At 57.1% G+C, this 137,993-nt stretch overlaps 6 protein-coding genes and 4 long non-coding RNA genes across 10 annotated transcripts in view; 7 read left to right on the forward strand and 3 right to left on the reverse strand.

The window, feature by feature from the left end:
- Positions 1-1,444, forward strand: part of LOC149521836 (uncharacterized) — an 8,606-nt gene extending 7,162 nt beyond the window's left edge. Inside the window, exon 2 of the long non-coding RNA XR_016347698.1 lies at positions 1-1,444. This exon is cut by the window's left edge and continues 2,462 nt beyond it. This is a non-coding gene — a long non-coding RNA (uncharacterized LOC149521836).
- A 909-nt stretch (positions 1,445-2,353) lies between these two features.
- LOC149521837 (uncharacterized) lies at positions 2,354-4,940 on the forward strand. The gene is made up of 2 exons (XR_016347699.1): positions 2,354-2,872; positions 3,759-4,940. It is a non-coding gene; the product is annotated as an uncharacterized LOC149521837 (long non-coding RNA).
- A 17,915-nt stretch (positions 4,941-22,855) lies between these two features.
- On the reverse strand, positions 22,856-24,772 carry LOC142819633 (uncharacterized). The gene is made up of 3 exons (XR_012897495.2): positions 24,671-24,772; positions 23,903-23,988; positions 22,856-22,987 (listed from the first exon to the last, which is right to left on the reverse strand). It is a non-coding gene; the product is annotated as an uncharacterized LOC142819633 (long non-coding RNA).
- Positions 24,773-46,054: 21,282 nt separating this feature from the next.
- Positions 46,055-60,581, forward strand: LOC102443964 (uncharacterized). The gene is made up of 10 exons (XM_075907980.2): positions 46,055-46,536; positions 50,679-52,577; positions 53,061-53,258; positions 54,207-54,322; positions 55,398-55,456; positions 56,526-56,674; positions 57,555-57,620; positions 57,712-57,874; positions 57,983-58,106; positions 59,260-60,581. The coding sequence occupies exons 1-10, from the start codon at positions 46,461-46,463 to the stop codon at positions 59,347-59,349; spliced, it is 2,940 nt and encodes a 979-aa protein (XP_075764095.2). The 5' UTR covers positions 46,055-46,460; the 3' UTR covers positions 59,350-60,581.
- Positions 49,184-54,209, reverse strand: LOC112544941 (uncharacterized). The gene is made up of 3 exons (XR_012897500.2): positions 53,957-54,209; positions 49,841-49,925; positions 49,184-49,375 (listed from the first exon to the last, which is right to left on the reverse strand). It is a non-coding gene; the product is annotated as an uncharacterized LOC112544941 (long non-coding RNA).
- Positions 60,582-62,748: 2,167 nt separating the features above from the next.
- TRIM56 (tripartite motif containing 56) lies at positions 62,749-67,725 on the forward strand. The gene is made up of 2 exons (XM_075907981.2): positions 62,749-62,881; positions 63,967-67,725. The coding sequence occupies exon 2, from the start codon at positions 63,979-63,981 to the stop codon at positions 66,055-66,057; it is 2,079 nt and encodes a 692-aa protein (XP_075764096.2). The 5' UTR covers positions 62,749-62,881; positions 63,967-63,978; the 3' UTR covers positions 66,058-67,725.
- Positions 67,726-73,565: 5,840 nt separating this feature from the next.
- On the forward strand, positions 73,566-79,109 carry SERPINE1 (serpin family E member 1). The gene is made up of 9 exons (XM_006117981.5): positions 73,566-73,724; positions 73,880-74,142; positions 75,315-75,548; positions 75,674-75,868; positions 76,046-76,244; positions 76,608-76,708; positions 77,192-77,278; positions 77,496-77,579; positions 77,811-79,109. Exons 1-9 carry the CDS (start codon positions 73,624-73,626, stop codon positions 77,846-77,848), a joined length of 1,302 nt encoding a protein of 433 aa, XP_006118043.1. The 5' UTR covers positions 73,566-73,623; the 3' UTR covers positions 77,849-79,109.
- Positions 79,110-79,780: 671 nt separating this feature from the next.
- On the forward strand, positions 79,781-86,668 carry AP1S1 (adaptor related protein complex 1 subunit sigma 1). Its single transcript, XM_006117980.5, has 5 exons — positions 79,781-79,939; positions 81,723-81,901; positions 82,897-83,005; positions 84,195-84,332; positions 86,057-86,668. The coding sequence occupies exons 1-5, from the start codon at positions 79,859-79,861 to the stop codon at positions 86,102-86,104; spliced, it is 555 nt and encodes a 184-aa protein (XP_006118042.1). The 5' UTR covers positions 79,781-79,858; the 3' UTR covers positions 86,105-86,668.
- A 4,336-nt stretch (positions 86,669-91,004) lies between these two features.
- VGF (VGF nerve growth factor inducible) lies at positions 91,005-95,523 on the reverse strand. Its single transcript, XM_006117979.5, has 2 exons — positions 95,434-95,523; positions 91,005-93,779 (listed from the first exon to the last, which is right to left on the reverse strand). The coding sequence occupies exon 2, from the start codon at positions 93,770-93,772 to the stop codon at positions 92,435-92,437; it is 1,338 nt and encodes a 445-aa protein (XP_006118041.3). The 5' UTR covers positions 93,773-93,779; positions 95,434-95,523; the 3' UTR covers positions 91,005-92,434.
- A 27,310-nt stretch (positions 95,524-122,833) lies between these two features.
- Positions 122,834-126,169, forward strand: LOC142819706 (uncharacterized). The gene has a single exon (XM_075908272.2). It carries the CDS (start codon positions 122,834-122,836, stop codon positions 125,858-125,860), a length of 3,027 nt encoding a protein of 1,008 aa, XP_075764387.2. The 3' UTR covers positions 125,861-126,169.
- The last annotated feature ends 11,824 nt before the right edge of the window (positions 126,170-137,993 follow it).

Below are 137,993 nucleotides of genomic sequence, written 5' to 3' on the forward strand. Positions count from 1 at the left end.
GCCTCAGGCCCTCTGGTCTTTGGGTAGACTCCCAGCGACCTCAGGTCCAGCCATCCCAGAGCCTGTACCTGGGGTTTCCCCTCCGAACAATGGTGGTGGCGCTGCCACAGCACCATTTCCTGCAACATGCTGATCCGGGTTGGTGCCTAGGCCCTGGATGGAATCACTCCCTGCACTGAGCACTGTTCTGGGACCAGCAAAGCCACCTGGCAGCCCAGCCTGGGCAGATTCTACCTCCAAAGGGTCCTGCCCACTCAGCTCTTGCTGCAGTCTTTTGGGAGGCAGAATCTGTCCAGGCCGGGCTGCCAGGCAGCTTTACTGGTTCCCGAACAGTGTCTGAAGCAGGGAGGTTCTGGGACTGCGGAGCCTGTGGGATGCAGTGATGTGCACCACATCACTCTGTCATCCCACAGGAAAAACAATTTGTATAGAGAGAAATGTCAGCATGACATTGCAAAATCTGCAGCCTCAAATGGGAACTTACAAATACAAAGATGGGGTGCTTTTGCCATGGTTCTCTGGCTTCAGTCCTGTAGCACCTCAGAGCAAAGGGATCGTGAACAACAGAGCCCAGCTCCTCAATCATCTTCAGTCTAACTGGCCACAACAAACAGGTAACCAATCACAGGATGTGTCTGTGGGCATGTGTGCATGCATATGCTGCGCTCCCAGTTGTATTTCAGTAAACACGGCGCATTGCCTTTTCCCTGAATAGATCCCATGTGCGCTCCCAGTGCCAGGGAGAGAACCCCGGAGTCCTGGCTCCCAGCCCCTGGGCTCTAACCCACCAGCCCTCAACCACTCAATGGGGATGAAAAGGGATCAGATTTGAACAGCTCCAGCCATTGCAATGAACTTCTGCTCTTTGGCCTGTGGGCACCTCAGTTCCAGCAGGCAGGTGATTAAACACAGAAGAGCTATGAGAAGTATTGGAAATCTGGCCTTCGAGGGCACAAATTCCATAGCAGGCTCTGCAACATACAGACCAAATCACGATGCACTCCAAGGGCTGGGAGCTGAAGGGAGGCTAATTCAGGCAGGAAATAAGGCAGGTGATTCTTCACCACATAAGTAATTAGCTCTTGGAACCATTTCCTCAGGGGCTTCTCCATCCCTGGAAACTTGCACAGCAAGCTGGGCAGCTGGTCTAACACATCTGCTTTTGTTCAAAGGATGATGGGGGAGCAGCTCTGTGTTACACGGGGGTCAGACCAGGCAATTGTATACATGCTAACCTGTTCGTACCCCATACCAGGGTATGGGGCACCCGGCAGGCTTGGATTGGGGTACACAGAGCACACAATGGAGCTCAGAGAGCACCTAACGCCGGTCATTCGTGCGCTGTGCCCACGAAAGCTCATGATACCATCTACGTGTTTTGTTAGTCTTTAAAGTGCTACTAGATCTTTTGTTGTTTTTTGTTTTTTAAGATTACTTGCCCTACGTTGGCCTGTGCCTTTATACAGCCCTGCTCACCTGGGCACAGTGAGTCATCACTGCCAGCGTTCGCTGATGCATCTGACCCATGTTAACAGGAAACAGCCGGAAATCAAACTAGATTTGTCCTGTGTCTTTGTGCAGCCAGAGAAGCCCCACCAGGGCCTAGCCCCTGAACACCAGGGTCCAAAACCCCACAAAGGCAGGACAGACCCAGCATGGGAACTGGGCCATGCAGCTGGGCTGAGCTGTGGCAACTGGGCACTTGGGAAAGCCTAGAATAAACACCCCCAGCTAATGTGCCACAGGAGGAGAGCCCCCATGTAACAGCTTCCCAGAGACCAGCCCCTGACAGGACGTCCTGCACTGCAGGGTGCCTCATAGGGATACAGCTGCCTAGACTTGGCTGTTTGGTCTCGGGAGCATATTTCACACCAGCATAAAGTGGGGACAGCAACTGACCTGCCATTTATCATCTGTCACAACAGTCCCCTCTGTCCTGAGACTCAGAACACTGTGTTGTTTGATGGGCCTCTTTCTCTCTTGGGTTCCAGCCCAGCTGTGGAGGGGAGTAGGGGCTGGGAACCAGGACTCCTGGGTTCTGTCCCCGGCCCTAGGATGGGAGTGGGAGTTGGGGGGGCTGGAACTCCTGGGTTCTCTTCCAGGTTCGGGGAGGTGCTGGGAGCTAGGACTCCTGGGGTCTCTCCCAGACTCGGGGGAGGCAGTGGGGGGAGGGGCTGGGAGCTAGGCCTCCTGGGGTCTCTCCCAGACTCGGGGGAGGCAGTGGGGGGAGGGGCTGGGAGCCAGGACTCCTGGGGTCTCTCCCAGACTCGGGGGAGGCAGTGGGGGGAGGGGCTGGGAGCCAGGACTCCTGGGGTCTCTCCCAGACTCGGGGGAGGCAGTGGGGGGAGGGGCTGGGAGCCAGGACTCCTGGGGTCTCTCCCAGACTCGGGGGAGGCAGTGGGGGGAGGGGCTGGGAGCCAGGACTCCTGGGGTCTCTGCGTTGCAAGATACTCCGGGGGAGCGGAGGCTAAACACGCTCACGCCCTCCCCTGGCTGGAGGAGCCGGGGCCGTGCGAGGGGCGGGCAGGAGGTGCCCGCAGGCTGCTGGTTCAGGCGATGCTGGCGGGTCGCTGTAGACCCGCACGCCCCGGACCGGCTCTCGGCCGTTGCACAAGCCTCAGTCCCGGCTGCCGCCCCATGTGGGACGGGCCTGGCCCCAGCTGCAGCGCAGGGCAATGCGCATGGCCGGGTCCCGGGCCCCAGCTCCCCTCCCTCCTTCTCCCGCCTCGCCCCCCCCGGTCCCGCCTGCTGGCGAGTTCCAGCCTCCGCGGGGCCCAGCTCGGGAAGCCGCGCGGCCGGGCTGCGACGGAGACTTGCCCGGAGCCAGAGCACTGAGCTCTCGGCCCCTGCTCGGAGGCGCGGTGTCTGCGGGGTGAGTGGGGCGGCGCCCCCGTTCCCGTCCTGCTGGGGGTGCCCGGCTCTGGTGGTTGGAGCAGGGGCTGGGAGCCAGGGCTCCGGGGCTGCTTTCGGTCTAGACCGCGGCCCCTTCTTGTCATCTGAGCCCTTCCCTGCTGCAGCTGCCTGAGGGCGGTGGAGCCTCGGCCCGCCTCGCAGTAAGAACCCAGAGGCAGGAGCGGAGTCTGGGGGGAGACGGGGTCCCTGTGCAACCGGCCGGGCGACAGGCGCGCTCAGTGGCAGGGCCGGCCCACAACATTTTGGCACCTGATGCGGGGAGGTCAATTGACGCCCCCTTTTCTCCTGCCTCCCTGTTCTGTCTCTTGTGCCCCTCCTCGAGCACCGCCCGCCCCATCTCTGCATGGAGAGCAGAGAATACAGATGCACCAGCAGCAGACACAATTTTCTGCACTCTGGGTCCTAGTGCCCCCCACCCCCCACAGAGTCTGGCACCTGAGGCAGCCGCCTCAGTTCGCCTTATGGTAAGGCCAGCCCTGCTCAGTGGGCAGTTGCAGCAGGGTCCTGTGCAATGTGGGGGTCAGCCCTGGCTCTGGGCTCATTGCGGCCATCGCTCGGGACCAGATAATGGAGCAGAAGAGGGGCGCAGATGGTTTGAAGTCAGGGGCTGATGCAGGGGAAGGGACTCCGTGAGGCAGTGACTGTGAGTGGCACAGTGGGGAGGGCCGTGGAGCCTGCTTTGGAGGGTGGCGGGAGTTCCCCAGCTATTCACTAGCTGGTGCCCTCCTGACCATGGTGATCAGTGGGGTCCTAGCCCGCCACAGGGCTCAGTGATTGGGGAGGCCCTGCTGTGGGGCAGAGGCCCCCCCTCCCTGGGATCTCACAGCTTCCCCCCCCCCCCCCAGTGATACGGCTCCAGGAAATGGGCTCTTGCTGCAGCAGCGGGGATGGCTCTCAGCGCAGGACTGCTCCCAGGAGCGATGGAGATGGCTGGTTCAGCAGGGACATCGGTGGGGAATTCTTCGTCGGCGGGGACCATGTTGGCGGCTTTGATGCCAGTAGCAGCAACTGGGGCAGCGGCGGCTGTGACGCTGGTGGCAGCGGCTGGGACGGCGGCGGCTGTGACGCTGGTGGCAGCGGCTGGGACGGCGGCGGCTGTGACACTGGTGGCGGCGGCTGCGACGCTGGTGGTGGAGGCTGTGACAGTGGCGGCTGCGGAGGGGGTGACTGCTAAACAGCCGGAGCTGGCCCCGGGGACTGCAGGCTTTCCAGGCAGCCCTTGCTCACAATATGCACGGAACGAGGCTCGCTCCTCAGGACCCCCTGCTCTCTTGGCCTCTGGGAGAGGAGTGGGGGCTCATGGGTTAGGGGTGGGAATCCAGATGCCTGGATCCTAGTCCTGGCTCTGGGAGGAGAATGGGGCCTGGTGGTTAGAGCAGGGAGCTGGGAGCCAGGACTCCTGGGTTCTCCAAACCGCTCTGTCTCTCTTTTGCTGGCCTGTCTCAAATCATTCAGCGCTGGGGACTGGTCTCTCTCTGACCTGCATAAATGCTGACTCTTAGGAGGAGGCCAAGCCTGTCTGTCCATGTCTGGCCTATCTGGGGTCTCAGCGGTGTGATGGGCCCCACAAAGGGTGGCTGGGCTCCGTCCCCCTGTGGCTGATCCTGCCTCCCAGATGGGGCTGAGCGATTGCCATGAGCCCCAAGGATGCATGGGGCGGGGGAGTTGTGGAAATGGGGGGGATGCCTGAGGGCAGAACCCAGCTACCTTAGGGACCTCCACCGGGTGGGCTTTGGAGCGAGGGGCAGTCTAGTGGCACTGCTCACCCCGGGGCCCTTTGCTAGTGAATAAGGCGCGATAGAACTGGGCTGATTTTTATATCTGCACCTATAGTAGTTAGGCTAGAGACTACTAATTCTTTTGCACACTTTTCAGGTGTTGCGTGATTGAAATGTTCACAGGGGTAAGAGAGGGGGAATCAGATCCCTCTTTGCCAAGTCACATTTGCCTTAAATCTTTGGAACTGTTCACTCACAAACTCTCACCAGCCCCTCTCGAAGTAGAGTAAAAAGCCTTGAATCACCATATCACCCGTGTTTTGCTCTTCATTTCTCTCGGGCACATGGAACAAGCCTGCTTTCCCAGCCTGGGTCCCTGGGGTTAGATGCCAGTGCATTCCCACGGGATTTGCCTGGCTTTGCCATTCTGCACACTTGGATCGCGATGGTTGGATCCATGGCAGAGTGTGTGTGAGAGGACCCAGCAGAGGGGATTTTTATCTCTGTGGTTGGCCTGGGGACCAATTCTAAGTGCAGAGAGGGAGAGTTCTGAGTATTGAGCCATGGGAACAACTTTTCTCCATTTGGGAGAATTTTTCAATGATGAAGCGATGGTTTTATTCACCTTGTTATGTTGTATGTGAGTTCTGCTGTCCTGTAGTAACCGTGTGTGAGTGCCTCAGTTTCCCTTGGCATAGTACTAATGCCTAGATGGTGTCGAAGCAAACGCCTCACTCACTTTACGCAGCTAAACAGACAGTTTTATTGGCCAATAAAAGCAAAGTGAGCCAAACGTGGTCCTAGCAAAGCCGGGCCCAGTAAGGCTGCTTAATACAATCAATCCTAGTATTTTTATACCCTTAACCAAACAGTCTGACGTTAGGGCATCTAATTACAGAAATAATCAATTAGACTAGGAAAAACAAAGCCTTATTAACAAGATGGCAGACAGGTACGAGGGAGTACCTCTCCTCTCTGAACCAGCCCAATTAACACATTCCAATAGCACATCTGTCTTGGCCTGGCGCATGGGGTGATAGAAAGTTCACTCTGGCCTACGTGCAAAGACAAAAAGCTGAAATGGTTTCTGTTATACAAGATGGCTTCTAGCTAAACATAAACTAGCTTCATCAACTCCCCCCTTTTAGCCTTTTAAAGGCTAACCATGAAACCGTTTTACATCTTTATTTTTATCAAAGCCTTTATATACATTTTTTGTTCCTCTCTCTGTTCATCATATTTTAACATCATTACTTTCACATTTCCTTTAGTGAGGGTCTGTCCCTTGTTTTCTAGAATACAAGAAATACAGCATTTGATTAGCAAGAAACAAAAATAAGCACAAAAGAATATAGCCAATACTAAAACTACACTTTGCAAAATCCAGGTTCCCACATGTCCAAACCAGCCTTTTAACTAATTCCAGAGGGTCTAGTCTTCCCCCTGCCTTAAGCATTCCACAGTTTTTTTAATTTCTGAGGCATCTTCCTCCACTTCTTTGCTGGTGTTAGTGATATACACACAGCATTCCTTTCCTACTAAGGCACAAACCCCGCCCTTACTAGCTAGGACATAGTCTAGGGCCATCCGGTTCTGGAGAACTATTTGTCTTACTTTTTCTAGTTCCATATTAATGGCACGGAGAGCTTTGGTTGTGGCATTAGCTACTTTTTTGAAAGCTACTTTCAGCCTCCGAATTTCTCTTACTGCATAGGCCACACCCAATCCTGGGAACGCAATTCCCCAAAACCGCTGTGTTTCTGTTATCTCTCGGTAGTTTCGGATTCTACTACCAGGGAGATGGTTAGTGATTTGAATGGCTGGGAAGGCTGCTCCAATGTAGCAGGTTTCACTCCAGCCCTTGGGCACTGTTTTGTATGCTCGGCGACTACATATAAAGTAATGGCCAACCTTTGCTGTTAAGGTCCTTTGGCATTGGGGCTTTATTATCCATTGCAAATAGTACCCATCGATTCCAAAGTCATAAGGGCCTTTGTTATTTTCCCAGGTGTTATTTCTGTTTTATACTTCATTTAGGACAATGTTTACTTTACACCTGCTTTTCCCCACTCGGGCTTCTGTACCATTACATGTCCAGCAGTATTTTCCAACTGGTGTCAGAGCTAGGCGGATGTACCCTGGGCTAGTAAACCCTTTATCCTGCCAGGTATTATTTGGCTTTAGCTTATTAAACAATGGGCCATTCATTTGAGTGTTGTTCAGTGGAACTGGAATTATTGGGATGCCTCCTTCTGAATGTACAGGACTGTGAGCACATATCCAGCAACCTGTGGAATTAAATTCTTGGGAAACTTGGTTCATTAAAAGCATAAACACATTTGAACCATATAGGTTATAACTACTAGGTATTAAAAACAAAACTAAGCATAAGCTTAACATGAATTGTTTGTCCAGCCTCATGCTGACTGTTCTTCAGGACTTTGTAGACTGCTTCACCTATCGCTGGCAGGTCCTTCTGGGCCGCAGCTGGTACCTTGGCCTCGGTCTTTCAGGATCGTCTGCTTCAGGGCTTGGATTGCCGGTACTAAGCCTGCGCTGATCCTCATCTACTTTTGGACCTGGATTTCTGGTACCAGGTCTGCGGTGCTCCTTGTTGGGGCCGACTTCTGTAGGGGCCAGGACGGATTTGCAGTGGGATGCGTGAATCCAGGTGGGCAATCCTTCGCACTTTACAGCAGTATGGGTGGTCAAAAGGACTTGGTAGGGACCCTTCCACCTGGGTTCTAGGGCAGTTTTTCACTGGTGAACTTTCACGCAAACCCAGTCTCCTGGTTGTAGTTTATGGCACGGCTCAGTCGGGGCCTCTTGGAAGGCGTCCTTAACCTGTGAATGATAGGACTGTACACACCTCATAAGTTCCTGACAATACTTGACTATGCTTCCTTTAATGAGTATGGCATCAGCCAGGTTAATGTCTGGGCTGCTTAACAGTCTTATAGGTCGGCCACATGCAATTTCATGTGGACTGAGTCCAGTTTTCTGATTAGGAGTGGCTTTTATGCTTATTAGGGCAATCGGGAGTGCTTCTACCCATGTTAAACCAGCGTCCTCACGTATCTTAGCAAGTTTGTTTTTTAAAATCCCGTTACGTCTCTCTACTGCTCTTGCGCTTTCCGGGTGTCGCAGGCAGTGCAGTGCTTGTCTGATAGAGTAGTGCTTTGTTAGCTTTTGAACAATTTGTCCAGTAAAGTGGGTACCTCTATCACTGGAGATCACTAGGGGTATTTCCCATGATGGGATGTAATGATTTAGAAGTTTCTTAGCTACTGTGATGGCATCTGCTTTCCTGCAGGGATAAGCTTCTACCCATCCCAAAAACAAACAAACAATAACCAGCACATATTCAAAGGATTGACATTTAGGCAATTGAATAAAGTCCATTTGTAAATTCAGAAATGGTCCTAAAGGCGGAGGTCTGGTTGCCGGAACTGTCTTTACAGGTTTACCCACGTTGTGGGCTTGGCAGACAGGGCAAGCCAGACAGTAATTTTTTGCTGCTTGGGAGAATTTGGGAGCAAACCAATTTTACTTTAGGATTGCCACCATCCCCCCTTTGCCAACGTGCGACAATTTATGGAGCACGGAGGCAAGGTGAGGTAGCAAGACTACTGGGGCAACAATGCGGCTGTTAGAGCTGCGCCACAAATGATCTGGGTGCAAGGGGCACTCTGCCAGCTTCTACTTTTGCTTTTCTGATTCTGGGGCTTGGTCCTGCAGGAGGGCCAGTTCTGACAGAGATGGCAAAGGAGCTGACGGTGGTGGGAAAGAAGGGTACAATGCTTCAGCTCGAGGAGGACATAGGGCGGTTGCCTTAGCAGCCCGATCGGCTATGTCATTTTTTAATGCAACTTCATTAGAGGAAGAGGAATGAGCTACACACTTAACAATAGCAAGAGCCGAAGATAAAAGTACTGCATTAAGTAAAGCGGCTACATAAGGCTCATTCTTTATAGAGTGGCCAGAGGAAGTAAGGAAACCTCGCTGCTTCCAGAGCGTACTAAAATTATGAACTACGCCAAAAGCATACCAGGAGTCAGTGTAGATAGTAGCAGACGCTCCTGCAGTAATGTGACAAGCCCTTGTTAGAGCTATTAATTCCGCCACCTGTGCGGAAGAAACAGCAGGTAGAGGAGCAGATTTTATGACATCCCGGACAGTACAAACTGCATAGCCTGCTACTAAAACTCCACTAGAATTATAAAAGCAAGAACTGTCTGTATACAGTATAAAATCAGGGTTATTTAAAGGCATTTTAAACAGGTTTGGTTTTGGAGAGGTGACGGCTTGCACAACTTGCAAACAGTTATGAGGCTTCCCCTCATGGGGTGCAGGGAGCAGTGTAGCGGGATTTAAAGAGTTACAGCAAATTACAGAGACATTGGGAGAAGCAAAGAGAAGCCGTTCATATTTAACAAGACGGGCATTAGAAAGGTGCTGGGTTTTCCCTTTTAAAAGTAATGCTGACACCGAATGAGGAACAGCCAGTGTTAATGGAGATTGTAAAACCAAAGGTTCTGCTTGCTCTAAAATCCGTGCTGCCGCCGCAATTGCACGGAGACACGGTGGAAATGAGGCTGCAACGGGGTCAAGATAGGTGCTGTAATAAGCAAGAGGGCGGTATTTATTACTATGTTTTTGTACTAGTACACCTAAAGCACATCCTTCTTTTTTATGACAGAACAAAGTGAAATGACGGGAGTAATCGGGCAAGCCCAGAGCTGGAGCAGAAGCTAGTGTTTGTTTCAGAGACGAGAAAGCAGTGTCTTGCTGAGATCCCCACGGTATAGGGGAAGGGGTTGCATTACGGGTGAGCTCCTGGAGCGGTTTGGCTAGCTGAGAAAAGTTAGGAATCCATTGTCTGCAGTAGCCAGCCATACTGAGGAAAGAGTGGACTTGGGAGGGGGTAGTGGGTTTAGGGGCAGAAAGGATTGCCTGGATTTTATTAGCAGAGAGGTGACGGTTTCCTGCTGAGAGGTTATGGCTCAAATACCGAACTGTGGGCTTGCAGAGCTGAAGTTTTTGTTTAGACACTTTATGACCCTTATTAGCTAAAGCAGTGAGAAATACAACAGAATCTAATCTGCAGGCTTCAAGGGAAGCACTACAAAGAAGCAAATCGTCTACATATTGAATAAGAGTAGAGCCAGAAGGGAATGTAATGTTAGAGAGATTCTGCTGTAGAATTTGTGAAAAGTAGGTGGGAGAATCTTTAAACTTTTGTGGCAGAACGGTTTAACAGTATTGCTGTCTTTTATAAGTAAAAGCAGTAAGATATTGGCAATCAGGATGGAGGGGAACACTGAAAAAGGCGGAGGAGAGATCAACGACAGTAAAATGGGTGGAATCAGGTGGGATAGAGGAGAGAATAGTGGTCGGGTTAGGCACAACAGGAAATTGAGTAATTACAATAGCGTTAATAGCTCGAAGGTTCTGGACGAAACGATAGTGTTTCTTCCTGGTTTCTTTATAGGCAGTATAGAAGTATTACACTCACTTGTATAGCGAACAAGAACACCTTGTGCCAAGAGATCAGAAATAACAGGCTGAATTCCTGCCTCAGTTGCAGGATTTAATGGGTATTGGGTAATACGGGGCAGACGCTTAGTTTTGTTAACAGAAATGTAAATGGGATCTACTGATATCTTGCCCACTTTGTTTGGGGTGGTGGCCTACAAACAGTTGGGGACCTGGGACAAAAGATCAGCATCCGAATCAGGAATTAAGGGAAGTAGTTCGGTGTCAGGACCCTGCAGCAGGTCTTCCACCTCCTGTCGGGTCTGTGCAGGCACTTGAAGATAAACCCCATCAGGAGTATAGAAAATAGTGCAACGTAATTTGCACAATAAATCTCTTTTTAATAGATTTACAGGGGAAGTAGGACTTAGGAGAAAGGAATGATGCTCAGAAATAGGTCCTAGTACAAGAGACACGGGTTTAGAAACAGGGTGAGGCACGACTTGATTAGAAATACTAACTGCATTAACAACCTGGTTAGAAATAGGAATAGAGAAAGAAGACGCTTGGAGAGTGGACTTGCTAGCACCTGTGTCCACTAAAACCTGGGTGTTTTGTCCAGCAACTTGGCAAGTGAGGGTGCCGTCAGAATTCAGGGGAATAAGCGGAGATAAAAGGGTGAAGTTGAAATCCTCCTCTGGGCACCCCTATTGACTTTTAGCTGTTGCTAAAGTAAACTGACCCTGCGGGGGTTTGAAAGCTACAGGTTCTGGCTGCGTGGGGCGGTTTGGGCACTGACTTTTCCAGTGTCCTGGCTGTTTGCAATAGTGACAAGTGTTTGCATTTATCCTGGGGTTGCCATGGCCGGCAGAATTTTTAGACCAGGGTGAGCCCTGTGACTGTTGTTCTATGGGACGCCCCCGACCCCTGCCTGTTTTAGTAGGCAGTGATTGCAGAACTATAAGCTTAGGTTCTTTGTCCTGCTTAGCCTTTATACACTGTCTGCAGTGGTTTGCCACTGTCAGAAGCTCCTCTAAGGGTTTAGTTTCCTAGCCAATGGTTAACTGTTTTAACAGGGTTTGGATAGCTGGATCCAGTCCAGTAACAAAAGCGGCACCCAGCGCTTGCTTGGCAGTGTTAGCTGGGTTTTTAATGCTAGAGTGCCTTTCAAACACTTTAGTAAGCCTTTTTAAATAGGCACCTGGTGATTTATTTTCTTCCTGTTTGCAGGTGCTAATTTTAGCCTAATTTGGAAGTTTGGGAAAGACTTGAAGGATACTATCAAGCAGTCCATTTCTAGCTTGGGTGAGAGCCTCTTTATTAGCTGCTAAATCTGGGTCTCCTGAAATAGGTCCAGGTGGCCAGCCTGCTTTCTTTAAAATCTTTTTACGCTTATCATCAGGCAGAATTACTTTCAAAAGCAGATCGAGGTCTTGCCAGTTAGGATCATAAGACCGTATTACTAGTGCCAGTTTTGCTTTAAATTTTACCGGGTCCTCTTCTACTGAGGGAAAATTTTTGGCCATGGCGTGTAATTTGGTTTTGGTCCAGGGTTGGTAAACCCGCATACGCCCTCCTTGTGGGTTTGGGACTTCCCGTAAAGGATAAGCGGCGATGGGGCTATTATTCCCCGACTCAATACGTGCCACTGATCATTGTCCCTTAGGAGTTGCTGGCTGGAGGAGAATAGTGCTTCCCCCAGAAATCTTATATGTAATCGGGAACACCCCTGTTCCTTGTTTTTCCTTCTTAGTTACAGCCTGGCTTCTTGAAGCTACTTGGGGCTCGGGAGCTGGAAGTGGGTCTGGGAATGGCGGGGGATTCCACGCGGGGCACAGGACATCATTCATGTGAATCGGGGTTTGGGAGACAAGGATACAATTGCCCATAAGGTGGTGCACTAGGCTTAGTTATCACTGCTTTTGATTGAGTGCCAGCCTCTTTCAGCAGTTTAATTTGTGTTTGCAGTTTTTCCTGAGTATTTTTAAAGCTTCTTAATTGAGATTTTTTCTGCCTTTTAAAAGTTTTTTCATACCATGGTAGATAGGCAGACCATTGAAGATCGGGAGTTTTTGCTCCACGATCCTCAAGAGCCTCCCTTAAATATAAAATTTTAGTTACATCAAAAGTCCCTTTTAATGGGAATTGCAATTTTGGGTTATTTTGAGTATACAAATTCCACTTATCTAGAAACTTGCAAGTATTTTTTCTATAGTGGGTATACATAAAGAAAGCCGGACTGTCCTTAGAAGGCACTGGAATTCCTGTAGACTGACCTACCCCCATTTTCTGCGCGCGCTTAATTTTGTAAGACACCGAACCAAAGTTCGCCTGCTTACACCATATTCTGCAAGTCGCAGAATTCGCCTGCTCGCTCCGCGAGTCACCGAATCAGGATCCGCCTGCTCGCTCCGCGAGTCACCGAATCAGGATCCGCCTGCTCGCTCCGCGAGTCACCGAAACAGGATTCGCCTGCTCGCTCTGCGAGTCACCAAATTAAGAATTCACCTGCTCGCACTGGTCCCCCCCCTTTTTGTTGCGAAGCACTGGACTCAAGGTCCACCTGCCTCGCAGGGGTTTCTGGCACCTGCCCCAGCCCGGCAGAACACCACGTCCTGGCGCCTGGAGACAGCCTGGCGGAATGGGGCACTATGGCCTGGGGTTAGCCTCAGAGGTCAGTACTACGCCCACAAATAACAGAGAGAGACAACAAAGCTTTCCCACAGTTCCGTGTGCCGAGAGAGAGTAATGGCACCACACCAGCTTTTAGCGTCCGAACACAGAGGGTCTAGCGCATGGCTGCCTCACTAGAGACACCGGTGTGCCCTTTTGGAACTGTGACACATAAGACAGGCCTAATAAAGACAGACACAGACAGACAAAAATGTTAGCCGCTCCACAAAATTGAATTCCGTAGCTCTCCTTACCCCGATGGCCGGCCGTCACTCCAAATCCCAAGCCCTCAACTAGGAGATTTCATAACAGGTATCTCCTTACCTTTTATTGAGCGCTCTGAGAGGTTTGGAAGTGGAGTGCCGGTCCGTCCATACGGGTAAGTGGCGCGTTAGGAATCTCAGTGGAACCTCCAAATTGTCGAAGCAAATGCCTCACTCAGTTTACGCGGCTAAACAGACAGTTTTATTGGCCAATAAAAGCAAAGTGAGCCAAACGTGGTCCCAGCAAAGCCGGGCCCAGTAAGGCTGCTTAATACAATCAATCCTAGTATCTTTATACCCTTAACCAAACAGTCTGACGTCAGGGCATCTAATTACAGAAATAATCAATTAGACTAGGAAAAACAAAGCCTTATTAACAAGATGGCGGACAGGTACGAAGGAGTACCTCTCCTCTCTGAACCAGCCCAATTAACACATTCCAATAGCACATCTGTCTTGGCCTGGCGCATGGGGTGATAGAAAGTTCACTCTAGCCTACCTGCAAAAACAAAAAGCTGAAATGGTTTCTGTTATACAAGATGGCTTCTAGCTAAACATAAACTAGCTTCATCAATGGTGATGGGAATTTCATATGTAGCAGTCTCCCTCAGGTACGCAATGGCTGATACATTTTGTAACCTGAGCCTGGGAGGGGCTGCAGCCAGGTGACAACTTTTCCCCTGCCCTGGGAAGCTGGACAAAGGCCTGACTGGGGGCTGGGACCAGGAGCTGGGAGTGGGTCAGATGGCTGGCTGAGGAGGCAGAGGAAAGCCAGGGCCCTGGCTTTGTCTCCCCAGGATGGATGGTGCTGGCTGCTTCTGGTTCCTGAGCTGACAAGTCTGCTCCACACTGTGTCCCTGTCACCTGATAAACCTTCTCTTCTACCTGCTGGCTGAGAGTCACGTCTGGCTGTGAATGGGGGTACAGGGCCCAGTAATTCCCTGCACTGCTGTGACAATGGGATGTTTTGTTGACAGCTCTGCTCTGGGAATGAGTCTGGGGCTCAGCAGGGAGTAGAGCAGAGGGTCTGTCCCTGGGCTCCTGGAATGTAAACGCAGAACCTGGAGGAGTCAGGTGGTCGGCCACGGTCCGGGGGGCTGCTCGGCTGTGGATCCCATTCCTGTGACAAACACACGGGGACCAGACTGGGGTGTTCTGACCCTGGGATGTTTCAGAGCGTACCACAGATGGAGGCTTTATTTGTTTCCTCAGACGCAAGGGTGTGAGTTACAAGGTACCAACCCTTGAGGGTAATAAAGCTGCTGCTTTTCCTGCCAAGCACCCAGGGCAAGGTCAGCTGGGGGCCAAGGAACAGCATTTCAGGCTCACTTTTACAACAAGGCCTAGAGAGCCAGAGGAGAACTCACCCTTTGCAAGGGTGCACTTTACAGCCCTGGTTCTTAGAACTACTCGTTTCATTGGCCTTTGCCCTTTATACAATTTCTCGTTAATTCCTCCCGCACTTTTCCGCCTCCCTTTGTGGTACCATTTATGCTGTCATAGTTTGGCAGGCATTGGACAGGCTGTTTATCTACTCTCTATTTTAGAGAGTTTGTCTGGTTCATCAAGAACTCCTCTGAAATGGTACAAAGCTAGGACCATCAAATTCAGTAGGCAGCTTCCTCACAGAAAGCAATGTAAGGGATGGTTGTGCCAGGACAATGGGATGGGCTTCTCATAAAACCCAACAGAAAAGAGACAATCACCAAAGCAAGTACAGGCCTCGCAACTGACATAACTGAGCCAATGTTGGAAGAGACTGAACCTAGATGAACCAGAAACATAAGATGAACCTGGCACAGGATTGCTTCTCACTAGCCCTTCCAGGAAACGGAGACATTAAGAGCAGTGCCCTGTCTGAGCACTAACGGGCAAGGCCGGGTAAATTTGCAAAGGTTACAATATTAGCTGTGTAAGGAAGTGGCCGAATGCTAAGCATAAGATGGTGTTTAGTTTTATATGCTCTGTCCCAGGAGTTTTCAAAGTGCAGGTTGCAAGCCAGCACTCAGTCGCACTGGGGCACCTCGCTGCAGTGACCAGCAGGGGGCTGTCCTGGCACTGCAGACTCTGGTGCCTGGGAGGTGGTCAGCAGCAGGTCCATCTCCGGGGGGGGGGCAGAGGGGGCACAGAACTTCACATGGCCCCCTCCCAGAGCACTGTCTCTGCACTTGTTCCCAGCCAATAGGAGCTGGGGGATGTCGGCAAGAGCAGAGCTGCTTGCATATGTAGGAGGTGGGCTTGTTGCTGGCTTCTTCTGGGACCCAGCATAGCCCACGATGCCAGGACAGGCAGGAAGCTGTGAGAGGTAAGCCCAGTCCCCTGTCCCAGCCCTGAGCCCCACCCCAAGCCCCTCACCCCAAGCCCCACCCCTGCACTCTACTCAAAAGCTGTAATTATGCTGGGTCATGGCATCAACAATTTTCTTCAACTGGGTCACGAGACAAAGGGTTCGAAGCCCACTGCTGTATTCTCCAGCCCCCTTCCTGACCAGCAGGAAGGAGCAGCCTGGTGCCAGTGGTAGAGCCGCATTGGGGAAGCTGTTAGTGTCTGCGCTGACGCTGAGGCAGGAAAATACCAGGCTGGAGATACAGGAGAAGGCAGCGCTGGATCCAGAGTGTCAAGGGAGGAGTGAGACTGGGACATGACAAGACTCAAATGCAGCCAGTGTACCTGATGCCCAAGGAGAAGCAGATGGGAGACCCTGAAGGTGAGGCAATCTAGGAATAAGTGGGGGAGGGGCTCGAAAGGGGCTACCCGCAAGAGGGTACTCAGTGCCCCTGGGTGTGACTGGGTTAATGAGGGGAGGGGGAAGGCTCTGAGCAGGAGCGACAGGTGAGGAAGGATGCAGGGACCTTGGTCATGTGACTGCCCCTCCCGCGTGACTCCTCCTTGCACCATCCCTAGCCCCAGGCCAACCTCCCACCCCTGCCACCCCAGGCTCTACCCCTGCCTTTTCCCCCAACCCTCCTCCCCTGAGCGATGCAGCCTAGGGCACTAGGGGGGGGGCAGCAGAGGAAGGGAACGATACAGCCTCCGCCTGTTCCACTCCCCAACCGGGAGCATGGTGGGTGATTCCACCCCTCCCCTTCTCAGAGTGGCATAGCCCCAATGAGTGCAAGGGTCCAACCCCTGCCACAGGTGCCTGGCCTCCCTGCTCAGGGTCTCTGGCCCCTCCAGCTCATGGTGTTTAGGGTACACCCGCCTCCTTCCCTGCACCAAGAGAATTGTCTTGAGTTACCACAGAGAATTGTCTCCCTGGTCGCTAGGCCTGGGTCCGGGAAGATGCGCTTTCCAACCACAAAGCTGCTGGGGAGGAGGGGAGTTTTCTGTCACCAAAGGTGCTGCCAAATGGCACTCACACTGCCCACTTCCAGTGACGTGGCCGTGCCAAAGCAGTCACATGGCGGAAATTGGCACCACGTTGACAGGGCAGGGCACGCTGATTTCATACCTGCACGTGGAGCATGGCACTGGTGCCAGTGGGCAGTATCTGTAACTCGGGAAGCCTGGCACAAAGAAGGCCTGAGGACTGGGAAAACACCCACAAAAGAGTCCAAGTTGATGCAGATCACCCAGCTGGCCCCTCTCAGGCTGGCCTCCCTCTACCCTGAGACAGAGCCCTAAGGTGGGATTGCACAACATTACGCAAAAGGAAACGCGTAAAGGAGAAGCGGAGGAGCTGCACGCCAAGACTGCAGCAGGGCATGAAGTGACTGGTCCTAGCGCCAGCTGTGCGTGAGAGCATGCCCCCAGGATGGAGTCAGGGCATAGTGGTCAGAACTGATGGGGCAAAATCCTTTAGCACAGCTGGAAGTTGTGGGAACGCACCATGTGATCCAGTCCCCTCTGCTGATGAAGGAACATGCACTTGGGGTTAGAAGCTGGGGTGTTACCATGTCACAACAGACTCCTATGAACGGCCTAGAGCCACTCATGGTGGAAAATCCATGCCCAGATCAGGCTGCTGTGCAAAAGGAGACGCTGAGGCCTGGGACAGATGTCTGAGCAAGGTCCCTCTGGAGAGCACCCAGGTCAGTAACTGGGTTCCCAAACCCTTGTGACCCCACTGCCCAGGCCTTATGAGAATTAGCTTGTGAATACAGGGCCAGACTGAGATATTCCAGTGCCCCGGGCAGACAGGTGAATTGCGCCCTGGGTTGGGGGAGGGCACATGCGCGGCCCCGCCCCCGGCTGGTGCGTGGGGGAGGGTGTGTGGAGCTGGCGGCGGCAGGACACACGTGCCCAGCCCGGCCCAATCCAGCTACCGCCACTGGCATGCAGCCCAGGGTGGGCCGAGCCTGGCCGTGCAGGGCCCCACGGCTGCGGGAGGAAGGGCGCTGCTGGCCGGCGCTTCAGGGGTTAACGCGGCCCTCGCCCTGGGTAGCCACTGCAGGGTGGCCGCTGGGAGCTGCTGCAGCCCGCAATTCGGAAGCCGGGCACACAGCGCCTAATGGAAGCTATAAGGAGCGCTGTGGGCCCCTTACAGCTGCCATCAGGTACCCCCCCAAAAGTTGGCCCGGCTAGCCCATGCCTTAATCTGGCCCTGTGTTAATATGAAGAGCATAACTCAAAGATGCTTCAGATCTGATGCCTCATTTGACCTAGCCATTGTAATGGTGCAGACTGCTGTCTGTGGACACCCCATGTCTGGCCATGTGTCATTCCTGTATATGAAGTTAGAAGTGTGGATCTGTTTATAATTCTGAATGTGCTAACTAGGGTTGCCAGGTGTCCGGTATTTGTGGCTTCTGTCCAGTAAAGAAAACAGAAAATACTGGATATGTAAAATGTCCAGTATTTTTTGTTTTTCCTCAGATGGAAGGCTGGTTGGGACATTCTTCCCCTGTCACATTGTCGGGAGCAGGGGGAGCGGGGAGTGTGGGGATTTAAAGGAGCAGTGACACCTTTTGGTTTTGTGTGGCTTTTTTTTTTTTTTTTTTTGGCTCAGCAACTTTGGTCCCCCTCCCCCCTTTTTTTTTTTTTTCCAACCAATGTTCAGTATTTTTTGTGAAAGTATCTGGCAACCCTAGTGCTAACCAGTGCCATCACTGGTGCCCTGTAAACATGACAACTCAGTTCTCAAACCAACAATCTGTGGGTGGTCATTTTTGTCCTGTGAGTCCAAACAGTGGCTGGTCCTAGAGAGACATGTGACCATGCCACATGGCACTGGAATCCATCTTGAACCTGGTATTTTTCCATGGGGAGGGGAGGTGCCCAGCAAAGGGTTCTTGCCCTGAGGGAAAGTCTAAACAAGAAGAAGCCATCAGATTTTGTCTTCATCTGGCTTTTGAAACTGCCCTAGGCACCCTCAGAGGATACAAGTCAGAGTAAAAGATCAACTTTGATGTGACGTTCTTTACCTGCAATAAGAACAGCTGTTTAGGATACATATTTGCATGTAACAAATGTAGTGGATTAGGATTAGCTGGTGGTGGTGTTCATTTAAATTTAGTGTAACCAGTCTGCCAGGTAGCACCGCCAGCAGGTGTTCAATAGCTAGGGATTCCTCTCCATCCATCCCGCACAGAACTGGCTTGCACCCCCACTGCGTAACCTGGGAAATTGACACAACACCCCTGGATGCTTCCCCACAAGCATGCAGAGTCTGAGTGTAGAAGAGAAACTTTTAATAAAAGGGGAAAAAGTAACATGGTATCAGTTTTGGAAAACCCCACCAAGTTCGTAGGAAACCCCACCAAGTTCGTAGGAAACCCAGAGTAAGCTGAGTAGTAGTTTGAGCAATGTCCTTTTCCTCTCAAGTCCACAACGTCACATGCCCACCCCTTCTCTGCACTCCACTTTCAGTTTCTGCCCTTGCTCAGGGCAGACCAGAGCTCAGAAGTGCTCTGCAGAGTTCACCTCCCATGGTGGGGGAGGCTCCTTTCACCCACTCTCTGCTCTCTGGCCACTCTGCTGCTGGCATGTGGTGGATTTGGCCCTTACCCAAAGCACAGTCCAGCATCCATTGGAGCAAGTTTATATACAGGCAGTCCCTGACTTACGCGGATCCGTCTTACGAACGGGGCTTTTCTCGCCCCGGAGCTCACGGGCGGCGGGTCGCCGCCCGTGTCCTCCGGGGCGAGAAAAGCTTCTCCTGGTCTCCCTGGTCTGCTGGGGGGGTCCATCAAAGCCGCTGGACCCCCCCCCCCCAGCAGACCAGGGACACCCGAGCAAAGCCACCACCTGGGCGGCTTTTCTCGTTTGCCCAGGAGCAAAGCCGCCCAGGCAGCGGGACCCCCGCAGCCTGGGCGGCTTTGCTCGGGTGTCCCTGGTCTGCTGGGGGGGTCCAGCAAAGCCGCTTTGCTCCTGTCCCCCTGAACTCCCACAGCAGACCAGGGACACCTGAGCAAAGCCGCCCAGGCTGCGGGGGTCCCGCTGCCTGGGCGGCTTTGCTCCTGGGCAAACGAGAAAAGCCGCCCAGGTGGCGGCTTTGCTCGGGTATCCCTGGTCTGCTGGGGGGGTCCAGCGGCTTTGCTGGACCCCCCCCCCCCCCATCAGACCAGGGGGACAGGAGCAAAGCCGCACAGGCGGCATCCCGCCGCCTGGGTGGCTTTGCTCGGGGGCAAAGGATCAAAGCCACACGGGCGGCGGAGTCCCTCCGCCTGTGCGGCTTTGCTCGGGTCTCCCTGGTGTGCTGGGGTGGGGGGCGCAGCTAGTGCGCCCTCCCCCAGCAGACCAGGCTTTTTTTGTGGGACACCTCGGGTAGAGCAGCTGGTGTGCTGCCGGGTTGGTCCTGTGGGAACATGCCGGGCAGCGCCCCAGCTGTTCTGTCCCAGGCTCCAGATTCAGCAGCTGTTGAAACTGATCAGGCTGATTCCAGGAAGCTGGGGGCAGAGCAACTCTGCCTCCTGTAGTCAGCCCCTGGTCAGTTTCAGTGGCAGCAGCTGAATCTGGAGCCAGTTCCGACTTACATACAAATGCAACTTAAGAACAAACCTACAGTCCCTATCTTGTACGTAACCCGGGGACTGCCTATACAAAAGGTCTCCTGATGGAGCCTTCCTCTAACTCTGTCATAGAAATGGTGGGGAGAAACAGATTGATCCAGTCTTACAGCTGGAGGGTCTACAGCCTGTTGATTCACTTTCCTGCCCAGCTCAATCTAGATCTCTGAAAGAGCAGCCTCTGTCCATCCAAGTGCATTTACACCACAGGGTCTCTTCTTTTAACTGAATTAAACACAGTCTGACATTTGTGCATTCCCACACTAGCTGCAAGCATTGGTGCTCATATCTTACAATTCATGCAGTTAGTTTTAGTACAGTTTGTGACCTGCCCCCCATCCTTTATGAAATGGACTCATGGACATGAATATACATAACTCAAAGGTGGTTTGAGTGAACTATTTCATGTAACCCATCGATCTTCATGTCATGATCTGCTGGTTCTGTTTATCTTTCTCTGTTGTATGGATCATTTGCATGTGTAAAATTAAGCACATGGAGTGGGGAATAATTTGTGAGTTTCCAATGTGTGAATGGGAGACATGGAGGGTGTTTCCTGCAACTTCTAGATGAGCCACTGTTAAACAATCTTTTGTCCTTAAGTCTGAGCAGTGCTTGGTAGGGAAGGTCCTCAACTCCTTAGCAAACGGAATAGGAAAGCAGAGGCCTGGGTCTTTTGGCTGGACTGTACCTGAAGGAAGGGGCTAGGGACCCCAGGGAATGGAAGAAAGCCCTGGTTCGGAGGGGCAGCTGGAAAAGAGGTTTTAGGGTGAGTTTAAGTTTATACTGAGGTTTCAGTGGAGAATTAGCCAAGCAGTTTTGTTTCTTTTGATTTGTAGCCTACTTTGCTCTGCCTGTTTTCACTTATTACTACAGGCAGTCCCCGGGTTACCTACAAGATAGGGACTGTAGGTTTGTTCTTAAGTTGAATTTGTATGTAAGTCGGAACTGGCTCCAGATTCAGCCGCTGCTGAAACTGATCAGCGGCTGACTACAGGAAGCCCTAGGCAGAGTTGCTCTGCCCCCGGCTTCCTGGAATCAGCCGCTGATCAGTTTCAACAGCGGCTGAATCTGGACTCCTGGGACAGAACAGCTGGGGCACTGCCGGGTAGGTCCCCGCAGGACCAACCCGGCAGCACCCCAGCTGCTCTACCCCAGGCATCCCGCAACAAAAGCCTGGTCTGCTGGGGGGGGGGGGAGGGGCACACTAGCTGCGCCCCCTCCCCTTCCCAGCAGACCAGGGAGACCCAAGCAAAGCTGCAGAGGCGCAGAGGTCCCGCCGCCTCTGTGGCTTTGCTCCTGTCTCCCTGCTGTGCTGGGGGGGGACTCCTCCCCAGCACAGCAGGGAGACAGGAGCAAAGCTGCAGACGTGGGGGACCCCGCCACCTGTGCGGCTTTGCTCCAGGGCAAAGGAGCAAAGCCGCACGGGCAGCAGGGTCCCGCCACCTGTGCGGCTTTGCTTGGGTCTCCCTGCTGTGCTGGGGAGTCCCCCCCAGCACACCAGGGAGACCCGGAGCAGCTTTTCTTGCCCCAGAGGACGCGGTGGTGGGACTGCTGCGCTCTGGGCGTTCCCGCCGCCCGCGCGCTCCGGGGCGAGAAAAGCCCCGTTCGTAAGTGCGGATCCGACATAAGTCGGATCCGCGTAAGTCGGGGACTGCCTGTACTTAAATCCTACTGCTTCAACTTAATAATACCATTTTTATTTCCTATCAAACCCAGTGTAAGTGTTTGTTACCTGGGGGGCAACCAGCGTGCACATTCCCCCTTTCATTGTTAAAGGGGCTTACCTAATTCTTTGGGGTTTGATCCCATCTGGAGAGTGCTCTCTCAGGAGGCTGGGCTCTAAACTGCACTCTCCTTGGACCTGAAGTGGTTCTGTGTCTGTACTGCTTCTCGGTGGGGGCAGGGACCTCAGCTCGGGGTCTTGGCTGGGGGAGACCAGCGGAGCTGGCCCAGCAGGACCGGGCAGTGAGGAGCCCCAGAGAGCAGGAAGATGAGTGTTAGTGGCCGTGTCAGCACTCTGGGAGGAGTTGTCTGTGACCTCACCCCGTCACACTCCCCTCCCCAACAGCCAAATTGGTTGAAATGGGCAAAGCACCTTCTAACAGTTGAATATCCAGCAGGCCTGAGCAACCTGCTTGAAGTGTATTTACATGACCACACCCAGGATTCCTCTCCCATTCCAGCTGGCTGTAATGGAAGCATTGATTCAGATCCTGTTTACATTAGTAATCGAGATCTGTCTGTTTTCACTTGCAATCACTTAAATTCTACTTTTATCCTTAATGAAAACACTTTTGTTTATTATTAAGCCCAGTGTTACTAATTATTACCAGGGGGAACAACCACTGCACAGCTCTTGCTTTCATTCATAAAGGGGGCTGAACTTATGAGCTTTTACACAGGCTATGGTGGATTTGTTTGGGGCTTGGGTCCCTTTTGGGGGGTTAGTTTCCTGGTTGCTGAGCCCTTACAGCTGAGCCCTCCTGGAGCTGACTAATTCAGTTGTTACCTGCACAAATTTCTTTATCCCTTCCACACTGTAGGGACACACACCTTTACCCAGTTCCTAGGGCTCAAGATGCAACCCTCTTAATTTACATACCCACCCTTACCCAATTCCTAGGGCTCAGGGCACATCTTCCTGGGGGTTGGGAGGATCTTAGCCACTGAAAGAGCCTTACACAGTAATATCCTTATCCTCTATTTATTGACAATTCTCCAACAAGCAGAATACACATGCTAAGCACAGTGTTATGCTCACCAGTCCTGGTACAGGCAGACTTCCCCTTTTGGCCAGGCAATATCAGTCTCTCTGGTCTTAGGCTGTGTCTTGGAAGTGAGTTCTTCTTCCAGGTCTTCCCCCTTCTTCTTGGTGTTCCTGGTCTTCCAGTCTTTTGCTTCTTTCCACTTTTGTCGACAAAATCCTGTAGTCTAGACACACCCACAGTGTCTGTGCTACTCTGCAGGGGGAAATAACCCCAGCTCTGTGCCTTGTCTGGGAGAGATCAGAGGATCTGGCTCAGCACAACAGGGTGGTAGGGACCCCCAGGGAGCAGAAAGGTGGGTGTCCGTGACATGATCAGCAGACCAGGGGACAACGCCAAGGGGACCTCTCTGATTTAACTCATCTCACTGCGGGCCTGGACTGCAGAGTGGGGGGGGGGGGGAAATCAGGTTGCCAGTGCTGGCGCTAGACTGGCTGGAGCCAGAGGCTACAGGATAGGGATCTACCCAAGAACATGAGGACCCCAAATCTGACCTCTCAGATCTGCTTCTGCTTGGTCAGGGGATGCTTGAGTCACAAGACTGAGATCTTAGCACCCCTTTTGCCAGCTCGCAGCTCACCATCTCTGCTATGAAACTGCCCTATGAGTCCTGTTCCAATCTGTAGGGTTATTGATCTTTGACTATTTGGCTTTGCTTTTTAAATAAGTCATTTAGTTAGGATTAAATGTAAGGGGCTGCTGTATTTGGGGTGATCTTAAATATTCAGGGACCCACAGGGTGTGTGCCCGATTCCTGGTGACTGGTGGAAATTTCTCTCTCATGAGCTGGATTTTCAGTGAGCCCTACCGCATTCGACTTGACTGCCAGGTGAGTCAGCAGCCGGTTGCTTTGAGAGAGAGTGGTTTTGTGGGTCATCAGGCAGCAGTTTTGCAGCTGGCTTAGCAAATCTAATGATTGGAGCAACCACTGGCTTGGGGGAGCATCTTCCGCCTTCTTTGCTGTTTGATTGACTGATGTCACCCCCACCCCATCCCCAGCTAGGCGATCACATTCCTACCTGGCTTGTTTCTCTGACCTTCCTGGTGCAATCCTAGGATGCCAGGTTCACTCACTGACACAGGCACTGCCATTGCCCTCCCCCATGCCAAAGCCCTGCCGTTGCCCCAAAAGGGGAGACGCTCACCTGGACAGTTACGGGTGGTGCCTGCAGAAGGTGGGCACGGGAAGGAGCTGAGGGGCATGAGAAGGCCAGGAGGACAGGGACCCAGCCTGGGGGATGAACCACAGGGTTAGTGAGCTAGAACCTGGAGCCGTGGGTGAGCCAAAGTTCCCCTGGCAGCTGCTGTGGGTATGGCGCCAGCGAGGCTGTACTGAGGATTCCTGCCCAGACTGGTTTGGGAGAAGAGACTCCCCCAAGCCCCGCTCCTGGAAGGGGAAAACAGAATAGAGACGGAGCCAGAGGCTAAGTCCCCCAGGGCCTGTCATGGCGTTTTCCCCACTCTGGCATAATAAATGCAGAATTGGGGGCTCGCAAAAGTACCCCAAAACCTTATCTTTCCAGGCTTTGGTGTAAAGCTTTTCCCCAACATCTGAAAACCCTAGATTTTGGGATAAAAATCCGCTGCCACTACCCAAGTAATAATAAAGAAACCAAGGAGAGACTACTTGGGAAATCTCAATCCCAAAAGTAAATCCAGGAAACAAAAATGAACCAATACCAGGTTAATAAAAAGAAAAGAGAAAGAACTTTTATTATCACCACACTATTCCTGTCGCAAGCGTAATGACTAGATGGAAAAGTCACAAATTAATATACTCATGGGGGGATTCCACCATGGGCCAAAACTTAGTTACAAAGTAAGAGGAAAACCCATTTTAAATGCACAGACATCAGATTCCCATTCCCAAGCCATAAAACCTGATGGATTTATCTAAACTTTACCCTACTTACAGATAGTGAAGAGGCTTTTCTTGGAGGGAGACATAGTGTCTGTCCCCCTCAGTAGCTGGAGAGACACTGCTCAGGGACAAAGGAGGGAAAAACCAAAATTCCTTTGTCCCAATTTGAAATTCCTACCTACATTCCTATTGGTCGACTCTATCTGGCTTAGGTATAGTTAACCCCTTAGTCCCCAGGCTGCTGGCCATGCCTCATGATTAGGGCTTGCCGAACCGCGGCGAGCCCCACTCGCCAGCCACGCTGTCCGGCAATCTGCACATGCACAGATCGCCTGAACCCGGCTCTTCCAGGTTACAATCTACTCGCCACGGGCGAGTAGATTGTAGTATTTATCGGCCCTGCTCATGATCACGATCATGATACGCCCCCCAAATCACAGATGGTGCTGGACAGCTCCTGGCCACGCTAGCTGTGATTTCTTCCTGGAGTTCTGAGATAAAACATAATAAATAAGTATGTGCACACCTTACTAGACTGTAGAATACTTGAAAAGTAAACAAAACCCTTCCACATCTGTGGAGTACCATGACAGAAATACCGAGAGTGTCCTAAGTAAATGAGTCAGGAAATGCCTCTTTAACCAATCAACTCTCCATTTCAAAATCAAATTTAGAATAGCGTGGGGTCTTGATCCAAAGCTCAATTGACCAGGTTCTGTGCCTCCTGCTGAATACACCAATGTCATACACGAGGCCAGGTCTTGGCACTGCTGAGGGTGTCAGCTCAGGGCGAATTGCTTAAAACCAGGGCTACTTACTGCCCTCAACTGGGGTCCTTTCCTAAGGTACCCTGCCAGTCAGGGCCGTCCTTAGGATTTATGGTGCCCTAGGCGGGATTATTAAACCGGTGCCCCTATGTCTGACTTGCTCTTGGCAACACAAACAAGCTTACAGCATTGGTGCCCCAGAATTACTGGTGCCCTAGGCCACTGCCCATTCTGCCATGGCTAAGGACGGCCCTGATGATAAGGGGTAAATTGCACTTCGTTATTCACTTTTTCCACAGGTTTGATGATTTTAAAGACCTTTATTGTATCCCTCCATATATATTTTCCAAGCTGAGAAGTTCCAGCCTTTTTAATCTCTCCTCATAGTGAAGCTGTTCCATACTTCTCATGAAGCAGTGGAGAACTTTTTTTGGGTTGGGAGCCACTAACCCACAGAGATATCGGCTGTGTCTAGACTGGCAAAGTTTTTCCACAAAATCATCTGTTTTTGCGGAAAAACTTGTCAGCTGTCTACACTGGCCGCTTGAATTTCCGCAAAAGCACTGATGATCTCATGTAAGATTGTCAGTGCTTTTGCGGAAATACTAAGACTTTTGCCCGAACGGGAGCAGCATTCCAAAAAACTTTTGCACAGAAGGGCCAGTGCAGACAGCAGAGATTTGTTTTTCACAAAAAAGCCCCAATCGCGAAAATGGCAATCGGGGCTTTTTTGCAGAAATGCGCGTCTAGATTGACCACGGACGCTTTTCCGCAATAAGTGCTTTTGCGGAAAAGCATCCTGCCAATCTAGATGCACTTTTCCAAAAATGCTTTTAACGGAAAACTTTTCCGTTAAAAGCATTTCCGGAAAATCATGCCAGTGTAGACGTAGACGTCAGTTGAAGACCACCCACAAGTGAGAAAAAAAACGCCCCCCCCCCACAGCTTCAACTGATGCCTCATCCACAGCAAAAGCCTCTGGGGCTTGCCCAGCTATGGCTGCTCCTTCTTCCCGTTTCTCGGCTCCCCACTTTGAGAAGGGGTTCTGGGACTTGCCCAACTCTGGCCACTCCTTGCAGCAAAGACAATGAGGCAGTCTTCCCATTCCCTCCCACTCCTGCAAGGGATTTCCCCTCCCCCGCTTCCCTTAGGCCCCACATGCCTTCTTAACTGTTAAGGAGGCGTTGCTGGCAGCCTGGGCTGGGCTGCAAGATGCTTCTTGCTGCAGCCACCCTAAGCAAGGAAGGCTATGTCTGAATTCACGGCTTCTTGCACAAGAACAGACATTCTTTCGCAGAGCATCCACGCTGCCCGCCTGCTCTTGCGCAAGAAAATGTACAGTAAGACATGGTAAGAGAGAGCTTCTTGCGCAAGAGCTATGCTCTTTTCTAACAGGTGTAAGCTCTCTTGCGCCAGGGGCTCTTGCACAAGAGGGCAGGGTGGACGAATGGAAGGGATTTCTTGTGCAAGAGAGCGTCCACTCTGCCAAGGATGCTCTTGCGCAAAAGCACATCTCCCACATGGCAGTGTGGACGTGCTCTTGCACTTGCTCAAGAAGCCACCAGTGTAGACATAGCCTAAGAGTTTCCTCCCATGAGCAGGATGAATTTTGTGTTGTGTACCAGTCCTGAGTTCATGTGGCTTGTCTGGATGTGCCACTGTGGCACCCAAGTTATTAATAAATATTTTATAAACCTTTACCTTTTCTCTCTGCTGCCATGTCTCCTCCCCTTGCTCCATCAGCTCCCCGGTGCCTGCTGACCCCCAACTCCTCACCCTCCTCTGCTGTCCTGACCCCCAACTCCTCACCCTCCTCTGCTGTCCTGACTCCTGCCCTCAGCCCTCCTTCCCCCTGTGCCCACTCCTCCAGTAGCCCCACTCTGATCATGTGAGCTACCCCTTCTCATCTCCTCTTCCAACATCTCCCTCTACACACCTGCCCCGCCTCTCTCCTCTGATCCTGGTCCCTCCCTGCAGGTGTCTGTCCTTCTGCTTCACCCCCAGAATCCCCTGGCACCTGCACCTTCCCTTAGCCCTGCATCCTCCTGGTGCCTCCCCCTTCCCTTACTGCTCCTGGCCCCTTTTTCCCTGATGCCCACCCCCTCACCACCTTCTGCCCCCGTTCCCCTCATGCCCCTCTGTGCCCTCTGTGACGGCGCGTTGGGGGTTCCCCATCTCCTGCACCCCGAAATGGCACAAACAGACTGCACCAGCCAGTGGAATTGAGGGTGGTTTATTGCTCCTCCAGCACAGCGCAGCACAGATGTAATCTGGTTACAGGAACTGGGGCTAAGAGGCCTCAGTGCCCCCCCTTGAGATAGGGGAGTCCCAGTCCCCTCCCCAGCTCCTTATTCCCTGCCTTCCAGCCAGGAACTAACTAACCCTCTACCAGCCCTGCCCCCCAGCCAGGGCAGCATTCCACCTTCCTTTGTTCCTCTCCATGGGGGGTGTCTGGCCACTGGTTCAACAAGTTTGGCCTTACCTTTGCCTAGTGAGGCTTTCCCTGCTGGGTCTTGCTCCAGACAGCAGAGGTCACCACAGCCCAGCAAGTACCCCCACTACGTCACACCCTCACACATGACTTGCTCAATCCCCACCTTTCTCATGCCCACCCCTTCTTTCAAGCCTTCTCCCAGCACCTCCCTCTATAGCCCCCAATGCCCTTACCCTCTCCTCTCCCAGCATCACCCTTTCCCCCCTCCCACTGACACCTCCCCTCCTGCCCTTTTCCTCATTGTCTGCACTTGGCCCCCTGGCATTTGTCTCTCCTCCTCCGTGTCCCTTGGTGCCTTCCCCTTTCTTCCCCCTCCACACAAGCCCGTTCCTCTCCCACCCTTCCCCTATTCCCCCCCTCCACACAAGCCCCTTCCCCTATTTCCCCCTCTGCACAAGCCCCTTCCTTTCCCGCCCCTTCCCCTATTTTCCCCTCCACACAAGCCCCTTCCCCTATTTCCCCCTCCGCACAAGCCCCTTCCTTTCCCGCCCCTTCCCCTATTTTCCCCTCCACACAAGCCCCTTCCTCTCCCACCCCCTCCCCTACCTTCTGCCTTCCACTTTGCGGGGCCGGAGTCTGTACTTGGGCCCCGGACTCCGAATCTGGAGCTAGGCCAAGTGGCGCAACACGGTGCTGAGCAGTTTTAAAGTCCCGGGGCCGTGACATCACGTCATGTCTGGGCGTCCTCCCCGCTCACCTGGGAACGCCGCGCATGGCAGCAGCAGCAGCATGCACCAGCAAGGGGGAGCCGCACTGAGAGCCGCGCATGGCAGGGACAGTCCGGGGCTGAGGGGGACGCTCTGGGGCCAGGGTGGGAGAACACATTGGGGGTTGGCAGGGGGGGGGGGCAGGGACCGCTCCAGCCACGGGGAGAGACCCAGCTCCAAATACTGCTGGAGTAGGGCCCCCACCACCTCTGGTGCTTACCGTCCGTCCTGGCAGAGTGGTGTCCCAGCAATAGTGGTGCCCTACACAGCTGCGTACTCTGCATGTGCCTAAGGATGGCCCTACTGCCAGTTACACCGAGCATTTCAGCTGCTACCCTGGCCAGCAGGAAGCCTCACCAGCAAAACCCCTTAGACACCCCAGCATCTCTGTGCCACCATCAGATCCAGGCCTCATGCACAGGTGAGAGGTTATAAAACCCACACTCACCAACTCCAAATGGATCCACCTGGTCCCAAGGACTCAGCCACAGTTCCAGGCCAATTTTCACTTTAGATCTTACCCACAAGAGCATGCTGGTCCAATCCCTTAGAATCCAAACCCTAAAGATAAATGACTAAAAGAAAGAAAAGTTGAGAGTAAGATTGTAAATGAGAACACCTGTCATACATCAGTCACCGAGTGCTTGATGCAGGCTGGCTAGTACAAACTGCTCGCTTAACAGTGTCAGCCTCAGAGGGCCCTTTGATGTTCCTTGTGTCTTCCAACTGGAACTGATCACATGCAGCAGTCCCATGCCAGCTGGATTGCAGTCTTCCAGCTGCATTCCTCAGATTTGTATGGGCCACTCTGAGAGTCATTGCCATGAGGCATTGCTACTCAGCACAGCCATTTACTGAAGAAGCAGTAGGCAGTCCACGCCCACTTAGTCCTCCAGACAGAAAAATGTTAACATACAAGAACGAAGTCCATTCCATAACTTCATATACAAAAATCACACAAGTACACAAGTATCATTCATAGAATCAGCAGAGTAAAAGCTTTTATTAGACACCTTATATGGGCCTGTGCGCGAGGCCTGGATCCGATGATGGCACAGGGATGCTGCACAACATTTGGACCCAACACCCATTAGTGAAATTTAATATGTTAAAAATATTAAACATTTATGAACATTAAATGTATCCATGCCAGCTTTGGCAATGGTCTGAAATCCAATTAACACTGGGACAATGAATGTACCCATAGCATCTTGGCTTTTAGCCATGAAAACAAAATGTTGCCATGCCTCAGTTTCCCTTTTCCACACAGCACACCAATTTTGGAATGTCCCTTCTCAAGTGAGAAGTTCCAACAGAAGTTACAAATATTAACAGTGAAATATCAGTATCACAAGGCTTTTGAACATACAGGCTGTGTCTACACTGGCATGAATTTCCGGAACTGCTTAAAACGGAATACTATTCCGTTTTCAGTTTTTCCAGAAAAGGAGCGTCTACATCGGCAGGCTGCTTTTCCGGAAAAGTCCTTTTTCCGGAAAAGCGTCTGTGGCCAATGTAGACACGCTTTTCCGGAAAAGAGCCCCGATCGCCATTTTCGCAATCAGGGCTTTTTTCCGGAAAAGACTACTGGGCTGTCTACACTGGCCCTTTTCCAGAACAGTGTTCCGGAATAAGGACTTATGTCCGAGTGGGAGCAGAATAGTTTTTCCGGAATAGCGGCTGATTTTGTACAGTACTCTGCTTACTGTACTCTGCTCTCATCCCCAGGTAGGTGGGAGCCTGAACTCCTGAGTTCTCCCCTTGGCTCTGGGAGCAGAGAGGGGGCCAGTGGGTTATGACTGGGAGTCAGCTGGAGCTGGGGAAAGCGATGGTGTCATCTGGGGCCCAGTCTGCTCAGGACATCCCTCAGGATTGGGAACACAAAACTCCAGAGCTGATGGGAGTGGCAGCTATGATGGTGACATTGGCAGCAATCTCCGATTTCCCCCAGCTCCACTCAAAGTCTCTCCCACTTGGGCCCCGTTTCTGACACCCCCATTTTGGGTCTTTGCTTTCCTCTCTCTCTCGTTCCTTGTTCACCAGCCAGGATCTTCACATGGCCCCTGAGTTTTAGGGGAGTCCTTTAAGATCGCTTTCAGGATGGTTCTCATCAGCAGTTCCAGGTCCTCGAGAGGCCTTATGAATGTTCCCGGCTGTTTGACAGCTGGGCTCCCGGCTCTGGTGAATTTCTCAGCCCTAGTGTTGCACTGACCCGGGAGTAGGGGTAGTACGTCCAAGGCTTACTCCAAATGGACGCCGAGTGTCCGGTATTTTTTGGGTGACCATATGGCAACCCTAGCCAGGAGAGGGAGCTCAGCTCCCATGTGCTGCAGCTGGCGCTGGGCAAGCTCCCCTTTGGCCTGGCTGATAGAGGATGAGGGGCCTAGGAGATGGGAAACGGCTCCCGGGATCCCTAGGGCAAAGTGGGGGATTCGTGGGTTTGAGGGGTTACCTGCAGGGGCACTCAGGCTACGTCTACACTGCAGTGCTGTTTCGGGATCCCGGAGTACCCCAAAGTAGCTATCCCACGTCTGCACAGCAATCCCGTTATCTCAGGCTGGCTATTCCAACGTCCCTGTAACCCTCCTTCTACAGGGAGTGAGGGACGTGTCGGAAAAGCGCTCTATTCAAATCTGGCGCTGTGTAGACGAAATAGCGTCGAAATGAGAGACGCAATTTGCCCAGCTCAAACTCCATAGCTTATTTCAGCTTGCGGTGCAGTGTAGACGCACCCTCAGTGTCCCCGGCTGTTACTGGTTTAACGAGAGGACGGCGAGGGAGTTTGTTGTTCCAGGGACCAGCACAGAACTGGAGCCCCCAATGACTGGTGACTAGGAGACCCAGCTGGGATGGCACGGTCGAGTCTGGCCAGTGGGAGGTCAATGGGCTGAGGGGAGAGGACCCCGGGGACCTGCCCAGCTGGTCCCAGCTGAGGTGGGGGACAAAGAACAGAGGAGAGGGGAGGCAGAGAAGATGGGGGTCTAGGCAACCCTGGTTACCTGGGCAGAAGACAGAGGCCGGGGAGGGGCTGCTGGGGAGGGATTTGGGGGATGGGCTGGGAGGAGGGGGCTGCTGGCCTGGGCAGGGGGAGCAGGCAGAGCCCACCTGGCTGCAGGGGAGACTCAGACGTGCTGGGCTGAGGGGGGCCAGGCCTGCAGGCCTGAGAGTTCCTGTGCTGGGTTCAGTGCTCAATGAACCCTCCTGTGTGCCGCTGGCGGAGAGTCGCTCCGGTCTGAGAACAGGGCTGCACTGGCCCCCCTGCGAGTGGAGGCCCCGGGGGCCCAGAGCGAGTGGACTCTCGGAAAGGCCCAGGGCAGAGCCATGAAGAACAAGTCATGCCAAACTAATCTGATAGCTTTCTTTGATAAGATAACGAGCCTTGTGGATAAGGGAGAAGCGGTGGATGTCATATACCTAGACTTTAGTAAGGCATTTGATACGGTCTCGCATGATATTCTTATTGATAAACTAGGCAAATATAACTTAGATAGGGCCACGATAAGGTGGGTGCATAATTGGCTGGATAACCGTAGTCAGAGAGTTGTTGTTAACAGTTCTAAATCCTGCTGGAAAGGGATAACAAGTGGAGTTCCTCAAGGGTCTGTTTTGGGACCCGTACTGTTCAATATCTTCATCAATGATGTAGATACTGGGATAGAGAGTACGCTTATTAAGTTTGCGGATGATACCAAACTGGGTGGGGTTGCGACTTCTTTGGAGGATAGGGACATAATTCAAAATGACCTTAGCAAGTTAGAGAAATGGTCAGAGGTAAACAGGATGAAGTTTAATAAAGAGAAATGCAAAGTGCTCCACTTAGGAAGGAACAATCAGTTCCATACATACAAGATGGGAAGCGACTGTCTAGGAAGGAGCATGGCGGAAAGGGATCTAGGGGTCATAGTGGACCACAAGTTGAATATGAGTCAATAGTGTGATGCTGTTGCCAAAAAAGCAAATATGATTCTAGGTTGTATCAACAGGTGTGTTGTAAGCAAAACTCGTGAAGTCATTCTGCCGCTCTACTCTGCACTAGTTAGGCCTCAGCTGGAGTACTGTGTCCAGTTCTGGGCGCCACATTTCAAGAAAGATGTGGAGAAATTGGAAAGGGTACAGAGAAGAGCGACAAGAATGATTAAAGGTCTAGAGAACATGACCTATGAAGCCAGGCTTCATGAACTGGGCTTGTTTAGTTTGGAAAAAAGAAGATTAAGGGGGGACATGATAGCGGTTTTCAAATATCTAAAAGGGTGTCACAAGGAGGAAGGAGAAAATTTGTTCCTCTTGGTTTCTGAGGACAGGACAAGGAGTAATGGGCTTAAAGTGCAGCAGGGGAGGTTTAGATTGGACATTAGGAAAAAATTCCTAACTGTCAGGGTGGTCAAATATCGGAATAAATTGCCAAGGGAGGTGGTGGAATCTCCCTCTCTGGAGATATTTAAAAACAGGTTAGATAGACATCTGTCAGGGATGGTGTAGATGGAGCTTGGTCCTGCCTTGAGGGCGGGGGGGCTGGACTCGATGACCTCTTGAGGTCCCTTCCAGTCCTATTATTCTATGATTCTATGATTCTATGCACCCAGGGGGCTCAGAGAGGTGGGGTCCCAGGAGGGGGAGGGGCTTAACTCCTGAGAGAGAGTGGCCCCCCAAGGGGCTGCTGCACTGCAGTGGTTCCACTCAGGGGCCTACAGGCCAAGTGTGGGCACAGCCTGGGAGTCTGTGACAGATGGATTCAGTGGGGCAGGAGGCTGGTGGGGGCCGGGTTCCAGACAAGAGGGATGGTTTCCAGCCAGGGGGATGTGGGGCAGGGATTCTGGGGAAATTGTGGATCATTTCCCTACACTCCCCCAAAAATCCACCTCCCTGCCAATGTCAATATCTTGCATCCAGAGTGATGGGCTCCCCAGCTATGGGGCTGCTGCTGGCTGGTTACAAACCAGGTGAATGCTGGGAACTGAAATGTTGTGTCCTTATTGCAGGAGCAAAGGGCAGAAGAACAGAGCGCAGCCTGGCCTGAGGGAGGGGCCCCTGCCAATGGACGGCAGGGCTGGCTCACGCCAGAGCCCAGCGCAGGCAGGGGAACAGGACTGGGTTTCACTTGATGGTCTCTGGGGCAATGTGACCTGCCCCCGCCACTGCTGTTTAAAGGCCGAGCCGATCCGGCTCCATAGAGGGCCTGGTGCGCACACTGCTGCCAGGCCAGGGCTCTGAGCTGCTGTGGAGCTGGCAGCCCAGTCTCAGGGCTGTGGCCCGAGCCATGGGACAGTTCAGAGCGATTTGGAGAACCTTGCAGCAGCTGCTCAGCTGGCCTAAGGACGGGACCCAAGTCAGTTCGGGGGATTACCGGGGCCAGGTGCGGGGCAGCAGCAGAAGTCTGATTGCAGCAGTTTGAGCTCGAGCGACCTGGCAGCTTGCTCTGCTCCACCCTGCCCCCCTCTGCCAGTCCACCGTGCTCCCCTCTCTGCCGCTGGCCGCCCCCCGCTCTCTGTGCTCCCCTCTCTGCCGCTGGCCACCCCCCGCTCTCTGTGCTCCCCTCTCTGCCGCTGGCCGCCCCCTGTTCTCTGTGCTCCCCTCTCTGCCGCTGGCCGCCCCCTGTTCTCTGTGGTCCCCTCTCTGCCGCTGGCCGCCCCCTGTTCTCTGTGCTCCCCTCTCTGCCGCTGGCCGCCCCCCGCTCTCTGTGCTCCCCTCTCTGCCGCTGGCCGCCCCCCGCTCTCTGTGCTCCTCTCTCTGCCACTGGCTGACCCCTGTTCTCTGTGCTCCCCTCTCTGCCGCTGGCCGCCCCCCGCTCTCTGTGCTCCCCTCTCTGCCGCTGGCCGACCCCCGCTCTCTGTGCTCCCCTCTCTGCCACTGGCCGACCCCTGTTCTCTGTGCTCCCCTCTCTGCCGCTGGCCGACCCCCGCTCTCTGTGCTCCCCTCTCTGCCGCTGGCCGCCCCCCGCTCTCTGTGCTCCCCTCTCTGCCACTGGCTGACCCCTGTTCTCTGTGCTCCCCTCTCTGCCGCTGGCCGCCCCCTGCTCTCTGTGCTCCCCTCTCTGCCACTGGCTGACCCCTGTTCTCTGTGCTCCCCTCTCTGCCACTGGCCGACCCCTGTTCTCTGTGCTCCCCTCTCTGCCGCTGGCCGCCCCCTGCTCTCTGTGCTCCCCTCTCTGCCGCTGGCCGCCCCCCGCTCTCTGTGCTCCCCTCTCTGCCGCTGGCCGCCCCCCGCTCTCTGTGCTCCCCTCTCTGCCGCTGGCCGCCCCCTGTTCTCTGTGCTCCCCTCTCTGCCGCTGGCCGCCCCCTGTTCTCTGTGCTCCCCTCTCTGCCGCTGGCCGCCCCCTGTTCTCTGTGCTCCCCTCTCTGCCGCTGGCCGACCCCCGCTCTCTGTGCTCCCCTCTCTGCCACTGGCCGACCCCTGTTCTCTGTGCTCCCCTCTCTGCCGCTGGCCGACCCCTGTTCTCTGTGCTCCCCTCTCTGCCGCTGGCCGACCCCTGTTCTCTGTGCTCCCCTCTCTGCCACTGGCCGACCCCCGCTCTCTGTGCTCCCCTCTCTGCCGCTGGCCGCCCCCCTGTTCTCTGTGCTCCCCTCTCTGCCACTGGCCGACCCCCTGTTCTCTGTGCTCCCCTCTCTGCCGCTGGCCGACCCCCGCTCTCTGTGCTCCCCTCTCTGCCGCTGGCCGCCCCCTGTTCTCTGTGCTCCCCTCTCTGCCGCTGGCCGCCCCCCGCTCTCTGTGCTCCCCTCTCTGCCGCTGGCTGACCCCCATTCTCTGTGCTCCCCTCTCTGCTGCTGGCCGCCCCCCGCTCACAGCGCTCCCCTCTCTGCCGCTGGCTGACCCCCATTCTCTGTGCTCCCCTCTCTGCCGCTGGCCGCCCCCCTGTTCTCTGTGCTCCCCTCTCTGCTGCTGGCCGACCCCCGCTCTCTGTGCTCCCCTCTCTGCCGCTGGCCGCCCCCCTGTTCTCTGTGCTCCCCTCTCTGCCGCTGGCCGCCCCCTGTTCTCTGTGCTCCCCTCTCTGCCGCTGGCTGACCCCTGTTCTCTGTGCTGCCCTCTCTGCCACTGGCCGACCCCTGTTCTCTGTGCTCCCCTCTCTGCCGCTGGCCGACCCCCTGTTCTCTGTGCTCCCCTCTCTGCCGCTGGCCGACCCCCTGTTCTCTGTGCTCCCCTCTCTGCCGCTGGCCGACCCCCGTTCTCTGTGCTCTCCTCTCTGCCGCTGGCCGACCCCTGTTCTCTGTGCTCCCCTCTCTGCCACTGGCCGACCCCTGTTCTCTGTGCTCCCCTCTCTGCCGCTGGCCACCCCCCGCTCTCTGTGCTCCCCTCTCTGCCGCTGGCCGACCCCTGTTCTCTGTGCTCCCCTCTCTGCCGCTGGCCGACCCCCGCTCTCTGTGCTCCCCTCTCTGCCACTGGCTGACCCCTGTTCTCTGTGCTCCCCTCTCTGCCGCTGGCTGACCCCCGCTCTCTGTGCTGCCCTCTCTGCCACTGGCCGACCCCTGTTCTCTGTGCTCCCCTCTCTGCCGCTGGCCGACCCCCGCTCTCTGTGCTCCCCTCTCTGCCACTGGCCGACCCCCGCTCTCTGTGCTCCCCTCTCTGCCACTGGCCGACCCCCGCTCTCTGTGCTCCCCTCTCTGCCACTGGCCGACCCCCGCTCTCTGTGCTCTCCTCTCTGCCACTGGCCGACCCCCACTCTCTGTGCTCCCCTCTCTGCCACTGGCCGACCCCCACTCTCTGTGCTCCCCTCTCTGCCGCTGGCCGACCCCCGCTCGCTGCGCTCCCCTCTCTGCCACTGGCTGAACCCTGCTTCTGCCCAGTAAACCCCTGTCACAAGTTGCTTGGGGGAGGAGGCAGGGCAGGGGTAGAGTTTGCAGAAGGGGACTCCCTGATCCCTGCATATGGGGTCCTGGGTGGGGTCCCCCAGACTCCATAGTCCCCTAGATTAGACTTTGCAATGTGGGTTCCCTACAGGGAATTAGAGAGACTGACTTGCAGAGGCCACAATGCAGGTGGCAGCATGTGATGGTGCAGGCCACCAACAACAGAGCGGGGGGTGATCAGTAGCACAATGAACAGCGGCTGGGGCGAGTGGTGAGTGGCTCGGGAAATAGCAAGGTGCCTCCCCCTCCGCCTCATTTTGGGAGATGAACTCCCCTGAGAGCTCCTCTGGTCTCTGAGTCTGCACTGAGGAAGGACAAGGGTGCCTGGCCGGGGGCAAAGTGAGAGGCACGTGAAGGGAACATTTCCTTCTTGGACTGTATTTTAGGGACTTTCTCCTGGAAACGTTACAGAAATGCGTGTTTCCTGGCAGGAGAGGGTTTTGTAAATGCTTTGTTTGCCAGGGTTGTTATCTCCAGTGGTCAATACCTGGGGGAGTTTCTGTATTCATTTCTACATACGCGCATACAGACTGGGCCACATCAAAGGTCCATCTCGCCCAGTCTCCTGTCTTCCAACAGTGGCCAGTGCCAGGTGCCCCAGAGGGAAAGAACAGACCAGGCATCCAACCCATCACCCGTTCCTGGGTTCTGACAAACAGGGGCTGGGACACCATCTCTCCCAGCCTGCCTAACGGCCATTGAGGGACCTACCCTCCAGGAATGTGTCTAGTGCGTCTTTGAGCCTGTTAAAGTTCTGATCGTCACAACATTCTGTGGCAAGGAGTTCCACAGGTGGGCTGTGCATTGCGCAGAGAATTGCTTCCTTTGGTTTGTTTTAAACCTGCTGCTTACTCTTTTCATTGGGTGACCCTAGTTCTTGTGTTATGAGAAGGAGTAAATAACTCTTCTTCAGTCACTTTCTTCATACCAACCATGATTTCATAGAGCTCTATCATATTCCCCAGGCATTTTTTTTCTGCACTGAAAAGTCCCAGTCTTATTAATCTCTCCTCCTGATTCAGTTTAGTAGCCCTTCTCTGTTCTTTTCCAATGCCAGTCTAAGGGGCAGGGAGAGAGGGGACCAGAAAACATACAACATTCAAGGTGTGGGCATGCCATGGCTTTATATAGCAGCTTTATGGTATTTTCTGTCTTATTCTCTATCTCTTTGCTGATGATCCCCCATGTCCTGTTAGCTTTTTTGGCTGCCATTGCACTTTGAGCAGATGCTTGTAGAGAACTCCACAGTGACAGCAAAATCTCTCTCTTGAGTGGGGACAGATAATCTAGCCCGAGTGTTTGATGTGTCTAGCTGGGGTTCTGTGTTCCAGTGCGCATTGCTCACACAGCCCAGCTTCCCTCGCTCACACCCCTCCTTTGCCCTGATAGCCTGAGGCCGCCCCCATAAAGTCAACACCCCCAATTTCAATTCCCAAGGAAAACACTGCAGGGGAGGATGGGCTGATGGTGGAGATGGGGCAGGTGTCCCAGGGCACAGGTGACCTTTCACCTGCTGGGTTTCCCCCACAGCTGCTTGACAGTACCTGGGTTGGAGCTGTGGGGGCCCAGATCAGCAATGTAGAGTTAGACATGGGGACCCCATTCACTGTGGTGGGAGGAGCCAAGAGCTAGGGGTCAGGGCAGCTGGGCAAAGCAAAGCAGGGAGCTGCTCTCTCATGCTTGTTTGCCTCCAATCTCACCCCCTTTCCATGGCCACCTTTTAGTTTCAGATGTGCAAGTGGCCCTGACTCTCCTGGTCCCCACCTACTCTAATCCACCAAAGCTGGGGCGAGAGCCCCAAGAGTCCTGGCTCCCAGCCCCCTGCTCTAACACAGTGTTTCTCAACCGGCGGTACGAGTACCCTTAGGGGTACTCGAGATACATCTGGGGGGTACATCAACACAACTGAAATTTGGAGAAAACTGAATTTTTGTTTTAAGTTTTACAGCACTTTATTGTTTTTGTACTTTTTACACCCTAAAATTTCATCACCCACCCAGCTACAATTAAATTGTTTAAAAAAATGTGTTGCAATGGTAGAAAAAAATTGTGCACCTGAAAACTGTAGGTACTGGGGATACTTATAATTTTTTTAAAAAAGGGTACTTTATAAAAAAAAAAAAAGGTTGAGAAACACTGCTCTAACACACCAGCCTCGTCCCTTCCCTGCTGTCTGTGCTAACCAGCTCTGACCTACACCAGGTTCCCAATGGCTCAGACCCAACCTCTCTATGTCACCGCTAGCTGGGAGTCCAGGCTGGCTGTGGAGGGGTGACAGGGCCTGTCAGGACATTCACGGTCTGGTCCAGGTGGCCCCACTGCAGGGAGCTCATGATGAGGAAAGGGAACTGAAGGCTCTGAGGTCAGACCCAGGGAGGTTTTTACCCTGGATAGTGAGTCCTGCAAGGAGTCCCACCACCCCGGAGTCTAGGCTGGCTTCATACAGAGCAGCTCATGCCTGGTGGGTTGCCCCATCAGCTGCCATGTCCCTGGAAGATGCAACACAGCTGAGGAGCCTGGCCAGCAAAGGAGAATAACATAAGAACAGCCAGGCTGGGTCAGACCAAAGGTCCATCAACTCAGTGTCCTGTCTGCCCACAGTGGCATGTGCCAGGTGCCCAGAGGAATGGACAGACCAGGGACTCCTCCAGTGATCCCTCCCGTCGCCCATGCCCAGCTCCTGGCAAACAGAGGCTGGGACACCATCCCCTCCCAGCCTGGCTAATAGCCACTGACCGACCTGTCCCCGCCCAGCCTGGCTAATAGCCACTGACCGACCTGTCCCTGCCCAGCCTGGGTAATAGCCACTGACCGACCTGTCCCCGCGCAGCCGGGCTAATAGCCACTGACCGACCTGTCCCCGCCCAGCCTGGCTAATAGCCACTGACGGACCTGTCCCCGCGCAGCCGGGCTAATAGCCACTGACCGACCTGTCCCTGCCCAGCCTGGCTAATAGCCACTGACCGACCTGTCCCTGCCCAGCCTGGCTAATAGCCACTGACCGACCTGTCCCCTCCCAGCCTGGCTAATAGCCACTGACCGACCTGTCCCCGCGCAGCCGGGCTAATAGCCACTGACCGACCTGTCCCCTCCCAGCCTGGCTAATAGCCACTGACCGACCTGTCCCCTCCCAGCCTGGCTAATAGCCACTGACCGACCTGTCCCCGCGCAGCCGGGCTAATAGCCACTGACCGACCTGTCCCCTCCCAGCCTGGCTAATAGCCACTGACCGACCTGTCCCCGCGCAGCCGGGCTAATAGCCACTGACCGACCTGTCCCCTCCCAGCCTGGCTAATAGCCACTGACCGACCTGTCCCCGCGCAGCCGGGCTAATAGCCACTGACCGACCTGTCCCCTCCCAGCCTGGCTAATAGCCACTGACCGACCTGTCCCCGCGCAGCCGGGCTAATAGCCACTGACCGACCTGTCCCCGCCCAGCCTGGGTAATAGCCACTGACGGACCTGTCCCCGCCCAGCCGGGCTAATAGCCACTGACCGACCTGTCCCCGCCCAGCCGGGCTAATAGCCACTGACCGACCTGTCCCCGCCCAGCCTGGCTAATAGCCACTGACCGACCTGTCCCCGCCCAGCCTGGCTAATAGCCACTGACGGACCTGTCCCCACCCAGCCTGGCTAATAGCCACTGACGGACCTGTCCCCGCGCAGCCTGGCTAATAGCCACTGACCGACCTGTCCCCACCCAGCCTGGCTAATAGCCACTGACGGACCTGTCCCCACCCAGCCTGGCTAATAGCCACTGACGGACCTGTCCCCGCCCAGCCTGGCTAATAGCCACTGACCGACCTGTCCCCGCCCAGCCGGGCTAATAGCCACTGACCGACCTGTCCCTGCCCAGCCTGGGTAATAGCCACTGACCGACCTGTCCCTGCCCAGCCTGGCTAATAGCCACTGACGGACCTGTCCCCGCGCAGCCGGGCTAATAGCCACTGACGGACCTGTCCCCGCCCAGCCTGGCTAATAGCCACTGACGGACCTGTCCCCGCGCAGCCGGGCTAATAGCCACTGACGGACCTGTCCCCGCGCAGCCGGGCTAATAGCCACTGACGGACCTGTCCCCGCCCAGCCTGGCTAATAGCCACTGACGGACCTGTCCCCACCCAGCCTGGCTAATAGCCACTGACGGACCTGTCCCCGCCCAGCCTGGCTAATAGCCACTGACGGACCTGTCCCTGCCCAGCCTGGCTAATAGCCACTGACGGACCTGTCCCCGCCCAGCCTGGCTAATAGCCACTGACCGACCTGTCCCTGCCCAGCCTGGGTAATAGCCACTGACCGACCTGTCCCTGCCCAGCCTGGCTAATAGCCAAGGATGGACCTGTCCCCGCCCAGCCTGGCTAATAGCCACTGACCGACCTGTCCCCGCCCAGCCTGGCTAATAGCCACTGACGGACCTGTCCCTGCCCAGCCTGGCTAATAGCCACTGACGGACCTGTCCCCGCCCAGCCTGGCTAATAGCCACTGACCGACCTGTCCCCGCGCAGCCGGGCTAATAGCCACTGACGGACCTGTCCCCGCCCAGCCTGGCTAATAGCCACTGACCGACCTGTCCCTGCCCAGCCTGGCTAATAGCCACTGACCGACCTGTCCCTGCCCAGCCTGGCTAATAGCCACTGACGGACCTGTCCCTGCCCAGCCTGGCTAATAGCCACTGACGGACCTGTCCCCGCCCAGCCTGGCTAATAGCCACTGACCGACCTGTCCCTGCCCAGCCTGGCTAATAGCCACTGACGGACCTGTCCCTGCCCAGCCTGGCTAATAGCCACTGACCGACCTGTCCCCGCCCAGCCTGGCTAATAGCCACTGACCGACCTGTCCCCGCCCAGCCTGGCTAATAGCCACTGACCGACCTGTCCCTGCCCAGCCTGGCTAATAGCCACTGACCGACCTGTCCCTGCCCAGCCTGGCTAATAGCCACTGACCGACCTGTCCCTGCCCAGCCTGGCTAATAGCCACTGACCGACCTGTCCCTGCCCAGCCTGGCTAATAGCCACTGACGGACCTGTCCCTGCCCAGCCTGGCTAATAGCCACTGACGGACCTGTCCCTGCCCAGCCTGGCTAATAGCCAAGGATGGACCTGTCCCCGCCCAGCCTAGCTAATAGCCAAGGATGGGTCTGTCCCCGCCCAGCCTGGCTAATAGCCAAGGATGGACCTGTCCCTGCCCAGCCTGGCTAATAGCCACTGATGGACCTGTCCCCGCCCAGCCGGGCTAATAGCCACTGACGGACCTGTCCCTCCCCAGCCTGGCTAATAGCCACTGATGGACCTGTCCCTGCCCAGCCTGGCTAATAGCCAAGGATGGACCTGTCCCCGCCCAGCCTGGCTAATAGCCAAGGATGGACCTGTCCCCGCCCAGCCTAGCTAATAGCTAAGGATGGACCTGTCCCCGCCCAGCCTGGCTAATAGCCAAGGATGGGTCTGTCCCTGCCCAGCCTGGCTAATAGCCAAGGATGGACCTGTCCCCGCCCAGCCTGGCTAATAGCCACTGACCGACCTGTCCCCGCCCAGCCTGGCTAATAGCCACTGACCGACCTGTCCCCGCCCAGCCTGGCTAATAGCCACTGACCGACCTGTCCCCGCCCAGCCGGGCTAATAGCCACTGACCGACCTGTCCCTGCCCAGCCTGGGTAATAGCCACTGACCGACCTGTCCCTGCCCAGCCTGGCTAATAGCCACTGACGGACCTGTCCCCGCGCAGCCGGGCTAATAGCCACTGACGGACCTGTCCCCGCCCAGCCTGGCTAATAGCCACTGACGGACCTGTCCCCGCGCAGCCGGGCTAATAGCCACTGACGGACCTGTCCCCGCGCAGCCGGGCTAATAGCCACTGACGGACCTGTCCCCGCCCAGCCTGGCTAATAGCCACTGACGGACCTGTCCCCACCCAGCCTGGCTAATAGCCACTGACGGACCTGTCCCCGCCCAGCCTGGCTAATAGCCACTGACGGACCTGTCCCCGCCCAGCCTGGCTAATAGCCACTGACGGACCTGTCCCCGCCCAGCCTGGCTAATAGCCACTGACGGACCTGTCCCCGCCCAGCCTGGCTAATAGCCACTGACCGACCTGTCCCTGCCCAGCCTGGGTAATAGCCACTGACCGACCTGTCCCCGCCCAGCCTGGCTAATAGCCAAGGATGGACCTGTCCCCGCCCAGCCTGGCTAATAGCCACTGACCGACCTGTCCCCGCCCAGCCTGGCTAATAGCCACTGACGGACCTGTCCCTGCCCAGCCTGGCTAATAGCCACTGACGGACCTGTCCCCGCCCAGCCTGGCTAATAGCCACTGACCGACCTGTCCCCGCGCAGCCGGGCTAATAGCCACTGACGGACCTGTCCCCGCCCAGCCTGGCTAATAGCCACTGACCGACCTGTCCCTGCCCAGCCTGGCTAATAGCCACTGACCGACCTGTCCCCGCCCAGCCTGGCTAATAGCCACTGACGGACCTGTCCCTGCCCAGCCTGGCTAATAGCCACTGACGGACCTGTCCCCGCCCAGCCTGGCTAATAGCCACTGACCGACCTGTCCCTGCCCAGCCTGGCTAATAGCCACTGACGGACCTGTCCCTGCCCAGCCTGGCTAATAGCCACTGACCGACCTGTCCCTGCCCAGCCTGGCTAATAGCCACTGACCGACCTGTCCCCGCCCAGCCTGGCTAATAGCCACTGACCGACCTGTCCCTGCCCAGCCTGGCTAATAGCCACTGACCGACCTGTCCCTGCCCAGCCTGGCTAATAGCCACTGACCGACCTGTCCCTGCCCAGCCTGGCTAATAGCCACTGACGGACCTGTCCCTGCCCAGCCTGGCTAATAGCCACTGACGGACCTGTCCCTGCCCAGCCTGGCTAATAGCCAAGGATGGACCTGTCCCCGCCCAGCCTAGCTAATAGCCAAGGATGGACCTGTCCCCGCCCAGCCTGGCTAATAGCCACTGATGGACCTGTCCCCGCCCAGCCGGGCTAATAGCCACTGACGGACCTGTCCCTCCCCAGCCTGGCTAATAGCCACTGATGGACCTGTCCCTGCCCAGCCTGGCTAATAGCCAAGGATGGACCTGTCCCCGCCCAGCCTGGCTAATAGCCAAGGATGGACCTGTCCCCGCCCAGCCTAGCTAATAGCTAAGGATGGACCTGTCCCCGCCCAGCCTGGCTAATAGCCAAGGATGGGTCTGTCCCTGCCCAGCCTGGCTAATAGCCAAGGATGGACCTGTCCCCGCCCAGCCTGGCTAATAGCCAAGGATGTGTCTGTCCCTGCCCAGCCTGGCTAATAGCCATGGATGGACCTGTCCCTGTCCAGTGGTCTGTTTGCTTTTTACCGCTACCGTCCATGAGTGGATGCCGACCCAAACAGCAGCAGAGACGTGTTCTGGTTTGGGGCTGTGCCTGGTGCAATGCTGCCGCCAGCACAGAGAATGACGTGCATGGCCAGTGATTTGCTTTGCCCACAAATTCGGCTTCCCAGCCCCAAAATGGCTCCGGCTGCACCTGGACTTGTGGACCTGGAGACTTTGGCTCCAGAGGAGCTGGTGACTTACTCCATTGCCCTTGGGAGTGTTGTGCAATTGCCAGCAGTGCTGACATCATCTGCCCTCCCCACAGAGCTGGGTACGGCCCCCGGCGCTGTCAGCCGGTGCCTGGAGCAATAAAGTGCTATCTGCCTGGACAGCTTTGCATGGAGACCAGGTAACAAAGGAGCCTTGTGGGCTGTCCAGATAAGCACAGTGGGGGTATGTCTACACTACAAAGTTAGTTCGAACTAACTTAGTTCGAATTAGTTAATTCGAACTAAGCTAGTTCGAACTAACGCGTCTAGAACTAAAAACTAGTTCGAACTAGCGTTTTGCTAGTTCGAACTAGCAAGTCCACATTGAGTGGACTCTGAACAGGGCTTAAGGATGGCCGGAAGCAGTGCCGGCAGGGCATAAAAGGAGGACTTAGAGCATGGAGATGCTGTCTCAGGCTAGCTGAGGGCTGCGCTTAAAGGGTCCCGACCCCCACCCCGGACACACAGCTCTAAGGGGTGCCCCGCTTGCAAAGAAGTTCTGGCTTGGAGTGCCCTGAGTGCCCACACTGGGCACATCACACCACTCGGCCATCAGCCCTGCTGCACTTGCCGCAGGCTGCCATCTGGGGAGAGGGGGCAATTGGGGGGCTGCAGGAGAGCTTCCACCCCCAGAAGCCCGCAGAGCCAGCCCAGTCCTCCCCATCGGGGGCTCGTACCCCATTCCTCCCTCACCTCCTTCCACTTACCCTTCCTTAGCCCCCCTTCTTATTGATGTACAAAATAAAGATAACGTTTCTTCCAACATTGACTCTGTCTTTATTGAAAAAAAACTGGGGGAGACTGGGAAAAGGAGGTGGGAGAGGGGAAGAGAAAGGCTGGGAGAGGGGAGGGCAACTAACATGATCAGGGGTTGGGAACAGGTCCCAGATGAAGAGAGGCTACAGAGACTGGGACTGTTCAGCTTAGAAAAGAGGAGACGGAGGGGGGACAGGATAGAGGTCTCTAAAAGCAGGGGTTGGGTGGAGAGGGTGCATTCATAAAAGTTCTTCCTGAGTTCCCATAAAGAAGGACTAGAGGACACCAAAGGAAAGGAATGGGTAGCAGGCTTGAAACTAGTAAGAGAAAGTTGTTGTTCTTGACAAAGCAAATAGTTAACCTGTGGAACTCCTTGCTGCAGGAGGCTGTGAAGGCTACAACTAGAACAGAGTTTAAAGGGAAGTGAGATCAAGTGATGGAGGTTGGGTCCATGGAGTCCTATTAGCCAGAGGGTAGGAGTGGAGTCCCTGCCCAAAGTTTGTGGAAGGCTGGAGAGGGATTGCACGAGACAAATGGCTTGGTCATTGTCTTCGGTCCATCCCCTCCAGGGTCCCTAGGGTTGGCCTCTGTCGGCAGACAGGCTACTGGGCTAGATGGACCTTTGGTCTGACCCAGTACGGCCATTGTAAGCTCAGGGCTCAGTGTCGGGGGTCTCAGTGGACCCCCTTGATTTTCATGCACACCTGCTCCTGGGTGGCCAGGCTGGCAGCTCTCCTGCCCTAGACGGCCACTTTCCTGTGCCTAGTGCGGAGATCGTGGACGAGGTCCACGATGTCCGCACTAGCCCAGGAAGGTGCCCGCCTCTTGCGGTCCAGGGCAAGCTCCCGGGAGCCGCCAGCCTGGTCCCGGCAAGAGGGGGTGGGCTGGGGGGCATCGGGTGGGTGGCTCTGTGCCGTGCCAGGTGCAGGGTCTGCTGGCTGGGTGCTGGCAGGCTTGCACCTGGCACGGGCACCGTAGCCAGCCCGTGCCCCTTTAAGGGGTCCGGGGCCGGGAGGGGGGCATAGAGTTTCCCTGGTGTTGGCCAGAGTGGCCACCAGGGAAACCTGGGGAGGGCTAGCCTCCCACTAGTTCGAACTAAAGGGCTACACAGCCCTTAGTTCGAACTAGCTAGTTCGAACTAGGCGTTAGTCCTCGTAAAATGAGGTTTTCCTAGTTCGAACTAAGCGCTCCGCTAGTTCGATTCAAATTCGAACTAGCGGAGCGCTAGTGTAGCGCATAGGAAAGTTAGTTCGAACTAACGTCCGTTAGTTCGAACTAACTTTCTAGTGTAGACATACCCTGGGATGGGCTGTGTAGCTCCTTGTTGGAAGAAGGCGGGGAAGGAAGGAGTCTGTGGGTCAGCTGCACCCCTCTTTTGCTGGGATGTGTGCCAGCTAGCTGTGGGCAGAACCAGGCTCGCGTGGCGAGGCCAGGGAGTGTGGCGAGCCAAGGGGAAGAGGGTTTGAGTAGGGGCCACAGTGTCTCCACCGAGTCTGATGGGATGGGACGTGCTGGGGGATGGGAGGTTGGCAGGGAGCCATCCTCTGAGGGCTGGTTTATTGCCCATCCTCCACCCTTTGGCCTGGGAAAGGCGGGACGGCATTTCTGTTATCACTTACCAAGGTGTGAGCCAAAGGTTCTCGGCACAGAAGGTGAGACTAGGAGCTGCAGAGGGGCTGCACCTCTGGCAACGCTCTCCTGACGCTCATCACAAAGGATGAAGAAGCTTCTGGCCCTCGTCCTCATCCTGGTCCTCTTCCTTGGCTGCTTGGCTTCTTTGCACCAGCCAGGAGGTGAGTGGCAGGTGGCTGGAGATCAGCCAACCCCCTGCTCATCTGGTGTTACTGATTTTGTTAAGTTCCCCAGAAATTGCCATGCCGGGGAGGGGTCTCCACAGGGCCTCAGGATCCCCTCACAGTTACCATCCCAGATACCCCTCTGGCCCCACAAGTTCCCACCTCCAAGTCTCAGTGAGACAGGGTCCAGGGGACAGAGTCAAGGAGAGCTGGGTGCGGGAGGAAAGGTTTCATAAAAACCAGAAGGAGTAGTTTTTCACCCAACATGTAACTGGCCTGTGGAACTCCTTGCCACCAGATTTTGTGATGGCCAAATGCAAAACTTGACTCAGAAAAGCACTAGATGAGTTCACAGAGGATTGGATTATCAATGGCTGATGGCCCTAAACCTCTGACTACTAGAAGCTGAGAGTTTGTGGCATTGCAGCTGCATCAGTTCCCAGAAAAGATAGAAACAAGGTGTGGAAGCGAACAGCTTTTGCTGGACCAGTTTTCAAACCAAGCAGAGCTCTTCCTCAGCACTGGGAAAGGGGCCCAGAGTGTCACAGCTAAACACAAGACACAGGACTATGTAGAACTTTAAAGACTAATTGTTAGCAGGTCTGTAAGCGCTCCGCTAGTTCGAATTAAGTTTGAACTAGCGGAGCGCTAGTGTAGCGCCTATCAAAGTTAATTCGAACTAACGGACGTTAGTTCGAATTAACTTTGTAGTATAGACATACCCTCAGGGACTAGAAGCAGCCCGTTAACAACTCTGCTGTCTAGGAAAATGAAAGGGGGTGAGATTTGTAAATACCCCAACCTGGGGTGTATCAGACAGTTGCTGGTTTTCAAGACGATGAATTTCAGCTCTTGGGTTGGCCTTTGGCGGGCAGGGGGCAGGTGGTCTGAGCAGTCAAACATGCAGTGGTCACTTGGTGAGAAAGGTTCCCTCACCGGTGGCCAGGCATTTTTGTCCTTTACCATTTCCCTGGGTGAGCTCAGTCGGGGGCGATTGCCTGCCCCCCTCACAGCCGCTGGCTGGGGTACCGCAGCACCTGCCCCTTTACCCCAAATACCGTTTGGTATCGAACTTCACAGCAGTGGTGGCAGTTTTTGTGCCCATTCCTCTGGCAGGGCCTGGAGTCGCTTGGCGTTGGCGGGTGTGCTCTGTAGGGAGCGGGCGTTTGGCGATGAAGCAGGAGAGGCTGGGGGTGTTGCAGGCCAGAAGAGGGAGTCCAGGAAAGGTCGAGGGGTGTGCGGTCAGGAGGTTATGTTTCTTGGGCAGAGCAGCTTGGGTGGCCGGTTCCAAGATACAATCTGCTTCTGCGGGAAGCGGCCTGGTTCAGTGAGGTAGGATGGAGCATGTAAGGGGTGTACCTCAGACATCCTCCGCGGAGCATATTCTGCAGTATGGGAGGGCTGGGCTGCTGCTCTCGGGTGTGCTCAGGATGGGGACAGGCTCTGGAAAGGGCAGGGGGCAGGGAGACGGGGGGGGGGGGGGCCTGGGCTTCCCAGTCTGTAGCTGCCTGTGAAATCCATCATGGGGTCCAGGATGATGGCACAGGGATGGCGCAGCTCCAGAGGGACACTGAGGGTGGTTGAAGCCATGAAACAGAAGCAGGATAATTGGTCACCTGTATCAGTGCTGGCTTGAAAGACTGGGGGCATCTCTCTCCATCACTGCCCTGTTTTACACACTCCCGGGACTATAGGCCAGGGTCTGGCACAGGACCCATGTTCTCCAGGAGAGCCCCAAGGTGGGGGAAGGAGAAGGGACATCTGCTGGGAGTTTCCAGGAACAGGGAGGGTGCTGGCACCAAAGGGGGTGTGCCGGGGCAAAGGGGCAGGTGCCAGGAGCTAGGGCATAGGGATGTTTTCACCATGTGGCCTCCCATGCAGTCCAGCTCAGAGAATTTCACCTGCTTTCCCTGAATGGGCCCAGTAACCTGCCAATGGTTCCAAACTGTAGGTTTTGGTCATGGGGTTCCTGGGAGCAGGTACTTAGAAGGAAGCAGGTCTCCAGCAGCGCTGTGTCGGAAGGATTGCTTCAGAGGGTTGTTTGCTCCAGGCACTCACCCCCAAAACCTTTGATCTCCCTGATCCTTCCCAGACACAGTGTTTGTCGGCCTCCAAGGGGAATTGGGCACAATTGTCCAAGGAAACACTACACCCCTCCAAAGGCGTCACGACTCATTCGATGTGGTATAAGAAGGGTTCTCTTAACCCTCACAGTTTGGGGGTGGGTCACAGAAGTCCCTTTGGGGCTATTATCCAGTGTGCCGATCACATCACTGAGCTCACCTACCTGCCCTCTGGGGTACCCCATCACCCTGTCCTACAGGGCCAGATCCTCTGGTCTCCCCCTGCCAAGGCACAAAGTTGGGGTAACAGCCCCCCAGAAGAGTAACACAGCTCAGCTCTGAGAGTGCTCAATTACAGGGACTTATCAATACCCAGGAACACAGCCCCACTTTGACCAAACCCCAGATAAATCCGTGATAGTCTATAAAAGTTTTGCACATGGAAGTTTGCCCCTTTTATCACTGAAACAGAGAGTCGCACAGTGACTGATCCCTCCAGGTAACAAACATTTACACTGAGCTTGATAATAAACAAAAATGATTTTATTAAGCAGAAAAGGAAGGAATTAAGTGTTTGCCAGTGATAACAGACTGGTAAGTTCCAGAACACACCAGCTGAGACTTGTACACTGCAAGAGATTGTTACAGATCATAATTCCTCACCCTAGTCCTTATTTCAGGTAAAATCCTTAAAGTCAGCGCTGATCTTTTCTCTGCCCTGGGTCCAATAGCTCGTTAGTGTTCTTTGTTTCCAGTCTCTTCATGTGTGGCCCCTTGTGGAAGGTAGCAGTTTGTGAAGCCAGTGGGAAACAATCACTGTTTGCTTTACATCCCTTACACAGGATTTCTCCAGGGCAGAAAGCCTTGGTTCCATCCTCCCCACCCGCATAGGGAATACCACATTCAGGATGGATTCCAACAGCAGGTGCATAGTCACCTGTCATGGTAGGACCAACCAGAATTTGGGCTTATAGGAAAAATTAAACAATTTACATCTCATTGTCTCAAGCTCCAGGCTATTAAGGGGGGTAGGATAGCTCAGTGGTTTGAGCATTAGCCTGTTAAACCCGGGACTGTGAGCTCAGTCCTTGAGAGGGCTATTTAGGGACCTGGGGCAAATCTGTCAGAGATGGTACTTGGTCCTACTATAAGGGCAGGGGACTGGACTCAGTGACCTCTTAAGGTCCCCTCCAGCTCTATGAGAGAGGTATATCTCCATATATTATTATTATTATTACCACTAGTGGCTTTCACTAGAAGACCGACATTACTCAACAGGTTTCACTTCTTATTTCTAATGTCACATCCAAGAACGATATGTGCCTGCAGAGGGAATAGACAGAATCAGGCTTTTCAGAGAGGCTACATGCCCCATTTTGCATAAAGCATATTCAAATTAGGCATATTCATATTCAGAAGCAAAGGGGTGTCGCATCGTACTGCTTGTTCTAGCTGCCACAGATGGTCTTTCGGCCCCAGGATAGCTCAGGCTCAGTGATGAGCTGGACAGACGGAGCTTGGGTTTCATACAGGCTGAGGTTGTTCCCTTGCTCCTAGGTCACTGTGCTGGCTCTCCTCTGGCTCCAATTATTCAGTGCCCCAAGGCCATGTCACCCTTTTCTCCTCAGGGGAAAGTGACCTGTCAGGCCACGAAACCTGCCACACTCCAGATAGGCTACATCTAGACTGAAAGCCTCTTTTTGAAAAAGAGCATCTAGACTACAACCAGTACTTTTGAACAAGCAAGCTGCTTTTTCGAAAGAGGGCACCTAGGCAGTCTGGATGCTCTCTTTCGATAAAGCACAGTTTGCAATACATAGACCTTTTTTCGAAAGAGCACTTTCCTCGTACAATGAGGCTTTCCGCAGTCAAACAACCTGGTTCTTTTGATTTACTTTCGAAAGAATGCGGCAGTAGCCTAGGTAAAGATTTTTCGAAAAAAGGCTACTTTTTTCAAAAAATCCCTGTGGTCTAGACACACCTGTAGGGGCCTAACAGGCCAGCCAGGCCAGCACCACCGCCCAAAGCTCTGCATAGAAGTGTTGTGAACTGAGCTGTGCAATGTTCTCCCTGCAGGACCCCCAGGGCGATCAGTGAGAGAAACACTGCAGGAAGAAGACACACCAGCCAAGGGCGGGGATGCCAGGCCACCCACGGGTGCTGGAGTGGACATTGGGGGCGATCTCACACCAACTGTGAGGGTAGAGGCTGAAAACACCCAACCCCCAGCAAGGGATGAGGAGAGAGTGAGAGGAGAAAGAAATAACAGCAGCAACTTCACAAGCTCTGCCAGCAGCCCCACTGTGGCCAAGCCTTCTCCTGTCCTCCACGGCTCCAGCACCACAGACCTGCCATATCCCCCGGCTAGCGCCTTGGGTCCCCCAAGCCTGGCTGCCAGCCTCAAGGCCTTGGCCACCTCCAGCCCCCAAACCACAGCTATCCCCACTACCTCTACTGGGACTGTGACACCACCCACCACCTCCACAGCTACACCCATCACCACTGCTGAGACTGTGACACCAGCCACCACCACGACAGCTACACCCATCATACCTGCTGGGACTGTGACACCACCCACCATCTCCATAGCTATACTCACCACCACTGCTGCGACTGTGACACTAGCCACCTCCACAGCTACATCTGCCACTGTTGCTGGGACTGTGGCACCAGCCACCACCTCCGTAGTTACACCCACCACCTCTGCTGGGATTGTGACACTAGTCACTATCTCCACAGATACACCCACCACCTCTGCTGGGATCGTGACACCAGCCACCATCTCCACAGCTGCACCTACCACCTCTGTTGGGATTGTGACATCAGCCACCATCTCCACAGCTGCACCCACAACTGTTGCTGAAACTGTGACTCCAGCCATCACCTCCACAACTACAAACATCACTACCACTGGGATTGTGACACCCATCACTACCACAAGCACTACCCCCACCTCAAGTACAGTCACCGCTACCCTCACTGTCACAACTACCCCCACTGTGGTCCCCTTCACTACTGCCATGACTACTCTTACAGGTATGCCCTCTTCCACAATGACACCCAACACTACACTCATCACCACCTTGGCTACTCCTGAAACTTCACCAACAGCACCTGATGCTTCACCCCTTACTAACATAACCACTGCCACTTCAACTACATTTGACATCCACACAACTACACTATCAACAGCTACACCTGTCATGTCCAAAACCACACTTGACACTTCACCCCTTACTGATACCACCATCACTATGCATAACACTATTTTCACTACCACCACCATAACCATAGCTACCAGTCCAAATACCCCAACCACATCTATTCCTGAAACTATACCCAGCACCAACACCTCAGCTACACCCACAACCACACCAACAACTACACCTTATACTCCACCTCTCACTGACATAATCACCAACACGACAACTACAACTGATGTTACACTTGACACCTCCACTACAGCTACATGCAACACTACACTTGGCACCAACACTACAATCTCTACAACTACACCTGACATTTCACCCCTTACTAATACTGCCACTCCTACACCTAATGCTACACTTGCCACCAACACCACAACTACATCTGATGTTACACTTGACACCTCCACCCCATATACAGCAAACACTACACTTGGCACCAACACAACTACACCGTCTACTACTACCTCCACTACCTCTGCAACAATACCTGACACTTCACCTCTTACAAATACCGCCACTCCTACATCTAATGCTACACTCACCACCAATACCACTGTACCCCCCATCCCAAATACACCAACCACTGCTACACCTGACACTACAGCCATCACCGTCATGTCAGCTATCTCCAAAACTATACCAACACCTATGACCACTGCCACCACTACACCCACTTCCACAACTACCACCACCAGTGCTACACCCCCTACCACCACAAGCACTTCTGGGTCCTCATCCACCTCCTCCTCAAGCACCATGACAACAGGTGGGTTATTGTCTCATTTGGTGAATATTGTGATGATCCATATAACCACACTTCGTTCTCACATATTTATAGTATGTATTTGTAATGTTGTGCACTAAGAACTAATTCCCCTGAGGAGATTCAGATTGGAGGGACACCAGACTAACTCCACAGTGACTCCTCCATTGTGTCAGCATTCCTGGGTTCTCTCCCTGACTCCAGGAGGAGAGTGGGGGCTGGCAGGTCAGAGCAACGGGGCTGGGAGCCAGGACTCCTGGGTTCTCTTTCAAGTTTTGCCATGGCGCTTGGTGGTTGCTCCCTTCCCTTCTCCGTTCTCCACCACCTACCAGGTATAACCAGGGATACTTCCTGACAGCCATAAGGTGCTTTGCTTTCTGCAGATGGGGGTCCTCTCATCCCCACAGGATGCTGGGGAGGGGCACTGCAGTTGTCAGTTGCAGCTCCAGTCCCACCTACCCCTGAACAATGGGTTGTCTCTTTCAGTGCTCTGCCAGAATGGCGGCACGCCGAACGGCACCAAGTGCCTGTGCCCAGCGGGCTACTCTGGCCCCCTCTGCGAGTTACTGGACACCAGGTTCTGCCAGAACGGGGGGGTCTGGACCGGGGCAGAGTGCAAATGCACCCCCTTCTTCCAGGGGGCGAACTGCGAATTCGTCGAGAGCACCATCATGCTCAAAGCTGGTAGGAAACTCCTGCTCTGTGTCCGGGTTAACCAACCAACCAAAAATAACCTCGACCCCTCCTTACTAAAACCAACATTTCTAGTTCAGAGGAACATTCTGATTCCTTCTCCCTCCCAAATTCCTCATGTTCCATGATGTTTCATTTGTGTTTCATATGCAGGTTCTCCTGTCCCCGCCCACACCTGGGGCCATGCCAATGACTGGCTGGGTTTTATCACACGGTGGGAAAAGGGTTTCCAACAGGGCCAGTTTCAGTTTTCCAAAATCAAAACACTTTGGTCTCTGGAAATTCCAATTTTTTAGCCAATCACCCAAAAAAACCCTCAACCCAAGAACACAAGGCAAGGACAAATCTGGGTGGCTCTGAAATTTCTGTGCTATTTCGAGTCATTCCACAGTCCAGTCTGCAGCCCCTCATCTTGCAGTCACCCCACATACTGCTGTGGGCAGGCCGGGGCTGGCTGGAACCCGTGTTCATCTCAGGGCTGGTTAAAATCCAAGGCCAGAGGCCGTGTTCATGAGATATTTGGTCTGAGCCCAGGCGGGAGACTGGCCCAGAGAAATTCCCAGAGCCCAGTGGTCAGCAGTACGTCCCCCAGGGAGTGAAACATTGCTGGTGAGGGAGATGCCAGCCCCAGAAGCTGTTCTGAGGGACCATTCCCCTGGCGAGCAAAGAACCGGTGGCTGATTTCTCACCTGGCTTTGACTCCCAGGCCTCAGCTGGGGCGGGACCTGCCTCTGTGAAGCTGGCGCCGGTCAGACATTTGTTCCCCCAACTGGGCTCATGCTGCCCTGCCGCTGTTCTGTGTCAAGCTAATTTGATGGAGCTCTCGCAGTCCTTCCCACCTCCTTGTGGCTCCTCTCTGACCCATGGCATCAGGGTGCAAAGGGACCCGAATGCCTGGCACGTCTCACTGGGTTCCTGGTCTCTCCCTCCCCCGCCAAGAGGTGAATGTGACACTGGATGTGAAGCTGCAGGTGACCAACCGTGAGTTCACTGCGGACCTGGCGAATGCCTCCTCTCCAGCCTGGCGAGGGTTCAGCACCATGTTCACAGAGCAGGTGAATCCCTGGGGAGAAAACAGGGCAGGAGGAAAAGTGCAGAGCCTAGTGCTGGAGTCTCCCAGGGCGGGAAGGGCTGGGGGCCTGGTGCTGGAGCCTCCCAGGGGTGGGAAGGGCTGGGGGCCTGGCGCTGGAGCCTCCCAGGGGTGGGAAGGGCTGGGGGCCTGGCGCTGGAGTCTCCTAGGGGTGGGAAGGGCTGGGGGCGTGGCGCTGGAGCCTCCCAGGGGTGGGAAGGGCTGGGGGCCTGGCGCTGGAGCCTCCCAGGGGTGGGAAGGGCTGGGGGCCTGGCGCTGGAGCCTCCCAGGGGTGGGAAGGGCTGGGGGCCTGGCGCTGGAGTCTCCCAGGGCGGGAAGGGCTGGGGGCCTGGTGCTGGAGTCTCCTGGGGCAGGAAGGGCTGGGGGCCTGGCGCTGGAGTCTCCCAGGGGTGGGAAGGGCTGGGGGCCTGGCGCTGGAGTCTCCTAGGGGTGGAAAAGGCTGGGGGCCTGGCGCTGGAATCTCTCAGGGGCGGAAGGGCTGGGGGCCTGGCGCTGGAGTCTCCCGGGGCAGGAAGGGCTGGGGGCCTGGCGCTGGAGTCTCCCTGGGCAGGAAGGGCTGGGGGCCTGGCGCTGGAGTCTCTCAGGGGCGGAAGGGCTGGGGGCCTGGCGCTGGAGTCTCCCAGGGGTGGGAAGGGCTGGGGGCCTGGCGCTGGAGTCTCCCAGGGGTGGGAAGGGCTGGGGGCCTGGCGCTGGAGTCTCTCAGGGGCGGAAGGGCTGGGGGCCTGGCGCTGGAGTCTCTCAGGGGCGGAAGGGCTGGGGGCCTGGCGCTGGAGTCTCTCAGGGGCAGGAAGGGGGACTTAGTGTGCAGGGAGCTAGCTGGAGCCAGCCAGAGCCGGGCTCTGCTGCAGTCTTCCTAGCTGTTTAAGGGAGAGGAACGGAACAGAGACAGGATGGGGCATGGTTTCCCGCACCGAGCTGGGAGCACTGGCTGCGTCTGTGCTGCAGCTGCACATCCCCTGCACATCCCCTGCACATCCCCAGCTCAGTGTTTGCCAGTCAGGACATCCCGGTCTGTGACACCTGTCCCCCTTCCCTTCCAGATCAAGCCGGTTTATAGCCACCTCCTGGGGTTTCGGGATGTGGAGATCTTGGAGCTTATGTGAGTGTCAGAAACAAAGGACCCCAGTGCCACCCATGAGCCTTGAGTGCTGGCACCCCGGGGGGGCAGGTGTTCCTGCTGCCACATCCCCAGACACATCAGAAACAGCCTCTGCCAGGGCGGGGGGAGAGGGTGCTTGAATGGAGAAGGAGATCGTGTGTGCACAGGAGTCCTAGACTCTAGCGCTGGCAGAGACCTCAGGAGTCATTGAGTCCAGCCCCCTGCCCTAGGCAGGACCAGCCCCAATGAAATCATCCCAGCCAGGGCTTTGTCAAGCCGGGACTTAAACACCCCTAGGGATGGAGATTCCACCCCCTCCCTAGGGACCCATCCCAGAGCTTCCCCACCAGCCTAGGGAAAAAGTTTTGCCTAATATCCAACCTAGACCCCCCCCCCCCCCGTAACTTGAGACCATTGCTCCTCATTCTGCCATCCATCACTACTGAGAACAGCCTCTCTACATCCTCTTTGGAACCTCCCTTCAGGAAGTTGAAGGCTGCTCAAATCAACCCTCACTCTTCTCTTCTGCAGACTAAACAACCCCAGATCCCTCAGTCTCTCCTCATAAGTCATGTGCTCCAGCCCCCTCGTCGTTTTGTTGGCCTCCGCTGTGACCACATCCTTTCTGTAGTGGGGGGCCACAGAACTGGACACAATACTCCAGATGTGGCCTCACCAGAGCCGAATAAAGGGGAATAATCACATCTCTGGATCTGCTGGCAATGCTCCTCCTAATGCACCCTAATATGCCATTAGCCTGCTTGGCTCCAAGGGCGCACCTTGACTCATATCCAGCTTCTCAGCCACTGTAACCCCCAGGTCCTTTTCTGCTGACCTGCTACTTAGCCAGTCGGTCCCCAGCCTTTAGCAGTGCTTGGGGTTCTTCCGTCCCAGGTGCAGGACTCTGTGTTTGCACATGTGACTGCACGCACGTGGATATGTGTGTGCTGCTACCATGTGACCCAGCCACATGCAGCATCGTGGCAGAGGCTGATCTGGGGTGGGGGGACCCCACAGGGGGATGGAGAGGCGGGTGCAGGCTGATGGCCCCCGGGCGTTTGCTCCCCAGGCAGGGCAGTGTGGTGGTAGCCCACAGGCTGGCCCTGTCCGTCCCTGTCACAGCCCAGCTGGGCAGCGTGCTGCAGAGCCTGCCTCAGCAGCTGGTGGAGGCCATCACACAGGCGGCCCGTGACCAGGTCATCTGCACCAGCAGCTTACGTGAGTGTCTGCCCCTGGCGGGGGGGTAATGAGAGGTGCCAGGTGGGGACCTCTCCCCAGGGCACGGCCCCGCCTGGCCTGTAGTGTGGGATGGGATAGATCCCAGTGGTGGCTCCGCTGTGTGGGACCAGCCCAGTAACCCATGAGCACTGGGAAGTGTGTGAATGCAGTGGAGGCATACGGGGTTGGGGGGTTTATCAGCAGGCAGTAGGGAAGCAGGGGTGGAGTAAGGGAGGAGAAGGGCTGGGGGAGAGGTGGGCATGGGGGAGGGAAGGGAAGTGATGGAGTGTAAGGGCGGTTGCAGGTGGTGGGGAGGGTGGATGGACAGGGAATGGGGGCCTGGGCAAGGGAGGGGAAGGGAGGGGACGGATGGGTGGATAGGGAAGCAGGCATGGGCAAGGAAGGGGAGGGTGCGTGTACAGGGAAGCGGCCTGGGCGGGGGGGAGAGGGAAGGGTGCATGTACTGGGACGCGACCTGGGCAGGAGAGGGAGGGTGGGTGTACTGGGAAGGGGGCCTTGGCGGTGGGGGGAGGGTAGGTGTACAGGGAAGCAGCCTGGGTGGGTAGGTGGGGGTGTACAGAGAAGCGACCTTGGCGGGGGCGGGGGGAGAGGAGGTTGGTGGACAGGGAAGCGGCCTGGGTGGGGGAGGGGAGGGAGGGTGTACAGGGAAGCGGCCTGGGTGGGGGAGGGGAGGGAGGGTGTACAGGGAAGCGGCCTGGGTGGGGGAGGGGAGGGAGGGTGTCCAGGGAAGCAGCCTGAGTGGGGGAGGACAGAAGGGGGTGGCTGGCTGGCTGGACAGAAGGTTCTATCGGGGGGTCAGATGGACTGTCTGGCAAAGCCGAGCACCCTGAGGCAACCCAGGGCATCTCTCCGGCCCCAGGCACGCTGTGTTTCAAGCCCTCCCCCACGGAGCTGAGCTGCCAGGTGACCGCGTTCAACGGTGCAGGTGAGAAACTCCCTTCCCAGCCCTTGTGGAGCTCGAGTGGCCCAGAGCCAGGGCTCAGGCACTGACCCCTCCTGCCCCCTCCCTTCCCCAGAGCTCTGCAGGCAGGCGCTGCCCCCCGGATACAGCGCCCACTTCGTCCCCCACGTGACGGCCATCGGCTTCGCCTGCACCGCGCTGTGCCCCGGGGGCGCGCTGGGCACCGCGGGCTGCAACGCAGGGCAGTGCCGGGTGTCCCGCGCTGGCGCCCAGTGCCAGTAAGTGTCCCCTGCCCTGGCTGCCGCCTCTCCAGGCCCCACTGCACGGCCAAGGGAGCCTGGGGAGAGGCTTGGGACCTGATCTCACCTGCCATACCTGCCCCGCAGCTGTCCGGAGAGCAGCCAATTCTGGTACCTGGGTACGAGTTGCCAGATGCAAATCGACCGGGTCGGCGGCACCGTCAGCCTTGTCATCGTGGCCTTTATGTTGCTCAACGTCGCCTTCCTGCTGGTGAGAGCCGGGCCAGCCCCCTGCGTGTGTCAGGCACTGCAGCTGGGCCCCGGGGAGGTGGGGAGTGGGATGGGGGGGCTGCAGTTGGGCCCTGGCAAAGTGGAGAGTTGGGGAGGCTGCACCTGGGCCATGGGGAGTGAGTGGGCTGCAGCTGGGCCCTGGGCAGGTGGACAGTGTGGGGGGGCTGCAGCTGGCTTCCCCTGTGGAGGTGGGGAGTGGGGGGGGGGCTGCAGCTGGCTTCCCCCTGTGGAGGTGGGGAGTGGGGGGGCTGCAGCTGGCTTCCCCCTGTGGAGGTGGGGAGTGGGGGGCTGCAGCTGGCTTCCCCCTGTGGAGGTGGGGAGTGAGGGGCTGCAGCTGGCTTCCCCCTGTGGAGGTGGAGAGTGGGGGGGGGGGCTGCAGCTGGCTTCCCCCTGTGGAGGTGGAGAGTGGGGGGCTGCAGCTGGCTTCCCCCTGTGGAGGTGGGGAGTGAGGGGCTGCAGCTGGCTTCCCCCTGTGGAGGTGGGGAGTGGGGGGGGGGGCTGCAGCTGGCTTCCCCCTGTGGAGGTGGAGAGTGGGGGGGGGGGGCTGCAGCTGGCTTCCCCCTGTGGAGGTGGAGAGTGGGGGGCTGCAGCTGGCTTCCCCCTGTGGAGGTGGAGAGTGGGGGGGGGGGGCTGCAGCTGGCTTCCCCCTGTGGAGGTGGAGAGTGGGGGGGGGGCTGCAGCTGGCTTCCCCCTGTGGAGGTGGAGAGTGGGGGGCTGCAGCTGGCTTCCCCCTGTGGAGGTGGAGAGTGGGGGGGGGGGTGGGGGGGGGGGGCTGCAGCTGGCTTCCCCCTGTGGAGGTGGAGAGTGGGGGGCTGCAGCTGGCTTCCCCCTGTGGAGGTGGAGAGTGGGGGGGGGGGCTGCAGCTGGCTTCCCCCTGTGGAGGTGGAGAGTGGGGGGGGGGGCTGCAGCTGGCTTCCCCCTGTGGAGGTGGAGAGTGGGGGGCTGCAGCTGGCTTTCCCCTGTGGAGGTGGAGAGTGGGGGGGGGGCTGCAGCTGGCTTTCCCCTGTGGAGGTGGGGAGTGGGGGGCTGCAGCTGGCTTCCCCCTGTGGAGATGGGGGACATTGTTCTGTTAAGCTCTTTCATTCCACAATCTCACAACTTCCCCTTCTCCCCCTTCCCCTTTTTGGCTACAGACCTACAGGGGCTGCCTGCGATGCCGAGGGAGTGCTGACTGGGAACAAGCAGCCCCACAGGGGGAGGAGGAACCCCATGCCACGTGCTAGGGAGAGACGACCGACGCCAACCTGAACCCGGGCCAGGCTGCCAGGCACCAGGACTGGGGGGTGTCCTAGGAAGGTGATCACTGGCATGATGAGGGATCACTGATCTCAGGCGGGGCCCAAGGACCTGCCGAGACCAACCTATGGGAAGCAAAGCCATTGGCTGCCCACCGGTGCCCCTGCTCACCCGGCTCTGGACAGGGTGCGGGAACCACAGCATCTCTGTGCCCCAGGGCTCGGAGGGAACTGGCTGGCACCCAGGGACACCCGCCCAAGTCAGGGCAGAGCAGCCGGGTTCCTGCATTGGCAGGTGATGCAACTCCAGCCCCACAGCCACAGAGCAGGGCTGCCGAGCCGCAGCAAGTGGCCAGGGACTGGGGGGCTCTGCTGGGACGGAGGACAGAGAGGGACACCCCCAGACTCTGTGCTGAAGCCCAGCACTTCTGGGGCAGGGTTTCTGTGGGCACTAGAAGCAGCTCAGCAGGCCCCTGCAGACGGAGCATCGCACTGGCAGTGCAGGGATGGAGGGGCCCTGCTCTGACAGCCCCTCATGCCAGGTGCCTTGGGGGGGGGCATGGCCAGATCCAGGGCAATTCCAAGGGACCTAGCCCCTGTTGTCCCACCGCAGCTCTGGGCAGGTAGAAGTTTCGGGACACCCCGAGCACAGGGCTATGCCAGAGACCCCCAGGTTACGAGCCAGCAATAGGGGAGGGCAGGGTGAGGCCAGAGGACTAGGGATGAGAACAATTGGTCAACTAGTGGATAAGCAAATGCTTATTGGACAGTCGACTAGTCACTTCCCCCATTTGCTGCCTCTATCTGAAAGGGGCAGGGGAGGAGGAGGTTCAAAGCAGCAGTGCTGCGTGGATCTGGCACGGCCGCTTTGAAATGCCACAGGGAGCACAGGGCCAGCAGGGGAGTTCCCAGATGACCTCAGACTCCATACAGTGCTGCTGCTTTGAAACCGCCAACAGAGAACTGCTGATCTGGTACTTCCTGCAGCACTTTCACCCAGGGCTGTTGCTACACTTCAAAGGCAGAGGTGCCCTTATCAACTAATTGACAAATTGCATTGACTATTCAATTAGCCTGAATCTAAATTTAACATCCCTACAGGGGACAAGCTCCACTTAGCAATGGGAGCACGAGAAGGTTTGGGGCTATGACAGGGCTGGGGGGAGGTTTGGGGTTCTGACAGAGCTGGGGGGGAGGTTTGGGGTTCTGATGGGGCTGAGGGCAGGTTTGGAGTTCTGATGGGACCAGGGACAGGTTTGGGGTTCTCAGGGGGCCGGGGGGAGCTTTGGGGCTATGATGGGGCTGGGGAGGGGAGGTTTGGGGCTATGACAGGGCCAGGGGGAGGTTTGGAGTTCTGATGGGACCAGAGACAGGTTTGGGGTTCTCAGGGAGCCGGGGGGAGGTTTGGGGCTATGACAGGGCCAGGGGGAGGCTTGTGTTAAGGGCAGGAGCTGGCGATGGGTTGAGATCAGTGATATGGCTGGGAGGAGGTCTGGAGTTGGTGGAAAGGGAGTGAATTTGAGGGCAGGTCAGCCCTAGACTGGTAGCCAGAGGTAGGAGGGGATCCCCTGTCACACAGACCTTCAGCTCCACAGGGTCTCGTCCGGGGCCCCAAGGAACAGGGGGCAAAGGGACAGAGTGAGTGGATCCTGTCCCCCCAGTCCTGGCTCTAGCCCATCTGCATCCTGCCCTGGCCAATCACCAGCAGCACTGGGCTGCAGACCTGCCCCCAAGTCTTACCCCAGCCAAGCTGGTGGGGACAGCGCATCTTGGCTGCGCCCCAGGGGATGCGTTTCAGGCGCTGTCAGACACCATGTGGCCTGGCTCTCTCACCCCCTTGGCTGAGTTACTACTGGGCCGATGCCAGCACCTGCTATTAAATATATGCTTCCTCCCGCCTCTCATGGTGCTCAGTCTGGCCCCACATCTCTCCTGCATGGGCCGTGTGAAGCTCTCGCACTCAAATCCTTCCCCCAGTTCTTCGCCAAGCCCAAGAGTGCACCTGCAGGCCAGGCCAGCTGCTCGCAGCTCCCCGCTAGGAGCAGCCATGCGGGGTACTGCCCTGGGGGCTTGGAGGCCATGGGGTGACACTGAGCCACTGTGCCTCTTGTTGTGCAAAGGCACACACCCTGCACCAGAGACACGGGCACACTACACAACTGTAGCCCATAGAGAAACACGCATGCACATGCAAAAGGACACAGGGACTGTGGCACCCACCCTCACGCACTTCTGAGGAGACAGTGACACACTCCCCAGCCACACAACCACAAAGAGAGTGCTCAGAGCCCCAGTGTGACCAAGGAGACACACCTGCCCAAAGACCAAACAACCAACAACCACACAGATGCTAACACACTCACGGACACACTAATTGCACACATGCACACTGACACACACACACTGACATTAACGCATACATATCTGTGCACACAAGGACACACTAACCGTGCACACACAAGGAGACTAACACAAGTCTGAGCAAATACGGACACACTAACTACCCACATACTGACACTTAAAACACACATCTGTGTGCACGTGGACACACCGCACACACACATCTGAGTACACACAGACACACTTACTGCACACACACTGACACTTACACACATGTCTGTGTGCAGACACACCACACACACTGACACTAACACACACATCTGCACACACGGACACACCGCACACACAATGGCACTAACACACACGTCTGTGCACACACGGACACACCGCACACACACTTACACTAACACACAGGTCTGCGCACATGGACACACCGCACACACACTTACACAAACACATGCGTCTGTGCGCACACGGACACACCGCACACACACTAACACTAACAGACACGGACACACCGCACACACACTTACACTAACAGACACGGACACACCGCACACACACTTACACTAACACACACGTCTGTGCACACACGGACACACCGCACACACACTTACACTAACAAACACGGACACACCGCACACACACTTACACTAACACACACATCTGTGCACACACGGACACACCGCACACACACTTACACTAACACACACGGACACACCGCACACACACTTACACTAACACACACGTCTGTGCACACACGGACACACCGCACACACACTTACACTAACACACACGGACACACCGCACACACACTTACACTAACACACACGTCTGTGCACACACGGACACACCGCACACATACTGACACTAACATTCGGGGGCTGGGAGCCATACGAGGCTCTGGGCAGGCCCTGTGGGGCTGGGAGCAGCTGGGGGCTGAGGAGGGGCCCAGTGGGCCTGGCGTGGGGCGGGCTGGGGGCTCCGAGGAAGCTGCGGTTCCGTTCGGGTGGGTCCCCCGGAGCCGGGGGTCGCTCTCCCCTGCGGTCGGGAGCGGCAGTGACACCCAGCCCAGCCCGGGCGCTGCCCTGGACACGAACTTTCACTTTCGCTTCTGCCCGAGTCACCAGCAGCTCCACGTTTGCACCCTGGGGAAGCGACACCCTCCCCCCGGACTCAGGTAATACCCTGCCCCCGCGGCCCTGCCACCGCGCCCTTGGGAGGGCAGCTGCCCGCCGCGCACCCCACTGCAAACAGAGCTGGGCCTCCCTGACCCACCGCCCCTTCCCGAGCCAGGGGGGAACCCAGCAGTCCTGGCTCCCCCCCGCCACGCCCCTCCCAGAGCCAGGGGGGAACCCAGCAGTCCTGGCTCCCCCCCGCCACGCCCCTCCCAGAGCCAGGGGGGAACCCAGCAGTCCTGGCTCCCCCCCTTTCCCCCTCCCCCGCCACGCCCCTCCCAGAGCCAGGGGGGAACCCAGCAGTCCTGGCTCCCCCCCCTTCCCTCCCGCCACGCCCCTCCCGGAGCCAGGGGAGAACCCAGCAGTCCTGGCTCCCCCCCCCCCCCGCCACGCCCCTCCCAGAGCCAGGGGAGAACCCAGCAGTCCTGGCTCCCCCCCGCCACGCCCCTCCCAGAGCCAGGGGAGAACCCAGCAGTCCTGGCTCCCCCCCCTCCCTCCCCCGCCACGCCCCTCCCAGAGCCAGGGGAGAACCCAGCAGTCCTGGCTCCCCCCCGCCACGCCCCTCCCAGAGCCAGGGGAGAACCCAGCAGTCCTGGCTCCCCCCCCCCCGCCACGCCCCTCCCAGAGCCAGGGGGGAACCCAGCAGTCCTGGCTCCCCCCCCCCTTCCCTCCCGCCACGCCCCTCCCGGAGCCAGGGGAGAACCCAGCAGTCCTGGCTCCCCCCCTTTCCCCCCCCGCCACGCCCCTCCCAGAGCCAGGGGGGAACCCAGCAGTCCTGGCTCCCCCTCCCCCCCCCGCCACGCCCCTCCCAGAGCCAGGGGAGAACCCAGCAGTCCTGGCTCCCCCCCCCTTCGCCCCGCCACGCCCCTCCCAGAGCCAGGGGAGAACCCAGCAGTCCTGGCTCCCCCTCTTCCCCCTCCCCAATCACCAGCCCCCACGCCCCTCCCAGAGCCAGGGAGAACCCAGCAGTCCTGGCTCCCAGCCCCTCCCCTGCTCTAACCACCAGCCCCCATGCCCTTCCCAGAGCTGGGGAGAGAACCCAGGCATCCAGGCTCCAAGTTCCGTAGCATCTCCATATCCGCCCTAGGTGCCCCTCACCATGGCCTCGGATGCCCCGTCCCTCTCAGACGCCATCACCACCGACTTCCTGACCTGCCCCATCTGCCTGGAGCGGCTGCGCCGACCGAAGATCCTGCCCTGTCTGCACACTTATTGCCAGGGCTGCCTGGAGGGGCTGCTGGGTGAGGGGCCAGGGCTGCGGTGTCCCGAGTGCCGAGAGGATGTGCCCTTGCCGCAGGGGGTGGACAGCCTCAAGAGCAACTTCTTTGTCACCGGGCTACTGGAGCTGGTGCGCCCAGAGGGTGAGGCGGGCCTGGCCTGTGCCCTGTGCCCGCTGATTGGGCAGCAGGGCAGCCACCCAGCCGTCTCTCGCTGCCTGGATTGTGCTGACAACCTGTGCCAGGCCTGTGCCGCCGGGCACCGCTGCTCCCGGCTCACCCACACCCACCAGTTGGTCAGCCTCCAGGGCTTCCTGTCCGGGCAGCATGATGAGGAGATCCGGCAGCGCCGGGCTGTGCGATGCCAGGAGCACCCGGGCGAGGAGCTGCGCTTTCTCTGTCAGCCCTGCGCCAGCCCCATTTGCCGGGAGTGCCGGCTGGGCCCGCACCTGGAGCACCCCTGCCACACGCTGGAGGAGGCAGCTGAGGCCCGGCGGCCACTGGTGGCTGAGTTGCTGGCTGGGGTGGAGGAGACAGCCAGGCAGGTGGCCCAGGGCCGAGTGGCACTGGAGGAGGAGCTGAACCAGCTGCGGCGGCACGAGGCTGGGTTGCGGGACGTGGTGGAGCGCACCTGCGGTGACGCGGCCCGGCGCCTGCAGGCCCACCAGGAGGAGGTGCTGGCCACCCTGCGGCACCACATGGAGGGGGGCGAGAAGGCAGCCGGCCTGCTCCGGTCCAAGCTGGAGCTGCAGGAGCAGCTGGCCCGTGGCACAGCAGACATGGCCCGCAAGGTGCTGGACCTGGGCCAGCCAGTAGAGATCGTGTCGCTGGAAGCCCTGATCACCCAGCGGCTCGGACAGCTCCAGGCCTTCCACTGGGAGCCGCTTGGGCTGCCACGCCCCCAGCTCATCGTCCGCCTTGATCTGCAGAGCTTGGGTAGCCTCTTCCAGCTGGACCTGGCTGAAGCCAGGGAGGACAAGGCCCAGCATGATGCCCCTGCCCTAGAGCTGGCACCCCTTGCCCCAGCGCCATCACCCCATGCCCTGGAGCCTTCACCTTCTGCCCCAGAGCCATCACCCCTTGCCCTGGAGCCAGCTCCCCCTTCCCCAGAACTGGCCCCCTGCCGGCCACCCCCCACCGCCCACTTCTCCTGCAGCTTCTCGGTGCGGGTCCTGGGAGACAAGAATAGGCCCCGGATCACAGGGATTTGCCCCCTGGGCCTCAGCGAGCTGCTCCTGGCCGATGAGGAGAACCGCAGCCTCAAGCGCTTCTCTCTGCAGGGGGACTTCCTGGGCACTATCCCGGTGCACGGCGGAGTGGCCCCTTGCAGCGTGGCGGCCATAGGGGCCAAGGTGGCCTACACGGCTGGCTCCCGGCTCTATCTGGCAGAGCGGGACGGTGCCCTGGTGTGGCAGAAGGCCCTGCGCCCTACCCAGGCCAGCCACGCCGTCGTGCCAGCAGCAGAGGGGGGCGAAGCCGTGGCTGTGAGTGTGGCTGGGCACCTGGAGGTCTACAATGCCCGGGGGGAGCTGTTGGAAAAGATCTTCCCGGATGGACACAACCGTTTGGCTATGGTGTTCGTGGCCAGTCGGCACGGCCGCTACGTGGCCTCTGACTGGCACCGGCGCAGCGTGGTGGCATTCGACGGGCATGGGCAGCTGTGGGCAGAGCTGGGTGAGGAGCAGCTGAAACAGTGCCAGCCGGGGGCTGTCTGCGCTGATGACAAGGATTATTTCTACGTAGCCCTGCGGGAGCTGAACAAGGTGGTGGCTTTTGGGCCGGGCGGGGAGGCGTTGGGGCCGTTCCTCAGTGCCCGGCATGGCATTGAGAGAGCCCGGGTGGCTACCATCACCGGGGACGGGCGCTTCGCCGTGGCCCTGAGTAATGGCACCGTCCATGTTTTCCGCATCCAGTACCCGGGACAGGGAGCGCCGGGGGAGGGCACAGGGAGAGGGAGATGAGAAGAGTGCATGTGTGTGCACATAGGTGTGCAGACAATGAGTGTGTGCACACTAGTGTATGTGTTCGTGTGTGCATTAGAGCGTGTGCATTCTGTGTGTGTGCATTAGTATGCGTCACTGGCTGTGTTAGTACATGCATTAGTGCATGCTTGTATGCACATCAGCATCTGTTTGTTAGGGTGTGTCTACACTGCAGGGGTTTTTTTTTTTTTTGGAAAAACAGTTGTTTTTCCGAAAAAAATTTCACTTACATCCACACTGCTATTATATTCTATCAAAAGAAAATCAAAAGAACAGAGGGGTTTTCCCAAAATTGGTAAACCTCATTCTACGAGGAAGAATGTCTTTTCTGAAAGTGCTCTTTCGGAAAAAGGCGTGTGTGGACACGGAAGAAGGAGTTCAGGAGTTCTTTCAGGAGGAAAGAGGAAAAAGCACCAGTGCCCTGGTGGCCCCTCTGTCCATAGCAATCACAGCTGAAATGTGAGATAGCATCCATTCCCCTGTGGACACTATCGGTCGAAAGAGCAGATCGCTTTTTCGATGCGCTTTGGCAGTGTGGACACTCTCTTTCGGACTTCGAAAAGAAGTCTGTAGTCTAGACATTCCCTTAGTGTGTGCTAGTGTGGGTGACACTACATGCACTAGTGCCCACTTGTGTTAGTGTGTGCACTAGTGTGTTGATGCTATCAGTGAGTGGGAGTATTTGAGGAGCATGTGCGCAAGTGTGAGCCTACACTGCGGTGGCTGGCTGTGGCTGAGTGTGCGTGACACAGCCCCACCCGTGCTGGCAGGGGGGAGAACGCCCCCTACAGGAGAATTCCCCTGTGGTCTAAGGAGGCAGGGATCCAGGTGGGTGGGAGAGAGCCCCTGGGGGGTAGGATGAGAGCTGTATCCAAGCACAGCACTAGGCAGTGGGGGGGCCCATCCCCACGGCAACCTGATGGGGCCCAGGAATGGGGGAGCAGAGCATCCCCATCCCTGAATCCTCAGCCCAGACCGCTTCTCCCCACCCTGGCTCCCAGAGCCACAGACCACGCCCTGCTCCCAGACACCCCCATGTCACTCTGAGCTACACCCCCCAAATGTGAGACACCCCTCACAGACTTCTGTCAAGGCCCCCAACAAAGGGACATCCTGTGGTGGTGGGGGTCCTGGAACCTGCCCTCTAGCACTCTGAAGTAGTAGCATCTTGGGGGGGGGGGCTGGGTATGAGGGACTTGGCAGGACATGGGGGTCAGGAGGGGATCCCTCCCCCCAGATCAGGCCCTGCCAGACTGCTTGGTGCAGGGCTGGATTCCTGAGGGGGCTAGCTGTGCTGCCCGGGCACCTCTGAGGTCCGTAGAAGCCCCACAGGGGGCTCTGTCTGTCTGACCCCAACCTTCAATAAAGAGATGGATTTTGTTTCAGAGCCGGTGACTCTGCGTGGGGGGCAGAAGGGGACAATGTGCTCTGGGGCTGGCAGGGAGGAAGGGAGGGCTGTGCTGGGGGCCCATTTGAGTCCCAGCACACTCTGGGAACACCCCCAGGCTGTGACTCAGCCCGATTTGGACTCCAGGCCCTGTGGGACGTGACTCAGCCGTGTGAGCCTCCAGCACGTTGGAAGCCACATGTGGGCCCAGCCTCTGCACATGGACACCAGGTCTCGTTGAGGACCATGTGCTGGGAGAAAGGGGGGGCTGGGGAATGGGGGCACAAAATGTGGGGTGTAGGACAGGTGTGGGGCAGGGACATGGCAGGCAGCAGAGCAGATGGGAAATCTAAACCGCCCTCCCTGGGTTGGGTTGGGCCCTGTGGTTCTGGGCCACACAGGGCTGTCTGTCTAGCCATCTATCTATGACTGATCAATCCCCCCAGGGCTTCTGGACAGACCAAACTGAGCCCCTCCCCACCTTAATGTGCCTCTCCATCCCATCCCCCAGGCCCAGGCTATGCCAGAGACTCCCTTGTCCCAGGGATGAGTTCCTGTCTGATGGCACAACCAGGCCCCTGCACCATGCATAGGGAGCTCCCCTCCTTGCAAAAGGCCACCTCCTCTGATAGGGGGAAGTGAGTGCAGAGTGGGGGGGGAAGGGGGTCACTTGAGTTTTCAGGCAAATTTCAGACCCTTCAGCCCTCAAATGAGTTTCGACTTAAAATTTCCAGCCAGCCAAACCCCAAAGACAGAGTTTGGGAGCAAAACCCCAGCTGTATGTAAAGACACATTAGGACTCTATCCCCCCTTTCCTACTGAAAGTTTAGGGTGTGACTGCCCCACCTGGCTCCCTGGTTTGGACGCTGTGTCTTAGCTGTGCCCTCTACAGTGTGGGGTGAGAAAGGGCTGGGCCAGTCTCACGTGACTCCGGGACCTGCAGATTTCAGGACAGGCCCAGGAGTGGGAAGGTGCATGTAAGCCACAGGAGCTGTCATCCCTCCATTTCCACTTCCCCGTGAGGCCAAGCCCTGCCCAGGTCCCAGAGAAAAGCCTTGGCAGCTCCAGCATCTGGTTCTGGAGACACAATGGAGCAGTGCCCGGCAGGAAGTGTATCCAATGGAGAGAGGAAACCAGGGTCGGTATCTGTATTGGGCTGCGCTGGGGGGTGAGCTAATGGGTGTTGATTCGGGAACTGAAGATGCAACATGACCTGTTCCGGGAATTCCCAGCTGGCCCCATTGTAGGGGAACTTCACATGATTCATGCAGCACCAGTGTGGGAAATGGGGTCTTTCCCCTCTAGGAAATGCCAGCTCCCATCTGGCCTCAAGGCCCCACAGTGTCAAGCATGGCAGACTCCAACTGAGATAGCCCCCTCCCTATACCCATGCTGTGCCAGGCCCTGCCCAGACCCGGATGGGATCAGGCCCCGTGGGGCCGAGCGCTGCCCAGATCCGGCTGGGCTTGGGGCTGGCTGGGTATTGCTCCCACACCAGCTGTGAGAGCCTCCTCCCCGGCCTGCGGCGCCCCAGGCTCCGTCTGGCTGCTGGATCCTTGGCGCGCCGGTGATGTGGCTCTGAGTCGAGAGGAGATAACGGAGCAGCCGTGAATAAGGGATGGCTCATCCGAGCCGGGCGCAGGGGAAAGTGCGGAGAACATGGGGGCGGGAGCCTGCAGGTTAAACCCCCTCCCCCTACCAGCCAGGGCAAGAACCCAGGAGCCCTGGCACTCGCCCCTCTGCCAGGGACCTCCCCCCCCCCCCCCCCAAAGCGCTCCCCAGCGCCTGGGCCGCAGCCGTGTGGTGCCTGGGTCCCTGCGCGAATCGCCTCTGTCCCGCCACTCGCTGGCTCCTGGGCTGGATCGCACGTGGGCGCCCGCGGCCCCGTGAGGAGTCGTGGGCACAGGGGGTGTCTGGGGATGGGGGCCACGCGGACGGTGCAAGGGAGCCCCTCTGTGCAGACCCGCCTGGCCCCTCCCGACTGCCCGAACTTGCTGATCCTTAGGTAACCCCCAGACCCGCGCTGCCGCTCGCCCAGTGACCCCTCCTGGCGTGACGCCACTCAGGCCGCCCGCAAGCCCGGCCCCGCTCACCGCACCGCTGTTCCCAGAACCCGGTTCCTCAAACTGAGTCCCCGCCCCTCCCCCACTTCCAGGGCTTGGCCCCGGGGCAGGGGCAGGGGCTGCGCTGAGCCAGGGAGCCGTGTGCAGCCATGGCCGCCGGATTCCTCCGGCTTGGTGTGCTCCCCACCACCTCCTCCCTCCACACCCGCACCGCGCCCGCACTCCCCGGCCACTTCCCCTGCGTGCGGCTGCTGTTACCAATAGAAAAGCGGCAGCGCTGGGCGGGGCGGTGCGGGACTGGGGTCCGCTCTCCAGGGCTCTGGCTCGGATCGGGGCTCAGGGTGAGGGGCAGGAGTCACAGGCCAGCAGGAGCTCCATAGGGTGCTGCTCGGGGCCGGCCAGGGCTCAGTCCGGATGTAATGACCTCGCTGCCTATTTTTAGCTCCCCAAACACGTTCCCAGACTTGTGGAAAGTTCTTGATGTTTGAGGGATTCCACCGCCCTCGCCCCCAGCGGCAGAAATAACTCTGGGCTTGGAAGGGTTGGATCCAGCCCAGCCCCAGAGCCGCTCTTCACTCTAACCACTGGCCCGCACTACTCTCCTGGAGTTGGCGAGAACCCAGGAGTCCTGGCTCCCAGCCCCACCAACCCCCAGACACCTCTCCCCTCGCAGACACAAAGAGACAACCCGGGAGTCCTGGCCCCCCCGCTCCTCACGCTAACCCACCAGCCCCCGCTCCCCTGTCAGAGCTGGAGGGAGGAACCGTCCAGGTTCCCAGGGCCTGGCAGGCTGGGGACTCTGTAGCTACTGACTGGATGAGGGGGCGACGCGGAACATTCCATCCTGGCCACTCACCAGTCAGACCCTGGCTGAGCTCCCCACAGTGACCAAGGCTGAGCCGGCATTCCCGACCCACGGGCTCAGAGACAGCCCAGCTCTGGCAGGGGATGTGGGGCTAGTCGTTAGAGCAGGGGGGCTGGGAGCCAGAACTCCTGGCTTCTCTCTCTGGGAGGGGAGGGCTGGCAGAGGGTCACTGATACGGTGTGGGATGTGGTGCACCAGCACTGTCCCTGTGTCTCCACATGGCTCGCAATGCCCTGACGGGGGCTGCTGGCGACTTGGGAAACGTGCTGGTTCCCCAGTAGCTGGGTCTGGCCACAGCGATATGGGGACCGGATGTGTGAGGAGTGCAGAAGCCACAGCTGTGGAGCGGCATGGGAGTAAGGACTCCCAAAGACAGCCCCAAGCCCCCACCCACATCCTTTGTATGCAGCCCCTGTGCCCATCTCCTGTTGCAGCCCCTCTGCCCGCCACATCACACTAGTGATGCCACCTTCGCCTGCGGCAAAGCCCCTCTCCCCCAGCCAGGAGACAGCATAGGACCTGTGCCTGGGTCTCCTCTTTGTCTGCAAAGCCTTGGCGGAGCCAGTCCCCAGGCTCTGCAGGGAGGGGTCAGGCTGCTGCCCCAGTGTTCCAGGAGGGGGGGGATGTCCCATGGAACTGGGGAACCCCAGGATCAGAGCTGTGGCAGGGGGGCTGGCTTGCACTCAGGAGCCGGAAGAGCAAAGCCCAGAGGCAGCTCTGAGAATGGAACTGACAATCCCCCCCAGCATCTCCCCTGCTCCACACCAAACCCAGTGTTCCCCAATCTTTCAGCCGCCAGATCCCACCCGCTCCTGCCCGTCCAGTCACACCTGGGATGGGATGTGAAGGGTCAATGTGGGGCTGGCCAAAGTGATTCTCTGTACACAACCTGCCAGATTCCCCATCCCCAGACTCCCCCTCCCCTGCTGCTCTGACACCCCCTGCCCCCAGCACCCACTCCTCTCCCATCTGGGGTGGAACCCAGGCATGTGGGGGAAGGGCTGGGTTGCGAATTTCTCAGCCAGGGAAGTGAGTGCCAAGGGCTACTTTTGGAGCAGGTTGGTGCCTGGCCAAGGGCAGAAACAGAAGCTGGGAGTCACATGCTGCCCCCACTCCCAGCTGGGTTCATGCCCCCTTTGTCTCCATGCTGCTGCCTGTCTTTATCAACATTCCAGCTCCTCTTACAAGATCCCCATGGGCAGGCAGCCTCTCCATCCCCCACAGGAAGGGCTTGACATCAGCCCTGCATTGGGGTCATTGAGGGGGCAGTGGTTGCAATGACAGGATGCTATGGGAACATCTGGCTCACCACTGGCGGGGACACTTCGGGGGGAGGGGTTGATGCTCCCTTGGGGCCAAGTCCCTCTCTTAAGCTCACAGCCCCTACCCTGGGCATTGTCCCTGCAGAGTGCTAAGCTGGGGAAGGGAGCTGGGAGGCTGTTATCCAGCAACTGGAGCCTGGTGGGGGGCACAGAGCAATACAGGACTGGTTGGACCTGGCAGGATGGGGGGCTTGGCAGTACTGAGAGCAAGGATGTGGGAATGTTCCCCAAAACTTAAGCCACCACTGCGCTCCCAGAGCTGGGAGAGAGCTCAGGAGTCCTGGCTCCCGTGCTCTAAGGCACCCCTCTTCCTGCCCCTCCCCAAGCTGGGGAGAGAACCCCTTCCTCTGGATCCTGTGCCCCACTGCCCCTAGGCTGGGACACTCTAGACCCAGACACCCCCCCCCCCCCACTTCACCCAATGTCCCAGTCTCACCCCGGATCACCCACTGCCCTCCTCTACCCTCTCCACAAGGTGTCTCCCTCTCGAATGCTGGGCAGGAAAACCCAAAGCCCCTCCCACCACACCCCCTTTGTGGCCCAGAGGAGGCTGGATCGGGGGAGGGGGGTTTCCAGAAAATCCTCTGCCCAGCTGGGGTGGCTCATACACTCAGAGGCCAGGTTTGGGATCAGGAGGTGGCGGATTTGGGGAGCAGTGTCACTATCATCTGGGGCATGAGTCCCATGGCTTATGGGCACACTCAATGGCCCCATTCCCTGCCAAGCCAGAGCCTCCTGTAGCGGGGCTGGGCACTGGGAAACTGAATTGGGGGGCACTGGGTTGGGCTGGGGTCACTAAGGAAGATCTAACACTCCTCCCAAACCCCCAAATACCACGTACCTCCTGAACACACCTTCCCCAGCCCCACCACACACACACAGACACCCAGCCCCCCCCCACGTGTATGGAGGCACCCTGTTTCCTCCTCCCCAACACACACCCAGCCTCCCCAGGTGGACAGAGATGTCCAGCCCTCCATACCAAATCACACACACACAGGAAGACCTCTCTCTCTCTCTCTCTCTCTCTCTCTCTCTCACTCACACACACACACACACAGAGCCAGGCCTGTCTGACACACACATACACCCTTTAACCCTTTTGGCTTTGCTCCCAGCTGGAAAAACAAATTGTGTTTATTTTGTTCCAGAGTTTCCCTATAGCAACAGCCTACAGTTCAGCCCCTCAACCTGCACCTACGTCTGACCCAGCTCTGCTCCCCAGCATGTCCTCCCTTCTGACATGTAGTAGGGGATACAACAGAAAGTGGGTCTCTGGGGCAGTGTTTCTCAACCTTTTTTTTAATATAGTACCTACCCCTCCAGTACCTACTGTTTTCAGACACAATTTTTTTCTACCATTGCAACACATTTGTTTAAACAACTTAACCATAGCTGGCAGGGTGATGAAATTTTTGGGTGTAAAAATTACAAAAATAATAAAGTGCTGTAAAACTTAAAGCAAAATTTCAGTTGTGTTGATGTACTCCCCCACACACACACACACGTCTCTTGAGTAAAGGTACTGGTGCCACGGGTTAAGAAATACTGCTCTGGGGGCCTGCCCTGCCCTGCCCTGCCCTGGGGGTGACACACACTAGGGGTAACACAAGGGGGCTGTGCATGGGGGTGACTTGCTTTGGGGGCAGCAACAGGGGCTCTGTCCCTCCTTTACCTGGGCGATACTCCGGAGCCCGTGAGGACGGCGGGGAGGCGGTTGGGGGCATGCTAAGCGCCTCGGGCCACGGGCCACGCCTGCCCTCTGATGCCACCCCGGGGAGCGCAACAGGCAGAGGGGGCGTGGCAGAGAATCCCGCCACCCCGGTCCACTCGCCCCCGCAAAGAGCGGGCGCTAGGACCCGGGCCGGGCTGTTGGCTCCCCCCGGGGTAGGAGGAGGCGCGGGGGCGATGAGTTCATCGCGGTTTTCCGCGCCTTGGGCGCACGGCGAGCGGATAAAAGGCGACGGGGCCAGACACTTCGCAAGTCTCCGGCTTCGACAAGTCTCTAGGTGAGGCAGCCAGCGGTGCGGCGACGCCTACCGGGCTCCCTACTGCCGGCCTGGGAGAGGGGTACGCCGCGTCCCGGCTGCGCTCTTTGCCCAGCTCGGGGGTCAGAGCCGGGACTCCTGGGTTCTTTTCTAACTTTCCTGTTTTCTCCCTTTAGGATGCAGCTCCCACTAGTGGTTCTGGCCTGCACGGCCCTCCTCTGCGTGGCCAGCCCTCTGAGCCGCCCTGCTGGCTCCCGCGTGGCCCAGCTCTCTGCTGACTTTGGGGTGAGGGTTTTCCGGGAGGTGGTCAAGGCTTCCTCGGATCGTAATGTCGCTTTCTCGCCGTTCGGCGTGGCCTCCGTGCTGGGCATGCTGCAGATGGCGGCTGCTGGGGAGAGCCGGAGTCAGATCAAGGCAGCCATGGAATACGGGGTGACTGGTAAGTGGCTGGGGAAGTGGTGGTATCCCCATCAGCATTACTGGGGCCCCAAAGCATCTCAGTTGTAGCCAGCTGCAGCCACCTCCAGGGCCAGGCATCTCCACTCCCTGTGTAAGTGCCCATCCCATTCCAGAGGTGGGTGCATCTTAGTGCCAGGCAACAGGTCCCTATGTAACCAACTGCCCCCACCCCCAGAGGTGGCTGCATATTGGCTCTGAACAACAGAATGTTGTATAACCAGATACCCCACCCCAGAGGCAGCTGCCTTTGCACACTGGGCGAGGGGCTTGTAGTATTAACCAGGGGTGGGCAATAAGTTTTGCAGAGGAGCCATTTCACAAACTGGTTTGTGATCATGGAGCCTCCCAGAAGGGTGGGGCCTCAGTCAGAAGAGGTGGTTCCCCCTAGGTGCCATGCCTCCTGGAAGGGGAAGAGACTTTGTGCTCCCCCTGCCCTGCCAGGGGTATGCAGTGCCTAGAGGGAACTGCCAGCTGTCTTGAACAGCTGGTGGTTCCCTCTAGGTCAGGGCTCCTCAACATATAGCCCACAGCCCTTTTCTTTGTGGCCCGTGGGGTGGCTTGGGTTTACATGGGGTTCAACTTGTGGCCCACGGATGGGATCCTCTGAACAACGACAAAGCAGCTCCCAGGCAGGGTAAGCATTGAAAAACACAAGTGGATGGGCAGGCTGGAACAGACGGGTACAGCGTTTCTAGCCCTCAGGGAGGAGGTGCCGGGAGCGCTGCAGCATTGTGGGCGTTATTGTATTCATGCCTGTCAGTGTGGAAAGTATTTGTATGTATATACAACCACACTTAAGTTGTGGCCCTCGGCATGTGCTGTGAGTATCATTGTGGCTCCTGGGGCTTCCAAAGTTGTGTAGCCCTGGTCTAGCCACCAGACAGCCCTTCATTCTTCCTCCTGGAGGGTCACAAAGTAACTTGCTGTTCAGAACAGCTGATGGCTCCCTCTAGACATTGCATGGGGTGGGGGGGAAGCCACCAGCTGCTTGGGCTGTTCAAAGCATTGACATTGCACACTCCCCTGCCACCATGTCTTGATTGGCCTGGGGGCAGGGGAGCAGTAGGGCAGGCTGTGGGGCTTGATGGGCCAGATCTTGCCCACTGTGTTATTAATGTTGCATTGTCCTGACAAGTTGTCCCTCCCTTGCAGAGCGAGGTGCCCCCCAGGCCCTGCGGTGGCTGCACAGAGAGCTGACAGCCCCATGGAACCAGGACAGGGTGGATGTGGCTGATGCGCTGTTTGTGCAGCGGGATCTTGAACTGACTCCTGGCTTCATGAAGATGTTCGCCCGGGTCTTTCGCCAGACCGTCAAGCAGGTCAACTTCACAGAGTGTGAGCGGGCACGCTTCATCGTCAATGACTGGGTCCGGACTAGCACCCACGGTGAGCGGCCAGGATGCCTGGGTCCTGTCCCTGGCTGGGGTGGGTTGGGGGGTGTGTGCGCACACAGCAGGGAGCCAGGATTCCTGAGTTTTGTTGGTCTCTGACACTCTTTGCTATGGTTTCAGGGATGATCAGTGACTTCCTGCCCCTGGGCACTGTGGATGACCTGACCCGCTTGGTGCTGGTGAATGCTGTGTATTTCAAAGGGCTCTGGAAGCTGCCTTTTCCAGAGGCAGCCACACGCCACCGTGTCTTCCACAAGCCGGATGGGAGCAGCATGGCGGTGCCCATGATGGAGCAGACAGCCAAGTTCAACTATGGTGAGAGGGAGGTGGGCAGGTCTCGAGCTTTCTCTGCAGCCTCTTCCCCACTCTCTGGGCTGAGACCATCTAAATTCAACCTTTCCTGGAATCTCTTCTGCTCTCTGCTCCCCCAAAGGAAAGGGGCAGAATGACCTGCACCACACCCAACCACTTAACCCAGCTCTCCCCACCCAGGTGAATTCTCCACCCCAGACGGAGTAGAATACGATGTAGTGGAGCTGCCATACCATGGGGACACACTCAGCATGCTGATCGCTGCCCCATACCAACGCAACGTGCCCCTGGCCACCCTGACACAGGTTATTGATGCACGGCTGGTGGGAGAGTGGAAAAGCAACATGACCCGGGTGGCCCGGCTGCTTGTGCTTCCCAAGTAAGAACTACCCCCTACCTGCACCAGCCTCATTCTGAAGCTGGGATTCCTGGGCCCTCTCCCTAGCTCTGGGAGGGAATCTGGGTTTGGTGGGTTCAGGATGGACTGGGAGCCAAGACTCCTGGGCAGTGTTCCCTCTAATTTCCATCCATGTGCAAAATTTTGTTCTATGCACAGAGTCATGTGCAGACATGCACCACCAGTAGATACATGCTGCTGGCTGTGGGTGCTCTGCTAGTCAGGGCACTAGATGAGTCCCTTGCACAGGTGGGCTTTTACATGCCCATGCTGCTGGAGGGGGTGCTGAACATGTCTCTTATTTCCCCCCCTCCCCCCTTTGCTGATCCTGTTTGCCCCCTACAGGTTCTCCCTGGAGACAGAGTCCAACTTGCACTGGCCCTTGCAGCAGCTGGGCATTAGAGATGTCTTCCAACCTGGCACTGCAGACTTCACCAGCCTCTCAGGTGAGGGCTTTGCCTCTGTGCAGAGAAGAGGCTGCCCCCGCTGCCACTTCTGTCTCCTGCTTGTTCTTTGCCTCCTTGAGTGCTGGGTGGGCAGAGGCGTAGCAAGGATGTTATGCACTCAGGACCTCGCCACCACTTCTGCACAGCTGGGCCCTGAATCGGGCACATGGCTGAGCCCTAGTCTGGGAGGACGGGGGGAGTTTGTACTGCATCTTCCTCTGCTCCCTACAGTTTGGGGCTGGCCTCAGCATGCACTGCCAGTGGCTATGGGCTGGGGGCAGAGAGGCAGGGAGGAGACTCCAGCCAGTGGAGCAGGCAGAGGAGGAGCTGGCCAGCTGAGGGATGACAGGGAAATGGAGAGGGGACTAAATTGGCACCACTCCCCTTACTGTGGCACGTAGGGGCAATTGCCACCCCCTTGCTATGCCACTGGGGGTGGGGGAATGCCCTGGAACCCCATGCTCATGACTCATTCTCTTCCAGCCAAAGAGTCGCTGTATGTGGCCCGTGCACTGCAGAAAGTGAAGATTGAGGTGAACGAGAGTGGCACCAAAGCCTCATCAGCCACAGGTGAGAGGGTCAGTGGCCTCCCAGGGTGTGCTCGGGGGGGGGGGGGGGGGAGCAGCCAGGGGGTGCATTGTGGCCTGGCTGAAGAGTCTCCCTCTTATCACGACCTATCCCACAAGGGCAGTGAGCTCTGGCCCTGGGGAATGGAGCCGGCATCTCCATCCATGTGTGGGGCAGCCCAGCCGACTCCCTGGGGTGACTTCCACTTCCTCTCTTGCAGCTGCCATTGTCTATGCCCGGATGGCACCCCCGGAGATCATCATGGACCGGCCCTTCCTCTTCGTGGTGCGCCACAACCCCACAGGTGAGGATCCAACCTGGGCCCCAGCTCTTTGGGACACACTCCTCTCCCAGAGATGGGGAGAACCTGGCTTGAGGAATTCCAGGACCGGCTTAGCCATGGGTTTCATGTACCCCAGCATCCTACCACTGGCCAGACCACCTCTGCTGTATTGGGGGGAGGAAGCAGTGGGATTGGGAGGGGGAAGTTGTGACTTTCATGACTCTCCTCCTTACTCCGTTCTCTACCCACCAGGTGCCATCCTCTTCATGGGACAGGTAATGGAACCCTGAGTTCAGGGACACCCTGCGCTGGGAGCAATCGGGGAAGCAAACCATCTCTGGGGAAAGGGGCTCCCCCAGCCCCTCTGCCTGAGCATCAGGTGCCTGCCTTGTTCAGTTTGACTCTCTGGGAGCCAAGATCGGGTCCTGCTCAAGCGATTACTCTGTTTTGGGCAGCATGTTCACGACCCCCACTGACAGGACAGCTGCCCACGCTGACCACTTCCCTTGGAACTGTCAACCACCACCAGCAATTCCAGGCACAGGCTGGCGTTGACTCCCAGCAACTCGGTTCTTGTGATTCCTGCTTTGCTTGGGCTTAGGGCCCACATGGATTTGAGTGTTTACACTGGAGGCTACTACCTCGCCCACTCTTGGAGGTGGGGGGGGGGTTTGTTATCAGGAACCCTGTTCTCAGGAGTACTGGGAGGCCTGGACTGGGCATGAGTGTATGGAAGAGTAATATATTGTAGAGGATATAATATATTTCTAGCTTTGTTTGCATTTTTGAGGGGTAGGGGCAGGAATGGTGGGCCAGAGGGTGGATGGCTGAGGTATGGCCAGAGATGTTGCTATAACCTTTGTTCACTATAGGAAGCACAAACTAATCACCACCTCCTCCAAGATTTGTGTGGACAAACAGATGCAGTTACCTCTCCCTGAGGGCCTCTCAGTCAGCCACCCAGCCCTGAGCATGCTCCACTTCCTGCAAGAGCTGCTCTCTAGCAGCCAGACAGAGTCCTATTGCAGGGGGCCTTCTCTGCCTGCGTCACTCCCTGGCAGTACAGGAAGCTGGGTGAAGCAATCGGCACGTGTCCCCAGCAGTGCTGCACATGCAGATCAGGGTCAGGGGTTAGTTGCTCTCACCAGCCAGTACGCATCACCCCCCAAAAATCAGTGGATGTCTAAAAATAATCCAATGGTGGCTGGGCAAGGGACTGGCAGCTGAGGTATATCATTCCCTTCCACCCCCTTCTTTTTTCCTTCTCAACCCTAGCATTTTCCCCTTTGGCATTAAAGGAACAGTATGTGCTGTGGGAATCTAAATAGCCCACTACCACCTCCCAGACTCCATTGCAGTAGTGCCTTTAAAGTAATGTGTGCCTTTTCCCTATACAAGCTGGGCAAGGGATGTGGGGGACCCCATAGATTTGCCTGACCTATATCCCTACTGCATGGAAGCAGGATTGCCCAACAGGAGCAGTGAGTTGTAAGGAACATGCTTGTGTGTGGGTGTGCATATGTATATTTTAATAAAATATCTATGGAAACATGGTGTGGTCCTTGCCTTGTGGCTGTGCCTGTTCCCTATCCTGAGCCCTGGGCCCAGCCTGTGGGAAGGAGGCTGTAGCAAGATCTGATGAGCAGGCTCTGGGGCCAGCCATGCCCCATAGCAGTGGAGTGAGCACTGGCTGTAAGAGAGGAGCACACCTCTTCCAGGCCCTGCACCACCAGCCCCACAGGGGGGCCATGATCCCTCCCTGGACCGAGCTAGGTGCCAGGGATGTGCTAAGGCCCTTGGGATGGGCTCTGTGCCCCATGGGCCCCTTTGCTGGGCCTGGCTGGTTTTATTAAACTCACACTGCTCTGTGTTTCCCTCTCCACTCAGCCATGCTCCCTCCCCCGAGTCCCCTTCCTCATCCATGGCCCCCAGCCCTCCCCTCCTGACCGAGCCCTATCCACTCCCTCAAGCCCCCCAGATTCAGCCCCTCCCCTGGGGCCCCGCTCACTCCGCCTGCCTCACTGCAGAGCCCCGACCCTTCCTGCCCCCGCCCCTCCCTTTTGGTCTGTTGCCATGGATACATTCCCCCGTTCCCATGACACAGCACCCGCCCACCCTTGCTATGGGAGCGGCTCCCCTCCCACTCACTCTTGCCCCCGTTGCCATAGCACCAGCTCCCCGCCGCCTCCTTCTTGCCCCCGTTGCCACGGAAACGGCCCCGCCCTCTTCCTCCTGCCCCCATTGCCATAGGAACGCCTCCACCGCCCCTCCCGGAAGTAGCGCCTGTCCCGCACTGGCGCATGCGTAGCGCGGGGAGGCCGGGCCCGGCTCCGTACCTGGCCAGGTTGAGCGCGGCCCAGGGGCCGGGAGGCGGCGCCATGGTGAGGGGGCACCGGGGGGAGCTGGGCTGGAACCCAAGGGGGGCTGGGCTGGGGTCCCCCGAGACGGGGCTGGGCTGCAGCCCAAGTGGGGGGTCTGGGCCGGGGGAGCCGCTGGGGCACAGCGCCCGTGGCAGCGAGCTGGTGATGGGGCGGTTGCCAGGGGCTGTTTGTGCAGCTCAGTCCCATTCCCACAAGTGGGGGTTGGGGTGTATCTGCCAAACACGCTGCCTTTTGAACAGCTGCCCCCCTGCCCTTGGTCTTGACACAGCCACTAGATGGCTCCTATCTGGGACAAGGCTTCTCACTGTTGCCACTCCTAGTGTGGACAGCATCCGCACGCCAGAGGCAGGCTGGTGAGTGCGACTGAACCCCTGAGTTGAGGCAACGCACTAGGGGCTGCACCTGACATCCATGTTTGTAACCATGAGGGACAAGGCTGCTCCTGCCCCAGCATATGATGAGGCCCATGCACCCCCAGGCCTGGTGTAGTGCATGCAGGGGAATGCCAGTACCTGAGCTACTGTGTGTGAAGGCAGCTTGTGATTCTACTGGGAGATGGTTTTATGCCCTGTGGCAGCCCTTGGGGTAGACTGGACCTGAATGCCATGTGTCAGGAGCTGTGCATTTTGCATGGCAGGCATTGGGGTGGCATGTGCGATGCTGTGTTGATGCATGAGTCTCATGTGATGGTGCAGATGTGACGAGGAAGAGAGTCAAACTCCGGAGCAGCCCCAGGTGGAGCTAGAACCTGCATTGCCCATTTCAGGGTGTGTGTGTGTGTGAGCGGCCAGGATAGCTGAACTGCTGCGATGGGGCTATAGTGTTGCAGTCCTTAGTGTAGACAGCACCTGTACTGCAGAAGCATTGCTTGCACTCATTGGCAGGGTTTCAGGGTCAGAGCCCATTTAAAAGCAGGAGCCATTGTGATCTGGAGAAGTGGGCTGCATAGGGTCACTGGGGTGGGGAGCCTGCCCCAGAAAACAGGCCTAGCAGGTTTGTTTCAGCGAGTTGCATGACTAACAGTGGTGACCAGGACAGGTCAGGTCCAGCTCAAACACTGGCATCTTCTTCCAGCTCCCTATGCTGGCACTGGATCCTAGGCCTGCTGTGCTCCATGCCTCCTTGTTAACTCCTCTGGGGCTCAGGCTGTGCCAGTTGTCATTAGTGTAATTAGCAGGGGTCAGGCCATGTACCTGTAGGCAGGGTAGGTGCTCACACCTTGCAGGGGCAGTGAGCCTGGTTTGGGGAATCCCATGGGATCTGACTGCATGGGGGGAAGGGACATCTGGTCCATCAGGGTGACCCCCAAAAGTGGCTCTCACCCCCATTTGGGACAGACAGTGCTAGGGTCTGAAAGGGACAGAGCCCAGGAGCCCTTACTCCCAGGCCCCACTCTCAAGCTTCCTAGTTACCCCTCACCCAAATTCCCTGTGTTCCCTGTCTCCACCTATCCCAGACCTGGGCTCACTGCTGTTATACTGGGTAGCCCCAGCCCGTGTCTGTCTGGGCACGTATGCCACGGCCATGCCCTGCTGGTGCTGCAGCCTGGGTGGGAAGGAGTGGCTTGGGGTTAGGGGATGGGCCCCATGGGGAGCTCTGCTCCCAGGCACACCCCTCTGCTTGGATTAGGGGCTTCCAGTGGCACCAGCTGTCACTTACGAGTCTCTGGCCCTTGCTGCCCCTGACTCTGGCTGTTTAGCTGCTTGTGGCACAGTGGGGAAAGTAGGGGCACAGGCCAGGGATGGGTTCAAACCCTTCACTGAGCCAGTCCCTCCCATGGCAGATGCGGTTCATGCTGCTATTCAGCCGGCAGGGGAAACTGCGGCTGCAGAAGTGGTATCTGGCCACCTCAGATAAGGAGAAGAAGAAGATGGTGCGGGAGCTCATGCAGGTGGTGCTGGCCCGCAAGCCCAAGATGTGCAGCTTCCTTGAGTGGCGGGACCTCAAGGTGGTCTACAAAAGGTGAGCCCTCCTCCCTCTCCAAGAAGCCGCCCTCCCCAGCAGCTCTTCCCACCTTCCCCACTGCCTACATCCTCTGCTGCTGTTGTGTCCCCTGGATCCCAGCCAGCCCTGCTTCCTCCTTTCCATGCCTGTAGCAGCCTCTCCCCTGGGCCAAGGCTCGATTGGGCTGGGAACTGCGGCAGCCCCACCCTGCGCTCAGGTGAGGCTCCTGCAATGAGTCAGCCCTGGCAGCTGCCTCTCCATGCCCCTCCCCCCAGTGAGTTAAGGGAGGGGGACATGAAGCAGAGGCAGCCCAGGACAGCCCATAGCCCCATCCAACAAACAAACCAAGTGCCCTAAAGGAGTGGGGAGCTTAGAAAGAAACCCCCCCCACCCACCCTTTGCTGGCCCCTGAAATGTGTGTTCAGGTCCCCCCCAGTCACTCTCAGAGTTCTTCAGGTGCACCCTGAAGGCCCAAGTGGCCTTCAGGGTGCACCAGGAGCCCAATAACAGCTGGCCTAGCCCTGAGGGCCCCAGCCATGGGGCAGCCAAAGCAGAGAGCTCCCCTTCACGCACACAAACCCCTCCCCCATCGCCTTCACACAGTTCCTCCCCTGCCACTCACTATAGGGGAGAAGGAAACTTTCCCCACTCCCTCTAGAGGGGACAGGTACAGTATGCCCCATTCCCTGCCTCGCTGAGCCAGCTAGTCCCTGTCACAAGGCACTGTCAACACCTGCCACCTCTCATGCTGGGGGCCGGAGCAAAGGAACCAGAGGGCTAATGAACCATGGGGTGGGGAGACCACTGCATTGCTCTGGGCCCAGGAGGCACAGGGGCATGATGGGAAGGGCCCGGCATTTCTGACCCTGCCCATCCTGTGTGGCCGTGGGAATGGAAACTTGGAGAGATTCCATACTCTCCTATGGTCACTGTCAGGCCTGTACTGGATGAGATCCCAGCCCAGTCTGTGGCCTATTCCCACCCTCACTGAGCGCTCTGCCCTTTGCCTGCAGGTATGCCAGCCTGTACTTCTGCTGTGCCATTGAGGGCCAGGACAACGAGCTAATCACGCTGGAGCTGATCCACCGCTACGTGGAGCTGCTGGACAAGTACTTCGGCAGCGTAAGTCCGGCCCCCCCATGGGTCTGGCACTGGGGCATGGTGCACACAGCTACACCAGGGTGGGCATGGGTCCCTGGAGATGGGCAGCAGGCCTTGCTAACCCTTTGCGAGGGGCCTGGGTGACCCTGGGACTGGCTCTGGCACTCAGGCCCAGGGCCCCATGGGTGGATGGGCACATCAGCTCCACTGCGAGGGCGGGTGCTGGTTTGTGGTGGCAAATCCCAGCTAATCCCTCACACATTAATTATGCCTCTTTAATCCCCCGGGCAGGCTCCGGGCACCCTGCCCACTGAACTGCTGGGGATAGAAATGTTAATTGGGCTTAGTGGGACCCAGTCTAATCCGGCTATTTCCCTGTCAGAGAGCCACAGGCAACTCCGGGGTCCTCTCTGCATCCTGGACAGGTCCTAGATGGAGCCTCAGGGCATCTGCAACTCCCCAGTGGTCAGGTCTCTCCCTCTCTGGGATGTAGCATGGGCAGTCCTACCTAGCCCCTGAGCCATGCCAAGCCGGAATGAGCCCTGTTTTCTGGCTTGCACTCTGACACCCTTCCCCAGTCCAGCCAGTACAGGGGTGCTAGCTTCCTCTGAAGCTCAGCTACACTGCACATCTTCCCACCTTGCACCTCTCCATCCTTTGCCATGGACAGGCGGGGAACCTTCCACCCTGGGGCATGGATCACTAGGCATCAGTCTGCCAAGGACCGGCTTCACCCTTCATCTGGCTTGGCTGTAATCAGTCCTTTCAGTGGCTTGTTCAGCCCACTCTGGCGACACGGTCACGCCAACAGGAGCCCGCCACACCATGTCGATCAATGCTGCCAGTTGTGTGGGTGTGACTCGTGTCGCTCCTGGCTATGCCGATTCCCCCTTCCTCCCCATGAGCAGCGTAAATTACACCAACTTCAGCGCCAGCATAGACTGACATCAGCATAGAACCTCCTTGGTGCACACGCTGCACTGGCACAGCTGTACTAGCAGTCCTTGTTCCCCACTGGAGATGGGGGAAACTGAGGCACACATTGGCCACAGACAAAAATATCCCCACTTTGTCACCTTTCTCCCCCCTTCCAGCTATCTGAACCCCTCCCTCGGAGAGGGGAGCACAGTCCAGGCAGGGCCTGGGAGTCAGGGCTCCTGGGTTCTCTCCTTGACTCCCAGGAGTCCTGATACTCCTTCGATCCCCCCAGGTGTGCGAGCTAGACATCATCTTCAACTTCGAGAAGGCCTACTTCATTCTGGACGAGTTCCTCATGGGCGGGGAGATCCAGGACACTTCCAAGAAGAGCGTGCTGAAAGCTATCGAGCAGGCCGACCTCCTGCAGGAGGTAGAGGGGGCTGGGCCTCTACTGGGAAGTGACTTGATACCCCCCCTCAGTTGGAGCACAGCCAGTTGCCGCTGGGTTCTTACCATCAGGGCTGGGTGTGGTCTGGTATGTCAGACTCCCAGGTTGTAGCCACGCTTGTCCTATACGGTTCCAAGGGGAACCCACTCCACTGGACAGCCTCTTCTCAGGGGGTCCACTTTCTCTTGCAGTCCCCTCCGCCTCCTGGGAGCGCCTCTCTGAGCCCCCAGCACACCTGTCTCTGCCCTGGGCCCCTCGAGGAGTCCCCAGGGCCTCCACTCCCTGAGGGACTAGTGCAGCCCTGTTCTCAGACCAGAGCGACTCTCCGCCAGCATCACACAGGAGGGTTCATTGAGCACTGAACCCAGCACAGGAACTCTCAGGCCTGCAGGCCTGGCCCCCCTCAGCCCAGCACGTCTGAGTCTCCCCTGCAGCCAGGTGGGCTCTGCCTGCTCCCCCTGCCCAGGCCAGCAGCCCCCTCCTTCCAGCCCAGCCCTCATCTCTCTCCCCAGCAGCCCCTCCCCTGACCTCTGTCTCCTGTTCAGGTAACCAGGGTTGCCTGGGCCTTCCTCTCCTCTCCTCTCCTCTCCTCTCCTCTCCTCTCCTCCGTCCTTTGTGTCCCCCCCGCCTCCGCCTGGTTGGGACTAGCTGGGCAGGTCATTGGTCCTCTCTCCGCAGCCCATTGGCCTCCCCCTGGCCAGACCCAGATGTGCCATCCCAGTTGAGTCTCCTGGTCACCAGTCACTGGGGTCTCCATTCTCCAGAGCACTGGCCAGGGTCCCCAGTTCTGTTCTGGTCCCCTCCCCTCATTAAACCAGCAACACCCAAGGACACTGAGTGCCCCCCCCCCCAGCAGACAACCCTTTCGAATCCCCCACTTCATCACAACTGGTTCTGCTTGTAGCTGCAGAATTCCCTTTCCTCTGCGAGCAGCAGGATGGCGCTCTGTCCAGAGACAAGAAAGAACCCGCACTGGTGCTCCCAGAGATGGGAAAGGGATGTGAGCCCCCCAGTTCCTCAAACAGCGCTCTCATGTCCCCATTCTAACACTGGGCACCCATTGTCACACCCCTATCTTGCCCCCCTACCCAGATCATGCCCTCAACTCCTCCAAGCAGCAGGCACCCTGATCTCCTCATCCTCCCATGTCTTTAGCCCTGGCTGTGTCGCAGCGTGGGGAAGAAGCCCGGGGCCCCCAACCCCCACTGCAGTTGCCGTCTCATTGCCTGGGCTGTGGTGCAGGGCGATGAGTCACCGAGCTCTGCAGCTCTCTTCTCCACTCAGCGTGGGTGAGCGGGCTCCCAGCAGAAAGCAGCCAATTCTTGCTTGCTTCCCAGCCCCGCAAACCCATTGACTGCCCTCCCAGTGCCAAAGGGGTTTGCGTGAGGCCTGGGCGGGGGGCATTGGCTCCCTCCTCTGTCCACAGGAAGAGTTGTGCTGGTTAATGTTGGGGATGGCAGGAGATGCCCCCCCCACCTCTGAACATTCCCAGGGTCCGTTGGCGAGGGAGGCGCACACAATGGAGCTAGACTTGGGGGGACTAGCTGGGCCCAGCTCCAGGGTCAGAGGCTTGGCTCAGGATAATGGAGACAGGCTGGTGAGGCTCAGTCCAGCCTGGTTATGGGGGGCACTGAGTTGTTGGTGTGTCTGGGTCTTGGCTTTCTCTCCCACCCTCTAATACCCCCCCCACTATCTCTCTGCTGCAGGAGGATGAGTCACCTCGCAGCGTGCTGGAGGAGATGGGGCTGGCATAGCCAGCGGTTCACTGCGCCCCCTCCATCCTGTCCCCAGAGAGACTCTCGGATGCCGCAGGGGCTGCATCGCCACCTCCCTCGCCCCAGCAGCCAGATGTTGGACCAATTTGTCCTGGAGCTGCTAGGGAGTGAGCTCCAAGAACTATGTGTGTGTGTGTGTGTGTGTGTGTGTGTGTGTGTGTATATATATATATACATACACATACACACACACCACGAAGGGCGCTGGGGAGCCCTCTCCCTGGCCCATTTTCTCTGCTCCTGGCCTTCTCCTGCCCTGCCCATGTTGCTAGGACTCCTCGCCGGAGCAGGGAGCATGGGCGGCGGGATGGAGTTGTGTGTTGTCAAGGGGGTCCCTGCACCAGGATCCTGCCCTTGGCGCCGCAGCAGTGTACCCCCCATGGAGGGGTGGATACCAGGGATTCCATTTCCCTCAAATCTCTAACTCCAACAGCGTCTCTGTGAATAGGTGTGGGCCCCGGGTGTTCAGGGTGTGGGGGAGCACGCGTGCCCCCCTGGGAACTGGGGTCCTCTCTTTGGAATAAAGTGCATGTGAAGAACTCAGCCTTGTGGGGAGAGTTTTGTACGGAGAGGAGGAGGTTCTAGCTAACTCTTATGGGTCTGTCCGCACCCCTGTCTCCCCCACCCCAGCCTGACCGCCCTTTTCTTGCCTCATCCCCTGAGGGAGATGGTCCTGGTTGGCTGGCAGTTTGTCCATCCGTCCCCACTGTGTCTCTTGCACAGTGCTGCCCGGCTCTGAAGCTGGGGTCTGTGTTTAGGAGCGATCTCCAGGGTCTGTCCCCTCCATGTCCCACTCCAGGGGATAGGCTGGCTACCTGAGGGACATCCTGGGGTGTCAGGACGGCACCTCAGTGTGGACCTATCTGGAAGGGGAGAAAATCTACCCATTCCTGCAACTGCTCTGTGGAGCTCTGATCAGGCCTGAATTCTGCCAGTATTGTTTCTGACTGCCAAATAGGAGATACACACACACACCCCAGGGCTGTGCCATAGAGGCTGAGTGGGGCTTCCAGACCTCCCTGCTCTAACCCACCAGCTCCCCTCCCCGAGCCGGGGAGAGCAGTGGTTCCCATCTTTTCTTACACTATGGACTGGCAAACCCATTCACAAATTTTTAGTGGACTGGCATCATTTTATTTGCAAATTTGCATATTCATTATACAAATAACAAATATGCAAATAAAACATTTCCTGTCTGCCTAGCCATAACCCAGCCCCTTGCTCCCTAGTGCCTGACACCCTTTGATCCCAACCCCTACACCCTGTGCCCTTTGACCTTTTAACCTCTGATCCCTACAGCCCTTGACAACACCCTCATGCCCTATGACTCCACCCCAACCCTGCACTCCCCAGAGTGAGGCTGCCCCCTCAAAGGAGCGTGGCCATTACTGCTGTGCGGACAGGGCACTCCCTCCTCCGTGCCCCCTCCCTTCCCAAGCAGGTCCATCTCCCTCTCCAATCAGCGGAAAGAGTTCCATAGAGTTGGATTCCCTGTCTTGCCACAAACTTCCTGAGTGTCCTCTGGCAAGTCACTTAGGGTCAAATTTTCACAAGTGACTGAGGCACTTAGGAGCCTCCAACTTACTGACTCTCAGTGACTCACACTCCTCCGTCACCTCTGTGCTTGTGACCATGTGTCCCTCTGCGCTAGAGGCAGGGTGGGAGGGTGGAACCTCAGACGAGCTGTCATCTTACCTGGGGAGGCACCTCCTGCTCCTACTGCCACCTCAAGCTCAGTGCCGCCACCAGGCAAAATTGGCCGCTCAGGCTGGGGAGTGGCCATTGACAGCGCACACCTCCCTCCCCAAGCATGACCCCCTCCCCATGGAGAGAGCGTAAAGCCCTGGCTGGGCCACCATCTGGGGAGGCAGGATGGAGGTGCCTCCTGCTTCACCTTCTCCTGCCACTGCCACTGCCTCAGCCCCAGTGCCTCCGGCGGGCAAAATCTCAGGCAGCCACTGCAGCCTGGCAGCCAGCGGTTCACAGGTCCGCAGACCAACAGTTGGCAACGGCAAGAGTAGAGGACCTAGGAGTCCTGTCTCCTAGCCCCCTGTTCTAACCCACAAGCCTCCACTCCCCTCCGAGAGCCAGGGACAAAACCTAGAGTCCTGTCTCCCAGCCCCCTGCTCTACCCACAAGCCTCCACTCCCCTCCAAGAGCTGAGGAGAGAACCCAGAGTCCTGGTTGCCATCCCACTCTAACCCCTGTGCCAGTTCTGCATTTAACTGCCCTTCCAAACACCCCTTTATGTATGTTTGGGTTGGGGACAGAGTTTGATGTGGATAATTCTCCCCACCTCTGACCCTTCGGTGAAACTGTTGCTATTTAACTCCACTTGTGTCCTGGCAGCAGGAGTGCCAACACTCCCTGCCATTCGCAGCCTTGTACCGCCTCCTCCAAGAGCCAGCCCTGCCCCTGTCAGAGTCTGCTACCTGGAGAGCATGGCCAGGCCCAGCTCCCAGGTCCGGAACTCAGGGCTCCTGCTTTGACACAGCCCCTCTGTGTGACAAGAACTTAAGAACAGCCAGACTGAGTCAGACCAAAGGTCCATCTAACCCAGTGACCTGTCTGCCCACAGAACAGAACAGGGAAACATCAAGTGATCCCTCTCTGTCCCACCATCCCTGCCCAGCCTGGCTAATAGCCATTGATAGACTTAACCTCCATGGTCTGATTTGGTGCTTTTTTGGACCATGTTAAATAGTCTTGGCCTTCACAGCATCCCCTGGCAAGGAGTTCCACAGGCTGACTGTATGTCATATGCAGATATACTGCCTTTGGTTTGTTTAAAATCTGCTGCCTATTAATTTCATTGGGTGACCCCTAGTTTTTGTGTTCTGAGAAGGTGTAAATAACACTCCCTTATTCACTTTTTCCACATCCATCGTGATTTTATAGACCTCTCTCATATTCCCCCTTGGTCATCTCTGTTCCAAGCTGAAAAGATCCAGCTTCATTAAAACCTCTCCTCGTACAATAGCCATTGTAGACCCCCATCATATGTTTCCGTTCTCTGAGGGTATGTCTACACTGCTATTGCGTTCTTTCAACAGAAAGTCGAAAGAACAGAGGGGTTTTTCCGACAGCGGTAAACCTCTTTCTACGAGGAAGAAACCTTTTTTGGAAAAAACTTTTTTGGAAAAAGGCATGTGTGCAGCCGGAAGAGTGGTTTTTTTTAAAGAAGAGGCCTCTAGAAAAGAGCACAGGTGCTCTGGTGGCCACTCCGTCCACAGTAATCACAACTGAAATGCGAGATAGCGTCCAATCAACGTGGACACTATCTTTCGAAAAAGCAGATCGCTTTTTCATTGCGCTTTTGCTGTGTAGATGTGCTCTTTCGAAAAAAGTTTTTCTCTGAAAGAAGCCTACAGTCTAGATGTAACCTGAATCTTCTTCAGTTCCAATAGATTTTTTTTTTGAGCTGGGGAGACCACAACTGCACGCAGCATTCAAGGTGTGGGCACACCACAGATGTATGTAGAGGCAATATGACATTTTCTGCCTTATTCTCTATGCCATTGCTAACGATTCACAACATTTTGTTTGCTTTTTTGGCTGCTGCTCCTGTACACTGAGCAAATGTTTTCCCCTTGGGTGAATCACAGCATCTCTCCAGGCCTCAGTTTCCCCTATGTGTGAACTGGGAGAATTGGTCTTTTTACATGGTGAGCTCTCTGGGGCAGAGCTCTCACTCATTTTGTCTGTATCTTTCCCAGCACAAGCAGGGGGAGCCCTGAGCTCAGTCTTGGGAGGTCTGAGCAGTGTCCAGACCAACGAGGGACTGGGGGTGATGAGCCAAGATAATGCCGCTAGACACTCACACACAGTGGGGAGAAATTCAGACCATGCCGTAGCTAGACAAGAAGGTGCTGGCTGCTGCACTATGGGAGAGACTGGTCCGGAGGGCAAATGACTCTGTGCCAGTAAGATAAAAGTTCTCAGTGAGCCCATGAGTCTGCTCTGGGGGGAAGGGTGATGGGATCTGGGCTGAACAGGCCACTGAGGGATGGGGGTGGGAGGAAACTGGGCTGGATGGGCTCATTGAGCTAATCTGAGGGGTGGGTGGGGGCCAATGTGTCTCTCAATTTTTCCACACACGCAGAATAAATTTTGCTATGTGCTCCGAGTTGTGCAGATGTGCACCACCAATAGAAACATATGCTGCCAGATATGGGTGCACTGTTAAATAGCTGAGCAACAGTTGCATTTCTCCTGGGTAGCTGCCCAAGCGCTCAGCTTACAGGAAACTCTGGTGAGGGAAGTGGGACCATTGGGCTGACTTGAGAGGCTGATGAAGCAGTCAAATCCAGTCTAGATACATCCATTAGACTAACCCAAGAGGTGGGTGGGGGAAATGAGATCTGGGCTAGATGGGACCATTGGGCTGACCTGCAGGGAGGTTGCAGGCAGTGGTATTTGGGACCCTCGGGCTGATCTGAAAAATTGGTGGGAGAAGTTGACCTAGGCTATCTACACCCGTTGGGTGGGATGGAGGATGTCAGCCTAGATGGCAATCAGTTTTGGGGGGGGGTGAAAGTAAGGCAAGTCCTCAGCTGGACATGCCCACTGGCCTAGGATTCCCAGTGTTTCCTAGGGAACCCCAGCACCATCTGTAAATAATGAGAATAACTCATAATAAAATAGTTGCTTTTATTTCTTAGCAAAACTAGTAATTCCACGTGCTATTTACAACAGGCCAAACATGTTTTATTAAGTACAACAGAGAGGTCAGGACATCAAAACAAACAGCACAGGACTGGGAACCGGACACCACAAAGCCAAGAATCTCACACTCAGAAAGTGGATGCAGGTGGAAATACACTCGCAAACGCCCTTAGTACAAAACCCATCCCCAACCCACCCACTCCCCCTCCTCCCCATCAACATTAGCCTCTTTGTAGTCAGCCTCAGGTTAGAACTGATCAGTTGGTTGACTGGAAATGCTGGTGGTTTCCTTAGGTCATGGATTCCAGTCTTTGGATGGTGGTGAATTCACAGCAAGAGACAGCATGGCAGCATGCCTGGTGTGGGTAGGGTGGCATGTTTTGGGGGGCGTAACACTGGCAAAGTCACAATATTTAACCTCAAGCTCAGGTGTCGGTTGATGGAAGAAATAACCCATGATAAGGCAGTTTGGTATGGAATATCTCGCTCTGTTCTCCCCTCATTCCCTCTCCAGAGGATGCCCAGTGGGCAAGGCTTACCCTTGGGATAACAGGAAGGGTCAGTGTGGAATTTTACAAGAGAAAGCGTGTGCTAGTGACAGATCTAGGCACATACACATGTTCTGGCATTCTTACCATTGTTAAGGGTTCTGGCCTTTTGACAACTAGGAAAACTTCAGCTCCTCAGCTGGGGTCAATTGACAAGCCCCCATATGATGCAAGATGACATCTCTCAGGAAAAAAAAGACAGCTTGCCCACCAGGTATGAGCTGGGTGCCTGCACTCTGCCTTTGCTGTGTAGGAGTTCAGACAGGGTGGCCACAATGGTCCTTCTGGCATCAAAACCTGTTTGAAGCTCCTGTCCTATGCTCAGATTGGCTCTCCGGAAGTCAAGTTGCCAGTTCTTTGACATGAACAGAGCTGTGCTAATTTTACCCACCCATGGGGCTGCCTCTCCCTCTCCCCCGCTCTCTGCCCCAGCCCAGATGAGAGATCCCCAGGACTCTCTCTGGCTTGCTCCTACCGAGAGAGGGTCCTGGTGGATGGCAAGGTTAGAGACAATTCAGTCTGCTCTGTTTTCAGTGACCTGGGCTAGATATTTTGGACTCCCAGGCTGCTGTGTGGGGATTTAATCCGAGTTGAGTGAGGGAGCTGCCACCTCTTGCCCTACTGATAGCTTTGATGATGTTCTTGATGTCCAAAGGAGGAGAGGAGGGACTGGGGTCACTGACTTTGGTGCCAGAGAGTTAACAACAAATGGGGCTTTGCCTGGAGCCGTGGTGGGGGACTAGGAGAAGAGACAAGATTGGGTTCTCCTTGGGCTTCCTGTCACCTGCTCTGGGCGGCTCCTGGAAGGTAAAGGTGGGGGGAACATGTTCCCAATGACTATGTCTTCCACAAACCATGGTGAAGCTCCACTGACATTCCCCCATTTTCTTCATGCGCAAGAGCTGGGAGAATCATGGGGAACCAGCAATCCTAAAGTTTGGGGATGGAGAGACCAGGGTGGCCTCTGCCTTTGCATGGGGCGGTTTGCGGGGATGGAGCGGGAGTGTGTTCTCCTGACTCATGCAGAACTGGAAATGCTCGGGATACTCAGGATGGCCACATTTCCCCATGGAGGGGGGCACGCCAGTTTGGATGTTCACTGGAATGCCTGCGAGTGGTCCAGCAGCACCTGCTCAATGTAATTCTCCATCTCCTCCTCTCGGCTGTCGGCGGCCTCGTCTCTTGGCACCAGAGGACCCAGCAGGTGGCGGCCATGGTGGTAAGCCGGTGGCGGGAAAGCCCTGGGCTGGATGTGGTTGGAGACGTCGTTCTGCTTGGCCAGATACTGCTTGGGACCGGGGCGCTCATCCCTGCGCAGCACCTCATTCCAGTCCCGCTCATCCGGCTTCGGGCGGCGCCAAGGAGTGTAGGGCTGGGGCGGGCTGTAGCGGGGTGCCGCCGCCGCCTCCTTCTTCTTCTTCTCCACGTCGCTGATGATGTCGACGACGTCCTCGGCCGGCAGGTGCAGCTTGGTGGAGAGCTCGATCAGTTGGTCGATAGTGCTCGGGTCGATGACATCGTCCTCGTCGGAGCGCTTGTCCTCTGCCACGTTGCTCTCCTCGTCCTCGAAGAGCAAGGGGCTCCCCTTGGCCCTGCTGCCTCGGAAACCCCTCTCTTCTTCCTCCTCTTCCTCTTCCTCCTCGCGGGCATCGGGCCCTGGCTCGCCCTCCTCGTCCCGGCCCTTCAGCAGGTACTGCAGCAGCAGGTCAGAGGCCATGTCCGCCAGCCGCTCCTCCTCGGCAGCTGCCTTGCGGGCCTCCTCGGCCTGCCGCCGGCTCTCGGCCAGCTCCTCGTAGCGCCGCTGCAAGAGCTGGTGCTCCAGGTTCTGCTGCTGCCTCAGCTTCCTAGCGCCAGCCCAGGGCTCGGCCGGTGGGGCCCGGCGCTTGGTGCTGGCCCGCAGCCGCTCATACTCCTCCAGCTCCTTCAGCACCGTCTCATGGCCAGAGTCCCCTGGGGCGCGCTCACGCTTGACCGCGGGGCTGTAGGGCCGCAGCTCGCGCAGCAGGGCCTGCAGGCTCTCCAGCTCCTGCCGGCTGCTCTCCCCCTCTTCCTTCTCCACCCAGCCTGCCCCCAGGCTGGCGCTCCGGCTCTGGCTCTGCACGCGCTCCTCATCAGGGGCCCAGCGCTTGTCGGGAGAGTCGTGACCCCCGTCGCCCAGGGCCTGCAGCAGCACTGCAGCCAAGGCCTTGGGATCCACATCATGGAAGAGCTCCTCGTCTTCCTCTTCCTTGGCATCGCCGCCGTCCCGGCTGGGCGAGGGCTGGGCTCTTGCCCACACCTCCTTAGCGGGGGGCGCAGGGCTGGGCTTGCGGGGCTCCTCAGGGTGGGCAGCCTCTCCTGGGGGCAGGGGCGCAGCCTGGAGGTGGCACTGGGTCAGGAGGCTGATGGAGAGGAGCAGGGCGGCTCCGCGCAAGGGGGCGTGAGAGCCCAGCATGACTCTCCTGCAGGGGGACAGAGAAGGGAGTCAGGGTCAGAGGGTACCCAGCAATGTACCCCAGCCAGAGGTGCGGGGGAGTGGACATGCACATGCAGGGGAGGAAGGGATGGATGGACAGACCTTGTAGAGGGAGGGGGTGGGGACAGACAGACAGACACACACACTTGTATGTGTGCACATGGGTGGCTCAGCTTTGCCTACCGAGAGACGGGCGTGCGCTACCCAGCTAGCTGAGGTGCCACCTCCTCCCTGCTGACAGACCATGTCAGGACACACACACACCCCGTTCGTTGGCAGCAGCCCCCCCCCCCCCCCCCGGCTATACCTGCAGCCACGCCTCTCACTGGTCATTGCTAGCACAGGGGCGTGCAATTGCCAGGGGATTGTGAGTACTCACAAACAACACCTATCACTCGGGGCACGTGCCCATTCACGCAATAGTCCATGCGCACCCAACTGCACACCCAAGGCCTCTCACTAGGGGGCTCGTGAGCGCACACAGATGCACACGCAGGGTCTTTCCCTGAAGCCGGGCACGTGCGCGGGCAGCAGCCCAGCGTCTCCGTCGCGCACCCCTGCAATGCCTCACGCTAACACATCTGCACACCCTGCACCTCTCACGGGGGCGGGGAGGAGGGACGTGCCCACCCACACGCGATCGCTGACGCTCACACAATCACACTCCTGTATTTCCACCCACACCCTCATCAGCCTGCAAGGTTGATTTCCCGTCGTGCTAATGCAGCCAGCGGCTGCGGCTCGCCCAGCCCCCACCCTACCAAAGCTGGAGACTGACGGTGCGAGGTTGCGAAGCAGAAATGGGGTGCAGGCAGTTAAAGGTGGGGTGCAAAAGGGAGGGGCAGGGGTGGGGAATACAGAGGTGGGAGAGGCAGATGGTTAGGGGTGGAGGGGCAGAAGGGAGGGAGCAGGGCGGGGAATGCAGAGGTGGGGGGCAGATAGTTAGGGAAGGAGAGGTAGAAGGGAGGAGCAGGGAATTTCGGGGGTGGCAGAACATTTGAGGGGGAGCGGCGGCTCACGGGAAAGGGAATATGGAGCAGAGACACGCCCATGCCTGCCCCTCTCTCTCCGCCCTGCCTCCTGTCCGCTTTCCTCCCCCTCTCCCCCGCAGTCTTCCCCCGCCCCCGCCGGCTGGCTGCCAGGCGAATCGCTTCCCGGAATGAGGGAATCCCCACCCTGGATACCAACACCCTCATCTCCTACACCCTTCTCCTCCAGCAGGTTCCCCTTCCCAGCGCCCCGATATATCAGGGATTCCTTAGTCCCCAGCGGGTCCCCCTTCCCAGCGCCCCGATATATTAGGGACCCCCATTCCTCCAGCGGGTCCCCCTTCCCAGCGCCCCGATATATCAGGGATTCCTCAGTCCCCAGCGGAACTCGTTTCCCAACATCCCTATAGCTCAGGGATCCACATTCCCCATAACGGGGTACCTCTTCCCAGCACCCCAAATATATTATGGGCCCCCGATTACCCATAGCGCGGTACCCCTCCCCAGCGACTCTATACTACCTCCAATGCAGTAATTTCTCGGGGACCCATCCCACACATGCAGCAAAGGGAAGGGAACCCCATTGACTCCCGTAGGTGGGAGTCTCCCAGCCTCCCCCCACCACGCCCGGACGGGGGGCTGTTTACCGACCGTGCTGCAAGGCTGTGTCCGTCCCCCACCCCTCTGCTTTCAGCACCCTGGACAGACACCGCGCGCCGCCTTTATACTCCTGGGCGTGCCCACGTGGGGTGGGGGGGCTCCATTGACGTCAACGGCCCATTCATAAAATTGGAGGAAGGGGGGAGCCTCACGCATGCGCAGAGCTGTAACGGTAGGGGGAGGGCGGGCGCGCCCGAGTGCTATGGAAAGAATGAATGAATGAAAGGAGGCGAGGAGGGGCGCAGTGGGGGAGTGAGTGAATGAATGAAAGGATGAATGGGGGGGTCCCTTTACTAATGGGAAGGGTCCGATAAAGAGCCATGGAGATAATGTACAGCCCCCCCTTCCAGGAGAAAAGGGCACAGGAGGGGCTGGGTAACGGGGCCCCTACCCCCCGAAATGAATTCGAGGTGTGGCGCAGCTACTGCAGTTTGTGCGCGGTGTGTGTGTGCGCGCGTGTGCTTAGAATGTGTGCTCGTCTGCGTGTCTGCTGTGTGCGCGAATGAAGATGGGATTGTGTGTGAGTGTAGAAATGAGTGTTTCTGCTTGATAGGATTTGTATGTTCAATATGTGTTTCGGAATATGTGTGCTGGGTGGGGTTTGTGTGTGTGCAGTGTGCGTGTGAAGGAACGTGTTTGTACTGGGCGTGTTTGTGTGTGTAGGAATGTGTGTTTGTGCTGAGTGGGGATTTCTGTGTGTGTAGGAATGTGTTAGTGCGGGGTATGGTTGCGTGGTGTATGTAGAAATATGTGTTTATGCTGGATGGGGTTGTGTGTGGTTGTTGCTGCTACATGTGCTGACTGTGATTGTGAGTGTTCATTGAGGGGGATTGTGGGTCTGACTGCAGTATGTGCGCTGAGACTGTGTGTGTGGCTGCAGGGTGCTGGCTGCGGTTGCATGTATGAGAGTGTGTGTACGTGATGAGGAGTGTCTCGCTGGAGGGAGTGCAAGTCTGTGCCTTTGTCTTTGGGCCTGAGGGGTTGTGCGGCTGCCTTTGTCCGTCTGTGTGTGTTGTGTGAGAGTTGGGAGGGGGTGCGCTGAGAAAAGGGTGGGTGGGTCCGGCCAGGAATGTGTATGTGTGTGTAGAATAGTGATAGAAATGTAGCCGTGTTAGTCTGGGGTAGCTGAAGCAAAATGCAGGACAAATCTTGTTAGTCTTTAAAGTGCTACATTGTCCTGCATTTTGCTATGTGTGTGTGTGTGATTGTCCCCTCTCTCCCCACCCATCTCCCCACACATCCTGTCTCTTCCCATGAACAAGCCCTTCTACCCATCCCCATCCACTCTCTCTCTCTCTCTAATCTGCGCGCTCGGACACACACACACACACACACACCTCATGCCACTCATCATTAGCTGACCTTTCCCCGATCTCTGGTTTAACCCTAGTCCCCCATCCCAGGGGAGGGAAAGGGCAGAGCAGAGAGATCTTGGCATTTGCAGGCGGGGAGGGGGGCGGGCAGGATGAGTCACTAATTGCAGCAGCCGTTTCCGCTGCCCCCCCACCTATGCTCGCCTGTTGTGAGTCTCAGCCCGCGAGAGTTATTACTATTGAAAAGGCAGCGAAACGTGAACACGGACCCAGAGCCGGTGGGAGGGGGCTCTGCAGAGGCAGCTAACCGGGGGACAGGGATTTGGGGGCCCTGCAGAGGCTGCTAATCCAGGGACAGATTTGGGGCCCTATGAAGAAACAGGTGATTCAGGGGGCAGGGACTTGGGGGGGGGGGCCTTGAAGAGACAGGTAATTTGGGACTAGGGCCCTGCAGAGGCAGCTGAGACTTGGGCCAAGGCCTGAGGGGCCAGGCAGAGCCAGCTAATCCCAGGGGACAGGTGTGTATGGGGGGGGGGGGAGCTGCGCAGAGACACCTCATGCAGGAGAGCAGGGGATGGATCCAGCCAGCATCTCCTCCCCCTCCCCCCCAGGCCCCTGGATGATTCACCCTGCAGTAGAAGGATGGGGGGGCGGAGTAGCAAGGGGAGGGAGTTGACGACAGCAGTGTCGCACGCACGTGAGACCAGCTGGGGGGGAGAGTCCCCCACTGCAGAGTCCAGCGTGGGGGGGAGGAGGGAAATAGATTCAAATAGACCAAAATTCCTCCACAGTCCATAGTTCCAGTGGGGGGGGGGGGGGGTGAGGAATGAGGCAGAGGAAGGGGGTGGGAGGGAGGTTGCAAGTAGGGACAGGAGGATTTGCATTCTCCTTGGTTGTTTTTTTCCCTTCTGTCCCCCATGTCCTCCCCCTCTCTCCCTCCAGTCCCCCCACTTTCCTGTGTGCCCCTCCATCTGCCCCTCCTCCTCCTGTCAAGTGCAGGAAGCTGCCCGAACCCTGCAGACAAAAATATCTCCTAACACCATTGGCTCCACACCCTGCTCCTCTCCCTGTACCCCCACATACTGCCATGCAGCCCCCCAGCTGCTAACAGGACCCATAGGGCCAGCCACTGCCCAGACTCAGCTGGGATCAGGCTCCACAGACACAAATGAGATTAGGGCCTGTGGGGCTCGTTGTTGCCCAGACACAGCCGAGATCAGGGTGCGTGGGGCCAGGCACTGCCCAGACATAGCCGAGATCAGGGTGCGTGGGGCCAGGCACTGCCCAGACATAGCCGAGATCAGGGTGCGTGAGGCCAGGTGTTGCCCAGACATAGCCGAGATCAGGGTTTGTGGGGCCAGGTGTTGCCCAGACATAGCCGAGATCAGGGTTTGTGGGGCCAGGCACTGCCCAGACATAGCCGAGATCAGGGTGCGTGGGGCCAGGCACTGCCCAGACATAGCCGAGATCAGGGTGTGTGGGGCCAGGCACTGCCCAGACATAGCCGAGATCAGGGTTTGTGGGGCCAGGTGTTGCCCAGACATAGCCGAGATCAGGGTTTGTGGGGCCAGGCACTGCCCAGACATAGCCGAGATCAGGGTTTGTGGGGCCAGGCACTGCCCAGACATAGCCGAGATCAGGGTGCGTGGGGCCAGGCACTGCCCAGACACAGCCGAGATCAGGGTGCGTGGGGCCAGGCACTGCCCAGACATAGCCGAGATCAGGGTTTGTGGGGCCAGGCACTGCCCAGACATAGCCGAGATCAGGGTGCGTGAGGCCAGGCACTGCCCAGACATAGCCGAGATCAGGGTTTGTGGGGCCAGGCGTTGCCCAGACATAGCCGAGATCAGGGTTTGTGGGGCCAGGCGTTGCCCAGACATAGCTGAGATCAGGGTGCGTGGGGCCAGGCACTGCCCAGACATAGCCGAGATCATGGTGCGTGGGGCCAGGCACTGCCCAGACATAGCCGAGATCAGGGTGCGTGGGGCTGGGTGTTGCCCAGACATAGCCGAGATCAGGGAGTGTGGGGCCAGGCACTGCCCAGACATAGCCGAGATCAGGGTGCGTGGGGCCAGGCACTGCCCAGACATAGCCGAGATCAGGGTGCGTGGGGCCAGGCACTGCCCAGACATAGCCGAGATCAGGGAGTGTGGGGCCAGGCACTGCCCAGACATAGCCGAGATCAGGGTGCGTGGGGCCAGGCACTGCCCAGACATAGCCGAGATCAGGGTGTGTGGGGCCAGGCACTGCCCAGACATAGCCGAGATCAGGGTGCGTGGGGCCAGGCACTGCCCAGACATAGCCGAGATCAGGGTGCGTGGGGCTGGGTGTTGCCCAGACATAGCCGAGATCAGGGAGTGTGGGGCCAGGCACTGCCCAGACATAGCCGAGATCAGGGTGCGTGGGGCCAGGCACTGCCCAGACATAGCCGAGATCAGGGAGTGTGGGGCCAGGCACTGCCCAGACATAGCCGAGATCAGGGTGCGTGGGGCTGGGTGTTGCCCAGACATAGCCGAGATCAGGGTGCGTGGGGCCAGGCACTGCCCAGACATAGCCGAGATCAGGGTGCGTGGGGCCAGGCACTGCCCAGACATAGCCGAGATCAGGGTGCGTGGGGCCAGGCACTGCCCAGACCCAGCTGCACTTCCGTAACCAAGAGACGAGAGCTTCTCTAAATGGCCAATGGCAGAGTTACTCTCCCTCATTACCAATGCAGAAAGTGAGGCCTAGTAACTTGCTCAGAGTAACTCAGGGGGGTTATGAGAAAACTGCCATCAGAACCCAGGAATCCGGGGCCCCAGGACAGTGCCACAAAATCATTTTGCCTCTGAAATGGACTTTATTTCTAATCTGAGTCGTCTTTCTCTGTTCCAGACACACAGCTCGGTCCTTCCCTCCTGCCCATGTATCCCTGTGCCTACGACCCACTCCCTCCATCCGTCTGTCTGTCTGTCCATCCAGCCCATTCCTACTGATCTGCTGATCGATCAATTTCAATCACTGCAGAACAGGACTCGTCGTCTGCCCCCCGGCACCCATTTCATCTCTGGCCTGCCGTGCTGGGAGCACTGGCTACGTGGGAGCTCCTGCACTTCCCCTGCCCTCCCCCTCCCTGGCGTGGTGCCACTGCCTGCCCGAACTAATGGCAGGTTCCGGGTTGTCGAGCAGCGATTGATGCCTATGAGTCACCCTGAGTGGCTGCTGCAGTGGAGAGGCCCGGAGCGTCTGCATGAATCAGTAGGGCCAGATCGCAACTGATGTACATCAGCTTCCGCTGTGGCAGTTATAGGGACAGATCCCAGCTGGGGCCTATGGGCCATCGCTCCGTGGGATCACTGGGGCCAGGTTCCAGCCAGGGCCGATGGGCTGTCGCTCTGTGGGGCCAGGTCCCAGATAGGGCTGATGGTCTGTTGCTCTGTGGGCCGATGGGCTGTCGCTCTGAGGGGCCAGGTCCCAGATAGGGCTGATGGGATGTCACTCTGTGGGGTCATTGGGGCCAGGTCCCAGCTGAGATCAGTTGGCTCAAGTTGGATGAGCCCAGATGAGCTGGGTCTGTGCAGTGGGCATGGTTGGGCCCTACTCCACACATCTCCCTGGAAACAGTGGGAGCACCAGGCTGGTGCAGCTTCTGCTCCCATTGGGTGGCTGGATGTAATTTCATGCTTGGGCAGGCCTGACACAGAGGGTGGGGGCAGCTGGGTGAGCAGGCAGAAGGTGCTGTGCTAGACTCTGACATGGGCTTTCCTTCCTTCCCTCCACCATTCCTTTCTCCATGCAGCTTTGTGGTCTCCCACACTGCGGGAGTTCTTGACAGTCTCTCTCTCTCTCTCTCTCCTCCCCCAAAGACCCCCTCCCAACTCTCTAGCCCCATTCACTCTCTCATCCCAGGGGCGGGTGCCAAATATGACCCCTGGTGTTCTGAAATGCCTGGCACCTGACTGGGACTTGCTGACATCTGTACGACTGCCTGGTGATGTTTCGTGGTAAGTTCTGAGCGGGTTGTAATGTAGTGGAGATTGTATTGCTGTGTTGCTTTGTGTGTTGTGTGTGGGGTTCCCATTGTCCCAGGCTGAGAGTCACATCTGGCTGCAGATGGAGGTGCAGGGCTCGGGGACTCCCCGACACTGTGACAGTGGTGGCAGTGGTGGGATGGAGCATCTGGCAGTAAGTGACGGTGCAGTAGAAAGAAGGGGGCTTGCAAGAGCCAGGCGTGCTGGAGGCAGTGAGAAACGGTTCCAGGAAGTGGAGGGGCAGGCAGCTTAACCCAAGTATGGCCTCAGAGGAGTGTTCCCCAGGACTGTGGGAAATGGCCCCAGAGAGTGGAAGGGTCTACAGTCTAACCCCGAGGATGAGGGGGGGTGATGCTCAAGGAGGCTGGCACACTGAAGGGTTCTTTCTGGGAATCATGGGGCACTGCAGCATCAGCCTGTGAGTCTGCAGCCCAGGGAACAGCAGGGAGATGGCCTACACCCAACTCCTTAAGTCAGGTGTTGTGGGGCTGTGCAAGGAGAGAGGCCTGCCCTTGGGGAAATTGACCAAGGCCCAGCTAATTGCCCAGCTGGAAGATAATGATCATTCCAGGGGGCTGGATCCTGGAAGCAGCCAGACATCCCCTGGGTGCATTTCAGGCTCTGGGGCAAGAGACTACCAGGCAGACACAGTGCTCACCAGGCTGCACTCAGCCTGGGCGGGATTCCCCTTGGTGAATCTGCAATGGCTGGAGATTGAGCTGCGGTTAAAGGAATTGGAGACCCAGGAGAAGGAGCATGAGGACTGTAGGCAGCAGCGCCAGAACCAGGAGAGACAGCGGCAGCATGACCAGGCCATGGCGGAGCTGAGAAGCCGAGAGTCCCCAGATGTGGTGAGTGGGAAGGAGCCCAGGGGGCCCGGGACTGCAGGTCACTCTGGGTATGTCTACACTACAAAGTTAGTTCGAACTAACTTTCCTAGGCGCTACACTAGCGCTCCATTAATTCAAACTTAATTCGAACTAGCGGAGCGCTTAGTTCGAACTAGGTAAACCTCATTCCACAAGGACTAAGCCTAGTTCGAACTTACTAGTTCGAATTAAGGGGTGTGTAGCCCCTTAATTCGAACTAGTGGGAGGCTAGCCCTCCCCAGCTTTCCCTGGTGGCCACTCTGGCCAACACCAGGGAAACTCTACTGCCCCACTCCCGGCCCCAGACCCCTTAAAGGGGCACGGGCTAGCTACGGTGCCCGTGCCAGGTGCAAGCCTGCCAGCACCCAGCCAGCAGACCCTGCACCTGGCAGGGCTCGAGCCACCCACCCGATGCCCCCCAGCCCTCCCCCTCTTCCCGGGACCAGGCTGGCGGCTCCCAGGAGCTTGCCCAGGACCGCAAGAGGTGGGCACCCGCCTGGGCTAGTGCGGACATCGTGGACCTCATCCACGATCTCTGCACTAGGCACAGGAAAGCGGCCGTCTAGGGCAGGAGAGCTGCCAGCCTGGCCACCCAGGAGCAGGTTGGCATGAAAATCATGGTGGTCCACTGAGACCCCCGACCCTGAGCCCTGAGCTTAGAATGGCCATCCTGGGTCAGACCAAAGGTCCATCTAGCCCAGCAGCCTGTCTGCCGACAGGGCCAACCCTAGGGACCCTGGCGGGGATGGTCCGAAGACAGTGACCAAGCCATTTGTCTCGTGCCATCCCTCTCCAGCCTTCCACAAACCTTGGGCAGGGACACCACTCCTACCCCCTGGCTAATAGCACTCCATGGACCCAACCTCCATGAATTGATCTCACTTCCCTTTAAACTCTGTTCTAGTTCTAGCCTTCACAGCCTCCTGCAGCAAGGAGTTCCACAGGTTGACTCTTTGCTTTGTGAAGAAGAACTTTCTGTTACTAGTTTGAAGCCTGCTACCCGTTCCTTTCCTTTGGTGTCCTCTAGTCCTTCTTTATGGGAACTAATGAAGAACTTTTCTGTATGCACCCTCTCCACCCAACTCCTGCATTTAGAGACCTCTATCCTGTCCCCCCTCTGCCTCCTCTTTTCTAAGCTAAAAAGTCCCAGTCTCTTTAGCCTCTCTTCATATGGGACCTGTTCCCAACCCCTGATCATTGTAGTTGCCCTCCCCTCTCCCAGCCTGTCTCTTCCCCTCTCCCACCTCCTTTTCCCAGTCTCCCCCAGTTTTGTTCAATAAAGACAGATCCATTTTTGAACACAATTGTCCTTTATTTTGTACATCAAGAAAAGGGGCTAGGGAAGGGTAAGTGGAAGGAAGTGAGGGAGGAATGGGGTACGAGCCCCCGATGGGGAGGACTGGGCTGGCTCTGCGGGCTTCTGGGGGTGGAAGCTCTCCTGCAGCCCCCCAATTGCCCACTCTCCCCAGATGGCAGCCTGCGGCAAGTGCAGCTGGGCTGATGGCCGAGTGGTGTGATGTGCCCAGTGTGGGTACTCCGGGCAATCCAAGCCAGGACTGGTTTTCAAGTGGGGCACCCCTGAGAACTGTCTGTCCGGGGTGGGGTCAGGTCCCTTTAAGCGCAGCCCTCGGCTAGCCTGAGACAGCATCTCCACGCTCTAAGTCCTCCTCTGATGCCCTGCCGGCACTGCTTCCGGCCATCCTTAAGCCCTGTTCAGGGTCCACTTAATGTGGACTTGCTAGTTCGAATTAGCAAAACGCTAATTCAAACTAGTTTTTAGTTCTAGACGCGTTAGTTCGAATTAGCGCTGTCGTGTAGACGTACCCTCAGAGAGGTTCATGCAGTCCCAGGACATGGGGAACCTGGATAGATTCCTTAACTCCTTTGAGTGAGCCTGCGAGCTGCACCAGGTCCCCCTAGCCGACTGGCTCTGGCTGGTCACCCCCTTACTGGCTCAGAAGGCCACAGGGGTGCTCGGCCAGCTGGAGGGGATGCAGCAAATGGGTCAAATGAGTCCTGCTGCACAAGTCCGGGCTGCCCCTTGAGGCATACAGGAAAAAGTCCTGGAGTGCGCAGAAGGGCCCTGCGGAGACCTAGTCTCCTGGATGGTGCAATAAGTCTGCAAGTGAGTGTTGGGGGCTGGGGCCCAGACCTCAGAGGACGTGGTTAAGCAGATGGTCCTGGAACCGTTCTATGAAATGTGCTCGCCCAACCTGAGACTGTGGCTGAAGGACAGGAAGCTGGAGCACCTGCTTCACACTGGTCGGGGTGAAAGGGAATCCCGGAGAGAGCAGCTCATGGTGGTGCAACTGGGGGAAGCACCAATGGAGGAGTCCCACGAGGAAGGGCCAGCAACCTTCCCTTCAGACAGCCAGCCAGGGCCTGGGTGGACCAGCCGGCCCAAGGGGACCCACAGGACCTGACTTGCCATTGCTGTCGGCAAAGGGTCACAAGCGAGCTCAGTGCCCCAAACCCCTGGACAGGCTCCACAACCCGAGACTTCCGAGGGTTAACTGGGTGGGGCTGGGGGAGGAGCAGGCTGCCCCAGTGTACCAGGTGGTGGCAGGGCGGCCCCTGTGGAGTAAGTGCCTCGTGCCCCTGGAGGAAGATGGCAGAAAGATTCTGAGCTACTGGGACATGGGCATTGAGGTGTCACAGGCACAAAGCCTGGCCTGATTTAGTGGCCCCAGACCACATGGTGAGCAGCGCCCACTTGACCCTGAGGGGCATAGAAGGGACCCTGTTCAAGGTATCCGTGGCCTGAGTGCAGCTGAAATGGGGGGCTAAGGAGGGTCCCAAAGAAAGTGAGGGTGCACCCAGCACCTGCCTACTGGGGTGCTGATGGGCCAAGACTTTGAAGATTGGCCAGAAGGACCCCACTGTGCCCTGGTCACTACCACAGTAGCCAGAGCTGGTGAGGGGCCTGTGGCCAGCAGACAAGGGACCCCAGGAGGGCCGGGCTCAACAGAGCTGGAACCCCAGACACAGGCAGTGAGGGGGGACAGGTTCCTGTCCCTTCCCAGCTGCTGAATTCCAGGCTGAGGTGCAGGCAGATACCTCCTTGCAGAAGCAGAGGGACCAGGCGGGCCTTGGCACAGCTCAGCCCTTGGGGAGAGGCTGCTGGGAGAGGTTCCTGGGGGAGAGGGGATTCCTGTACCAGAAATGGCTCCCCCAGGGAAAGTGGAGTCATGGGGGATCCAGCGATAGCCACAGGCTGCTGCACCTGGCTCATGATGCTCCGTTTTTGGGGCACCAGGGGATCCAGCACACCCAGCAGAGGCTACTGCAGAACTTTTACTGGCCGGGGGTCTTTGCGGCTGTGCAGCGGTACTGCCGGTCCTGCGCCTCCTGCCAGTGGGTGGGGAAAGCCCAAGATAGGAAGAAAACTGCCTTGGGGGCCCTGGCCATAATAGAGGAGGAGGTGGAGATGGATCTGGTGGGGCCCCTGGACAAGAAATACATCCTGGTGGTGGTGGATTTCACTATTCACCACCTTGAGGCAGTGGCTCTGCCCTCTGTCGAGGCAGACAGGGTGGCAGATGCGCTGCTGGCCATTTTCAGGAGGGTGGGGTTCTCCAAGGAGGTCCTCATGGACCAGGGGTTCAACTTCATGTCCACCCTTCTCCGGTGCTTGTGGGAGAAGTACGGGGTCCAGCTCTGCTGGGCCTCAGTGTATCACCTCCAGTCCAACAGGCCGGTGGGGAGGTTCAATGCAGATGCTAAAGATCTTTATGCACCAATACCCATAGGACTGGGACAAGTACTTGCCTCACCTGCTGTTTGCACATAGAGAGGTGCACCAAGAGTTCACCGGGTTCTCCCCATCTTAACCGTAGTGCAAGAGAAGGGGGAGGGAACCCCTGGACCTGCTGAGAGAGTTATGGGAGGGTGAGGCCTCCCTGGATGGAGAGTCGAGGGTGAAGGTCGGACATCCTGGCTTTCCGAAAAAGGCTTGCTGAGCTCATGGGCCTGGCTAGAGAGACCCTGGGCAGACCCCAAGGGAAGCGGAAGGGCTGGTACGACCGCAGAGCACGGGCCCGCACCTGCGCCACTGGGGGCCAGAGGATGGGTCTCATCCCCATGTGAAAGAACAAGTGGCAGGCAGCCGAATAGGATGGAGTGTGCTCCTGCAGGATGCCACCATGGAGGGTCCATGCAAAGGGGAACACCAATGTCACAGCCGACGCTTTCTCCCGGCGGTGAGGATCTGAACTTCCCCAGGCCACTGACTGAGTGACCCTGCTCAGTTCTGTCTGGAAGGGGTGGGGAGAGAGGTGATGTAGTGGGGATTGTATTGCAGTGTTGCTTTGTGTGTTGTGTGTTTCCTACTGACCCAGGAGCAGCAACCCTGTCTGGAGGATGACTCACTGCAGAAGTGTATTGGGCTCTGACACCTGAGGGCCAGACGCAGGAGATAACTTCTGGCCAGGAAGGGAGACAAAGGATAGGGGGGCGCTGCACCAGGCTGGGGGAAGGGTCAGTCTCCTCTGGGCTAGGATGAGAGAAGGTTCTTGGTGCAGGAGAAGGGGGAAGAAGGGCCCAGGACCCCTTCTCCCCAGAGGAGTAATGCTGCCTGCTCTTGGTCCCTGTGTGAACATGGATCCTATGCTATGCTGTGTCCCTATGAACCAATAAACCTTCTCTTCTACATCTGGCTGCGGATGGGTGTGCAGGGTCTGGGAGTCCCCAACACTCCGTGACACGGGTAAGTTGGGTGAGACATGCAATTCCATGCCCATGTGCTCTCGGTCTCTATCTGTCAGGCTGGTGGGTAGCTGGCTTCCCAAACACAAAGGGGCATCAGAAGGGCACTGGGGTGGTGTCTCACCCCGGGAGAGTCAGGATTCCCCCTAATGCAGACCCCACACCCAAGAGAATAAGTGGTCAGAGATAGAGGCACAGGACTAAAACCCCTCGTGACCTGAGATCAGAGCACCATGGGGCCAGCTGCCGCCCAGACCTAGCTGGAATCAGGGTCCCATAGGGCCATGTGCTGCCCAGAGCCAACAAGTGGTTGCTCTGCAAGTTGCTGCCCAAACAGACAAAGGCAGAATGAGTCTCCCCATTTTACAGCTGGGGTAAGTGAAAGCCAGATAAGGGGAGTGACTTTGCCAGTGTTTCTGCAGCAGAGCTGCTAAAGGAACCAGTTGTCCTGGGCTCTAGAACCAGGCAGGGAATCCAGGGGTCCAAGGCTCTAGAACCAGAGGAAGCCAGGCGTTCTGAGCACTGAAACCAGGACGAGACCCCAGGAGTTCTGGGCTCTAGCACCAAGAAGAAAACTGAAAGGTCCTGGGTTCTAGAACCAAGAAGAGAACTGAGGAGTTCTGAGCCCTAACGCCAGCAGTAAAACCCATGGGTCCTGAATCCCTCTGTGTTGCAGTAACCACAGGCTGGGGCAGGTGTCTCCTCCCTATCCACCCACTTGAACAGGGGCATGGTGTTCGGTAGGCCCTGCAGGAATTGCTTGTTCCTTCCTGGTGGCAAATGCCAGGACCCACACAGCTCCCCACGCTCTGAGGGTATGTCTAGACTACATGGCTCCGTCGACAGAGCCATGTAAACTACTTTACCTGATATAGTCAATGAAGCAGGGATTTAAATAATCCCTGCTTCATTACAATGAAAACGGCCGCCGCGCTGTGCCAACAATCAGCTGATCCGGCACAGCGCGGCAGTCTAGATGTGGATAGGGAACGCCTTTGTCAAACACTCCTGTAAACCTCGTTTCACGAGGCATAACAGAGCGGTCAACAAAGGCTTCCCTTGTCGACCGATCCGCGTCTAGACTGCCGCGCTGTGCCGGAACAGCTGATTGTTGGCACAGCGCGGCGGCCGTTTTTATTTTAATGAAGCAGGGATTATTTAAATCCCCGCTTCACTGACTATGTCGGGTAAACTAGTGTACATGGCTCTGTCGACTGAGCCATGTAGTCTAGACACACCCTGAGTGTCAAGACTCAGATCTGGGCCTGCAGCAACTGACAGCCAGGGTGGGGTGGGGGTTCGGCACTGACCCACAGGAAGCAGCTGATTACTGGGAGGGGTGTGTGCAGGGACAGACAGAGTAAGGTTCTTTGAGTCTGACAAGATCCGTCTCTGTCTCCCTGTCAGTCTGTGTCCCCCTGTCTGTCTCTGGGTCTGTCTGCCTGTGTTTCTAGGCCTGCCTTTGTGTCTCTCTGAGGCTACGTCTACACTAAGCATTTTGCCAGAAGAGGCAATGCAAATGAAGTGCTGATTAACATTTTCTTGTGCTTCATTTGCATAATCTCTTCCGATCCGTTTTTGCACAAAAACAAGCAGTGTGGACGTTTCCTTTTTGCACAAAAGCCCCTTTTTGCACAAGATCCTTATGCCTCAAAAAAGGAGGCATAAGAAACATCCACGCTGCTTGTTTTTGTGCAAAAAACCTTTTACGCAAAAATGAATTGGAAGAGATTATGCAAATTAAGCACGAGAAAATGCTAATCCGCGCTTGATTTGCATTGGCACTTCTGGCAAAACCCATAGCATAGGCCAGGTCTGTCTCTGGGTCAGTCTGTCTATGTCTCCATGTCTGTCTGTATATCTGTCTGTCTCTACCTCTGTTTGTGTCCCTGTGTTGGTCTCTGGGGGTATGTGAAGACTACATGCCCCTGCTGGCAGAGGCATGTAAATTAGACATACTGACTGTGACAGACCGGGCCGTGTCTGGGCACAGCTGAGGGCGTCCGCTCAGGGCGAATTGCTCAAATCCGGGGCTCCTTACAGCCCCCGACTGGCGACCTCTCCACACAGGCCACAAACCAGTCTCACAGTGCGCTTCAGCTGCCTGCCTGAAGCCTCCCGAGCAAAACCCCTCCGACACCCCAGCAATATCCGTGCCCCCGATGGCCCCGGGCCTCATACACAGGTGGGGGGTCCTAGCACCCAATCCCACCTACCCCGAACAAGTTCTGTCCGGTTCCAAGAAACCAGCCACAGATCCCTGGTCAATTTACCCTCTGGACCTTACCCACAAATCACGCTGGGCCAATCCTTTAGAATCTATATCTAAAGGTTTATTATTACAGGAAAGAAAAGCATGAGAGTAAGGTTATTAAAGTACAGTATGTTACATGCACCGAATCTCCCAGTTCTCGATGCAGGCTCTAGCAGAGATGTTGCAGCTGCTGGTTTAAAAGTTCTTATTGCACATCCTACGATCAGGATGGGTTCACAGGTCTCCCGGGCTCTTCAATCCCTGCAGTGCTGCCTCTGGGATGAAGTGCTGAGCTGAGAACAAAATGGCATCGACCACATGGCCTCTTTATACCCCCTCCCTGGCCTCTTCTGGTATGCAGCAGGTCACCTGGTCCTCAGCCTCTCTCTGCTAGCAGTTCTTGGGTCTCCGCCCTCCTGCTTTAGGTCTGTCTTTGGGCCATCAAGGGCCATTGTTCCACAGGGCTTCACTACTCAGCCTGTCCATAGCAATGCTCAACCACATTCACAGAAATATTCCGCTTCCACACAGATTACAGATTCCTACCTACACACATAGACATTATACACTCACATAAATAGCGTACATAAGATCAACAAACAATAATCTCCCATTCAATACCCCACATAGCTCCCCCCACACCAATTTCTGGGGCCAACACCCCCACCTAGGGGTGCAGCAGCGATCTGGCTGCTTCCCTCCAATTCAGCAACGTGACCCTGACATAGTCAATGAAACGGGGATTTAAATATCCCCCGCTTCATTAAAATAAAAATGGCTGCCACGTTGTGCCAGCTCAGCTGATCGTCGGCACAGCGCAGCAGTCAAGACTCAGATTGGTCAGCAAGGAAAGCCTTTACTGACCGATCCCTTATGCCTAGTGCAACGAGGTTTACAGGATTGGTCGGCAAAGGCTTTCCTTGCCAATCGATCCGCGTCTTGTTGGCACAACGCGGCGTCTATCAGCTGAGCCGGCACAACATGGCAGCCATTTTTATTTTAATGAAGTGGGGAATATTTAAATCCCTGCTTCACTGACTATGTCGGTATGTCTAATTTACATGCCTCTGCCAGCAGAGGCATGTAGTCTAGACATACCCTGGGTCTCTGTCTTCACATCTATTTATCTGTGTGATGGAGACAAAAAGGCATTGTTTAAAAAGAGGAAGTTAAATCCTAATGAGGAAAATAAAAAGGAGAATAAACTCTATTAAATGAAGTATAAAATTATAATTAGGAAGGCCAGAAAGGCATTTGAAGATCAGCTAGCCAAGAACTCAAAAGAAATAGCAAAATGTTTTTAAAGTACATCAGAAGCAGGAAGCTGCTAAAAATCAGGGGGCCACTGAACGATCAAGATGCTAACGGAGACAAGACAATAAGGTCACATGGAGAAACTAAATGAATTGTTTGCATTAGTCTTCACAGATGAGGATATTGGGGAGATTCCCAAACCTGAGTCATTCTTTTTAGGTGACAGATCTGAGGAATTGTGCCAGATTGAGGTGTCATTAGAGGTTTTGGAACAAATCAATGAACTTAACAGTAACAAGTCACTGGGACCAGATGGCTTTTACCCAAGAGTCCTGAAAGAACTGAAATGTGAAATCGCAGAACTACTAACTGTGGTTTATCAGCTTCTGTACCAAATGACTGAAAGACAGCTAATATAACACCAATTTTCCAAGAGGGCTTTAGAGGTGATCCTGGCAATTACAGGCTAGTATGGCTAACTTCCATACCAGGCAAATTTTTGAAACAATAGTAAAGAACAGAATTGTTACACACATTGATTAACATAAATTGTTGGGGAAATATCAATGTGGTTTTTGTAAAGGGAAATCCTGCCTAACCAGTCTACTAGAATTCTTTGAGGTGGTCAACAAGCATGTGGATAAGGGGGATCCAATGGATATAGTGTACGTAGATTTCCAAAAAGCCTTTGACAAAGTCCCTCACCAAAAGCTCTTAAGCACAATAAGGTGTCATGGGATAAGAGGGAAGGGCCTCGTGGATTGACAACTTGTTAAAAGTTAGAAAACAAAGGGTAAGGAGTAAATGGTCAGTTTTCAGAATGGAGAGAAGTAACTGTTAGGATCCCACAGGAATCTGTATTGGGACCAATCCTATTCAACTTATTCATAAATGATCTGGAGAAAGGGGTAAATAGTGAAGTGGCAAAATTTGCAGATGATACTAAGCTGCTCAAGATAGTTAAATCCAAAGCAGACCGTGAAGAGCTTCAAAAGGATCTCACAAAACTAGGTGACTGGTCAACAAATTAGCAAATAAATTTTAATGGTAATAAATACAAAGTAATACATATTGGAAAACATACTACTACTATGCATATAAAGTGATGGGGATTGTGACGGGGCAAGCGCCGCATTCGCGCTCCCCCGCACTGAGTCAGGAACCGGGGGGGGCGAAGCAGGTGCCGTCCTCGCAACGCCGCACCCGGGGCCGGGGTTCGGGACAGAGAATGGCCAGCCGGGGGAACGGGCGACCGGGGGAGGTCCGGCGGAGAAAGACCCGGGAGGCCGAGCAGGGGGAAAAGAGATCGGCGACTGCAGGGACGCTCCGGCGCGGCCGGATGACGTCACGGGGAGCGTCATGGAGGACGTTCCGGAGGGCGGGGCCGCGGACGTCATGGGCGGACCCACCTTACGGCTCCGGCGGGGGATTCAAAAGGGCGAAAGCCCCAGCCCGGAGGGGAGGAAGAACGGGGAGACGGACAGTCCCACAGGAGGGCAAGAGGACCCAGGGGAACCCAGAGGTGGAAATTCTCGGCAGGGACAGAGACCGAGGGTAAGCCTATTCCCCAGTTGGGGAAACCCCCGGGACTGAGCCGGGAAGAAGAGACTCAGAGCGGGGCTGCGGTCCCCGCGAGTGGAGGGTTTGGGGGAAACTCGTCCCCCTCCACTATCCAGGGACTACCGTCCCTGTCTTAGGGCCCTGGGTCAGGGCTCGGAGTGTGGGAGGGCCCGAGCCCCCTTCCCGGCCCCTCAGGCCCGTCGGAGCGCGGGCCGAAAGCATATACGGTTGGGACCGCGAGCAGGCGGTCAAGCACGAAACTCAGGGAGGACACCCGAACTTGGGGTGGCCGCCCGAGACTTGGGAACACTCGGTGACACGTGGTGGAGAATGTGGGCATGACCTGAGTCCCGGTTAGGGGGGCACGGAAAAAAAAAGGGGGGGGAGCGAGGGTAGGAGGGCACGGAGTGGAGAGCCCCTCGTTTTTTTTTCCTCGTCCCGTTTTCGCTTCTGTCTGTTTGTGTGGCAAACCGCTAATTTCCCCAGTAGAAATGGATCTAAACAAGGTGGTGGACTGGCTGGTGGACAACCAGAAGCAATGGCAACAGCAGCAGACGCAGGCGTTGCAGCAGTTCTTAGATAAACTCCGGGAGCAACAGGCGGCGACCACCGTGGCCAGCAGTGGGGCACCGCCAGTCGGGGTCGACGAGGAGGCGGTAGGCCGTCAGCTCCCCATCAGGCTAACAAAGTTGGGACCCGAGGATGACCCAGAGGCCTTCTTAGTGACCTTCGAGCGGGTGGCGATAGCCGCGAAATGGCCCCAGGAACACTGGGCAACCCTGTTAGCCCCGTACCTATCAGGAGCAGCGCAACTGGCTTACCGGGGTATGTCGGCAAGGGACGCCCTCTGTTGTTATAAGGTAAAGGAGGCAATCTTGGACCAACTGGGGGTATCCCCCGAATCCCATCGCCAGCGGTTCCGAGAGTCCCGGTACAGCCCAGGGGAACGCCCGAGGGCAGTAGCCCAGAGAGTGAGAGAGGCCGGGATGCGCTGGTTGGAGCCAGAGAACAAATCGGGAGCTCAGGTAGCGGAGATGGTGATCCTAGAGCAGTATGTGAAAATCCTCCCAACAGAAGGACAGCGATGGGTGAGGTGGCACCTTCCGGAGACCCTAGAGGAGGCTATCACCCTGATGGAACGCTTCCTGGCCGCAGAAGGAAGCGAGACCCCCCGCTCCCGGAACACGACGCGAGACCCCCACGCAGAAGGCCCCACCCCCATGAGAGGCGGGAGTAAGCCTACAGGGAGCCAGGGGTACCGTGCCACGACGGGTCAGACTATAGGGCGTGGACTGGCGCCCCGATAGAGCCGCCTGGAAGGACGAGGCGCAGACCCCGACGGGCCAACCCCGACCCCCGAGAAGGGGCCACAACCCGAAGGGGGAGCAAAGGGAGCCTGCTACCAGTGCGGGCAGGAAGGGCACTTTAAGAAGGACTGCCCTCTTATGGATTGTACCTTCGGGCAAGGCCCAGCGCTAAAGGTAACAGGGAGCGAACGGGGGCGGCAGCAAATGATGCATGACATAAGGGTTAACGGACACCGGGTGAGGGCGGTGCTGGATTCGGGGTGCGGACAGACGATAGTAAGAGCCAGCTTCGTGGGGCCGCGAGTACCCCGTGGGCCAAATGTATATATGAAGTGCGTCCATGGGGATATCCACCCCTATGCGACAGCAAAAGTGGAGATCGATGATGGGAGGATAAGGGACTTGTGCATGGTCGCGGTGGCCCACCGCCTAGCATATCCAGCGCTACTAGGCCGAGATTGGCCTGGCCTAGGGCACCTACTGATCAGCTGGGGGCAGGGACCCCAGGGCATAGGAGGGGGAAGGTACAGAAGTCCTAGGTTCGCGGCCCATGGCGAAGAGGTGAGCGATCCGGCGCCGGGAGAGGAGATCTCAAACGAGGCTTGGTCAGAGACGCTCCGCCTAGACCCAGGGGAGGGCGACTACAAAGAGAAGACCTGACCTTACAACACGCGTGGACCCAGGTAGGGGAGACCGGGGGTGAAGGCCAAGGAGGGCAGGGCCCTCGGTTTGAGGTCCAAGGAGACCACCTATTTCGGGTCGCGCCAGCGGGGAGGGGGAAGGAGGAACGACGCCAGCTGCTCGTACCAAAGCCCTACCGCGGGAAGGTGCTAGAACTTGCCCACGACCACACCTGGGCCGGACACCTTGGGGCCGAAAAGACACAGCACTGGGTGCTCCAGAGGTTCTACTGGCCCGGGGTGTATCAGGACATAAAAAATTACTGCGCCTCGTGCCCCCGGTGCCAACAGACTTCAACCGCAAGGGTACCCCCGGCCCCCCTTATACCTCTCCCCATCGTGGGAACACCCTTCGAACGCATCGCGCTGGACTTAGTGGGACCCCTGGAGAAATCGAGCAGGGGTTACGTGTATAGTGGTAATCATAGATTACGCAACCCGATTCCCCGAGGCCCTCCCGTTAAGGCGAGCCACCGCAGGGGCGATAGCCGAAGAGCTGATGAGACTGTTCTCACGGGTAGGCCTCCCCAAAGAGTTGCTGACCGATCAGGGAACAAATTTAACATCAAAAATAATGACAGAATTATGTAAAGTCCTACAGGCACGGAAACTACGGACGTCCGTGTACCACCCACAGATGGATGGACTCGTCGAGAGATTTAACTGCACCTTGAAGGAGATGTTACGCAAATTTGTCAAGGAGGACCCGCGGGACTGGGACCAGCTATTACCGGCCCTGATGTTCGCGGTACGTGAAGTCCCCCAGGCATCGCTAGGCTTCTCGCCCTTCGAGCTTCTGTATGGGCGACGGCCGCGAGGGATCCTAGATCTAGTGAAAAAAGGCTGGGAGGAGCAGCAATCGCCAACCTTGGGAGTAGCCCAGTATGTGGGCAAATTAAGAAAGAACCTCCGCGGGCTGGTGGAGTGGGCCCAAGAAAACCTAAAAAAGGCCCAAGAGAGACAACAAGCCCACTATAACCAGAAGACCCAGGTAAGAGCGTTCGCACCGGGCAACTCGGTTCTTCTTCTGCTCCCGAAGGGGGACTCCAAACTGATGGCTAGGTGGCAAGGGCCCTTCAAAGTAGTAAGACAAGTCGGCCCAGTGGATTACGAAATATTAATTAACAGTAACCGGAAAGAGACACAGATCTACCATATAAACCTACTAAAAAAGTGGAACCCTCGGGAGGCGCTTTTAATTGACCTGCGACCCCAGGATATCGAGTTCGGGCCCTGGGGCGAACCCGAGGTAGCTGTAAACCAGGCCCAGATTGGGGAGGGGTTGTCGCAGATCCAATGAGACCAGGTGAAAGCGGTACTGCAACAGTTCCAAGAAACCTTAACCAGTCGCCCGGGGCAGACGCGAGAAGTATACCACGAGATAGCAACCGAGGCAGGGAAGATAGTGCGGGACCACCTACGGCCAGTACCCCGAAGGATGTGGGACACGGTAAAGAGGGAGCTGCAAGCTATGCTGGAGTGGGGGGTAATTCAGGAATCCCGCAGCGAGTGGCGGAGCCCGATAGTATTAGTTCCAAAATCAGATGGCGCAACCAGATTCTGTATAGACTTCCGAAAAGTAAATGCCATCTCCCGGTTCGACGCATATCCCATGCCTCGCGTAGACGAGCTACTCAACCGAGTGGGGAAGGCCCAATACCTATCAACGATAGATCTGACAAAGGGGTATTGGCAGATTCTCCTGTCCCCCGAGGCGCAAAAGAAAACGGCGTTTGCCACGCCTTTCAGGCTGTACCAATTTATAAATATGCCGTTCGGCCTACACGGGGCGGCTGCCACCTTCCAGAGACTAATGGACCATATATTACGGGAACACTATGAGTACGCAGCCGCGTACATAGACAATATCGTCATTTTTAGTAGGTCGTGGGAACAACATCTTGAGCATGTCACGGCAGTGTTGGAGGCGCTCAGATGAGCAAACCTGACGGCCAACCCGAAGAAGTGCCACTTCGGAGAGAGGGAGGTCTTGTACTTGGGATATACGGTGGGGAGAGGTCAACTTAAACCCCTGCTAAGTAAGATCCAGGCAGTACGGGAGTACCCAATCCCCACGACGAAGAAGCAAGTCCGCCAGTTTTTAGGGCTCGCAGGATACTACAGACGGTTCGTAGCCAACTTTGCAACAACAGCAGCACCCCTAACAGACCTCACCAGGAAGGGACAGCCCCAGAACGTGAAGTGGACGGAGCAATGTAACCGCGCCTTCAAGAGGCTGAAAGGCGAGCTCACCCACGCCCCGGTATTGATCCAGCCAGATTTTAATAAGCCATTCATCCTACAAACTGACGCTTCAGAACTAGGGCTGGGGGCGGTGCTGGCCCAAGAGGAGGAAGGGGCGGAACATCCCATGTTGTACCTAAGTCGTAAGCTATTCCCCCGAGAAAAGGGTTACGCCACCATAGAAAAGGAAGCCTTGGCCCTTAAATGGGCCATTGACTCTCTACGGTATTTCCTCCTAGGGTCCGAGTTCACGTTGGTGACTGACCACGCACCCCTCCGGTGGATCCAGGGGATGAAGGATACGAACCCACGCATACTCCGATGGTACCTGAGTTTACAACCATATAAATTCGAAGTAAAACATAGGTCTGGCACAGCAAACGGGAATGCCGACTGTTTGTCACGGGTACCGGAAGGGGGGACCGGAAGGGAGGTAGGGATGGAAAGGAGTTTAAGGGGGGAGGGATGTGACGGGGCAAGCGCCGCATTCGCGCTCCCCCGCACTGAGTCAGGAACCGGGGGGGGGGGGGGAAGCAGGTGCCGTCCTCGCAACGCCGCACCCGGGGCCGGGGTTCGGGACAGAGAATGGCCAGCTGGGGGAACGGGCGACCGGGGGAGGTCCGGCGGAGAAAGACCCGGGAGGCCGAGCAGGGGGAAAAGAGATCGGCGACCGCAGGGATGCTCCGGCGCGGCTGGATGACGTCACGGGGAGCATCATGGAGGACGTTCCGGAGGGCGGGGCCGCGGATGTCAGGGGCGGACCCACCTTACGGCTCCGGCGGGGGATTCAAAAGGGCGAAAGCCCCAGCCCGGAGGGGAGGAAGAACGGGGAGACGGACAGTCCCGCAGGAGGGCAAGAGGACCCAGGGGAACCCAGAGGCAGAAATTCTCGGCAGGGACAGAGACCGAGGGTAAGCCTATTCCCCAGTTGGGGAAACCCCCGGGACTGAGCCAGGAAGAAGAGACCCAGAGCGGGGCCGCGGTCCCCGCGAGTGGAGGGTTTGGGGGAAACTCGTCCCCCTCCACTATCCAGGGACTACCGTCCCTGTCTTAGGGCCCTGGGTCAGGGCTCGGAGTGTGGGAGGGCCCGAGCCCCCTTCCCGGCCCCCTCAGGCCCGTCGGAGCATGGGCCGACAGCACATACGGTTGGGACCGCGAGCAGGCGGTCAAGCACGAAACTCAGGGAGGACACCCGAACTTGGGGTGGCCACCCGAGACTTGGGAACACTCGGTGACAGGGATTAAATTAGCTATCATAGAATCATAGAGCTGGAAGAGACCTCAGGGCTACGTCTACACTGGCCCCTTCTTCGGAAGGGGCATGCTAATTTTGAACTTGGGAATAGGGAAATCCGCGGGGGATTTAAATATCCCCCGCGGGATTTAAATAAACATGGCCGCCGCTTTTTTTCCGGCTTGGGGAAAAGCCGGAAAAAAGCGTCTAGACTGTCGCGATCCTCCGGAATAAAGCCCTTTTCCGGAGGATCTCTTATTCCTACTTCAAAGTAGGACCAATCCCAAATAAATCAACCCTGACAGGGCTTTGTCAAGCCGAGATTTAAGAAACCTCTAGGGATGGAGATTCCGCCCCCTCCCTAGGGAACCCATCCCAGTGCTTCACCATCTTCCTAGTGAAATAGTTTTTCCTAATATCCAATCTAGACCTATCCTACTGTAACTTGAGACCATTGCTCCTGGTTCTGCCCTCCGTCACTACTGTGAACAGTTTTTCTCCATCCTCTTGGAAACCTCCTTTCAGGAAGTTGAAGACTGCTCTCAAATCCCCCCTCACTCTTCTCTTCTGCAGACTAAACAAACCCAAAATCATAGAATCATAGAATACTAGGACTGAAAGGGATCTCGAGAGGACATTGAGTCCAGTCCCCAGCCCTCATGGCAGGACCAAATACTGTCTAGACCAGTGGTCCCCAACATGGCGCCCATGGGCACCATGGCGCCCATGGGGGCATTTGTGTGCGCCTGTCAAGTGCTCAGGGCTCGCGGATTGGCCGTCCGTGCTCTGGGTGCGCGGCGCATGGGGGAAGCGACGGCCCTGGGCATGCAGCACTTGAAGTGGGGGGGCGCCGGCTCCGGGTACGCGGCACTTGGGGGGGGAGCGCCAGCCCCAGGCGTGCGGCTATGGGGGGGGTCCAGGTGCGCAAGTGTCCCCGCCCTCTGGCACCCAGCGGGCGAATGGCCATGCCTCCTGGTGCCCGGCAACCTCAAATGGTTGGGGACCACTGGTCTAGACCATCCCTGCTAGACATTTATCTAACCTACTCTTAAATATCTTCAGAGATGGAGATTCCACAACCTCCCTAGGCAATTTATTCCAGTGTTTTACTTCCCTGACAGTTAGGAACTTTTTCCTAATGTCCAACCTAAACCTCCCTTGCTGCAGTTTAAGCCCATTGCTTCTTGTTCTATCCTCAGAGGCCAAGATGAACAAGTTTTCTCCCTCCTCCTTCTGACACCCTTTTAGATACCTGAAAACGGCTATCATGTCCCTCTTCAATCTTCTCTTTTCTAAACTAAAATTCTCAGTCTCTCCTCATAGATCATGCACTCCACCCCCTAATCATTTTAGTCACCCTCTGCTGGACCCTCTCCAATGAGTCCACATCCTTTCTATAGCGGGGGGCCCAGAACTGGCCACAATATTCCAGGGCTGTGTCTAGACTGGCAAGTTTTCCCACAAAATCAGCTGGTATTAAGGAAAAACTTGCCAGCTGTCTACACTGGCCACTTGAATTTCCGCAAGAACACTGACTTCCTACTGTAAGAAATCAGTGCTTCTTGCGGAAATACTGTGCTGCTCCCGTTCGGGCAAAAGCCATCTTGCGCAAATCATTTGCTTTTTTTGCGCAAAAGCGTGTCTAGATTGGCACGGACGCTTTTCTGCAAAAAGTGCTTTTGCGGAAAAGCATCTGTGCCAATCTAGACCCTCTTTTCCGCAAATGCTTTTAACGGAAAACCATGCCAGTCTAGATGTAGCCCAGGTGTGGCCTAACCAGAGCTGAATAAAGGGGATTAATCACTCTCTAGATCTGCTGGCAATGCTCCTCCCAATGCACCCCAATATGCCATTAGCCTTCTTGGCTACAAGGGCGCACTGTTGACTCATATCCACCTTCTCCTCCACTGTAACCCCCAGGTCCTTTTCTGCAGAACTGCTACTTAGCCAGTCAGTCTGTAACGATGCTTGGAATTCTTCCGTCCCAACTGCAAGACTCTACAATTGTCCTTGTTGAACCTCATCAGATTTCTTTTGGCCCAATCCTCTAATCTGTTTAGGTCACTCTGGACCCTATCCCTGCCCTCCAGAGTATCTACCTCTCCCCCTAGCGCAGGGTATGTCTACACTTCAAAGTTAATTCGAACTAACAGACGTTAGTTCGAATTAACTTTGATAGGCGTTACACATGCAAACCGCTAGTTCGAACTTAATTCGAACTAGCGGAGCGCTTAATTCAAACTAGGTAAACCTCATTCCACGAGGACTAATGCCTAGTTCAAATTAACTAATTTGAATTAAGGGCTGTGTAGCCACTGTGGGAGAAAAAATCAAATAACTCCAATTGTGTCAAAGGGGGGACTGTGCAGAAATCAAAACTCTCTGAAAGAAAACTGCTGTAAGGGTTAAAAGTTTTCCAGACCTCTCTCCCTGTAACAGAGAGAAATCAAATTAGCTCTAATCAAGACCCTTACAATGCCTCCTATCTCAAGTTCATGGATACTCCCAGTCTGTCACAATTTGTCATGTAAACCCTTATCTTTGTCACAGTTTGCCTTGTAGACTCCTCCACTCAAGTTCTCATGTGGCTTTGTGTTCTGTAAAAACTTACTTCTAGCACTCCTGGGGTGAACAGAAGTCTCAGAGTACTTCTGCTGAGACTTTGATATGTTAAAGAAGAACAATCAACAACTGAACTGGCTAAGCATTCTGTATATAGGATACCTGAATCTGTCTCTCATTGCTGCTGCTTTCACTCTTGGAAGTGACAGCCTGCATGCATGCATCATAAAGTTTTCTTTTCTAGGTTTCTCTCCTGCCTCACTGATTTGACCTCCAGCCTCGAACCCTTCTGGGGGCTCTGTACCCCAGGGGAGCGAGATTTCCCCCTTCACCACTTAATTCAAACTAGTGGGAGGCTAGCCCTCCCCAGCTTGCCCTGGTGGCCACTCTGGGCACCACCAGAGAAACTCTTCTGCCCCCCTCCCGGCCCCGGAGCCCTTAAAGGGGCACGGGCTGGCTACGGTGCCCGTGCCAGGTGCAAGCCTGCCAGCACCCAGCCAGCAGACCCTGCACCTGGCACGGCTCGAGCCAGCCACCCGCTGCCACCCAGCCCTCCGCCTTTTCCCGGGACCAGGCTGGCGGCTCCCAGGAGCCGGCCCAGGTCCGCAAGAGGCGGGCGCCCGCCTGGTCTAGTGCGGAGATCGTGGATGTCATCCACGACCTCCGCACTAGGCACAGGAAAGTGGCCGGCTTGGGCAGGAGAGCTGCCAGCCTGGCCACCTAGGAGCAGGTGCACATGAAAATCAAGGTGGTCCAGTGAGACCCCCGACCCTGAGCCCTGAGCTTAGAATGGCCAACACTAGGTACCCTGGAGGAGATGGACCGAAGACCAAGTGATTTGTCTCATGCCATCCATCTCCAGCCTTCCACAAACAGAGGCCAGGGACACCATTTCTACCCCCTGGCTAATACCACTCCATGGACCCAACCTCCATGACTTTATCGCCCTTCTCTTTAAACTCTGTTCTAGTTGTAGCCTTCACAGCCTCCTGCAGCAAGGAGTTCCACAGGTTGACTATTTGCTTTGTGAAGAAGACCTTTCTGTTATTAGTTTGAAGCCTGCTACCCATTCCTTTCCTTTGGTGTCCTCTAGTCCTTCTATTATGGGAACTAATGGAGAACTTTTCTTTATGCACCCTTGTGACGTAGTGGGGGTACTTGCTGGGCTGTGGTGACCTCTGCTGTCTGGAGCAAGACCCAGCAGGGAAAACCTCACTAGGCAGAGGTAAGGCCAAACTTGTCGAACCAGTGGCCAGACACCCCCCATGGAGAGGAACAAAGGAAGGTGAATGCTGCCCTGGACTGGGGGGCAGGGCTGCAAGGGAATTTAGTGGTTACTGTGGGAGAGCATGGAGGAGAGCCTAGGGAGAGGAGCTGGAGTTTAGGGGCCCAGTCTCCCCCCAACTCAAGGGGGCCTGAGGCATCCTAGCCCAGTTCTGTGACCAGACTACATCTGTGCTATGCTGTATCCTGGAGAGGCAATAAACTTCCTCTATTCCACCGGCTGGTGCAGTCTGTTTGTGCCATTTCGGGGTGCAGGAGACGGGGAACCCCCAACGCGCCGTCACACTGGTGTCAGAAGTGGGATGCACTGCACCCCGTGGATGAAGCTCCCAGCGGCAAGCGACAAGGCGCAGTAGAAGCAAGAGCCCTGGAGCCAGGCGTGCTGGAGACAGAGCGAAGCGGTTCCTGGGAATCGTGGGGCGCTGCAGCACTAGACTGGTGAGTCTGCACCGAGGGGCCCAGCGGGCAGATGGCCTACGCCCGACTCTTGAAGGCAGAGCTGGTGGGGCTGTGCAGAGAGAGGGGCTTGCCGGTGCGGAAAGCAACCAAGGCCCAGCTGATTACCCAGCTGGAAGAGAATGACCAGCCACGGGGCCAGGATCTTGTCCCCAGGGGAAGCAGCCAGACCCCCCCTGAGAGTGTGTCAGGCTCAGAGAGGGGGAGGAGCGCTGGAACCCAACGGAGAGATGAGACAGCGTCTCCCGGGAGGCCTGCAAGCCGTAGCCCATCTAGGGCAGGGGCCAGCCCAGCGGAGCTGCGGCGGCTGGAGATCCAGCTGCGGATGAAGGAATTGGAAGTACAGGACCGAGAGAGGGAGCGCCAAGATCGAGAGAGGCAGCGACAGCATGAGCTGGCCATGGCAGAGCGGAGAACCTGCGGGGCCCCGGCTGCGCCAAGAGTGGATGGGCCCCAGAGTCCCGGGGATGCCAGGCGCTTGGAGAGGCTCACGGTGGCCCAATTGAAGGACGTGGGCGACATAGACGGGTTCCTCAGCTCCTTTGAGAGGGCCTGTGGGCTGCAACAGGTCCCCCCAGCTGACTGGCTGCAGGAGCTCATCCCCGCACTGAACCAGGAGGCGGCCGGAGTGCTCAGTCAGCTGGAGGACCTACAGCCAGGGGATTACAACCGAGTCAAGGAGGCCCTGCTGCACAAGTTCGGGCTGACCCCCGAGATGTACAGGAAGAAGTTCCGGGGGGTACAGAAAGGGCCACGGGAGACCTATGTGGACCTGGCCTCCCGCCTGGCGCAATACTGCCGCAAGTGGGTGTCTGGAGTCGGAGCCCAAACCGCAGAGGAGCTGCTCAAGCTGGTCATGATGGAGCAGTTCTATGAAGCGTGCCCACCCAAACTGAGGCTGTGGCTCAAGGACCGGAGACCAGAGAACCCCCAGGAGGCCGGGAGACTGGCGGATGAGTTCACGGAGAGCCGGTCCGGGGGTGAACGGGAGTCCCGGAGAGAAAGAGAATCGCGCAGAGACCGGTTCTCGGCGGAGCAACGGAGAGAGACACCTCCGAGGCGAGCCCCAGGGACCAGGACCAGTCGTCGATACCCCAGAAAACCAGCCAGAGCCCGGGCAGAGCCGACCCGAATGGGCCCACACAACCTAACTTGCCATCGCTGTGGGCAACGAGGCCACAAGAGGGCTCAATGCACCAGGCGCAAGAACAGGTCCCATGACCTGGGACGTTCCAGGGTTAACTGGCTGGGGCGGGAAGAAGGGCCGGCTGCCCCAGTGGCAGGGGCTGGCCGGCAAACCTCCGCTCGGGGAGGGGGGAAGGATGCTCAGTGCACCTCCCCTGGGAGGTCTGACCCTCGGGAGACAGATTTATCCGTGCACCGGGTGGGGGCGGGGCGGCCCCTACGGAGGGACTGCCTCGTACCCCTGGAGGTGGATGGCAGGAAGGTGACGGGTTTCTGGGACACGGGGGTGGAGGTGACGCTGGCCTGGCCCGACATAGTGGCCCCAGACCGTATGCTACCCGACACTCAGCTGACACTGAGGGGCATAGGCGGCATCCCCTTTGAGGTACCTGTAGCCAGGGTGCATCTGAAATGGGAGGCCAAGGAGGGCCCCAAGGAAGTGGGGGTGCACCCGCACTTGCCCACCGACGTGCTAATGGGGAGTGACCTAGAGGAGTGGCCAGACGGACCCCACAGGACGCTGGTCACCACCTGTAGCCAGAGCAAGCGAGGGGCTTGCGGCCCGGAACTCGAGGAGGTTCCCCAACAGGGGGCCCAGGGCCCCGTCCCAGCAGACCTAGAGTTGGACCTAGGCAGTGGGGGGAACCACGGCCCTGTCCCAGCCCCAGCCGCTGAATTCCAGGCGGAGGTGCGAGTGGATCCCTCCTTGCAGGCCCTGAGGGACCGGGCTGACCTGGGTGCCGCTCAACCCCTAGGAGGAGATTGCCAGGAGAAGTTCCGGTGGGAGAGGGGATTTCTGTACCGGGAATGGCTTTCCCCCGGGACGGTAGGCAAGTGGGGGCTCCAGCGGCAGCTGGTGGTTCCCCAAAGGTATCGCCGCAAGCTGCTACACCTGGCCCATGACATCCCGTTCTCGGGACACCAGGGGATCCGGCGCACGCGGCTGAGGCTGCTCCAAAACTTCTATTGGCCGGGGATGTTTGCAGCTGTCCAGCGGTACTGCCGGTCCTGCGACTCCTGCCAACGAGTGGGGAAGGCCCAAGACAGGAAGAAAGCTGCATTGAGACCCCTGCCCATCATAGAGGAGCCTTTCCAGAAGGTGGCGATGGATATTGTGGGGCCCTTCAACAGAGCGACCCGGACAGGGAAGAAATACATCCTGGTGGTGGTGGACTTCGCCACCCGCTACCCCGAGGCCGTGGCCCTGCCCTCCATCGAGGCAGACACGGTGGCAGACGCACTGCTGACCATTTTCAGCAGGGTGGGGTTTCCCCAGGAGGTTCTCACGGACCAGGGATCCAACTTCATGTCGGCCCTGCTCCGGTGCTTGTGGGAGAAGAGTGGGGTGCAACACACCTGGGCCTCGGCGTATCACCCCCAGACCAACGGGTTGGTGGAGAGGTTCAATGGGACTCTGAAGCAGATGCTACAGACCTTTATGCACAAACACCCGCAGGACTGGGACAAGTACCTACCCCACCTGCTGTTTGCGTACAGGGAAGTGCCCCAGGAGTCCACGGGGTTCTCGCCGTTCGAGCTGTTATATGGGAGGCGAGTGAGGGGCCCCCTGGACTTATTGAAAGACGAGTGGGAGGGGAAGGTCTCCCCGGAGGGTGAGCCGGTCGTGGAATACGTCCTGACATTCCGGGAAAGACTTGCCGAGCTCATGGGCCTGGCCAGAGAGAACCTGAGCAGGGCCCAGAGGAAGCAGAAGGTCTGGTACGACCGCAATGCACGGGCCCGCGCCTACGCTACCGGGGACCAGGTGATGGTCCTGATCCCCGTGCGGAAGAACAAGCTGCAAGCCGCCTGGGACGGCCCCTTCAAGGTGGTTAAGCAGCTGAACGAGGTGAACTACGTGGTGGAGCTGACGGGCCGGACGCGCGGCCAGCGGGTATATCATGTTAACATGATGAAGCCGTACTGGGACAGGGAGAACTTGGTGCTGGCCGTGTGTAAGCCCTGGGAGGAGCAGGGGGAGGATCCCCTGGTGGGCCTGTTCCCTGGGACCGGAGAGGACTCTTCGCTGGAGTCAATTTCCCTCTCGGACCAGCTCACCCCGGCCCAGCAGGCCGAGATCCGAGAGGTGCTGCGCTCCCACCAGCAGCTGTTCTCCAACAAGCCGGGTCTCACCAACCTGGCTGTCCACCGGGTGCAGACGGGCACTCACCCCCCGGTGCACTGCTCCCCATTCAGAGTCACAGGGAAAACAGCCCAGGACCTGGAGAGAGAGGTCCAGGACATGTTGGCCCTGGGGGTGATCCAGCCGTCCTCCAGCCCCTGGGCCTCTCCCGTGGTGCTGGTTCCCAAGAAGGATGGGTCGATCCGGTTCTGCGTGGACTACCGGAAGCTCAACGCCATCACGGTGTCCGACGCCTACCCGATGCCAAGGCCCGACGAGCTCCTGGACAAGCTGGGGGGAGCTCGCTATCTCACCACCCTGGACCTAACCAAGGGATACTGGCAGGTGCCGCTAGACCAGGAGGCCAGACTGAAATCGGCTTTTATCACGCCGCTGGGGCTCTATGAGTTCCTGGTCCTACCCTTTGGCCTCAAAGGGGCGCCGGCCACCTTCCAGCGCCTGGTGGACCAGCTGCTGAGGGGAATGGAGAACTGTGCCCTAGCGTACATCGATGACATCTGCGTCTTCAGCCAGTCCTGGGAGGACCACGTGGCCCAGGTCAGCCAGGTACTGGATCGGCTGAGGGAGGCTGGGCTGACCGTAAAGGCTGGGAAGTGCAAGGTTGGAATGGCCGAAGTGTCCTACCTGGGCCATAAGGTGGGGAGCGGCTGCTTGAAGCCAGAGCCGGCCAAAGTGGAGGCCATCCGGGACTGGCCTGTGCCCCAGACCAAGAAGCAGGTCCAGGCTTTCATTGGGATGGCGGGGTACTACCGGAGGTTTGTGCCCAACTTCAGCTCCATCGCTGCCCCGATCACAGAGCTGTGCAGGAAGGGGAGGCCAGACAGGGTGGTCTGGACGGAGCAGTGCCAGAGGGCTCTCTGTGCACTGAAGGGAGCCCTGGCCAAGGCCCCAGTGCTGGTAAACCCAGACTTCGACAAGCCCTTTATCGTGTTTACGGACGCCTCGGACACCGGGCTGGGGGCGGTGCTGATGCAGGCGGACGAGAAAGGGGAACGTCACCCCATCGTGTACCTGAGCAGGAAGCTGCTGCCCCGGGAGCGGAGCTACGCGACCGTAGAGAGGGAATGCCTGGCCATGGTGTGGGCCCTGCAAAAGCTGCAGCCGTACCTGTTTGGCCGGCGTTTCACGGTGTTCACCGACCACTGCCCCCTGACCTGGCTACACCAGATGAAAGGGACGAACGCCAAGCTGCTGCGGTGGAGCCTGCTCCTACAGGACTACGACATGGAAGTGATCCACGTCAAGGGGAGCGCCAACATCATCGCCGACGCGCTGTCCCGTAGCGAGGGGCCCGAACTTCCCCAGGTCACGAGCGGAGTGACCCTGCTCAGTTCGCTCTCGGAGGGTGGAGAACTGTGACGTAGTGGGGGTACTTGCTGGGCTGTGGTGACCTCTGCTGTCTGGAGCAAGACCCAGCAGGGAAAACCTCACTAGGCAGAGGTAAGGCCAAACTTGTCGAACCAGTGGCCAGACACCCCCCATGGAGAGGAACAAAGGAAGGTGAATGCTGCCCTGGACTGGGGGGCAGGGCTGCAAGGGAATTTAGTGGTTACTGTGGGAGAGCATGGAGGAGAGCCTAGGGAGAGGAGCTGGAGTTTAGGGGCCCAGTCTCCCCCCAACTCAAGGGGGCCTGAGGCATCCTAGCCCAGTTCTGTGACCAGACTACATCTGTGCTATGCTGTATCCTGGAGAGGCAATAAACTTCCTCTATTCCACCGGCTGGTGCAGTCTGTTTGTGCCATTTCGGGGTGCAGGAGACGGGGAACCCCCAACGCGCCGTCACAACCCTCTCCACACCACTCTTGCTTTTATAGATCTCTATCATACCCCCCCTCCATCTCCTCTTCTCTAAGCTGAAAAGTTCCAGTCTCTTTAGCCTCTCTTCATATGGGACCTGTTCCAAACCCCTGATCATTTTAGTTGCCCTCCCCTCTCCCACCCTCTCTCTTCCCCTCTCCCACCTCCTTTTCCCAGTCTCCCCGAGTTTTGTTCAATAAAGAGAGTTTCTATTTTTGAACAGACATGTCCTTTATTTTGTACCTCAGGAAGGGGGGCTATGGAGAGGTAAGTGGAAGGAGGTGAGGGAGGAATGGGGCACGAGCACCCGATGGGGAGGACTGGGCTGGCTCTGTGGGCTCCTCGGGGTGGAAGCCCTCCTGCAGCCCCTCGATTGACCCCCCTCCCCGGATGACAGCCTGCGGCAAGTGCAGCCGGGCTGATGGCCGAGTGCTGTGATGTGCCGAGTGTGGGCACTCAGGGCACTTCAAGCCAGGACTGCTTTGCAAGCGGGGCACCCCTGAGAACTGTCTGTCCGGGGTGGGGGTCGGGTCCCTTTAAGCACAGCCCTCGGCTAGCCTGAGACAGCAGCTCCATGCTCTAAGTCCTACTCTGATGCCCAGCCGGCACTGCTTCTGGCCATCCTTAACCTCGGTTCAGGGTCCACTCAGTGTGGACATGCTAGTTCGAAGTAGCAAAACGCTAATTTGAACTAGTTTTCAAGTCTGGATGTGCTAATATGAATTAGCTTAGTTCGAATTAGCGCTGTAGTGTAAACATACCCACAGTGTCATCTGCAAACTTGCTGAGGGTGCAATCCATCCCCTCATCCAGGTCATTAATAAAGAAGTTAAATAAAACCGGTCCCAGAACCGATCCTTGGGGCACTCTCTTAGAAACCAACCGCCAACCTGACATTGAGGTTGATCACTACCTGTTGGGCCCAACAGTCTAGCCAGCTTTCTATCCATCTTACAGTCCATGTATCCAATCCATACTCCCTTAACTTGCTGGCAAGAATATTGTGGGAGACCGTATCAAAAGCTTTACTAAAGTCAAGGTATATCACGTCCACTGACTTTCCCATGTCCATAGAGCCAGTCACCTCGTCATAGAAGCTAATCAGATTGGTCAGGAATGACTTGCCCTTCGTGGATCCATGTTTACTATTCCCGATCAGTTTCTCTTCTCCCAAGTGCTTCAAAATGGATTTCTTGAGGATCCCCTCCGTGATTTTTCCAGGGATTGTAGTTCCCTGGATTGTCCTTCTTCCCTTTCTTAAAGATGAGCACTACATTTACCTTTTTCCAGTCATCCAGTATTTCTCCCGATCTCCACAAATTTTCAGAGATAATGGCCAAAGGCTCTGCAATGACATTTGCCAACTCCCGCAGTACCCTCGGATGCATTAAATCTGGACCCATGGGTTTGTGTATGTTTAGCTTTTCTAAATAGTTCCTAACTTGTTCTTTCCTCACTAAGGGTACGTCTAGACTACCGCGTTTTGTCGACGGAAGTTTTGTCGACAGATACTGTCGACAAAACTTCCGTCGACAATTTGCGTCCAGACACATGGAGTTCTGTCGACAAAGCAAGCCGCTTTGTCGACAGAACTCCGTAGTCTGGACGCAACGTTACAGGCAATAACACCTTCTGTCGACAGAACTCTGTCGACAGAAGGTGTTTTGCCTCGTAAAATGAGGTATACCAGCGTCGACAAAACCGCGGAGTTCTGTCGACGTTATGTCGACAGAACTCCGCGGTAGTGTAGACGCAGGTATTGGTTTGTCGACAAAAGTCCACTTTTGTCAACAAAACTAGGTAGTCTAGACACACCCTAAGGGCTGTCCACCTCCTTCCCATACTGCATTGCTATAACCACTCAAGAGAGAGATCCTGGAGTCATTGTGGATACTTTTCTGAAAACATTGACTCAATGTGCAGCAACAGTCAAAACAACAATACAGGCAGTCCCCGGGTTACGTACAAGATAGGGACTGTAGGTTTGTTCTTAAGTTGAATCTGTATGTAAGTCGGAACTGGCGTCAGCCGCTGCTGAAACTGATCAGTTTCAACCGCGCCAGTTCTGACTTACATACAGATTCAACTTAAGAAACCCAGGTGTCCCCAAGTCAGCTGCTGCTGAAACTGATCAGCAGCTGATTCCAGGAAGCCTGGGGCAGAGCAACTCTGCTTCGGGCTTCCTGTAGTCAGCCGCTGATCAGTTTCAGCAGCGGCTGACTTGGGGACGCCTGGGGCAGAGCAGCTGGGGTGCTGCTGGATTGCTCCAGTTGCGCGGCTCCTCGGCACTGATTCAGCCACTGCTGAAACTGACCAGCAGCGGCTGAGTCAGGACGCCTGGGGCAGAGCAGCTGGGGTGCTGCCGGGTTGGTCCGGAGTGGTGGTGCGGGACCAACCCGGCAGCCCCCAGCTGCTCTACCCCAGAGGTAGGCAAGAAAAGCCTGGTCTGCTGGGGGGGGGCACTAGCTGCACCCCCCCCCCAGCAGACCAGGGGGACAGGAGCAAAGCCGCGGAGCACGCCCGCAGCGGGACAGCCCAAGCACGCCCGGGCTGTCCCGCTGTGGGCATGCTCCGCGGCTTTGCTCCTGTCCCCCTGGTCTGCTGGGGGGGTCCAGCAAAGCCGCTGGACCCCTCCAGCAGACCAGGGACACCAGAGCAAGAGAGGCGTTAAAAAGATTAATGGATAATGCCTATTTCCTAGAACTGGAAAGGCTTTGAATGGTCATAGAGTCAAGTCTCCTGTCTTCATAGCAGGACCAAATACCATCCCTGGCAAATTTTTGCCACCAATTGCCTCCAAGGATTGAACTCATAACTCTGGGCTTAGCAGGCCAGTGCTCAAACCACTGAGCTATCCCTCCTCCTTGGGTAGCTCAGTTAGTGTGTTCAGGATGAACTTAAAAAAACCCAACTAGTCTGGTAGCACTTTATAGACTAACAAAAAATGTAGATGGGATCATGCACTTTTCATGCGCACAGCCCACTTCTTCAGATCATGGGAAATGTTGTTTGCTTTTTCCCATAGAACAGGAACTGGGGGTCACCAAATGAACTCAATGGGTAGCAGGTCTTGAGCCAATGGGAGAAGGTATTTCTTCACACAACACACTATCAACCTGTGGAACTTCTTGTCAGAGGACATTGTGAAGACCAGGAGTTTGGCAGAGTTTGGAAAGGAACTAAATGGATACATGGAGGACGGGTCCATCAATGACCAATGGCCAGGAATGGTGTCCCAGCCTCTTTGTATCAGAAGCTGGAAATGGGTGACAGGGGAGGGATCACTTGATGGTTCCCTGCTCTGTTCACTCCCTCTGGGGCACCTGGCATTGGCCACTGTCAGAAAACAGGGTACTGGGCTGGATGGACCTTGGGTCTGACCCAGGATGTCTGTTCTGATGGTCTTATGTGTCTCCATATCTCCACATCTCTCTGTGAGTCTCTGTCTGTGTGTTTCCCTCAATATGTGTCTCCGTGTCTGTCTGTGTGTCTCCATGTTTGTGTGTGTCTCTGGCTGTCAATGCATCCCCCTGTGCATGTCTGTGCTTCAGTGTCTCTGTGTATGGTTGTGTCTGCCTGCCTGTGTCTCCAGGCCAATCTATGGGTCTCAGTGTCTGCCCAAGTGTTTGTTTCCATGTCAGGTCTGGATTGCTGGGTCTGTCTCTGGGTCAGTCTGTCTGTCTGTGTCTCTGTGTATGTCTGTACATCTGTCTGTCTCTATCTCTTTTTGTGTCCCCATGTTGGTCTCTGGGTCTGTCTCCATTTCTCTGTATTCACATCTGTGTGACAGTGAACCATGTCCCTCCATGTATGTGTCTCCACGCATGTATCTGTGTGTCTCCCTGTCTCCATAGTTGCTTCTCCGCATCTTTGTCTCCATGTTTGTGAGTTTGTGTGTCTGTGTATACCTCTCCACGTGTGTGTCTGTGTGTGTTCGTGTCCATATGTCTCTCAGCATCTGTCTCTGCACGTCACATCTCACAGCTAATCCCTGGTTATGGCTTTTGGGGGATGACTCATGAAGGACAATTTTATGCCGATTCTAAGAGGCAATCATGAGCAGATGATGAGCAGACTGCTGGAGTGTGGAGGGTGGCAGGGGCAAGGTGGGGTGGGGAGAAGCCATAAGGTAGAGGACAAAGGGGCTATGGGTTTGAGGAGCACAGACCTGACTCAGATAAAGCCTCAGCCATACTCCTAGCAGAGGAGCAGGTCTGCCCCCACACAATGGCGGAGACACTGCATGGGGATGAGACACTGCTTATAATGGTTACATAACCATACCCCCACCCACATCACTCTGGGCCCAGGGCAAAGGGTGGATGGAAGGACAGATGAACAGTGTAAATTCCCATTATACCAGGAACTAAAAACTCCATCCAGGCCCCAAGGCCCCATCGCAGTGGATGGTGCAAAGTGCCCCCTGCCCCCAGCATCACAATGAGGGGATACAATTGAGCTGGATGTTCCCACACACAGCTCGGATCAGACCCCGTGGGGCCGGGCACTGCCCAGACCCAGCTGAGATCAGGCCTAGTGGGGCCAGGCGCTGCCCACACACAGCTCAGATCAGACCCCGTGGGGCCAGGTGCTGCCCAGACCCAGCGGGGATCAGGGCCCCGTGGGGCCGGGAACTGTCCAGACCCAGCCGGGATCAGGGCCCCGTGGGGCTGGGAACTGTCCAGACCCAGCGGGGATCAGGGCCCCGTGAGGCCGGGAACTGTCCAGACCCAGCCGGGATCAGGGCCCCGTGGGGCCGGGAACTGTCCAGACCCAGCCGGGATCAGGGCCCCGTGGGGCTGGGAACTGTCCAGACCCAGCGGGGATCAGGGCCCTGTGGGGCCGGGAACTGTCCAGACCCAGCCGGGATCAGGGCCCCGTGGGGCCGGGAACTGTCCAGACCCAGCCGGGATCAGGGCCCCGGCGGGAGCTGTCCAGACCCAGCCGGGATCAGGGTCCCGGGGGCGGGAGCTGTCCAGACCCAGCCGGGATCAGGGTCCCGGGGGCGGGAGCTGTCCAGACCCAGCCGGGATCAGGGTCCCGGGGGCGGGAGCTGTCCAGACCCAGCCGGGATCAGGACCCCGGGGGCGGGAGCTGTCCAGACCCAGCCGGGATCAGGACCCCGGGGGCGGGAGCTGTCCAGACCCAGCCGGGATCAGGGTCCCGGGGGCGGGAGCTGTCCAAACCCAGCCGGGATCAGGACCCTGGGGGCGGGAGCTGTCCAGACCCAGCCGGGATCAGGACCCCGGGGGTGGGAGCTGTCCAGACCCAGCCGGGATCAGGACCCCGGGGGCGGGAGCTGTCCAGACCCAGCCGGGATCAGGGTCCCGGGGGCGGGAGCTGTCCAGACCCAGCCGGGATCAGGGTCCCGGGGGCGGGAGCTGTCCAGACCCAGCCGGGATCAGGACCCCGGGGGCGGGAGCTGTCCAGACCCAGCCGGGATCAGGACCCCGGGGGCGGGAGCTGTCCAGACCCAGCCGGGATCAGGGTCCCGGGGGCGGGAGCTGTCCAGACCCAGCCGGGATCAGGACCCCGGGGGCGGGAGCTGTCCAGACCCAGCCGGGATCAGGACCCCGGGGGCGGGAGCTGTCCAGACCCAGCCGGGATCAGGACCCCGGGGGCGGGAGCTGTCCAGACCCAGCCGGGATCAGGACCCCGGGGGCGGGAGCTGTCCAGACCCAGCCGGGATCAGGACCCCGGGGGCGGGAGCTGTCCAGACCCAGCCGGGATCAGGACCCCGGGGGCGGGAGCTGTCCAGACCCAGCCGGGATCAGGACCCCGGGGGCGGGAGCTGTCCAGACCCAGCCGGGATCAGGGTCCCGGGGGCGGGAGCTGTCCAGACCCAGCCGGGATCAGGACCCCGGGGGCGGGAGCTGTCCAGACCCAGCCGGGATCAGGGTCCCGGGGGCGGGAGCTGTCCAGACCCAGCCGGGATCAGGACCCCGGGGGCGGGAGCTGTCCAGACCCAGCCGGGATCAGGGTCCCGGGGGCAGGAGCTGTCCAGACCCAGCCGGGATCAGGACCCCGGGGGCGGGAGCTGTCCAGACCCAGCCGGGATCAGTGCTCCGTGGTTCCCTTGACACTTGGTCCGTGCGGTGGATTTTGTGCGGGGGAGGGGGGATTTCCCCCCCTCATTCCAGGTGGGGGCTTTGGCCCCCAGCCCCGCCCCCTTTCTGTGCGCCGAGAGGTGAGATGTGCGAGACACCCCAGCGCGGGGGGGCTTCCTCCTCACACTCCCCCGCACGCCGGGGGCTGCACAGTCACAAAAGCGGCCCCGCCCATAAGGGCCGCTCCGCTCGCCCCCTCCCCAACCGAGCTGACGTAGGAAGCGGCGGCAGCGAATGAGTCACCCGCGGCTCCGGGAGCGGATTGTGGGGCCGCTAAATATAGCACGGAAGGGGGAGGGGCTGCAGGACACGCTCGGGCGGGGGAGGGGAGATGCAGGAAAGGGGCAGGCGGGGATACACGAGAGGGGGAGGGGTGCAGGGGATAGCGAGGACCAGAGAGGAAGCCGGGCAGGGGGAGGGGCTGGCTGGCGCGCAGGGGCAGGGGTAGAAGTGGCCAGGCTGGGAGGGGCGTTGGGAGTGGGACACCCTGGGGCTCACAGGAAGCCAGGGGGCCGGGGAGGAGGCTGGAGGGGGACACACGGGAAAGGGCTGGCGAGGGGCACACAGGGGAGTTGGGGTGCTGGGTGCATCCAACACCTCCTCTCTTGCAGGAGCACACAGGGATTGGGGGGCATTTCCTTGGGGAGGTGCTGTGTGGAGGGAGGGAGGGAGGGGGGATATCTCTCCCTCCATTCCCATGGGCACCTCCCCAATCATCCCTCCCCCCCACCCCACCAACACCTCCCCAATCGTCCCTCCCCCCAACCCCACCGACACCTCCCCAACCATCCCTCCCCCCACCCCACCGACACCTCCCCAACCATCCCTCCCCCCCACCCCACCGACACCTCCCCAATCATCCCTCCCCCCCACCCCACCGACACCTCCCCAACCATCCCTCCCCCCAACCCCACCGACACCTCCCCAATCATCCCTCCCCCCCACCCCACCGACACCTCCCCAACCATCCCTCCCCCATCCCCACCGACACCTCCCCAACCATCCCTCCCCCCCACCCCACCGACACCTCCCCAACCATCCCTCCCCCCAACCCCACCGACACCTCCCCAACCATCCCTCCCCCCACCCCACCGACACCTCCCCAACCATCCCTCCCCCCATCCCCACCGACACCTCCCCAACCATCCCTCCCCCCCACCCCACCGACACCTCCCCAACCATCCCTCCCCCCAACCCCACCGACACCTCCCCAACCATCCCTCCCCCATCCCCACCGACACCTCCCCAACCATCCCTCCCCCCCACCCCACCGACACCTCCCCAACCATCCCTCCCCCCAACCCCACCGACACCTCCCCAACCATCCCTCCCCCCATCCCCACCGACACCTCCCCAACCATCCCTCCCCCCCACCCCACCGACACCTCCCCAACCATCCCTCCCCCCAACCCCACCGACACCTCCCCAACCATCCCTCCCCCCATCCCCACCGACACCTCCCCAATCATCCCTCCCCCCCACCCCACCGACACCTCCCCAATCATCCCTCCCCCCCACCCCACCGACACCTCCCCAATCATCCCTCCCCCCCACCCCACCGACACCTCCCCAACCATCCCTCCCCCCATCCCCACCGACACCTCCCCAATCATCCCTCCCCCCCACCCCACCGACACCTCCCCAACCATCCCTCCCCCATCCCCACCGACACCTCCCCAATCATCCCTCCCCCCCACCCCACCGACACCTCCCCAATCATCCCTCCCCCCCACCCCACCGACACCTCCCCAACCATCCCTCCCCCCATCCCCACCGACACCTCCCCAATCATCCCTCCCCCCCACCCCACCGACACCTCCCCAACCATCCCTCCCCCATCCCCACCGACACCTCCCCAATCATCCCTCCCCCCCACCCCACCGACACCTCCCCAACCATCCCTCCCCCCAACCCCACCGACACCTCCCCAACCATCCCTCCCCCCATCCCCACCGACACCTTCCCAACCATCCCTCCCCCCCACCCCACCGACACCTCCCCAACCATCCCTCCCCCCATCCCCACCGACACCTCCCCAACCATCCCTCCCCCCAACCCCACCGACACCTCCCCAATCATCCCTCCCTCCCACCCCACCGACACCTCCCCAACCATCCCTCCCCCCATCCCCACCGACACCTCCCCAACCATCCCTCCCCCCAACCCCACCGACACCTCCCCAATCATCCCTCCCTCCCACCCCACCGACACCTCCCCAACCATCCCTCCCCCCATCCCCACCGACACCTCCCCAATCATCCCTCCCCCCAACCCCACCTACACCTCCCCAACCATCCCTCCCCCCAACCCCACCGACACCTCCCCAACCATCCCTCCCCCCATCCCCACCGACACCTCCCCAACCATCCCTCCCCCCAACCCCACCGACACCTCCCCAACCATCCCTCCCCCCAACCCCACCGACACCTCCCCAATCATCCCTCCCCCCAACCCCACCGACACCTCCCCAATCATCCCTCCCCCCAACCCCACCGACACCTCCCCAACCATCCCTCCCTCCCCACTAACACCTCATTTGAGGGTTGCCAGGTGTCGGGTATTGTACCAGACAGTCCCGTATTTGTGTGCTCTGTCCACTGAAAATAACAGAAAATACTGGACATGTTCCATGTCCGGTATTTGCTGATTTTTCCAGCTGCACACCGGACGGAAGCCTGGCATGGGCAGGGGGAGTGGCTGGGAGTCCCAGCTGGGAGGTGGGGCTGCGATTGCCGCTGGGAGCCCACAGTTGGTTGAGTGTGAGGAGGAGGGGAAGCCTCCTCGCTTGTGTGTCGCCAGGAGCCTGCGTGGGACAGGCAGCAAGTGCCCGCGTCAGTCCTGCTCTCCGCCGGCCAATTTGCTCACACCCCCCCTCCCGGCCAGTTCTCCCCCATTTCCCCTTCTGATCTTCCCCAGCCAGCCCCCCTGCACTCCCCAGCTCTGCTTCCTGCTCCCTCTTCCTCCTGGCCAGTGCCACGGCCGATCCCTCCTCCCCCGATATCCTGCGGCCAGTCCCATTCCACCTGACCCCCTCCCCCGCCACGACCAGCCCTGCTTCCCATTGCCCCCCCGCCCTTCCCAGCCAGCACCGCTCCTTTCCTGGCTGGTCCTTCTCCCCCCTCCACATGAAGTGTGTCTGGTTTTTTTGGTTTTTTTAAATGACTACCTGGTAACCCCTAGCAGTGATCCAGGTTCCTGGAGTCTTTTTTTTTTTTCTCAACAACTTTGGTCACCCCCCTCTTTTTTTTCCTTCAACAAAATTTTTTCCTGGTGTTTTTTTTTGGGGGGGGGGTATTCGGTATTTTTGTTTCAGCCGTCTGGCAACCCTAGGGGAGGCTGGTGGGTGAGAGCAGGTGGAGGGGGCGGGGAGCCAGGACTCGTGGGTTCTCTCCATGGCTGTAGGAGGGGAAGGGGGCTGGTGAGGCAGAGGCAGGTGACTGAGAGCCTGGGCTGTGGGAAGGCCCCAGGGGCTGAGTGAATAGAATGAGAGGGTGGGGGCTGAGAACTAACTGATCCACTTTTGACTCTTCTGAAGTTTCATATTGGGTGTAAAATTGTGGGTGGAGACAGAAAGGTTCCTGTATAAGCAACTGCCCTGCCTCAGAGGCAGGCGAGGGGCCCCAGTGTAACCAGCTGCCCCGCCCCAGGGTGGCTACATCTCAGCGTTACAGGTGGCTGTAACCAGCTGTAATATGACAGGTTCTGGGGGCATCACTGAGAGAGTCAAATGAGGGTGAATTGCTTAGAACCAGGGCTACTTACAGCTAGGGCACCAAAGCTGTCACAGGGCACGTCAGTTTGCCACAATGGCCAGCAAAAAGTCACACAAGCAATTCCCACTGTTTTGTCACCAAAAGACAGTTTTTGGTGACAAAAAGTGCCAGTGTAGACAAGGCCTTAGACACTCCTGCTTTCCCGGTGCCAAAACCAGAACCACGCCGCACACAGATGAGAGGTTGTGTAAAGCAGTGTCACCAACAGGTTCTTCTTATCCCAAGGGATCAGCCACATTCCTAAGTCAATTTACATGTCAGCTCTCACCCAAAGAGCAGGCCACACCGATCCTTTAGAATCTAACAGCTAACGGTTTATTAATGAAAAGAAAGAAATGGAGAAGAGTCTACTTGCTAAAGAAAATACAGGACATGCACCAATCCCAAAGCTCCTGGTGCAGGCTCTCAGCAGAGATGGACCAAACTGCTGACGTAAGTCTCTGGGGTACGTGCTTTGTCAGGATGGGACATCAGCCCTTCTGGGTCCAATTCAAAGCAAAGCTGCTTCTGAAGTGAGGAGCTGGAATGAAGACAAATGGAGGAGCCCCCAGAGCCCTTGCTCTACCCTTGCCCACATGGAGGGACTCCCATTGCTCTGGCTGTGTGAAGGGCCTCCCAAAAGGAGTTTGTCCCAAGAGCAAGCCACCTGTCCATGGCCTTCGTAGGCAAGTGGCCATGAGGTGCGTGTTTGACTGCGGTTTGCATGTTCACAGGGAGATTCCTTAGCTATGGGTTGTACCCGTAGGGCCCATTGCCCGCGAAGTGCTGCTATTCACTGGAGAAGCCACCCTTCACGACAGGTGGGCGACGCCTGTTGCTGTCTCCCAGAAGTAAACATTTGAAATGCCAGCTCAGAGCCAATACTTCCCATGCGGAAACCATACATGACATGGGTCGTGTCAACAGACTCAGCTTTCCATAGACACCTCCCTCGGCCTGCTTTGTAGGCAGGGTGGGTCAAACACGTCACAGTGGGTGCCACAATGATTTGCATGTTTATTTGAAAATCCAACCACATTACCTCACTGCCCCCACCCCTGAGTTGGGTGCATCACCACACCAGAGGTGGCTGCATCTCAGCCCCAAGAAAAGGGGTCCCTGTGTAACCAGCCGGATGCCCTACAGATGGGCACATCTCAGGCGAGGGGTCCCAGTGTAAGCAGTTGTCCAGCCCCTGAAAGCCGGGCGAGGGATCCCAGTGCAACCAGCCGCCCTGGCAGATAGAGACAGAGATGAATGGAGGTGGCTGCTGAACTCAGACATGGGGCTCCCCCTTGTGGTCAGTTGGAGGGAGCACGGGAGCCTCTGTCCATCGGTGAAGCTCTGCCTCATCCCAGGCAGTCCACACATGGACCCATCAGATTCAGAGCAGTCCACATGCGGGCTCCGGGTCCTGCCACAACCCACTTCCCAGACTGTCCCTTCCCGGGTCAGACAGAGCTGCAGGAAGGGGTCCCTGTTCCCCATGACCCAGCCACCTGCCCCAGAAACAGCCACATCTCAGCCTGGGTGAGGGGTCCTGTGTAACCAGCTGCCCAGCTTCAGCTGTAGTGGGGCTGGGTGTGCCAGCGTGGCCCGGGAATGCGGAGCCCAGGAGTCATAGTGCGAGGTAGATATGCTCTGTGTGTGTGTGGTGTGTGCACAACCCCCTGCTGCACATGTATTTTACATGCCTGGGCCTCCGTTTCCCTCTCTGTAGTATGATGAGAGGGGGCACAGAGCAAGTGCCCCGCCCTCTCTAAGCCTTGGAGAATGGACTCGCCCCACCCCGGGGATGCCTCTCTTCTTTCTACTTCCCTGCAGTCAGAGGGGCCC

This window comes from Pelodiscus sinensis, chromosome 22 (genome assembly GCF_052426305.1).
Source record: "Pelodiscus sinensis isolate ZL-2025 chromosome 22, ASM5242630v1, whole genome shotgun sequence".
Lineage (NCBI taxonomy): Eukaryota > Metazoa > Chordata > Testudines > Trionychidae > Pelodiscus > Pelodiscus sinensis.

What these genes read in the sequence shown, in the direction of transcription:
- LOC102443964 (XM_075907980.2), top strand. Translation starts at nt 46,461, where the DNA reads ATGAAGAAGCTTCTGGCCCTCGTCCTCATCCTGGTCCTCTTCCTTGGC. An exon ending in GACCGCGTTCAACGGTGCAG is followed by an intron (nt 57,621 to 57,711) that starts GTGAGAAACTCC and finishes TCCCTTCCCCAG; the next exon opens with AGCTCTGCAGGCAGGCGCTG. An exon ending in TCAACGTCGCCTTCCTGCTG is followed by an intron (nt 58,107 to 59,259) that starts GTGAGAGCCGGG and finishes TTTTGGCTACAG; the next exon opens with ACCTACAGGGGCTGCCTGCG.
- AP1S1 (XM_006117980.5), top strand. Translation starts at nt 79,859, where the DNA reads ATGCGTAGCGCGGGGAGGCCGGGCCCGGCTCCGTACCTGGCCAGGTTG. An exon ending in CTCAAGGTGGTCTACAAAAG is followed by an intron (nt 81,902 to 82,896) that starts GTGAGCCCTCCT and finishes CTTTGCCTGCAG; the next exon opens with GTATGCCAGCCTGTACTTCT. An exon ending in TGGACAAGTACTTCGGCAGC is followed by an intron (nt 83,006 to 84,194) that starts GTAAGTCCGGCC and finishes CGATCCCCCCAG; the next exon opens with GTGTGCGAGCTAGACATCAT.
- VGF (XM_006117979.5), bottom strand. Translation starts at nt 93,772, where the DNA reads ATGCTGGGCTCTCACGCCCCCTTGCGCGGAGCCGCCCTGCTCCTCTCC.
- TRIM56 (XM_075907981.2), top strand. Translation starts at nt 63,979, where the DNA reads ATGGCCTCGGATGCCCCGTCCCTCTCAGACGCCATCACCACCGACTTC.
- SERPINE1 (XM_006117981.5), top strand. Translation starts at nt 73,624, where the DNA reads ATGAGTTCATCGCGGTTTTCCGCGCCTTGGGCGCACGGCGAGCGGATA. An exon ending in GGTCCGGACTAGCACCCACG is followed by an intron (nt 75,549 to 75,673) that starts GTGAGCGGCCAG and finishes CTATGGTTTCAG; the next exon opens with GGATGATCAGTGACTTCCTG. An exon ending in GACAGCCAAGTTCAACTATG is followed by an intron (nt 75,869 to 76,045) that starts GTGAGAGGGAGG and finishes CTCCCCACCCAG; the next exon opens with GTGAATTCTCCACCCCAGAC.
- LOC142819706 (XM_075908272.2), top strand. Translation starts at nt 122,834, where the DNA reads ATGGGGAGTGACCTAGAGGAGTGGCCAGACGGACCCCACAGGACGCTG.